This window comes from Mytilus galloprovincialis, chromosome 1 (assembly GCF_965363235.1).
Source record: "Mytilus galloprovincialis chromosome 1, xbMytGall1.hap1.1, whole genome shotgun sequence".
Classification (NCBI taxonomy): Eukaryota; Metazoa; Mollusca; class Bivalvia; order Mytilida; family Mytilidae; genus Mytilus; species Mytilus galloprovincialis.
This window is the reverse complement of record NC_134838.1, coordinates 99,327,064-99,439,673: the sequence shown is the minus strand read 5'-3', so window position 1 is coordinate 99,439,673 and position 112,610 is coordinate 99,327,064. Positions and strand designations below refer to the sequence as shown.

Here is a 112,610-nt window from a genome sequence, read left to right as displayed (position 1 = left end):
TTCATGCTAGAAACGATAAACAAAAAACTAATATGACAGGCAGAAACTAACGATAACAATTGAATATCAGACACTTAACTTGGTTCAGACACTTAAATAATGTGGCAGGTTTTAAATAATTTGAATGCTCAACCTTACCCCGAAACTGCTACACAGGTTTTACAGCAAAACAAATGATATAAAAATCAGTTGAAAAGACTCACAATAAACACACACAAAAATCCTAACAAAAAAGAAGAAAAAACAAGGTACAAGCTGCATTTGTAGTTCTAAAGCAAATTCCAACTAATAGATAAATAGACCATTAACAGAATGACCTTATATAATGCAGAAACATTAGTTTTGACAGGATGAAGGAACAAAAGTGACTATAACTTTATAGCACGGATAAAACAAATATTCATATACACTAATATTGCTTTACATTCTAAAACAAATTTTAGGATTTACAGAAGAAAATCAAAATAAAGAATGAACATACCTGAGAGAAAAACACAACTCTAACTCAAATATATTTTTTTCTGAAGGGTATCTTAACAAAAGATAAATTAATCATCAGCAAACTATACCCCGGTTCAGAGTAATTATGGTATTTGTCTTGACATTGATGAGTTAACTGTATATTGTCGTCACTGAGCAATGGGGGGGTTCTTTTGTCGATTTCATTCAGACAATGAAAGAAATGTATGTTTTAACGTTGATGAGTAAGCAAAATACAGAGGTCAACATATCATGACAGTCCTTCAATCTTTATAGTTAAAATATTTTTTATGAATACGTGTATGTGATTACCGCAATCGACAGTTGCACCTGCACTTTTAAATGTACAAAGTGACTTTTTTCATCAGGGTAGGTCGAGATACACCTTCCGTCGTGTAAATGCATCGTTGTTTTGTGGTGCCCTATTTGGAGGTTTGCTATTATATCCTTAAATTAAATTCATATTTGGGATTGTCATCGTTTACGTGTTTTAAGAATTCAGTTTTAGAATACAAGAACAAACGACAGCACTTATTTCCATTCCTTCATCTCTAGTTTTAATAGATATTACTAAGTATACACAATTGCAAACAGCGCCTTTTTCACGAGAAGCAACCGTTGTGTTGCGCGTGTAAATACCATTAGTCGCATTTTGTGAGGTAACATTGAGAAGGAATTTTAAGATAGAATAATGTTTTGTTCGTTTGCAAGAATAGCACTGTATACTTTGAAAACTTCCTTTTGAATTTGATGAAGTACCAACAAAGATAAAACTTAAGGAAAAACTTGCTGTTATTTTAAAAATGAACTCTGCGGTTTTATCATTGTGTGATCATATTTTTCTGCGTCACGGTTTTTGGTACCACTGACGAATCATTTGAATACTTTGAAATTAGTTAATTTATGTTTTTAAAGCACATCGCAGTTAGGAGCAAGGACAGACTTGTCAGCTTCGAGTCGATAAAGAATAACACGGGGACTGTTGTTTCTATCTAGTAAAAGGCAGCGTACATGACCATAAACCATATTTACATGTAATTGAAGTAACTATGTAGTAACTATGCAGAGACCAGAAAACCTTTGACGTAACCAAAACCAGATTTTAGGGTTGTTTTTTCACATACGTTTTACATTAACCTCGAATCAATGTGAATAACATTGATACGTGGTTATATGTTGACAGTAATAAAATTTCCAACTATTCCGCTTTCTATAAAAAAAAGTTGTTGACCGGTCTCAATCTAATAAGTCGCTCCTCTACCGGTTAACTGCCCGAAAACTTAATTTTAACGTCAATCCTCAATTTGTTTGAAGTACTTTTTTTTTTTTTTTTTTTTTTTTACATCTGAAGCACTTGTTTTGTTGTAAATTAGGCCGTTAGTTTTCTAAATTAAATTGATTCATATTACTCAAGTCAGGGCCTTTTCTACTTTTAATACAAGTATTCCCCATTCCAAACTAAAAGAAAAATTGAAAGAGTTGGTTGTTGCTTTGTTTCGTAAAAAAGAATAGCTAAAGTAGATACTAGTATCTTATCCTAGGGAGGGATATATCATGCTTTGCAAAGAATCAATCTGATTAAAACAAAAATTCTCATCTGAAACTGAAAATAACGTTAAGAAGACGTATTTTTCAAGAGACTCTCGGCATTCCAATGGTAACCATTTGTGTCCCTCTTCTTGCCGACTTATTACTTTACTATTATGAGACTGAATTCATACAGGAATTTCTAATGAAGAAAGATAATAAGTTAGCAATATCCTTGAACTTTACTTTTCGCTATATGGATGATGTTCTCTCACTATATAACTCAAAATTTGGTGACTATGAACTATCGAACTAGAGATAAAGGATACAACAGGTATATATACGTCTGCCTCATATCTTGACTTAACATTTAGAAATTGACAATGAGGGTCGGTTGGAAACAAAACTTTACGGCAAAAGAGATGATTTCAACTTCCAAATTGTGAATTTTCCATTTCTTTGTAACAACATTTCAGCAGCGCCTACATACGGAGTATATATCTCCCTCCTAATTGATACGATATTCCCGGGGTTGTATTTTCTATCATGATTTCCTTGACAGAGGATTACTGCTCACAAGGAAGCTATTGAACCAAGAGTTTCAAATGGTGAAGTTGAGATCATCCATTCGACTTTACGGACGCCATCACGAGTTGGTTGACCCTTATGGAATAACCGTTTCACAGATGATATTAGATATGTATCTCATGTCGTTACTACAATCCCCTTCCCTTTTCACAAATGTGACTTACAGACTATTTACCGGGGTTGTGATAACACGAGCAACACGACTGGTGCCACATGTGGAACAGAATCTGTTTACCCTTCCGGAGCACCTGAGATCAGTCTCCACAAATTTTTGGTGAGGTTCGTGTTGCTTTTAGTTTTCTATGTTGTGTCTTGTGTACTATTATTTGTCTGTTTGTCTTCCCTTTTTTAGGAATGGCGTTGTCAGTTAATTTTCGATCTATGAGTTTGACTGTCCCTCTGGTATCTTTCGCCCTTCTTTCATACCCGACTTTACGGTATGGCTTTTCCTCATTGTTGGAGGTCATACGGTTGCCTATAATTGCTTTAAGTTAAATCAACTTCATTTGAACTTCGCTGGATAGCTGTCTCATTAGCAACCATCTCTTCTTATTTCATATTGAAAATGTATTCCGGTTTTTAACGAAATTGTATATTAACATGTATAATGCTTATAATGTCAGTGCTATGACATCGGTTGTACAGATCAAACAAAAGATCTGTCTAACCTGATCACAGTCAATACATGAATGATAGATAGATATATATGAAACTTTTGGATTTATATCAATTACAAATTGAATTTAACAAATATATAAATATTTTATTCAAGGTAACCATGAAAATAACAAAAACAAGAAACAATGACAATTGTTATAAAAATATAGGAATATATTGAATAAGTAGTTATAGGACGGCATTTTGAGACTGGCAAGATCGATTGATTAGAAAAATAGAAGAAAGTATATGACAAAATGTGCAAAAGCAATGCTGAGGTTCAAGTCAGGTGTCCGTTTAATATTGAAAAAAATATCTTATTATGGAGATCCCATCCCTAAGAATTTTTTTAATTAACAGCATAGCAATCGATCAAATAAAAAATCAACAATTTATAAGTATTGTAAAGTACATGTAACAAATGCATATATCTGAATTATTAACAAGTGATAACAAATATTAAAAAAAATAAAGCAATAATACACTTTTAAAGTGTAACTTGTAAGGCCCTTTCCGATCTTGATATGGAACGATTAGTTGATATTCTGGGAGACATGAGAAGGATATTTTGCAGATTAACTATGCGTTTTCATCCAAATTGAATGCTACGCATGCTTATTATATTTTTGTTGCATACTATTCATTTTCATCATATCTTGGGCCAGGATATTCGCTTTTCGAATTTTCCCCTCAGAAAATCAAATAGTCGTCCCCTTACTCAGGTTATATGGACTCAAATAACTCCTAGAAGGTGAGATTGGAACACAATCCTAGTAATTCATGCATAGAAGTGAGTTCTTACAAAATTAACAAACTTATTTTCGTTATGTTTGTACCTAATCTGTTATGATTTTGAAATATACTTACAAGTTTGAACAACACAAATGCTATTAAGAGTCATTTCAGTAAACTTCTACATACTAAAGTTAAGTATATAATATTCCATCTCAAAAATTCAACGTATCAACGAAGATAAACTATCTAACCAATTTAAATATGATTTTTATTGGAATAAAATAAGTTGACTGATAAGATGACAATGCTAAATACCTATTCTTGTTATGGATCAATAATGAGAAGTACAAAAAAAAATGTAAAAATCGTTATTGGCATCTATTCTAATGTTTTGAAGTGAGATGTAAAAAATATCTAGATTCTAAATGGTATACTGTTACCTGTACTCGTACACAGCAGATAACGATGGTGCGTATAGGAATACGTAAACGCATACATGAGTATTTTTTGGTTAAAATTTCAGACTGGTGAATCTTGGATTCTATTATCACTCACCCGGACTCTTTTGACATAGCTATATAAGTAAATCTTCAAAAGCAGTTATCTTCATATGTATCATATACGGTTCGATGTTCAAACATTTACTGTTAAATTAACATGAACCTAATTTATTTGGCTATCAATATGGAACTTTGAAAATCTATTTAAAAATGTTATTATTACAGTATATACATGACGATATTGGTATCAATTTGCACAATCACTGGTGAAGCAGATATTTTAAAAGCATGTTACATCTTTCCAAGAAAACCATGGTCAACCTAATTTGAATCTTGACATTGAATAACATTTTTTGTTTACATTAAACACATAAACCATTGTTGAAAATACGAATAATGACTAGATATATGATCGATGTTGGTTGGAATTTAAATAGACGACGGAAATAGGTTGACATTTGCTCACCTCTTCAATATAAAAAAAAAAAACGCAGAGGGTATCGAAGAACAAGTCATGTATCACAGATAAAAACTGCTTGTGATTGTCATTTTTTAGTAATCAGTATAACAATCCAGGCAATGATTGGATAATCATCAATTAAAGCACTATGGTGAAAGCACCTTTAAATATGATCTCACTGTAATCAACACATTTCTCGAAACTACGTGTCAGATTCTGGATGTTCGATGTCAGGCATGTCATCGTGTATTCGAACTTTTTGTCCCGTTTCCGAACTAAAGAAACTAACATTATGAAACTTTTCTTTAAGTTGGCTTGGTCGATTCTGAAAAAGATAGAGGCTAAAATTATGTATAATTATATTGCCGAAAAAAGTCAAATAACAAAAGTACTAAACTTTTAGGAAAATTCAAAACGGAAAGTCCGAAGTCAAATGGCAAAATCAAAAGCTCAAACACTTCAAACGAATGGATAATAACTTTGAAAAAGAAACGGCGTAACATTTCAAATTATCGTTTATCATAGCTCTCCAAAAGCAAAACTTGGCATAGTTTGCTGAATGCATCACATTTGTAATTTCGATATATATTTATTTGATTTCAAACCATAGATATTCCGGAACGAATTTGTCGCAATTTGTTAGCGCCTCATTCCAATTAGATTATAACAAAGTCTGAGAATCCAACAATCTATATCACGGCCGAAACTCGGATAACCGAGAGATTGGTCGGTTAATCTATATTGAGTATTCGGCTATATGGGCGATTGGTCTGTTAATGAGGTTGGTTATACGTCTGTTAAGAGTAAAACGCACAAATAAATGCTAAATTCTATTAAATATACAGAATTTTGGCATATTATAAGAACCAAATCAAAAAAAGAAAAGTGTCTGACAAAATAATATCTATCATAGAACATTTTCCACCTGTAAAAACATTTCATAGTCTGCGCAGTTTCAGTAAAACTAAAAGGCGTCGCGCAAGTATGTAGTATTTATATGCTTATACGCATAGCAATTTTTTTTAATAAAAGGCGAAATAAACAATTTTAGATATCATTTAAAGGACACAAAATATTACTTTGGTTCTAAAAAAAAATTAACATTAGTAAGTATTTCATAATTGTAATATAACGTGAATAATACCACGTTTTGGTGAAAATTATGGGAATAAAGTCTGTTAATGGGTTGAACAAATGAAATTGTGTCAGTTAAGAGGTATTTAGACACGACATAGTTTTGCTACCTTTATATTTTCCCATTGAAAACGTTAAGAATTAGGTGTTCTTGAGTGAATAAAAAATGACAATACGGTGCATCAGTATCCTTCTTGTAAGAGCATTTTTATTTTGACTTTTTTTGCATTTTATTGAAGGGTGTGTCACTTCAATATAGAGTGATATGGATTGGCTGCTGGAAAAAAACATGAATTTATTATTAACGTTTTCAATCAGCCTTAATTTTTGTGTCTGTTCAAAGTAGCACGTTCTCAAATCCGACTGGAATTGTCTTTCTAATACAACACAGGGTACATATAACGTGTTGTCGTTCTCATATTCACATGATATCTGTCACTAGACGTTAAACCATAATTCGTCAGCATCATCCAATTGTTTTTTTTTTTCTTCTATTACTTAATCATATGTTGTTTACAAAATGGAAAGGAGCGAATTCAGCTACATCGTGGTTATCTTAAGTTTTAATTCATTTTATTCCGTTTAGTCCCTTTCTTCACTTTCTTCATAAGTGCAGAGGAGAACAGCATTGGTCGCATGATAACTTCTAGCATTTGTCACCATATTTGAGTACATCGCAATCCGTTACTGTTACAACACCCAGGGGTGTTTCATGTCTGTATTCTTAAACAATGATTATTTTTTCTCTTTTTTTAGCAATGCATCACTCTCTACTGTCCATTATCTATTATTCTATATTCTGCGTCTCCATCAAGATTCTCGTATATACCATGAGTGCCTGATAATGGGTGTTGTTTATTTTAGTATTCTTTAAATTGTTATATCAATTTTTTCTACATTTTATTTATCTTACTCATTATTCTTTCTCTATTCTTTATATTTTAGCATCCCAATATATTTTACTTACTGAAGTTTAGTTTACATTACGACGTTTATCTCTGATTTATATACTGGTTACCAATGTGGATGACAAATTGGTGTCATTCATAGCAATTAACCAGAATCCATATGATATGTGCGACCATTCTTGGGTGAAATTAATATTACTTTTATTAATATGACACTTTTTGAAACCATTTTCATTAATTTTCAATTTCCATTGTCTAAATTGTTCATTGTTCATGTGTTGTTTCCGTATATTTTATGGTTCATTGTTTATGTGTTGTTTCCGTATATTTTATGTTTCATTGTTCATGTGTTGTTTCCGTATATTTTAGCCTCTCATCTTGAGCCTACCTATTTGATCCGATAACACCCCATATAGCAATAAAATTATACTTTTTTATGCTCTCTTATTTTTTTTCATGAACAAACTAATCAAATTTAGGCAATTTTCAAGGACTCATAGCTTGAAAAATAGCACGGCGACCCATACTTTTTATTATATTTTTGAAAAAAGCATATTAAAATCTTCATTTTGGCAAATTATAAGAAAATTCTGTCTCAAAAAGCATTTACTTATGATCTACCTTAACAGACCAATTAACAGGCCGGGTTTTATAAATTCGACCCATTAACAGACCAGGTTTTAAATAAAGATTAATTAATGTCACCAAAATACAGATTTTTGTGTATATTTTTCACACAATGATATCAATGTGGTTAACAAACATAATGCCTGTCTTTTTTCGATGTTCAAAATATTGCATGCAAGTAAATTCAACCAACGTGTCATTTTGTGTACATTCTGTGTGTGTAAAATGTGAATAAATTTATTGATGAGTAACCCGCCTTTTCATTTTATAGATCGTACTTCGAAGCTTGAACAAAAATAATTACACCACTACATTCAGTACATTGAACTGTTTTGTTAGACATGAATAATTCTTATGATGAAAATATATTTGAAAAGTTTTACAATGAAACATGCTGAACTTCCAATGATTTTCTCGATAACACATGATTAACAGACTTTAGCTAACCCGATTAACAGACCAACCGCCGATTTAGCCGCATACTCAATATAGATTAACCGACCAATCTCTCGGTTAGCCGACTGTCGGCCGTGTATATGGTGTCTCGATTTCATTCAAGTATAACGTTTATAACTAATTTATGCTTTCAATTTAATATTTCTCTAGTAGGCTACTTCGTGAATCAGATAAAAGTAAAACACCCGACAAAATAATTTTCAAAATACGTTTTTATTTTTTTCCCATTCCAATACAGCTATCGTGTGAACTTTCCAAAGTGTGAAAGATGATGCATGTAAAGTTCAGGATATACCTAGTTTTAAAGTAAAATATTTAGAAAGCTGTGAAAATTGCTAAATTTGGTTGAACAGATAGGGATTTTTAATTGGTGATCTGACACCTTATTAATAACATGACTTCAGTTTTCTTGCTGCATGAAAATGCACGACGAATAATGCCTACCAAGAAAACTTTAATCCCATGAATGTAAATTGAAAAAATATAAAAATGCGGAAGTATAGTATAATTGTACAATTGTACATCTATATATGATGAGACAACCATCCAGCAAAGACACGCCATGATCAAGTAATTATCGTACCTTTATGAGAAACTGTCCTGATTTGGTCGTTGGATTTGCTCGTGCATAAAATACCCATCCAATAATAAACACAACTATCAGAACAACAGCTGCTACCATGGGAACAACTATTAATGCAGTCTTCTTGGCTCCTAAAGAAAATTAAAATTAAAAACCATTTAGTATGCTATATATTTATAATCATGGGAACAACTATTAATGTAGTCTTCTCGGCTCCTAAACAAAATTAAAATTAAAAACCATTAGAATGTTATATATGTCAATAATTTCAACAGATAGGTTGACAGTAGAATGTTTTAGCAAGAGGAAAAAAATGATGTAAACGTATACTGGAAATATGTTATGAATATTGTTCAGTAAGCAGTGGAATAAATATTGGTCACAGTTGCTTTTATTTTGAATAGCAAAATGTCTTTTATTCCATCAGCTATTTTTATTTAAAAGAAAAAAACTTTAATGTAGATTAGTGAAACGACTTACCGTCTCTCTCACCAGATTTAGAACTTTTGATACTGTCCTGTAAAATAATAAACAATGATTAATTTACTAAATTTAACGCGTTTGGGCATTCCCTTTGTGAGTGATACTTCGAGTATTCATACATTTCTCTGTTCGAAAGCTTTGATGTGAAAATAAATCAGCAAATGTTGGACACAAAAATATTATTATTTTAGATTTGCCCTAAATTCTATTTATGACAGGTAAATCGTTGAATGTCTCGTGTAGTGTAATTGTTATAATTTCTGCACGTGAGACTGACAAATTTGCAGTAATTCTGTGAGGGAGCCCTATACAAGATATTATAATAATTTTCAATGGCAGTCTGAATTTTACTACTTTTCTTCTGATCGACCCACGTTAACGGTCTATATTATGAACTATTTGTACCTGGACATTCAACTGATAATAATCAATCAATCATTTATCTCTGAACACTGGTTTACTGTAAAAACTTCATTGAATATCAATTCCAATCTTTTCCAGATTAAGATTTACCTCAAAAATAGTTTCATAATTATTAATATGTTAATAAATTAGAACATAATATGCCTTTGAAAAAAACCCAGAGCTTTGAGTTTGAAACTATTGGTTGTTGTGTTCCATATATATATTCAGGAAGAGAACAAGGTACTTTCATCTAGGGGGCGCCGAATGGGACTCTTGTGGTTTGGTACAAAATTCAATTCTGTCATATCAAAATCATTTTTGTCTAACAAAACTACGTGATACAGACTCGTTTTATGAGAACTTCGATTTTGTGATGACTATATACATTTTTGTAGACAAAATACATTTTTGTCATGACAAAATTCATTTTTGTAGACAAAATTCATTTTTATAGACAAAATTCATTTTTTTGAATTTTGTCAAATAGGTAAGCAAATAAGTTTCAAAATTGACTTTTGTGACACAAAATTGACTTTTGTGACAAAAACTCAATTTTGTCTACACAAAAATAAACACAAAATTGAATGGGACTCTTGTGGTTTTGTACAAAATTCAATTATTATAACAAAATCATTTGTTTTGTCTTACAAAACTAATCTATCAAAACAAACTTCATTTTTTTCATGACAAGATAAATATAAACTTATTTGCATACGAAATTGACTCTGGTGACACAAAACTGACCTTTGTGTTAAATTTTCAGTTCTCTTTAACAAAACTCAATTTTGTCTACACAAAAACAAACACAAAATTGAACTTTGTCATGACAAAAATGAATTTTGTCTACACAAAAATTGATTTTGTGTCAAAAAAATGAATTTTGTGTCACAAAAGTCAATTTTGTCAACACAAAAATAAACACAAAATTTAATTTTGTCATGACAAAATGAATTTTGTCTACAAAAATGAATTTTTTCATTACAAAATGATTTTTTTCATTTCAAAATGAATTTTTTCATTACAAAATGAATTTTTTCATTACAAAATTCAATTTTGTGTTTATTTTTGTGTAGACAAAATTGACTTTTGTGTTAAATTTTCACTTCTGTTTAACAAAACTAAATTTTGTCTACACAAAAATACACCCAAATACAATTTTGTGACAAAATCTCAGTTTTGTATGCAAATTAGTTCACAGAATCCAAACTAAACTAATTTGCATACAAAATTGACTTTTGTTGCCCAATTTTCAAATTAGGTAACAAAAGTAAAGTCTGTGTTACAAAAATGAATTTTGTCATGACAAAACTAACTTTTTTCCACTGAAAGATAATTTTGTACGACAAAATTTTAAATTTGTAGTATGCAACACATTTTGTTAAACTGAACTCATTTTTGTTGAACAAAACTCACTTTTGTCCGTACAAAATTGAATTTCGAGTACAAAACCACAAGAGTCCCATTCGGCGCCCCGTAATAGAAGCCTACGCACAACTAAATTAAAATAAAATAAAATACATTAACTTAAATTTACTTTAAATTAAATAAAATATTGAACACTTATCATAAAATAATATAAATATACCTTATCATCTGAGGTAAATACAAATCCCGGTGAATCATCGCCAGAGCCAGACCCTGATGGTGGTGAACCGGTCGCAGCATAACAAGAACTGTTATCTGTTATGGCCTGTTGAAATCATCACATACATGTATATGTTATAAGGAATACAAATATTTTACTAAGTTTTAAACTAAGGTGGTGCATTAAGATAAAGAGTTCTATTTATGTATATCTCTTTCATATTCATTTGATAAAATTTACTGTTTGCAATAGCATGAATTGTTCTATATAATAAGAATGTTCTTATCCCGGGCATAAAAACAATGCCGTATTTGGCGAAACCTTTTCAACTTTTTATCTCCAGTGCTGTACAACTTTGTACTTTTTTCACTTTCGATCTTTTATATCTGGGCGTCACTTGTAAGTCCTGTGTGGACAAGGCGCGTTTTTGGCGTATTGAATTTTAAACCTGATGCTTTTGGTTATCTATTAATCATGTTTTTCTTTGTCTAATATGTTCTCCTATTTATTTGTATTGTAGTCCTGTAATATTATGTTGTCATTTCAATGTTATATTTAACTTTGCCATTAAAGTGCGAGGTTTGGCATGCCACAAAACCAGGTTCAACCCACCACTTTTATTCCCCTTTAAAAGTGTCCTGTACCAAGTCAGGAAGATGGCCATTGTTATATTATTGTTCGTTTCTGTGTGTGTTGCATTTTAACGTTGAGTCGTTTGTGTTTTCTCTTATTTTTGAGATATTGAGATCAGACGTGGCACGGTACTTGTCTATCCCAAATTCATGTATTTGGTTTTCTTGTTATATTTGTTATTCTCGTGGTATTTTGTCTGATGCTTGGTCCGTTTCTGTGTGTGTTACGTTTCGGTGTTATGTCGTTGTTCTCCTCTTATATTTAATGCGTTTCCCTCGGTTTTAGTTTGTTACCCCGATTTTGTTTTTTGTCCCTGGATTTATGAGTTTTGAACAGCGGTATACTACTGTTGCCTTTATCTATTTAGTTGTCATATTGTATTCTTCTTGGAATAAATCTGAGGCTATTTTACCTGACTTCTTCTCAATTAAACGTTTAATTTTTAATTAAAGCATTAGACAAAAGGCACAGACTATAACAATCATCTCCTTATACAGATGGATTGAATTAATTCATATGTCATTCGTCAATGCAGTGAGTAAGGGGAGGCAATCCCTCTTTCTCTCAAGCACTGAAGCAGAATGTTATGTTTCACAATTTATTTCAGAATAAGGATATTTGTGCATATATATTTTAAGGGAGATTTATATCTTATTCTGTCATTTAAATGCAAATTTTTAGCTCTGCATAGTATAACTACTTTGTCTCAATTGTTGATTCATATTATTAAAGGTTCAGGCGACAGGATCATATTATCTTTATGTAATTTTAGTCATTGTACACTTTCCTTTAGAAGTGAAATTTCCACATTTTGTCTTGCAACAGCTGAATCAATCTTTTTTTTCGAAATTGACACACCCATGACATATTTTTGGATGATAGACACCAATCGACTTTTTGAGAAGTTCTAAGATTCAGTTGTTTTGTTTTGTAATGCTTCTTAACTAATTACAAGACTTACAATCGAGTCACAATTATTGTTCAACCATTCTTGTCTGTGCCTATCAAGACTATCTGAACATCTGGATACACTCGGACACCATGAACACTCAAAATCTATTTTCAGAGTTGTACACTCCTCGCATGTAGTTGCTAGGTTACATGCTAGAAATTAAATTGAATGAAAATTTCAAGGTTCTATTATTGACGATTATGAAATCAAAATTTAATATGCGTCCGAATACAGACAATATTTCTTTGTATTGATAATTTTTCTCGTAGTAACAAAGCGTGGTGTTGAATAAAGAGAATGAAGTTTAATTCCAGCTTATAATAATATTACAGAGCACAAAAATGACGTCATTCACATCAAAAGCTGACCAAACCTTTAAACAGACTTATTAAGAAGGGATATAGTTACGATACGATATAGTTGTCAGGTCATTAAAGATGGCATATTTTGGCTTTATATTGATTCGCTTAAAATTATAGGGTCTTTGCATCGGAAAAAAACACATTTATTTAAAACATTTGTTGTCATGATAAATGTATACATGTTCTTCTCATATATTTTATGATGGTATGACACTCAATCCCTAACGGGAGGGATTGTGCTTTTTGTTCATTTGATAAAGATATATCTTTCCATTAGGACGGGAGCAGGCATGTCAGTAACTGCTAGTGTAGTCCTGGCGCACTTTGGTCGGGTTGTTGTCTCTTTGACACATCCCCCAATTTCCATTCTCAATTGTATGTATGTATAACTGTGTCTAATGGCGATAGTATAATGCAAAAGCTTGAATTCAATTCATAACATTTTTTTAAAACATAAAAAATATGAATCATATACAAATGATGTGGTGAGATGTACTCCACGGCAATGAGATATGCAGTAACGTATACAACTGCACACCAAACAAAAAAGGCACAGCACTAAATACTGAGAGAACAACCAAATAAGTCTAAATTCAAGTTTTCGAAAAGTTCTGCTAAATAGGTCCCCGTGTACACCTGTTCATTTTCATACAATTTGGTAAATCCCCCCCCCCCCCCACAAAAAAACAACTAACAATACACTACACAGTTAACATTTCGAAGAATTTGGTAATTAAGGTTTTATCATTAAAATATCTCTTACAATAATTCTAATTTTTTTTGGCATAAGGGCATTACATTGAATTTTTTTCTTTCACATTCCATGTAGAACCATTACGTTAATAAATTCAATTTGTTACGTACTTGGTACAGGATCCAGAATGACCACTTTATTATCTTCTAAGCTCGTCAAGTTGAATTCAACAGTATGGTATTTCACTATGTATCTAATAAATCCTAAATACAAAAATACATCTTCTCTAAATTTTATATTTTTATGAAAATATAGTTTTCATTTTGTAAGCAAGTATAGAGTTACACGCGTTGTCGTTCAAAGCATACTCTTCCATTCATGTTTCAAGTATCGGAAAACAGGAAGTTAGAGACAAAAAGTGCGTTCGTCATTATGCTCAAGCTGCGTACCAGATGTTATGTCATTCTGTTTAGTTGTACTGCAGAAAGGTGTGAAGAAACATTGCGTTATTCACCATATTTAACACATTATTAGAACTCGTTACAACTCATCACTGACTGCTAAGCTTCTGACAAAATTAAAGCATGAAGAAATCCATTTGTGTTTTGTTTTGTTTTTATCGAACCCCTTTATTTGAGATTTATCCTTGCATTTTCTTGATCTTCTACACAAAAGTAAATGTATAGAACTCAAAATCATTCTATACTGTAGCCAATTCGCCATAATTCACGGTTCTTTGTTTAAAATTTACGACATATAATTTCTGTAGGCATTGAGACAACGAGCTACAAAATGTATGCTTAATATTGCGCGAAATAATAAGCAACTCTGTTTGAGATCTGTCGATTGTCTCTGCAGTAAATAAATTAAAAAAAAAACACTTACCGAAAAAACTGTTAACATCATAATAAAATGCGTCAGACAGTCCGATCTTAACAGGCCAGTTTTCTGCCGAGATATTAGTATCGGGAATCTAAACAGTGAAATGGTATCAATTTAGAAAAATTATCATTTAATTTGTGACTTCTGTTAATTGCTTTGTACCAGTTTTGGGTTGGTGTTAAATGAAAATGGTAAATTAACGGAAATAAGGATAACAACACGTTCCGGGATCATACATGAAAAACTATATTTAATCTAAAAAAAATGATATTAGAATTCTTGTCCTACTAAATAATATCAGTCGAACGATGTCAAATTTATGCAGTTATAAAGATACCAGAAATAATCCAAGTACTAGTAAACAAACTATTATTATTCACGAAGTATTATGTTTATTGTATTGTTTTGCTTTATGGGAAACAGCTAATCGCTGATTAATCATATAACGAAAATAAACTGTATGACAAGCAGAACCAAAAATCAAGGGAGAATCAAGATGCATTAGTTGAAAAGAGACAGGCAAAGTTTTGACAAAAAACGACGAAAAAACGAGCAAACACTTAAAACAAGTACATAAATTCCAAAGATTAAAGACATGAAATCCCACATAACAGGGGAGATCTTATGTACTCCGGGAAGATAAAAAGATCAAGCTCTACACGTAGCATCCGTGCTGTTGCTTACTTTAAATACAGAGTTTCTATATATAGCTTTACTTGTATATCTTGTTCAACATAATATATATTAATGAACATTATTGATGCAATGTTTTGAACATGTCTTGAGCGTTAAACTCTATTCAAAGTATAATGCATTATGTGCATTCGAGGAGGAGCAAGACTTTACATTCATCATAAACCGATGTCAATTTCAAATTTCTTGTGAAACCGAGTAAGATATGAAAAATAAGACTTCATTTCTGTCGAACGGTTTTTATATTGGAAGATTTGCTTGTTTTCGCACAAACATTCTCTTGCAAAAAACATTTACAATAATATTGGTCTGTAAAAATTGTTTTTATCGTTTTATTTTGGTAGTTTATATCCGATTTTTATTTTTCATCAATCAGAAAGATTGCAGTTATCGTTTTGGAGAGAAAATAGTTTGTGTTGAACTATCATATAATTACGGCCATTTTTTATATTCCAAATCAGTATTCGTTGTATGGTCATTTATTGGTTTGAAGTTTACATCTGTATATATGGTTAACGTTAATTGTTTTTTTTTTTATTTTCGGGTTGCATCCAATTTCGTTCAGCACACGATTACTATTATAATACTCACTGATTTGTAAACGAACATTATTGTACCATTTTGAAAAAGTGTTACTTGAAACGTGTAGTTCCCTTCTGCAAAAAATAAAAGATAAATTATAGATAAATTAATCTGAGATGAATGGACATTCTCGCAATATAGTTTATTCCTGGTGATCATTGCTTGTTGTTTGTTTAAAACCCGTTGTCATGAAATACTTGAATTCTGTTTTGGTAGATCATTGTTTGTATTAACTGTATTACAATTCTGATTACTTGAACATCTATGTTTGCCTCGAGTCCTGTGACAAGTATCTCATGCATATTCGGAACGATAACTTATTTTTAAAAAGAAAACGACCAGAAATAGATATGAAATACAAAGCCACTGGCCTGCTTCTCAAATCGGTTCCCCATTTCCGATTATCAGATGATGGAATTAAACGAAGGCTTCAATAAGACTATACCTTTACTTAATGTTAACGCTGCTCATCATTCCCATAAGATAATCATGATGGTATCAAAGTTCGCAATTTCTTTTACTACAGTAATGAGTCTTTTGCAATCGAAAGGGATCCGACAAAGAGGAATGCGCTATCCATTTGACAATAATGTAATTTATAATACTCAATACTATAATCTCAAAAAAATTGATATTAATTGCTATCTTAAAAAGTATGTCCTCCATTATGTGATATGTGTACACGTATAGTTTAAGCACAAATGTTTCAAATACAAATAAAAAAAAAGTCAAAATGTTTTTTAAATCCAATGCTTGCTATAAAAAACCTATAAAATAATCTTAATTTTCTTACTCTCTGTTTGGTCATTTAATTCGATGTCTCTCCATTCAATTACAAAACTGTTACCTGAAATTTGATAAAACATATTTTAAGGTTTGCATGAAGTATATACATTTAATAATTTTTCTATTTTTTTCGTATAAGAGAAAGTTTAACTGTTTAAAAAAAAAATGTCCTTGCGAATTTCAGTAGGAATTACTTAGTATCAATATTAAAACCCATCGCTTAAAAAACAACAAACATTATAACATTTAGAAATAGTAGCCACACTACACTAAGATTCGTTTAAATTATCATACATATCTTACACAATCTTACCGTTATCTTTGTACAATATTTCAGAATGATTTCCAATGGTATCAAAGTTTGCCATCAGTGGAGCAATGTAATGGGTGTAGGAATAATCCAGTTGTCGATGTGTGAATGGACTCATGTATAAAAATCCTGGAAAATAGTCAATGAACAATATATATTATAATATGTACTTAGTAATAAGTAAGAGATTGACCAATTTTCACTGAATTTGTATTAGTCACAGAGACAAAGTTGTTTAATCTTACTGAAGATTGAGTACTGAAAAGTCTACCATTATTGATCACATACTTAAACCATGTTTCAATAACATAATTATTTTCAATAAATTAAGATGTCATTCAGTTGTGCGTATTGCTTCTGAATCCATTAAGCCTCGTCTATGTAGCTCATATGGCCCTTACACAGGCATTTGTAATTGAAAAATCATTTCTTTATACATGATATTATCATGGTATGAAGGATTTTTTTTTCTTTCAGAGACATGATATTTTTTGACAATTTGCGGACCATATTTGTCAACAACAAAAAAACCGTGTGGTTGGTAATATTTTCCCTGAAATATATATATTCAATTGATTTATTATCTTAACGTCCATTGTAAAAGAAAAATGGACTGACACAAGAAAATGATGGTATGTTGGAAACATGTAAAACTGTAAAACTACCAAACTCAAAGGAAAATTCAAAACAGAAAATCCTTTAGCAAATGGCAAAATCAAAAGCTCAAACACTTCAAAGGAATTGAAAATAACTGAGGAAAGAAACAATTGTTTTTTTTTGCAACAGGTCACCTATTGACCTCTCAAAGAGTTTTTGCAAGGGTCTTAACATGGATACTCTACATGAGGCATTGAATTAAAAAGTAAAGTAACAACAACAAAATAAGTTCTGTACGCGGAAAAATCAAAAAGGAAAATTTTTAAACAAATGGCAAAATCAAAAGCTCAAACACATCCCAAATCTGGCGTGGCTGCGTATTTAATTATCCCCCACAACCAAACGTACACCTTTCTTTGGGAAGAGTTTTACTTTCGGTCGGAAGAAGACCAACAGTGATCATATCTCTATATACCCGTTCCCCTTGAGGTTTTATAATACACAAGGAAAGATGTTGCGTTTTAAGCAAACACAATGTCAGTTCAACAGGTAAAGTTTTATATACTAGTATGGTACATACCTAATGGCGTAATTGCAAATTTCTGTATCATGTGACCATAGAATGGAAATTCAAAAGATATTGTAACAAACTGAAAGAGAAACAAAAATGCATGACTACACATGTTCATGATGTTCCTTTATTTTCCGCTTATTGCTGATGTGTTTCAATCGGGTTTAGTTTGTAACCCGGATTTGTTTTCTCTCAATCGATTGGTGACTTTTAAACATTGATATACTACTGTTGGCTTTATTTACAAGAACATCGTATTACGGATAGCAAAGTAAAAAATAAATGAATATATTAAGTGTCGTGGACACTACTGAACTATAGTCTCCTGTAAAGAAAGTGCACGGATAATAGCGATTGCGAGCGACCTATCCTCCCTTAAAACTGTAAGTTGTGTAAATGTTTGCATATGGAAAGGTATATGAAAAATTACGAAATAAGGAATATTATACCGGTATAACGTTTATATAAAATGTTACTAAACTTATATCCGAAATCCTATATACTACTGTTGATAAATGCTACATGTATCTAAGCTACACGACGAAAGAAAAAGAATATTTTTCATGACTAATTTCTTATACCATGACGTGACATGTTGATCATTTTTATCCTTTTAAACGTTTTAGTCCATCTCTGTGTTTAAAATATTGTCAATTATTTAGCTCGCAGATTTAATACCTGCACCATTGAAAATTTATTCACAAAAGGAATTCAATTTAATTCTTTTGATGTGATTAAATGTTAAAGGTCAAAGAAGGGCTAGTAGACTAGATGACCCCTAATAAATTCTTACCGAGTACACAAGATGTTTGTCATTTGATAAAGAATGTCTCGTATGTCCATGCAACTCATTCCAAAAAGCCCCATTCGGGTCGGAAAACATTCTCGACTTGTAATAAGTATGGTGGTCTGTTGTCTGTGAAAAAATGAAGAAAAGGCTAGTTATTAATATGGTCAAGTTCGTACAATAAAATGATTATTTTTAGTAACTTTTATTCTTTGCGTCAATCAAGTAAGATACTACATTAAATACAACTTTTTTTCCGGTGTAACCATTTTATAAAAGGTACATATTTTATCTCCACAGTGATTTTCATATCAATTGAAAATAGACATTAAAATCTCATTTAATTTTGTGTACAAATCAATAAAAATATCAAATCATTAAAATTTAATGTATGTAAAGAATACTACGAAAAGAAACTAATAAACATCCGATATGAATAAAACATGCTTTTAAACTATTTCCTTCTGTAAACAGTGATTCTCTTAATTTCAAATTGATTCGCTATTAACAGGCTATTATTTGAACTTTGAATTATTTTTGATTATGGAATTTGCTTGATTTCTTGTTATTGAAATTTTTAATAAATTCCATGTTTATTCTGTACTGAAATGTTCTGTGCTGCGCACAACACTTTCTATTACAAAGAAAATAGTATATTTTCAATAGAATGTACTGTGCCGCGCACAACACTATCTAACCAAAATACATTGTATGGAAAGTGTTATTAACCGCTCAAAAGATTATAATACCAAATAAACATGGAATTTATTAAAAAATTTATACACAAGAAATTATGCAAATTCCATAATTAAAAATAATTCCAAGTTCAAATAATAGCCTGTTTATTGTTTTATTGTAAATGCAGATATGAATGACTTTAATAGTTGGTCTCCTGTGTCTTTTTAAGAATAATTTACTCTTCCAAACAATAGCTGACTAAAGAGATGGAACGTTTATAACACAAATCCTATGTTATTATAATTGTAGATGATATGTGTGTTTTTGAAGGCGTCATTCACTGTGAAAAGCAATCCTTTGGTTTTAACTTTTGCGTGCGAGTAGGGATTTTGTAGATTAATACACATTTTTCATCATATTAAATCGTTTCATATTTACAGTATAAATATTCTAAAAATACCGTTGTCGTATTTGATGGAACCTCTGTTTGACCAATTGGTGAATTTTGTGTTGTAGTCTCTGGTGTAACTGTTGATGTCGCTGTTAAATTTGCACTATCACTATTTGTTATCACATAACTTTTGGTTGTCACATGACTTTTTGTTGTTTCAAAACTTTTTGTTGTCTCATTACTATATGTAATCTCATTATTATTTGTTGTCTTATAACTATTTGTTGATGTTGCCACATCACTTTCCGTTGAAGTGTTGCCGACGACACTGTGCGTTGTATTCGAACTGTCTGTGCTTTGCGTTGTATTTGAAATGTCTGTACTGTCTGTACTATTTGGCCCGGAAACGGCCCTTTTCACAAGTTTGTGTTCTCTGTATTTCACGTGTGTAATGTATTTTTCCTTCTCATGCCTTACGGAATTGCAACAGGCTACCACTGAAGAAAAACAAAACAGGGAAAATCATAAATATACTATTTTAAATCGAGACACGTGTGAAATCGCAACAAACTTAGAATATATTTTAGAATGGACAAAGCTCTATTTAGGTTACATTAGCATTTGAATTGTTCATGAAAGGAATTCTAAGATTACATTTTTTTAACCGTACCTAAGGTGCCTTTAAAATACTTCTCATTATCTCACGATTACTCTTCTGTTGCACTTTTAAAGATGGTGGTCAAAAGTCATTGATTGCTCATTAAATTTATCGGTCAAAAATAAGAAAGAAAAAACGAGTCATAACAAAATCATCTTGAAACATTGAAACCGAATGTTGCTGATGTCACACTATTAACTTTTAAGTCAGCTGATGGAAATGCAAGTACATCAAATTGATCGTATCCGATATAATAAAATACTTAACCGTGTTGTTATGGCAACAGTACATTAAAAGTTTTGGGATAGAGTTTTGAAAAAAAATAGAGAGTAAATACAAGACATACAGATCCGAAATGCAATGATCACGTATCGAAACTATCATGGGGAAAATAACTTAAAAACCAATTGTCGTCATAATTAACACGCATTGTATGACTAAACACTTTTTTCAATATTTTACAAATATATCGTTTATTTAAAGTTATTAACCGGAAAAAGATATATAAATAAACTACTTTGTATTGTGTCGATTGTATGAAGTCACCGGTAATAACAAGGAAGTATACTCGGTGTTACACACGATATTCTTACCACGTATTAAAAAATATCTCGAGTCGTATGAAAATCAACAGGAAGATTAAAATCACAATTTACATGTATCAAGGAAGTTAGATCGTATCAAACTAGTTTGACTATCATAATGTTTTCTTGTTACTACTTTGCTAATTTTTTTTAGATACATTATAATAGTAACTCATACCTTACATGTCGATGAAAGAATAAGAATAGAATAAGAATAGAATAAGAAAATTTCATGTTTCAATTCAGGACCTTTGATGGGCAGCATGCCATTGACACAAACAAACATTATACTATTATGTTAAATTATGTTATGTTATATGCTTTTGACAGAGATTAATAATTGAAAGAAAAAGATATCCTGGTTTCAAAATTAACTGACGTTACGAAATACCAAGCCTCAGTAATCAATTTAGCTGCAAGAATAAAACAAGTTCTACCAATTTCGTCTGGGGTCCTATATACACATGCATTAATTACTCCACGTCTGAATGAAAAATGCACCAATCATAAACAAACGTGTCCGTACACAAGGGTTTACTATCATTGATTTTATTATGAGAAAATCCAATACAGTTTATGGTTTTAATGGACTAAAACAATGCATTTTTATGATTAAATGTCTATTTAATGACAGGAATAAATGTGACAATGAGACAAGCTGCTTTGTTTCTATTTATGTACACCAATCAACAAGAAGTTAACGAAAATTTCTATGAAACAACAAAACTCCTCTTAATCCCATATATAAGTAAGACATCTACACCCTATACAGTGGGTAAAAATGGCAAGACCCTCCCCCCCTCCACCCGAAAAAAACCAACAAAAATGCAACAAGACACACACATTCAGACAACACTGGATAAGTTGTAAATGCATTTAGCAATACGCCAAAAACTACATATATGGTTAAAATGATCACAAATTTCTATAACATCAAAGTATTTTTATATAACATGCAAATAAGATTGTTAACTTACCTGTAAACAATATAAACAACACCTGATATGCAGCTGATATATTCAGTTTGATGGTCTTCATTTTCTTCTTTGTTAGTTCGTGAATTTTATCAACTATATCGATTAAGAAAGTATGATCACAATGTATCAATACATATAACGGATTTTGAAATTAATATGTCCTGGATAATTATATATTTTTACCTTGTTCTCAATAATGTGTATATTATAGTTCATCGATATTTTACTGTATAGGTTCAATACACCCGACATTGAGATATTCAATAAGGTTTTATGTATGGTACGTTGTATATGCATCACTAGATATTCCAATAATTAAAGTTACCTATATACGGACGTTTAATGTTAGTTTGAATGTTAGAAAATATATAAATAGATAGGATAGCATTGTTATGAAATCACGAAATACACAAAAACAAAATTGCAACTAAATAGTTTATCAGAAGAGGTCTTTATAAATAAAATCTGATATAAGAAATTATTATATTTATTTTTACTGCGGGCTATTTAATTCATACTGTTTGAATATTACTATATAAATGGGAGTTCACAATTCGAAATTGAATACAACGCGTTAATAAGTGAGGTTAGAACATTTGAAACATACGAAGTATTTGAACAAACGTAAACTTTGGAGTTAGTGTTAGACCGTAACACTGAAAGGCTATGACACAACGTAAAACACGTTAAGAAAACCAGATGCTATAGACAGTGCTGATACTTGTGAAATGCGATACAGTTTTTAAAATTTGTAAAAATGCAATGTAGTTTCTGAAACCTGTGAACATACAATACAGAAATAAGACGACTACCGAAAAGCGTTTGTTTGTAACTTTATAAGACAACATTAAATGTGTGTATCGAACCAAATAAAGATCATTATTTGGTAAATGTGTGTACCTTGAAATCTAATTAAGGTGGTACCCATTAACACTTTCATAAAATGTATTTGGCTGGTTTGATTTTAATAAAATTTTGACAAAGTATTAACTTTGACCCTTTGACAAAATTAAAAAAAAATCGAAAAATTTGAAGAAACCATTTTATCAGAAAAAATTACACTGGTTAAAGAGCAGTTTGACAACACTAATTTTGATCATAAAGAAGCTTAATCTTTCCACAACAACACAATGTAATTAAAACGTTTAGATGATTTTACAGAGTTATCTCCCTTAAGTGTTAGGTAGAACCCTTAACAGATCAATTTACATCTGATAACTATATCTAGTTGATTGTTTATCTATTGCACCAGTTAATATTATATTTGTTCTCTCCTGATTATAAATTGTCTCAATGTTAACATGTTTGTGTTTTATGGTATGAAATAACTGTTATTTACAATATATAAGTCTTTCATTTAAAGAAAAAAAAAAATAGTTTCGGTTTTTATACATTTCTGAAAAAAAAGTAAAATCACAAAAATACTGAACTCCAAGAAAAATATAATCGGAAAGTCCCTAATCAAATGAAAAAGTCAATAAGTACAGGGCCACTTAAAACACAAGAAAGAAACACAAAAATAAGGCACACAGACGCAAAAATAAAGACAAAAATACATAAATTATCATAAGAACAATAACACAATGACGGAGTGCATAAGTACAGAGCCACGTCATATGTAACTAAGAAAACATTCTCCAAAGTTAAACGTTATATTGCATAACACGTGAGTTCAGATAACCTCGCTACATACTTCGTATTCATGCACCTGGTAAAGGAGTACATTCATTCAGTTGAGTAAACTTTGCAGTAAGTGCAATAGCTTAGTCTATATAATCTTCCCACTTTAGTTCTGTGTGCCTTCTTGGATAAAACCCTGGGAGAAGATGTTATAAACTTTTACCGAAAGTAAAGAGTTCGCTGGCTGAACGTTTTATTTCACTGTTACACCTATTCTAATTCAGTGAATATCCTCGTCAGTAGTTGTTTTTGTTTTTGTTTTACTTTAACATTTTTATCAATTAGTGAATTTAGTGATCTTTGATAGCCTCTGTTCACAACTTTTCATTTATGCAATTGTCTAAAGAAGAGGCATACGATACTAAAGTAACAAAACAAAATCATTAGTTTGATAAAAATAAATAATAGCGTCGCTATAAAAAGAAATAAAGATATACAACAGTTCAAGATACCGCAAGGAAAACCGAAGTTTGAGCAACATAACTCAACAAGACACCTGGATATTCGCATCTTCAAAGGAAAGGAAAGCAGATCAATTCAAAGTAAGGTAATAAGTCGCATTCGGTGATACAATTTTTATTGAAGGGGGACGGGTTTGTGGTGACGACAATGGGAACATATTCATCGTCTTCTGTGATAATAATTTGTTTATAATATTCAATTAAATCATGCTCTAGTCTGTACAATTTCTAGAGACAACTTCAATTTTACCATTATGAACCTTGTTTCAGGAGCCTCGTTGCAGAAACCCTCTATCCTTGATATTACCTTTTAAAATATGTGTTATAATATATGTATACAGTAATACTATAATTTATAGATTGTTTGTCTACAATATATGTTCTAATAACTTGATATTTTATAGTTTTATATATTAAATAATTTCTACTCATTCTGTCATCTGTATAATTGATGCTCCTGTAGCGCAGCGTCTGAGTTTGTTTAATAAAGTTCTAAGTTCTAAGATAGATGTAAAATCATTAAGGAAATACAAGCTCTGGCATGTCGTATTTATTATTACTGCGGGCTATTTATTTCATACTGTTTGAATATTACTATATAAATGGGAGTTCACAATTCGAAATTGAATACAATGCGTTGAACGTAGTTCCTCAACGACCATTATTTTTGTCAAGTTCTAGATAAAAGGCAAGATATTGCATTTGATGTATCCTTTAACTTATGTTCTATTAGATAGATTTGTTCTATGGGATATATGTGGTCGCCATACTCACCAAGCTATGAATTATTTAGTGAGTTTGAAGGATCTGTATTACGGCACTTGGAATTATCTTCTTTTCATTCTTTCTGAGAAGTTACTGAATTTTTAATGTATACATTGTCATTGTATTTCACTCGTTGACTTCCAAAATACAATACAAGATCATACAAAATAAGTTGTTGCTGGTATAAAAGATCCAGATATGATTATAGCATGATATAAACAGGCTATTAATATTTACAGGACTGCCGTTCATAATTTGGACTTTAGAAGAGAAAAACGAACAAATTGAAAAAGGGAAATAACCGTCGTCCAACCCGTCATTTCATGATTTTTGTTAACAAAAAAAGTATACATATACCGCCCATGAAATATGTATTGAAATTGTCACTTCGAAGACTTAAATACTTAGATGAATAGTTAAGTTCACCGTTTACATTCAATTATAAGTTACAATGTTGTATATTTAATTCAAGTATTGCTACTTCGGGGGATAAACCATCTATTCAAATTAAGTCGTATGGTAGTTGATTGATTAGAAAATAATTAAGATAAAATCCATCGATCAATTGTAGTTAACAGGATATTTAAGTTCAGGGTTACATTGTCAACAAACTAAAGCACATTGTCATTATCATTACTATACTTTATGATAGTTTGAATAAAACGTCGATACAAAGGATTTTTATAGTAAGACTTACTACATAATCCCTTGGTCGATACTTACTATTTGTTCTTGATATCATGCAACTTTTTACACATTTAAAGTTAAATGAATATTTTCTATATGGAACTTTTATTCTTTATTATTGGATTTAGTCTTACTGAACTTGACCCCGACATTTTGGTAGATTTCTAAAATAATATATTTAAAACATGTCTGTTTATACATATTTTCTCTTATTTGTTTCGTCCGCAGGGAAAAATCGGATGGGTGTAGAAACCTACTGGAATTAGAATATAAAAGCTAACATGATGTAATAAAAAAACGCATATATCCAAAATTCTAGTAATCAATTGTTTATTCAACGCTACACATTGCATTCAAGGAAAATTTTAAAACAAAGCAAATTAGATGATCTCCATAAGATTATTTGTCCATTTTGTACATGTTTCGTAACCAAACTGCACCAAAAGACATCCACCCTTTACTACATAAATTGCTTACTACATGGATTTTGTTCTAATAGAATAAAGTGATAAAATAGGTGACGGTGAAGAATCACTATGGCCTTTTTACTATGTTGGACATACATCCATATTTGTCAAAATCTTATAACAAGCCTGAGCATCTTTTAACATTTATAATGTGGTCACATGTTTTAGAAAAGAATAAAAACATTAAAGTACTCACATGAAGCTGTGATATGGGCGATTTTATTAAAGATTTGAGAATTTTTTTAAAATATGTTAATTGTTGTATGCCTTTCATAGCAACTTGATTAAATAACAATGTTGAAATATGTCTCGTCTTTGTGAGATAGTATTATGCAAGTGTTGAAAGTTTAACGAGCAAACTATACAAGAGATTCAAAGAAACGTTCAATTCTCGCCTCCGCTGAGACAACGAAATACTGTAATGCCACACTGAACTATTCCAGTGGCACATGCTAATTGCCCATATGGAAATGGAAAGACAGTCAAAATGACACACGTTTATAAACATATTTTATACGGGATTCATAGAATCAACAAATACATATTCTAAATCAACTGGGTTCACATTAAAAGTGGTTTAATATACTAAATATTTGTTTATAGTAGAAAATTAGTCAGAATTATGAATTCAACTAGATGGCATTTTCCTACATAAATAAACTTTACAGATCATGTTCCACTTGTTACACAAGTTTTCGTTTTCTAAATTCGAGTTTAATCCAGAATTAGTTTTCGATTAAACCAGAATAATATGCCTTCCTTATAAAAGTTATGGTGCAGTTTTAAGCGAACAAATCACTTATTTAATATCTATGTAAAAAGTAAAATAACAAAAATACCGATCTGTAAGGAAAATTCAAAAAGAAAAGTCCTTTATCAAAGGCAAAATCAAAAGTCAAACACATCTAACGATTAGAAAACAAATGTCATATTTCTGACTTGTTACGCTAATATTCTTGTCATCCATTACAATTTTAAAGAAAAGAAATTGATCATCAACTGATAATAAATGAAATAACATATATAAGAAAAATATGATGATTTCAATTTCCGAATTGTATATCTCATTTCCCGCGAAGTAATAACTTCTTTTATATTTTTTAAAATAAAGGTCTGCTGTTTAAAGACTACTGACTAATCATATTACAAATGTAAAATCATTTGAATATTTAAGTTTTCACTGAGACAGTCATCACGTATTGATGTCTCAAGGTAAATGATAAATGTTAACCGTCCCGCAGCAAATTAGATTCATATCCAAATATAACTGTTGGTGAGGCATACTGAGAGGATATTTTTGACATTTTAGAGAACCTGATATCAGTGTATGATTCTATTAGAAATATGTATTCCCCATGGCTTATTTTCAAGTATTCCTGTCCATGTGATAAGATGTCTTACTAGATACACTTAGTCAATTCAGATGTTATAAACTATATATATATATGTAGTCTCTGTTCAATATCACACCCTTATTAACCTGAGAACTTAATTTAATTCCAAGAGCTCTGCTCGATATGTTTTACTATCGGGTGAGGGTTGTAACAAAGTGCCATATCCGAAACAACACAAATAGAATAGTAACAATGATCGTTAATCAGCTGTGCATTTCGGAAGAAGTACTCAAGAGGGACGACAAAATAAAATCCTTTGCGAATCTAGATTGCCAAAAGCGTTAAAGGCTGAATTCAAGAAATAAATAAAAAGGAGAGTCGAACCTGTTTAAATATCACACTAATGAGCCATCTTGTTTCTACGTTTCATCTCGAAAAATTCCATGAAAGAACCAAAATAATACACGACGCAAATTGCTTATTCATTTATCCATTGTGATTGCATTTTTAAACAAATTCAATATTATGTTTCATTTTTTTGTATTTCCATATAAACAATGCTACTAGAAACATGTTATATTGAAAGTACACAAAACACTTTTATTTCCATACAATTGTTTTAAGCATTGCTAGTATTTTCGTGAGCCTCATACTTAGATTTTATGCACACGCTATCTTCTTTGGATGAGTTCTTGAAAAAAGATATCTCAGACATTTTTTCTTTTATCCTTCGTGGAGAATTCTAAAATAAAAGTAAGAAAACAGAAAAATACAATAATAAACAACAGAAATATTCAAAGACATTACAAATCTAGTAGTTCTATGTAAAAGCAACAATTTTAAATCGATGAAAATATTTAAAAGGAACGAATTTTCTGGGTTTTTTTTCTAACTACTGTGACCTATAGTCAATAGTTGTGTAATCAATATCAAACAGTTACATCTTAATTTGCCACGCTGTATAGTTGCTATTGTTTCTTCTGTTAGTATTGCCATTTTTTAATTACGCTTTTTTCGTATATCTTATCAATTCCAATACACAATCGAAATGAAAAGAATGAACATGGAATGAAAGTACAATTGGATGTAATATTTAGATATCAAAACATAAATTGAAATTAGAACTTTACCTCAATCAACCATATACCAGATCTGGTATTAGGATGTGTACGTGCATAGTATATCCAAACACCAAGTAAGACCAGCAAAATCACCACGAATATTGCGATTGGTATAGCTACTACTGCAGAATCGGAACCTGAAGAAGTAAAACAGAAGTAAGTTACAGATAATCTGTCAAATAAGTGATTATATTTAAAAACAAATTCTATTTATTATCTTTTATACAGTGATATTTACCATACAGTTCGTGTTTGTTCTGTTTAAGGTGCTCGAGGGTCTAAATCAATTTTTTTTATTTGATATAAGATTTCGCTATTTTTTTCTATAATTGAACTTTATCTTATACCTAATAGAAAAATAAAATAAAAAGAGGGGTCACCGATCATTTACGCTCACAATCTGCCTTCGAAAGAGGCATACATTTTTGTAAAGGTACTTTTTTTCTGTTGAACTAATAGGAGAAAAAGAGGTAATATCGAAATAAAAGAAAGAACTTAATTACAGAAATCGCTTAAATTTTACAATTATTTAGTTAATGTATAGCTTATTTGAAAACAATAATAAAAAATATAGGTCACCGATGAGTAAAAAACGATATTTTAATTTAAATGCAAAAAAAAATTAGCATTTTTGCACCAAAGGGAGATAATTTGGAGCTTTTTTCAATGATTTTAAAAAGTCATCTGGGGCCAAACCGAATCAATTTGTTTGGTTAATTTTTGTATCATATCATAAAGTAATAGCTAATAGTGTAATAAATAAAATTTGTTATGAAAAAACAAATGTTTAATTTTTTGCTGAAATTTTTGTACCCGCGAGCCTCATTAAGTCCGTTTTTATTTTATGCAAATGAAATCAATAATTTTGACTTTCAAAAAAATCTTCAAATGTTTTTTCTGTATACGTGAAAGTCAGGTTTGAAACACAAGTTGGGCAAAAGGAATTCATGATCATGTATGTTTTAATTCGTTGTGAAGGTGTGGTTCTTTAATTTTGTATTATTATGTTGTTTTGTGATATTTCATTGTTACTTCACTTTTTTATAAAGCCTCATCGCCTTGTTTTTATTTCATTTTAGTGTACTTTTTAATGCATATAGTACCATTGTCATTTAGTTACTGAAATTATTGTGTAAATTGTCAGACCATAGATGAAACTTATGGTATTAAAATATACAATTAATTGCAGGTTACTTATATGATTTTTTTCTCTATGAAATGAAGGCCTTTCATTTTGTTCGATTTTACATGTACATGTATTTCATGCATAAATATTTGTTTAATTTCATGTATGCGTTATCATTAAATATTCCTTATGCCGCTTCAATGTCGAGCGTATAAACAAAATCAGAATTGACATCAACTGAATTCAGAAAATAGGACGTCTAGTTAAAGACATTCATCATGTGATTTTTTTTTATCAAGCGGCAATTTAAAAAATAATCACAAAACTTACTTTCACTGGAACGAACGGCATCACTTTGGGAATGTTTCTAAAAACAGAGCAGATGAAATGTATATTTTGTCAAATGATGTATCAATTGCTGACAATTGATTAAGTAGAAAAAACAAAGTAATATTTTCCTTATTAAGCAGTAGGCTGAATGATAATAGGCTCTTAAGCACACTGTGATAAGAAATGGATTTTGGTTAAAGAAGTTTGTTTATGGCGATAAATAAACTCATTGTTGATGCCTTGAAAGATGATACAACTTCAGACAGAAGGGGTTATAAAATCACCTTCTGTAATTGTTGATTCTATCATAAAACATATTAATATAACTTGGGGTTGAAATAAAGTGTAGAAAACATATTTATCTTTTTTGTTTTCAATAATTTGCCTAAAACACCGCTTCAGTTTTGTAATTTATTCTAGGTTTGGTTATCTATATATGCATTTATTATAGTTTTGTTTTAGAATGTTCAATTAAAACTTAAGATTTAAAATCCAAGTAATGAGTAGAAGGATTTTTAAAAGTCGAGAAATGTGCGAAATTCTTTACTTTGTCAAGACATGTTAATTTTGAAGAACAAAATAGTAATCATTTAAAGATATGATATTACCAGCTATACATAAACAAACAAACAGGTTTCAGCGAAATAAAATAACCTAATCAAATTACCCATGGTGCTGCTGTCGTTTTCTGTAGCATTCTCGTAGTTGTTGGTTTTGTCGTTGTTGTAGATTGGATTGTTGTTGGTGGCATCGTGCATTTATCTAATGTATCAAAGCCCTAGGTCATTATAAATTTAAAGTTAATAGTTACAAGAATAACATTACGAACACATTTGAGATATAATAAACAATCAACAACAAAAATATATACATCATTGTTGGAACCAATACTTACATGCCTTTCAGAAATACTTTTGATTTTAATTACATAGTATGTTGAATCTTCATACAATTCTAAATATTATTTTGGCTTTTTATTCTTATCTTAAGCAGCATTGTCAAACCAATAGATGCAGCTACCTTCCTCAGCTTTTATTTTTTTTTTTTTTTTTTTGCAACAACTGAATTATTTATTTTGTAAAAAATATTTCCATTCTCCATTTTAACTGAATACCTTACCATAGAATTATTTATAAACTTATGTATATTATTTTTTTTATCTTTATTATGATCACACTTCATATATACATATCACAGTTTGAAAATACACATATAAATGAAAACATTCATATTACTTATTGTCTTGTCTCTGAAATGATAACAGTCGACATTTTACATAACAATATTGCGTGAAATATATTTCACTAACATCACTGTCAGATTATAAAACTTGTGTATACTTGTATCGTATTAATATTTCCTTTAATTTTTTTTCTCTTTTTTTTTTTTTTTTTTATAAAAAACAACATTTGAAACATTTCAAGAAAAAAACCCTAAATGTTTACAGACGCAAATGTAATATATTAATTTAATTTATTTTCCATGTGATTTTTAATTTTAATTTTTCTTTCAAATTATGTTCCATTTCAATTTCCTTATTTTTTACTTCTGTAGCGCACGGATATAACAATATGATATGTTTTTTCTCGGTTATGTCAAAACTGAGCAAGACTTTCAACGAATTCTTTATCGCCGTGAGGACAATAACGGATGTCATATTTCCGAATTATTTGAGATCACCCCAGTTTTTGGTGGGGTTCCTGAAATTCAGTATGACGTTTTTTTTTATTTATCTTCTGTCTTTCGTCCTGTAATGATAATGCAATTCGGGATATGTCTTTGGTACTAACTGACACGGTTTCATTCTACCATATGTTGCGTTTTTTGTACAAAACTGTCTGATTGGATGACAGCATATTAGAAAACGAACTATCCTTCCTCTTTATAGCACCCATATCATAGTACGTATATCAGTTGGTGTGTTTGGAAAGAAGATACTACTACAAAGAAGTTATCATAATACACACCTACTCTTTTTATGGAAAACATTCAACTTGGAATGGAAACAATAATGTAGTAAGATATGTGTTCTCTCTGTCTCAATCCCGACCCAAACAGTGTCCAATTCGTATGTTTTCCAGTATTGATTTTATATGCATATCATGATGATTTGCTTCATTTTTATCGTTATCTAATCAGATAGTTTATTTCTAGATAAAATCTGTATTGCTCGTTATCAAAACAATAATTGACACTTCAGTGTTAAAGTACCAGTGATTTTGGCAACTTACATTATTTACACAGCCATTATGTTCCCATGCCTGCATATGCCTGTCTATTCCATCAGAACACCTTGATACTGCATGGCACCAAGAACAATTAAACCCAATATTCAATGATGTACAATCTTCACATGTTCTTGCTTGATTACAAGCTGAAAGGTGATTTACATAAAAAAAAAAATTTATAAGTCATTTAGATAGAAATAATCAAATGTAAGTACAATGCCTCTCTCAATTTCAAAAGAGTTATAGATATAGGGTGTTATTTAATGATGTTTTCACTATATTTTTCTGTATCCAAACTTTAGTTTCAGCTTTGAATATTAATTTAGAGTGCTAACTACGCGACATTGACGACATTGCTGTTATCGATAGCCGTATAGAATTTTGCCAATAAAAAATAAAAATAGTAATTTTCTGTGTCTAAAGCGTTTGTCTGACAACTTTACATTTTTACTTTTAGATTTATAAAAAGAGACTACCAAGTTCAATCTTAATGAAAATACACAGTTTTTATCATATAAACAAATATTTTCTCATAAATTTCACATTTTTACTGATGATATTGTAGAAGTAAAAAAAACAACGTTTTTTTAATATCCTAAAGATATGCAATACATAGAGAGAAAAAAGTGCAAAATAGGAAAAAGGAAAACTTTTTGCGAGAAGTTGACAACTGTAATAAAAAATTAGAAAACCCAATCATGATACATATTTTTTCTTTGTAGCGATATTACTTGCATTGAATTAGATGAGTACAAATTTACCAAAGGGTGCTTGATTAAGGGAAAATAACAAACAGTCTTAATTGACTTGAAGGTTGCATCATCATTGCAAATAAAGACTAATAGGGGTGGTTTTACATGGTAAACATAACAGAACAGTTCCTTCTACAAACCATGTACCCTATGCACAAATGAGACATAGAGGAACGCGGAGATCAATCAAATGCGTATAATATAATAGTGAAATATTTCTGACTCACTCGGTAAAGGATCCAAAACAACAGCAGTGTTATCACTAAGGTCTGTCACATTTAGTTTTATGTCATGGTATTTAACTATATATCTGATGTATCCTCGAACTGAAATAAAAAGTAAAATAACAAAAATATCGAAATCCGTAATTAAACCGCAATTATTTTTATAAGCTCTCTAAACATAAGTTTTATCAAAAATATGATGGTACCTGATATTTTTGAAGTTTTATATAAAAACACTCAGCATTAGATAGTCATTAAATATAATTTGTATAAACGTTTAAAACACCATTTGGTTTCATTAAAGTTTAGTTTTGTTTTATCAAAATGGATTTATTACTTTAGATCACATTTGAACAACTGTTGGCTCTCGTTTATAAATAATATATAAGCCTTGTATCTTTGATATGTTTAAAAGGAAAGATATTTACCTCTTCAGTCGCGATTTGAATTAAGTGAATATTTATTATATTCCTTTCTATGAATACCTTTTGTAAGAATAACAATGAATCACTATCAATTGAAATGGCAGTGTAAAATCTACAACTCTTTATAATGTTAATCGGGTGTGTGTTGGTATCAAATAATAATAGACAACTGTAATATATGCACTGTTCTATTTAAAATGATCAAAACACATGATGACGAATTACCGCGACTTTTAATCAATGTATCGTTGTTATTTTCTACATATGTATACAGTATTCCAACTACTTACAAAAATATACGCGATCGTAGTAGTAAGCGTCTGATATACCAACTTTAACCGGCCACTCCTGACCAGAAATATTGGTGTCTGGAACCTGTAATAGGAATGTATTTTTGTTTGACCTACGACATTGATCTTGACTCCAATAATTTTGTTAAATATTTTGCAATTAGATACATATATAATCAAAATATATCATTATTACAAAATTGTAAAAAGGTAAGCATTGTGAACCATCCAGAGACTCTCTTTTAGAGTATAAAAGATTTGAATAAATAATAAAAAAAAAATAAACCATCAATTATGTTCTAAACCAATAACATCTTAATTCCTCTTTAATTCATTTTACCTACATATATCAAAGCATTTTTGTACACTTGAGACTAGACTTCAAAATGGAGTAAACACTACTTGAGTATCTATATTGATAATATAGACATCATAGATACATGTATCAAGATTGATTTTTTTTACTCCAGACGCGCATTTCTTGTACAAAAAACTCAACTAAATGCAGTTACAGACCATGCAACAAATCCCGACACTTACTCAACAAAACCCACTGTCAAAGAATCAATGCCTTTATTGTAAAGGTTGGTCTCATTAACAAAGTGTGTACTTCAATTCGAAAAAAACATCACAATTCACTGCAAATTTCAGGAGACCCTTGCACAAGTTGGAGTGTTATGTATCATTGCTAGAAGTGAATACTGCCACATATTCGTACTAACGTAAACAGTTAGGAATAGCTACATTTACAATGGAGTGAGAGAAAATGTAAAGTTTTCTCAAATCATGGTAAAACATATGACTATATATAGTATATCTCAACAACGTAGAAATGTTCACTACAGCCTCCAAACAGCTTGACAAAACAAACTCAGTTAGTATAATGAAAAATTAAGGGATAAACTTGTAACAGAAATTCCTAAAGCTTTTGACAAACGGAAGTTTGTATTCAAGAATAGGCGGTATCTGTATTGTCAAGTGTTTCGACACAGATCTTCGGTAGGATTTTAGGGTTTTGCTTTGAACATATATAAACATATACAATGCAACACAACAAATGTTATTTGATGTTTCATAAATATACTTACTGACTTATAAGCTAATAATATTGTACCATTTTCAAAAAGTGTGGCCTGGTAGGTGTAGGCCCCTTCTATGAAGAAAAAACATGTTTGAAATATTATTAACATTAAATTCATTGTTTTTTTTTTACAAAATTGTGTTATTAGAATTGAATGCAGAATGTGTAAGTTTTACGCTATAGTGTTTACGTTTACAGTATATATAATGACAAATAATATCTTAATGCTGATAATTTATTGACAAAACTGGTTTAATTGGTAGCAATTCTAATTGATTTACCCCTTATTCACATGATTTGATGGTGACACATGCGTACAATTTCAAATCAGCTTTAATTTATCATGCATGTCTACCGACACTTCTCTTAAAGTCATACGATTCTGGAAATGTAACAACAAGATGAATATGTTTTGCATACTAGAAGAGCTAAGCTTATTAACAACACGTAAAAACAGAATTAGTTTTAAAAGAAAATGGTCCATAAAAAATGTCGACATCAAATGAAGAAAGTTAATTAGAACCAATGGACGAACAAAATATTTGATTGCAATTTATATGCTATGCATCTATATAAATGAACAGTAAGTGCACACAAAACATGGTTAATATATATACGCATACAGTGGTTAGCTAATTTCTTAAATACCAAATTCACCAGACGCTCTAATCAAAGTTCTTTAAAGGTTTTTTTCTATAAAAATGTATTTTTTTACATATCTAACAAAAGGTGTCATTGAATAAATAAAATAGTTCCGCTATTTAAAAGTTATAAATCGATTGAGAGAAAACATTAATTTGAACAAAAATAAAAGATAAAAGTGTTAAGGTTTTGATTTTTCCCTACGATATAAATGTTAATCGCTTGCCCATCCTTAACTTAAGATACAAATAGATAAAAAAAAAAACCCAAAACAATCATGTCAATTAGAGACACATACATATATATAAATCACAATGTTTCATGTGAATTTAGTAATATGTGTAATATGTGCATAAATACGTACTTTCAGGTTGGTCATTTAGTTTAACATTTCTCCATTCTACAACAAAACTGTGACCTACAAATATAACATTGAAACATTAAGTAAAAAATCAATTTCAACCTTTGTCGTACATGAATAAAGAACTAAAAGAACTCTGTATAAACTGAAGGTATAACAGGTTTTTGAAATAAGTTCATGTATATGATCCTACCGAAACCCATTTATCATTTATTAATTCATTTTCACGAAATTTTTTATCCGCTGAAACAAATGTTATTTATTATCATGATGATCTGTTAAGATAGTCGTACAACCTACACTTAAAGGAAAATTATTTCAACAACAAAAATTGCCAAATTAAATTGCAAAATTCAACGTTTAATTCTGCATTTTGGAGACATTTCGAAATACATTATACAAGTAATGTACTTATATAACTTTAAACATGATTTGGCAACTGACATTAAGTTTTCCCTTATTGTTCTGGAATATTCATTTTCATTTAGTTTATAATTTTAGAATGTTATCAGTTGGCCTGTGTACGTCAGCAAACTTACCATCGTCTTTGTACAGAATGTGCGAGTCATTTCCAATGGTATCAAAATTACCCATTAACGGTGCAATATAATGGGTAAAGGTCCAGTCTAAATCAGGGTGGGTAAAATTACTCATATAAAGAAATCCTGGAATAAAATAAATTGTGAATATAACTGATTAGAGTACGTATGCATTTGAAAACTTCGCTGCAGGGTTATAATGTTGTAACTACCAAATCATCAGAAAAAGTCCTAAACAAGAAATACGGTGCTATTATTAAAGACGTAGGATTGGCGGCACTATAAAGTGTCTTTAAACTTGCTTTTCATTCGTTTGATATGTATAAGCTTTTTAATTTTCCATTCGTTTAATATGTATGAGATTTTCAATTTTTCATTAGTTTGATATGTATAAAGCTTTTCATTTTTCTATTCGATTCAGGACATTTTGTTTTGTCTCGTTTATTTTGCAAAAGAACGTCAGATTTACTGAACATTGAATAAAGTAATAATCAGAACAACAAATAAATGTTTTACTTTGAAATATGTTTTTTGTGAAATATATGTCTTGTGTCCTATTTATAATCGTATCAATATTCGTTCTAATAGGAACTCTTTTAGGCAGAACTCCTCTTCCTTTCTGTGTTGATTGTCACAATTAATAAGAAGGGTAAACATAGTGTCATTCGGACCAATTGTTTGAGAATCTTGTCTTAATTCTATTTTTTGATTGATAGTATTAAGTTGTTTTGATATTAGTATAAATGTGATAAGACGAATAATGTTGATTCATCTGAGCAAAATTATCAATATTAGCTATTGCTATTAAAACTTGTCGTCGATCGAATTCTGCCATTTTTTACCTTCATATTTCACATTTTTATAGTCCTGTACTGTTTTTTTGTGTTACTGTATCAAATCGTTTTATTATGTACAGTCATTGGTATTCGATTGTTTGACGACACGATTTTATATTATGAGGTGAATTCATTTTCAACTATATTTAAGTAACTGCGAGCATATTCTTTGGTATATATGGTATTGTATATAATTGTGTTGTTTATATTTGTGTAATTGTTTTCTATTATATCTATTCCGTGATGCAATATCTTCGATGATCTATGTAATCTCATCCTTTCAAGATGTGGGTTGATATAATCTTGGTCATCCAGACGCTGCATATGCATATGTGTTCGCACTAAGGATGATAACTCTGGTAATGTAGACCGTCTTACCTTGTGTTGTGATTGCAAATCTATTCATCAGGTGCCCATAAAAGGGAAATTGAAATGACACTGTAACAAACTGAAAAGAAATCAAAACTTTTGATTAAAAAACAAATATATTTTTATACGAAAGCCTTTTGGTTATCCGAACTGCTGTCAGAACTTGAATTTTGAAAAAATTTCCACTTAAATTTTTAAATCTTACATTAATACCGTCTATAGATCCTATAGTAACAACTTATAATTAAAAGTTTCAATTAAATGAGAAAAAAAAATCACAAAAATACTGAACTCCGAGGAAAATTAAAAAAAGAAAGTCCCCAATCAAATGGCAAAATCAAAAGTTCAAACACATCAAACGAATGGATAACAACTGTCATATTCCTGACTTGGTACAGGCATGTACATTTAAACAATATTTCTTCGAAACGTTCTGGTTGCAAATGATGTGAATAAAGGTTTTGTTTCTACCAAAATGATAGTGCATAATTATTAATAATAAAGCGAATAAAACAGTTGAGACTTCAGAACCTTGACACTTAAATTTTATACATTTAATATTTATATTACCGAATATCGAAGATGATGGTCATTGGATAGAGTATGTTTCGTGTGCCCTTCCAACTCATTCCAGTAGGCTCCATCTGGATCAGATATAATTCTAGATGTGTAGTAATCATGGTTGTCTGTTATCTAAATGAAAATGTATTTACAGCTTAGTTTATTTGCAATATTGGTTGTGAAATTCATTTGATTATTATTCTTCATATCACTGAAAACATACAACTTACGTAAAAACAATCCTGCTTAAATGGATATTCACACAAATACTAGACAAACAGAGAGAAGAAAACAGATTAATAAGTGATTAATTCATATTTCAATTTATTCCATACATCACAAAAAAGAAAGGTTTTGATAGGGATAATAAAATGCTAATAGCTAATAATCAAAAGTACCAGGATTATAATTTAGTACGCCAATAACAAAACGATTTATTTGATAATTGTCAATATAACCAAAATGTTAATTTCGATAGTTGATTTAGGATATGACCTGTACCAACGCGCATACATCACACACTTAAGACGTATATTTAATTTGCAAAAACAATGCTGTTTTCATATAGAATAAAATTCAAAACAGTGTGGCTGTGGTTTGATTGACACATTAAATTCATCCATTGACTGGGACAATTTACGTGAACGTTTGTCTGTAACGACCACTGTTCACGACGTACCTACGATAGACATTTAAACTGTGGGGTCACCAAAGGTTTCTTAACGCCTTTAATTATAAAATAATTCGAAAAATTAATCAGGAATAACCTTTAACATCGTGTTATTTCTGATTAATTTTTGGAATTTATTAAGGTGTTGAGAACCTTTGGTGACCCCATAGTTTAAGTGTCTTTAAAAAGTACATAATGAGCAGTGGTCGTTACATACAAACTTTCACCTAAATTGTCCCAGTCAATGGATGGATTTAATGTGTCAATCAATGGCCACGCTCAAGAATCAATCTTGTTCTGTCTTTTGTCGGAACCATAGCAGATGGATCTGTACAAAGAACAGTTGTGTGTTGCAATTTACAGCATATTTTGTAGTCGCAAGGAAAGCAAGCAGCATAATTATTTGAGTACTTAGACAGCAGAAATGACCAAAGAAATAAGAGTTTGGTTTTTTTTTTCATTTACCGTTGTTTCGTTGTCTGGAGGTGCACTTTGTCTTTTGACAATGTCATGCTCCTTGTATACAACCTGTCTATGTTCCTGTTTTATTGACAAAACACCCGATACTGTAATAAAAATAACACTGTTTTTTAATTGGAATTCTTCCAAGAATTTAAATGCTCCTTTCAATAAAAGAGAAATGACCTGTTTAAGTTTTAATTGCATGTAAATAAACATTCTAAATGCACTGATGTAAGACTATGTTGTTACCATATTTATTTCACTCGTCTCTGTTGAACTTATTTCTTCCCAAGTTTTTTTTATGTAGCATGTATATTACCATTTTTTATATGCTAGGCTTACTTTTTTCAGTGGTTGTTACGAATAATTGTAAGTAAAATATATTATCAATTAATATGAATTGATTTGGTTGTTAAACGTTCAGTAGTGAACAAGCACTGAATACTGCGAATACAAAGATACCGCTTAAATGTTTTCTCATTTGCAACAGTTTATATAAATGTGGGCTAATTTAAGTAAGATACATCACTTACGGTATGATGAAATGATTTACCGAATTAGTAAAAATAATATGTCCTGTTTCAGAATAAATATAGTATTATATCGTAAAGTTGCTGTATACTTACATGCTATAACATAATATACATAAAACACAAGGTACTCCATATGTCATGCACAGCTTATAATAATATGTTTGGTATGCCTGTCATTAAGTATTCACAATAGAAACCATTTCACATAATACTTCCTAGTCTAAAAAATAAATCTGTGGAACGCATCAATAGATTTTATTTACGTTCATATACGGGTATTGCGTATTATATATGGACACACAATTTTTAAAGTCAATTATATTCTTCCTGTTTTAAATAGGTAAATAACAAAGACACGAGGACATACAAATACATATATCACATGCATCAATTATTCTTGTTTAATTAGTTTTAATGCCATTATAATATGTTATGCCAGTAACGTGTGATGTTTTTGAAAAGAGAATAAAGCAGCAGACAACTTTCAATTGCGTGTTGTTATTTATTAAAAAAAAAAAGAATCTTGCACATTTAAATTTGCAATTTAAAAATACATGTAGCCCCATTTTGAATGATGTTTTAAAGTTATTTATATAGCTATTCATATTATTTGAATAATAATTAGATTAAGACATATATCCACTTGTAACAGATATCAATATTTTTCAATTGTTTACTTAATATAATTCAACCCCTTTTATTCGCACTTTTACAAAATAAGAAAGACAAATCTAAGACGGTGTGAATTAGACAACTCTCCACCACAGAAAAAAGTTACATAGAAGTTTAGCAACTACAGATAGAAAATGTAACAATACGGTCTATAACGACAAGCAAGAGCAATACCCGCATAGCAATCTATAAAAGTCCTTGAAATGACTAATTTAAAACTTTCAAAACACGAAAACCTGATGTATGTACAAAACAATAAACTAAAAACAAATATGACTATGAACAACAAATGACAACAACTGATTTACCGGAATCTGACTTAAGATAAACTTGCACATACAAAATTTGGCGAGATTAAACATGTTTGCCAACCCTGCCCTTACCTTAAAGTGAGATAACAGCAAAAAATAAGAACACATGCCAGAGGGACATTCAAACTCAAAGTAGAAAATAAACTGACAACGCCATGGCTAGAAAATTAAAAAATCTGACAAACAAACGTTTACAAAACACAACATAGAAAACGTCAAACTAAGCAACACGAACCCCACCAAAAAGGGATGAACTGGGGAGCAGCAACCCCCTATCAACGAAATCATTACAGGAAATACAAGCCCTGGCATATCTTATCAGCTGGGATATATTCTCCGTATGCATTGCTTCAAAGAAATTGAAAGTGCACAATTGGGAAGATGAAATAATAGTTTTTCGTCGTAAAGTTTTATCTTCAACTGACCCTCATTGCCAATGTCTAGATGTAAGTCATTCTATGAGGCATACGTTGACCATTCTTTTATATAAAACTAAGGTAAGACAAGTGTTTTGCGACAAGTTTGTGTTTAAGGATTGATGAAGCATGGGTATTAATAAACCCATTCAGCTTCTTAATTGTGGTTTGTATTAAAGACTCAATAGTCTTAATCCATTTGAAAATATATTCTACATCTTCTTTCTCGTGTTCAGCTCATTACCTGAATTAAGCCTAGACTGAATCCATCAGTATTATGAAGTCCTATACAGACTGATCTTTAAAATAGAGAGGCATTCTCGAATGAATTGATGTTTTCCTGTAGTCCTGGAGAATAGTTTTTTCATTGCCAATTATACCACATCCCTTCATTTTTTTATTTGCATATGGCGGAGTTGAATCCGATTGTTAGAATAGTTTTCAACCAATCAATCCTACTCCTTCCCCCAAAAAGTAACTTGATTCGTTATGTTAAATATAGTTAAAAACACAATAAAATTAAATATTTACGCATAGCACTATGTACATGCAGTAGTGTTTTAATATCAACGTTTACAGTACATATTTAAAAAAAAAATGAAACCTGGATACATCTCATATAGGTATACTAAATCCGGTAAAAAATAAACATATTTATTTGTAATATTATAACGCGTGATGGTTACATGTCCTTTTATTATCATTAAGAATACGTGACTTCAGTCTTGTACTTTTACAGTTTTATAAAGTTTTTACATGACATCATATTGGAATATTTTACCATTCAACAATTTGTCACCCAAGTTTATTTTAAGTATGTGTTTACGATTCTTCATATATCATGGATCTACACCTTAGAAAGTTGCCTTGAAGTCGATTTATTTGAAATGGATGAAAAACGGTCGCGATTATGCATTAACCCTTGTAAAGCAGTCAAATAAAAACAATTTCTTTTTTTTGGTAATACTTATACGTTGATATATTAAGAAAACTAAAATGATCTTTAAGTTAATTTGCGAGGTGCAATCCGAAATTTACAGTCACCTATATATCCTTGCATCCAGGTCATTTGGACTCTTGTAGATAGTTGTTTCATTGGCAAGTAAACCATATCTACCTATTTTTGTATCAGAACCTTGAATAAAGCTATTTCTTTCTCATCTGGTCTGTAAAAATTTGAAACGATACAAACAAAATTTTCCTGTATCTACCATCGACTTTTTGAAAGAAAATATTTACCTATTATTTTTTTAAAAATGCATATATGGTCTGAATACGAAAATGGTCGGGCTCATTATGTATATATATCAAGAGTTGGTTGACCGTTATGAAATAACCGTTTCACAAATGATATCGGATATGTTCCTTACGTCGTTACTTCATCCCCTTCCCTTTCAGGAATGTGACCTACCGAATTAGACTATTTACCGGATTTGTTTTCACATAAGCAAAACGACGGGTGCCACATGTGGAGCAGGATCTGCTTACCTTTCCGGAGCACCTGATATCACCCCTAGTTTTTTTGTGGGGTTCGTGGTGTTAATTCCTTGGTTTTCTATGTTGTGTCATTTGTACTATTGTTTGTCTGTTTGTCTTTTTTCAATTTTAGCCAAAATGGCGTTGTCAGTTTATTTTCGATTTATGAGTTTGACTGTCCCTCTGGTATCTTTCGTCCCTCTTTTACACACAAAATGAGTATATTTATATGTTCCAAATACGCATATGGTCGGCAAAATATATTTATAAATATATGTATATACGTAAGATATATTGCTTACATCGAACTTAAAATATTAAAGTAAATGTATAATAAGATATTTGCATCTATTTATTTTAATTAAAATATACTGCATATTGGTTGTCATTAATATCACATATTAAAGAAATAGGTTAACATTCTTGTATTGATAAACGACTTATTGTCATACTATTGCTCAAAAGGCTTTCTGCCCATTTAAAATTAAAATGAACTTTTAACTCATACGAGCAATAATAGATACTAAGACTGTTTTCAAATCTATCTTAATAATCATGTATTTCTGTTAGACGAAAATCGCTTTCTTGTCAAATATTAGTACCTTGCGTGGTGTTTTTTAAATAGCGAAAACAAATAAAGAACTCACAGCTATCCTTCGACCTTCATCGTCTGTTTCTGATGACAACATAAACAGTAACGATTTAAGAAATAATAAAAGAAAAAAAGATACTTTTCAGTGCAGCTTCATAAAATACATCTTCTACTTAGCAACAGAATTTCATACAAAACACACACTGGTCACAACGAGAGTTTACCGGTTACTTTCACACTAACAGTTCGTTGAATATTTAGATATATCCTCTTTTCTTATAATCTCGTCTTTGTTCATAACAGGTGGAGAACACTATGTGAAAAAAATCATCCTTTTTAAATATCTGACCATTACTCCATTAAATGTGTTCTACACAGGTTGATAGTCTCTCCACTGTCAAAAATCTTGTTATATAAATATTTTTCCTGATTTATTTATGTGTATATATCCAATTCTTTGTTGTTGTTTTTTAAACAATATTTGATAATTTCATCATAATGTACTGCTATCGCTCTGAACTTCATACTTCGAATGAATGTTACTAGTATCTTCTTTGGAATCTTTGAAAAAAGATGTTCCAGAAAATCTCTCTTTTATCTTTCGTGGAGAATGCTAAAATCAAATTCAATAATAAAAAAAAAAAAAACATAAAATCAAATCTTTCGTACCAGTGTTGGTTAATTTCAAACAAATTGTCTTACAATTTAACGGTGAATGGGGACAATAATTTAAAGCAACAAAATACTAAAATGAGACTCGACCGTGGTTTTTCTTTGATTTATTAAGAGCTTTGGGAACTTTATGTATCTTAATAAGGTATTTCTAAATCACAATAGGTTGGAAATTTAAGTAATAAGATCAATAAAAAGGATAACTTTAACTAAAACTAGACCAAAATGAACATTCAATCACAAGTCAATATTCTTTGATTGAATTTGCTTTAAATGATGTTTTAGAATTCTAATAAAGCAAATTGACAATATTTTTCAACACATATTGATTAATTATGTCATTTATTATTCAACTATAATTGACAATTGTTCAGATTTACATATGTAATTACATATGTTTTGTTCAATTTTTCATATATTTACTTCTGAAAAAAATCAAGACTTAAATTCATACCTCAATCAGCCATATTCCCGATCTTGTGTTTGGATGTGTCCGTGCATAAATTATCCAAGCACCACATAAAATCAAAATAACCACCAAAGCAATAACAAGGGGTACAACAATAGCAGTTTCCGATTTAGAATCTAAAAGGTAATTGCAGTTTGTTAATAGTAAAAAGTAAAATCACAAAAATACTGAACTGTATAGACAAGAACTGTCATATTCCTGACTTGGTACAGGCATTTTCAAATGTAGAAAATGGAGGATTGGACCTGGTTTTATAGCTAGCTAAACCTCTCACTTGTATGACAGTCACATCAAATTCTGTTTCTTTGTATCTGTTTATTTAAGTCCTTCTTTGTTAGCTGTTGTATAGATTGTCAATATTACAATGTATAATGAGTTGAGACCTTTTCAACTGATTGTTATATATTGTTCTTATGTTGTATTATTTTACCACGGAGCCAGTTTATGTGGAAGGTCTGACACCAACAAACATGTTAAACATGTTTTGTGTGTGCATGTCCTAAGTCCTTATATTGTAGTTTAATGGTTGTTGTTGATTCAAGTCTGTCATATTTGGTTTTAGTAAATTGATTTGTAATAAATTATGCCATTAGTTTTTCCAATTGAATTGTTTCATTTATTTTATGGCTTTTTACTATATGGTAGAGGTTTCTCTGATTGTTGAAGGCCGTACGGTTTTATATAATTGCTTACACCAACTTCATATGACGTTGGTGGATAGATGTCTCATTTGCAATCATACTACATCTCCATAATAGCGGTTATGGCAAATAAAAAGTAAATTAACAAAAAATACCAAAGTCGGAGGAATTTCAAAACGGAAAATTCCTTGTCAAATGCAAAAATCGAAAGCGTAAACACATGAAACAAATGGATTTCAACTGTCATTATCCTGATACTAAACAGGCATCATTCGTTGAAAAAATGGTAATTTAAACCGGGTGCAAACTAAATCTCTCACTTGTATAACAGTCGCGTAAGATTTTATGACCTTGACAACAGACATAATAGGTCAAAATATTGAAAAAAAGGCGGTACAGCAGTCTACATTGTGCTATTATCTTAATCACTTTAGAACAAACCAATAAAAGCAACAGTATTATATCGTTGTTCAAAATTCATAATTCGATTAAAGAAGACAAATCCGGTTACAAACTAAAACCGAGTGAAACACATTAACTATAAGAGGAAACCAAGGGAACAACAGAAACACTGAAGTGCACCAAAAACAAACACCAACATTCATAGCAACTACTTGATAACAACTGCCATATTCCTGATTTGGTACAGGACATTTTCAGAAACAATGGTGGGTTGAACCGGTTTTTGGCTAGCTAATCCTCCCGTTTACATGAAAATGTAAAAAATATATAGCTAGAATGACAACCCTATGTGACAGAAGTACAGCACAAACACACACAAGAACACTCAACACAGAGAAAAGCAAAGGACATCACAAACAGTGACGTATTTAAGTAACGTACATATAATCTTAACATTCATACAAATATTTTCGCAAGACTAGTCCAAACAGTTATCTAAATAATGATATTATTGAAAGGCTTTTTTATAATAATATGGACTACAAACGATAAGACATAACACATTATCCGACCCAAACCACAACAGATAAATAAGTAAACGAATGTTGAGTGTATAAAATATCGAGACACGTCTCGTTGCAGTGTAAATTCACACTCGGCAAAACAGTCATAATTGGGAATAAGTCTCGTTCGGTACTTAGCAGACAGACAACAGAGATGTTAAAATCACATTTTAAGACCTGGTAAAAATGTCATTACTTAGTTTATACACTGACACCTAGTATAGATCAACCAATTCGAGATAGTGTCCATACAATATTTAATCTTTCCTCCTCATAACTCCGTTAGATCAGTTTCTGCATAAGGAGCACACTGCTGTATCTGAAGTGCGTTTAATGTAAACATCCCCGAGCATAACGTTCAACTGAGATTTGTAAACACCAGGCGACTGAGCAGAGGTAAATTACATGACGAGTTAAGAGAAATTGATAATTGGAAAGTTGAAATCATCGCGTTGGTATAGATTTGACTGGGAAGTTTCTTGGTCTACAAAGAATTATAGTTCTTAACAATAGCATAAAAGCAGAAGCGAAAGACAAGTATACAAAATTTTACCATATCACAATATTATTAACTCGATGGTGGGGTGTATTATTGCCGAGCTACGTCAAATGGATATTTACCAAAAAAAGATTAAACATCGAAAGTAATGATTTTCAAAGATTAACAAAAATGAACATCTGACTATAATACGTAATTAGGATGATAAACAACGTCAGTAACTAGAATATATACGCCATGGCCATCGTGTATTATCTGTGAATTTGAATAATAATTTTAAAAAGTGTCTGTCTCACTTGATTGAAGTTGTAAGATTGTCTTCCAACCACATGGACAATTTAGCATACATCTCTGTTTTCATCAAATCAATCAGCACGTAAACAACGTAAAGTGAAAAGATGAAGATAGGGGTATCCTACAAATGTATATATGTAATTGGAAAATTAAATACAAATTCCCTTTAATGTCACGTCTTCCTTTTAAGATCAAAAAGAGACAAATCTTTAAAAACAACCCCCTGTTTGATACATTATGATTATAAAATATACCGTCATTGTGTTATTCTTCTATTGTATTATGGTAAATTTGTATGGTTTTATAGTAATTGAGATTATAACACTATGCTGACTGCTGTATCTCTACTTATGACATTTTTACCTATGATATCTAGATATAGGAAGATGTGGTATGAGTGCCAATGACACAACCCTCCATCCAAATAACAATTTGTAAAAGTAAACCATTATAGGTCAATGTACGAACTTCAACACGGAGCCTTGGCTCACACCAAACAATCTGTTTGTTTTGTTCACACATCATTGTCAATATAATGAAATTCTAAGCGACTGTCATACAAGTGTAAAGTATAGCTAGATTTACAACCAGGTTTAATCCACCATTTTCTAGATAAAAAATGCGTGTACCTAGCCAAGAAGATGACAGATGCTATCCATTCGTTTGATGTGCTTGAGCTTTTGATTTTGTCATTTGATTAGGGACTTTCCTTTTTGAATTTTCCTCGGAGTTCATTATTTTTTATACTTTATACCGCTTATATTACCAAACAATTAAAAATTAAAAAAGTCACAAAATGAAATAGAGGCTCTAAAGAGCCTGTGTCGCTCACCTTGGTCAACAAAGGACACAGATGGATTCATGACAAAATTGTGTTTTGCTAATGGTGATGTGTTTTTAGATTTTACTTTACTTAACATTCTTGCTGCTTACAATTATCTCTATCTATAATGAACTTGGCTCAGTATTTCAGTGGAAAATGTTAGTGAAAATCTACAAATTTTATGAAAATTGTTAAAAATTTACTATGAAGGGCAATAACTCCTTAGGGGGTCAATTGACCATTTTGGTCGTGTTGACTTATTTTTAGGTCTTACTTTGCTGAACATTATTGCTGTTTACAGTTTATCTCAATCTATTATAGTATTTGTAAAAGTTAACGACGACTGACGACGACGACGACGGACGACGGACGCCAAGTGATGAGAAAAGCTCACTTGGGCCAGGTGAGCTAAAAAGTGAAAAAGTCATTAGTTATATTATGCATCATCTTCGATTCGATGAATATTGAGTTTGTGTTAGTATTGACATTTGTATAAAGTAAATTTCAAATTATGAAATGTCTTTGATAGAATCTCACCTTTCTTTGATCGAACTGCATCACTTCTTACTGTACCCTATATCAAGAAATGGAAACAATGTATTGTAAATTTACAGCGAAAAAAATCCGAATATATTTTGATGAGATATAATTTACTTTTCTACATTGGTTAGAGGTATAGGGGAGGGTTGAGATCTCACAAACATGTTTAACCCCGCCGCATTTTTGCGCCTGTCCCAAGTCAGGAGCCTCTGGCCTTTGTTAGTCTTGTATTATTTTAATTTTAGTTTCTTGTGTACAATTTGGATATAAGTATGGCGTTCATTATCACTGGACTAGTATATATTTGTTTAGGGGCCAGCTGAAGGACGCCTCCGGGTGCGGGAATTTCTCGCTACATTGAAGACCTGTTGGTGACCCTCTGCTGTTGTTTTTTTTATTTGGTCGGGTTGTTGTCTCTTTGACACATTCCCCATTTCCATTCTCAATTTTATCAAATCAATTTCTTAATTTAAAACATCTTTCTAAATTACACAAAGTTTATGTTTAATGTTACATCGGGTAAAATAATAACAGAGCTTTTCATATGTGGGAGTTTTTCAATAAAAGCGTAACTTTCAGACCTAAAAAATGGAAAATCAACTGTCTAAAATGTAATTTCAAGAGTTATTTTGAATACCCCTATTTTAGACCTGTGTGTAAACAAAAAGTGCAATCTTAAATACTCTTTAAAATGATATTACTTTCATAATTTGTGTACTGTTTCGTAGGGGACTTTTGTCCCCTACGAAACTGCTTCTTAACACATATTTTTGCAATTTTAAACGTTTCCTAAAGACATTTCAGTTTGTTTACTTTATATACTAGAAAAATCTCATTTTGTTCTGAATTGGAGAATCATTTTTTTTATAGATAAAGATTAGACAGTACTTCACATATGAAGGTACAACTCTTGTTACGTAGTGGACATTTTGATGCGTTTGGACATAAAGTTTCGTAGTTGACATCAACCCTATTCTTTGTTAATAAAAACATAATAAAAAATACATGAAACTAACCCTTGTTATTTGTTTTGCAGGAATATAATTTAAAAGAGAGGAAAAAACACTGCATTGTAGTGGTAGTGTCCACTACGAAACGTTTTTTCTCCCATACTTGTTTCGTAGGTGACCAATTTGAGAGGACATACTCACATGTTTTATTTTCCCCTCACAATCCCTATATTGCAATAGTAACAAGACTGATTGTATTCATCAAAGCATGTATTAAGCTGAACACTGATATTTTTTTCATAATTTTAAAACCAGATACTGAAGGAGATTTGACCCGTTTCGTCGTGGACATTAACAAAAATACGGTATCACTCTGGTCCACTTTATGTGCTCAATTTTTCTTACCAACAATTTAATTGCCGTTATAAAGGCATCACTTCTTTTGTAAGACCTTAATGTTTATATCTCTTGCAAACAAAAATTACATTGATTTTATAAAACTGTTTATTAGCAAGTTTTAATGACTTCGTTTAGTAGTGGACATTTTGTCAGAGACACACCTTCTGCAATTTAAAATTCAATGTTAAAAGCTGTTTATTAAAATGTGTTGGCTCTAAACATACTTTTGAATCATTAAAGAACTTATATTAAGGAGGCTCGAGGGTATAAAAATTTCAGAAAAAAATCAAACATTTGTTTTTCATTACAAATTTTATTTATTTCCTTTTGTAATTGTTACTTTATCATATGGTACAAAAATCTTTCAAAACAATCAATTCGTGTTGGCCCCAGATGACTTTTAAAATGTATACATCATTGAAAAAGTTCTAAATTATCTCCCTTTGGTGGAAAAATGCCATTTTTTGGCTTTAAAATTGAAATATCTTTTTCAACTCATCGGTGACCTATCTTTTTTAATATAATTTCCATATAAGCTGTACTTAAACTAAATTATTGTAAAATTTGAGCGATTTCTGTAATAAATTTCTTTTTTTATTTCGATATTACCTTTATTTCTCCTATTACTTCAACAGAAAAAGAACACCTTTACAAAAATGTATGCTTCTTTCGAAGGCAGATTGTGAGCGCAAATGAACGGTGACCCCACTTTTTTATTTTATTTTTCTATTAACTATAAGATAAAGTTCATTTATAGAAAAATATAGAGAAATCCTATATAAATGATTTAGACCCGCGAACCCCCTTAATTAAGTGAAAACAACATTTATTTTTACACTTGTTTAAGATATTTTACAGTATGAATGTTGAATAGGCGGTCTATTGACATGCCATTTTGGTTGTTTTGGACCATTAAGGAATCAATATCTTATCAATCCCTCTAAAAAATAAACTGTTTCTTTGCTTAAAAATGTTAAATCTAATTCTATGTACTGACTGCAAAAAATATTACTTGCAAAGATCAAATACATTTTTTTAAAAGTGGCTTGGACAAGAAAGTACGTTTTTATTGAAAAACACCCATATATAACAGAAAATCGTGATGATTTAAAGGAAAATAGATAAATAAACAACTAGCAATCAAAACAGAGCAAATATGACACTGAACGTGAGAACATTGAAGCACAATAAAAACTTTTTTCTAATAATGAAGGTAACTATTTACAACTCAACAATCCCCCAATATTTGCCTACATCCCCCCTCCCCATATTTGCCAACATATTTAGAGGAAAATTAAAAGAGAGAAAACAAGAATGTGTCCATAGAACACCGATATCTGCACTATTATTTTCTATGTTCAATGGACCTCGAAAATAGGGGAAAATCTCCTATTTGGCATTAAAATAAAAAGATCATATCATAAGGAACATGTGTACTAAGTTTCAAGTTGATGGAACTTCAACTTCATCAACAACTACCTCGACCAAAAACTTTAACCTGAAGCGTACCGCTTTGTGAAGACGGACGACCGGACGGACGAACGAACGAAATGTTGCACAGACCAGAAAACATAATGCCCATGGCGCATAAAAACTCATTGACCTTTGAATCTGTAAACCGACTATTTGTCTTAAATTCATAAAGTAAAGATAGTACTAGGTTCGTCCTCATTCTACACGAGAAGCTCTTGTGAGGAGTCTGTCTCATGTGAATAAATGAGCAAGTCGACAAGAAGAGGGCCACATTTGGTTTCTATAGATTGTTCCTGTAAAAAAATGTCTTCAAAAAGTAGTAACTATGTTGTTAAATCAACCATATGAATGATTTGTTACTTTTTGTTTTCATCAGAGCGGATTTTTACAAAGTATATCCAATTTTGACATTTTGACTGAGTGAAATTTCACATAATGAGTCATGTATGCATACCATGTCGACACCCGGTGTTGAAGTCATAAAACTTTGCTCAATGCTCGGAGCACAGAAAATCATACTTGAAACGTGAAATCTAACATTTTGATTGGTTGATTTTGGAGTACGAGTACAAAAAACGTCAAGGCCCAGTCTTGCTCGCTTTATTTGGAACTGGTGTTTTCTTTTGTTTGTTACCTTGATTTGTAATTTTATAATCGATCTACGAAATTTGAACTTCGGTAAACTACTGTTCACATAATTTATACTACTGGATGAGGAAAGATACATCTTTATTGCAAAGGCTTTAGTTTTTGAAATGATTTATAATGTTAAGAATTGCTTTAACTTCTAGCATCAAATGTTTATTGCCAAAGGAAACTTTTTAAAAAAGGTGTCACACCGTTACATCGTACATTACAAATCGAGATTTTAGAATTTTAAAAGGCGATGTCTGACAAACGTATCTATTTATAAAAAAAATATATATATCGAGAGTAAAAACTTCGCAAGAGTTATGTTTTAAGAACTTGTTTAATTCTTGGTGCTTAGAAGTTTATAAACAAAATGTATCTTTCGTTTTCAATGAACAACTGATTTTTTTATTGTTCTTTATTAGTAACTTCACGGATTTGGCTATACTTTTTGGACCTTTTGGATTAAAGCTCTTCATCTTTTATATAAGCTTTGGATTTCAAATATTTTGGCCACGAGCATCACTGAAGAGACATGTATTGTCGAAATGCGCATCTGGTGCAACGAAATTGGTACCGTTAATTTTATTACTACCACTGGGTCGATGCCTCTGCTGGTGGACTATTAGTCCCCGAGGGTATCACCAGCCCAGTAGCCAGTACTTCGGTACTGGCATGAAAATACGGATTTTTTGTGTTATTAAAATTTGCTGTTACTAAATGATGGAAATTATTATAAATTAAGGAATGTATCTCCCTCATGCAAAGCTCTGATTCCTTTCACGGATTTGGCTATACTTTTTGGACCTTTTGGATTAAAGCTCTTCATCTTTTATATAAGCTTTGGATTTCAAATATTTTGGCCACGAGCATCACTGAAGAGACATGTATTGTCGAAATGCGCATCTGGTGCAACGAAATTGGTACCGTTAATTTTATTCAGTATGCATAGCAGGTCTTTTTATGTCACAGAATTGTAATGAAATTTGAGGAGAGAACAAATATGATGTCAAAATGGAACGTTGATTAATGAAGAACTGAAGTCAAACAATATATCTCCTTACTTTTAACGTTGGTGGATAGTTGTCTCGTTTACAGTCATACAATGTATCCTTATTCTAATACAAACTGATTCTTGGTAACATAAAAAAGCAACCATTAGAAACAAATATCTGAATAAGTGATATATAGACTAGTCGTAATGGACATTTACCAAAGTTGATATGGGTGAAGGCTCTGGTGATATCGACGATGCTGTCGTTGTAGTAATTGTCGTCGTCGTCGGCCTTGTTGTTATTAATGCAGGTTTTGTCGAAATTGTAGTCGTTGCCTTAGTAGTAGTTGCTAATGTTGTCGTAAGTCTACTTGTGGTTGTTGTTGATGTGGTTGGTATGTGTGTTGGTATAGGGCACTGCGAGGGTGTATCAACTGCCTGTATCATTATAAAGTATAAACAATAAAACGAAAATGTGATGTATAACACAATGAGATATCAACCGAATGACACGATTAACAAAAATATACAGGCTTCATTCATTTGACGATAGCCTTTGATAAAAATAAATAAAAATATTTTTTATGCACGATTATAATTATAAAAATCATGTTCATCTAAAACTGTTGCAGTAGGGATAATGTGTGAAAGCCACTGTGAGGACATGTACACATAGACGAGAAATGACATAACAGTTAAGAGCATTTAGCTATGTTGAATATATATTTTGCATGAAGAAGCATATTTTCAGTACTTTCTTCAAAAAGCCATTGTGCACACGCCAAATCTGATTTTTTTTGGTTAAAAACACAGCATAATAAAGGACAAATATGACGCTTGGCACCAGCAAATAAACTACAAAAAAACTCCTCACAATCATCTAAAGATTGAGCAACCATAACATTATAAATACTATCGGGTTTTTTCGGTTATCAAAAAAAAATGAATTTTCAACACAATAATTTAATGTTATTATCTTAACATTTTATTAACTCACGTTTTCATCGCATCTATTGTTCCGCCAATTTTGTCGATGCCAATCAATTCCACTTGAACATCGTGCTGCTGCATGGCACCATGAACAATAGAACGCAATTTTAAGAGATGTGCAGTTTTCACATGTTGTTGCTTCATTACAGGCTAAAGTATAAAATGGAGAGACTCTTATTTTTTAAGAAGTTATGAACGTTATATATTATCAGAAACTTACGAGTACATATTCCATAACTGTAAAAATATACGAAAAAATTGAGAATGGAAATGTGGAAAAAAAAGAAAAGACCATACACTTCAAGCAATCACCTGGATAACACTACATACATGTCATCCTTCATGAAATTTGATGTATACGTCATTGCAATGGCAACTCCAACGACAAAAATAACCAAAAGGCATCAAGAGGGGAACATACAGTCTTCACCATTAGACAGAGGACTACACGTCAATATCTAATGTTTCAAATCATCGCGCTTTTTTAAAAAAACTGTGAGTATAGCTTTTGGAATTTTGGGTCCTCAATGCTCTTCAACTTTGTACTTGTTTGGCTTAACAACTATTTTTATGTGAGCGTCACTGATGAGTCTTATGTAGACGAAACGCGTGTCTGGCGTGTTAAATTATAATCCTGGTACCTTTGATAACCATATAGGTTAAAAAGAAACACTCAGAGCTCTGACATCAACACCAATTATAAAAAGAACAAAAGCTATTAACATGTGACAAGATAACACAACCACTGACGCTGGTATATCAAATACATTCGAAGGCTCAATTGTACTTTTACAATATTCAAATTGCATACAAATAATTCCAGAAAAGAAACACAGAAAGTAACATAACTGAAATGTAATGATCAGAATGGCACTCTTATTTTTGTTTAATCAATGTATTTGTTAAAGGGTTTAACATACGTGCTTTTTGTCAATGATGTTCTGTCTCTCTACCACTAAAGTAGAAACCTCCCTTTACTTAACATAAATCTCTAATACAAGCTGTTGAAGAACACAATGGAGAGACTATCTGTGTCTTTTCATGTCGAAATCGAATTAACTAAAATTTGAAATATTGATGAAAGGAGAATATCGGTTAAGAAAAAAACTGGCTGAACTACTGAAAATCATCTAATGCCCAAGTCATTCATGTACGAAAGCGACCATATAAGTTACTAAAATAAATTAGAAAAATCATTTGTTAGACTAGTTATCTGACTAGTACATTGTTAACAACGACTATATATAATCCCCGTTAACATATAAAGGAATCAAGTAGAATACATTCCTCATGTTTACCCCGCCCCGCCCCGCCCCTTTCATGTTTTTAGTGAAATTACTGTTGCTCAATTTTTAGTTAGAGTGTGGATATTGAATGTCCAGGAGGTATTTTCTGCCTCTTTTCTGATAGTTGTAATGTAAATACAAATACAGACAATTTACCTGCACACACACACACACATAATTTCCAACATATGTGTTTCACATGTGTTGTGCATGTTAAACTGATGTGCCGACCAAAAGAAATAAATAAACAAACGCAAATAAAAAACAAAAAACGCATGGTTAATAACATGAAAGAAGGGCGAAAGATACCAGAGGGACAGTCAAACTCATAGATCAAAAAATAAAGTGACAAAGCCATGCCAAATGAGAAAAGACCAGCAGACAAATAATAATACATAAGACTCAACATAGAAAACTTAAAACTAAGCAACAAGAACCCCACCAAAAACTGGGGGTGATCTCAGGTGCTCCGAAAGGGTAAGCAGATCCTGCATTACATGTCAGCAGTCAGCTTCTCAAGATTTAAAATAAATTCGTTTACAATAGAGGTTAAATAGTGTGGTAAATGTTCATGGCAGTGTAATCAATGTTATTCATCATAAGTAATGTTAAGCTTGAGTAAAGTTAAGTTTATACATTGTCATTTTATTTTAATATATAAAATATGATTATTCAAAGAAGAGGTAATACATTTTAATATCATTATAATGACTAATAATTACATTAGATGTATGTTTCATTGTAATACTTTATTCTGATTGGCTAACTGCAAATCACGTGTTATTCCGTAAGCAGTTGCATTGCTCAATACAACCTTTCATTCATTCATGATAACACGTGGTCCAACAATAAAGTGCACAGGTGAATTAAATAAAAAAATATGTAAAATACGTGTTTTCATGATCATAGCTAAAACATGTAATTATAAGTATTGAATGCTTCTTTTTGTAACTTTATAGGGTTGTAAAAGCGTTGACCGTGCGCACATTGTTAGAATGAAGCGCTTCCGCGCTTCATACAAAATGTACTTCGGTCAACGCTTTTACACCCCAATAAATTTACAAAAAGAAGCATTCAATTCTTAAATGTAAGTTATCCTTGCATTATAAACTTACTCGGTAAAGGATCTAACACAATAGCAGTGTAGTTAGCAAGATATGACATGTTTAAATTAATTAGATGGTAGCGAACTACAAATCTCGTATATCCGCCAACTGAAAAAAGAAACGAAATGCAATATACAACATATAATTATTCACAATTTTATGAGCACTTTAATATACATCTTTTTTGTAAATATAAATCCTGTATCCAGATTTAAAATGTTTGATGTACTTTTCAATGTCTACCTGTGCATATTATTTAATGTACGGATGCATGCAACCCAAATTGTAACAGTTATTTATCGCTACGATCCATTTTCCATATGTACGTTTGTTTCCTATAAAAGACGTTTTAGTTCTTTTAAATTCTATAAATCTTCAAAACACGTAACGAAGATTGTGATTTGAATCATATTGTTTACTCCACTTTGTACTTTAATCTACATTTTGGATATCGAGCAATATGTGTTCCTGTTGCGGGTGAAGCGGTTTATAAGAGAAACTTAATTTTCATAATAACAAATAATTTTTTTTTTTTCTGAAATAAATAAAAGCAATATTCGTATAATCTAAGTGCCTCCAAAAAATGTTTAAAAGACAATTTTCGTGCTACCAATTTTTTACTCAGAAGTTTATAACTTTCGACAGCTTAGAAGTGCATGCAATTTGACGAAAAAGATAACTATTCCCCGATACTTTTGTCATGTTTAGAAATCATTGAATGATAAACCTACCCTAAATTACTCCAAAGGGCAGTTTGGTTTTACTTCTTTTACGGTTGCTCTTACTAGACCAAGTTCCAGAATATACCACAGAGGAAAGAAACCTGTCCACAAATCATATACGCTGGAGTCTATCGGCAAGTAATGGATTGATTGATTGATTGAATTTGAATATCAATCAAAAGGGTTCATCCTGGTAAAGTCATTTCTTTTTGTACATAACATTGAGAATGGAAATGGGGAATGTGTCAAAGAGACAACAACCCGACCATAGAACAGACAACAGCAATGTATTTTTACAAATGTATTTTTATAAATAGTGTTGCAGTTAAGGAACAATTGAATGTCAAAAACAAACTTCTCCTATATAGAAACCCAAATGACAACTATTTCAATTGTCAATCTTTTTGAAGCAAACATTGGTTATTAATTTGTATAACAAAATGAAGAAATGTGTTGAAAAATCAACAACTACACATGCATTTTGTGTGTGCACTTAGATAGGTAGCACATGCTTGTAATATGTATTACAGACAACTATATAGTATTCCATGTACTTACATGGTGAATCACGATCAAAGTAAAACGCATCCGAAACCCCAACCTTAACTGGCCAGAGTTTACCAGATATGTCGGTATCGGGAACCTATAAACATAAAGAAGATCTTCACTCTATTATTGTCGACAAATAATAGTAAATACTTACACAATATTCAATGTAAAATCTGACTAACATTACAGTCTTTAAAATAATTTCTTTTTTTAGTGTTCAAAACTATACAAGAAAGATTTAAAATGTAAAAATACACATTGAAAAAATAAATTGCAAAATGCAATATGCAAAACATCATGATTACGATACAAACTAAGTTTCATTATGAATACATTTGTTTTGGTATATTAATTAAAGAATAAAATTGTCTTGTGTCTTAGTATGTCTGTTATGTTTCTTACAATTTGATAAGTTGTAAGCATCCTTTCAATCCTGTGATATGTAATCAAGTTTATTTTGTATTCTTCAATTTGAATGTATGTGCAATGTCCATGAAACTTACAACTTACTGATTTATATGCAAACAATATTGTACCATTTTCAAACAGTGTCGTCTGGTAGGTATAAGGTCCTTCTATTAAATACAGAAATGATGTTGCCTTGAATTCTTTTCAAATTACTAAACATGTATAAAGAAATACGTATATATGTAAAGTATGCTTTTCCCATGCAATCGTATAAATGATAACAATTTTATACTTGTGTTAAATAATGTTAGAAACTGTAATTGAACAGTGGCTATAGGTACTAAACACACACGTTCAAAATAGAAAAAAAAAATAAGGACAGTGAGACATGGATTCAGTATCAATCAAATATGCATTCATGGGAGTTTGTATTGTCAACAAAAACCATTTAAACCATTCCATTTTAGTTTGTTTTTTCCAGAATTACACATATACAAACATTTCTTGTTATGTATCCCCGTTCTTATATAATTGACCACTGATTCTGATTTCTTATTTTACATTGTTTATTTAATGGATTTGACTATATTCTTTATGTCATATAGTCTTTAACTGTTTCTGTTCTTATATATCTTTGAATTTTAAATGTTTAGCTTCGAAAGATTCTGCAGAAGCAAAATCCAGTAAAGCGCTTCGCACGCATGACATTTATTAAGTGGAGTTTTCAAATTATACAGCGCACTGAGTAGAAACCGCAGCTGGTTTAATATCAGTCTGCGGATTATTATCAGTCATTATGTCATTTAGCTCATCAAATGTTTCGGTACTGAATTACTGATACATCCCTGGCCATCAAATATTCGGCTTTTTGGGCATTCATTCATAACCTGATGAAGGTAAATCCAGAACAAGTGGGTCGAACGCATGCAGTTTTTAATTCAAACCAATGTTTTAATATTTTTGTATGCACTTGTTACCAATATATTGGAAAGTTATGTCAACTATCAAAAAACTACTATTACATTATTATTCAATTATGTATAACTTACTCTCAGGTTGATCATTCAGTTCAACATTCCTCCATTCTACTACAAAACTGTGTCCTACACTCAAAATAACGAGAAAAACTATACTACAGTTTTTTTGGAAAATCAAATTGTTACGTCATTTTAATTTTAGTTTACCCAAATATGAATGTTAATGAATATTTTAGACTATTAGACTATCTACCGGATTTGTTATCACACAAGCAACACGACGGGAGCCACATGTGTACGAGTAATATTATCAATTACGAAAATAGTCTAGCCACTTGAAATTTGAATAATAAACGTTCGCAATATTATATCATTTGCATTTTTAAATTTCCGATTCAGAATCGTTGTACTATTTTGCAGACTGCGTGTGTATATCCGTCATTTTGTTTTGCCACATATGTGTATTTTTCATCGATATATGATTTTCGATTGTACTTCTTCAAAATTCAAAATAGAACAGTGAGGGCTCAAATTTACCATATCCCAATTATCACCAATTTGTGGAATTATTTTATGTTTAATTATGACATGCATATATAATTAAAGCTCTATCATTAAACTTTGCACACAAAAACTTACCATCGTCTTTGTACAGAATGTGTGAGTCATTTCCAATGGTATCAAAGTTACCCATTAACGGTGCAATATAATGGGTAAACGCCCAGTTTAACTGCGGGTGAGTGAAAGTACTCATGTAAAGAAATCCTGAAAAGAATAAATATTACCATTCAGAAAGGGAAAGCCTGTCTTTACATCTAAAGTGGAAATAAGAAAGGGCATCTGAACGATACACTAAATTGATAAACTGATTTTAAGATATTATTTCTGTAACCCAGTTTCGATTCACTCTAACAATTTCATATATTTACCAAAAAGATTATAAAAAATACTACAAATTAAAAAAAACCTAATAGTATGTTAGTATATCCTTTATCCCGATCCTAAATTTGAATACTAAAAAAGAAAATATTTCAAAAAAGAAATTGTGAATGATTATGTTCGACTTTCCGTTTTGAATGTTTCTTGGAGTTCGGTAAGTTTTCTTTTTATATTTCATAATAATTATAGTAAATCGTTTTGACTATTATCCATTTCTTATTATATTCATAAATTACACATAGCGTAAAACTTTTTTTAATTTAATAAATGGTGCATTAACTTCTCCTTTAAAATAATCTGTTTGTGTAATTCACTTTACACGCCAAATTTGATATCCATTGGTATTTTCGATGAGTATCCATTTGTGTTTCAATGGATTCTAATTGTAAAATACCACAGACCGACTTGTTTTGGTACTGATATGTCCCAAAAATCATACAGATCCTTCTCAAAATCAAAAGAAGAGCATCTTGTATCTTTAATTTAACTTTCAGATATAAGTAAGATGGTGTTTTGTTATTCAATAATCCACACTTTTATTAATGCTTACATCTCATATAAGTTAACTTTCTATTAAGAATATAACCGAAATAAGGAGGTCTGCTTTATCTTCTTATGTTTATTCTCTGCTGACACAGTCATACGACTTCAAACTGGAATATGTGACAAACGCAATGTTTACAAATTTTCAAATGTAAACTTTCCATTTCTCAGCAGTAGCATACCCTCCGCTCAATTGCTTGGTGTTTACATGTCTCAGTGATAAAAAAAAAAAAAAAAAAAAAAGAAAAAAAAAAAAAAAAAAAAAAAAAAAAGTGATAAACTTATGTTCGTCCATAGCAAAAGAAGCTACCATTGTAAACTCCCCCGTTCACTCAAATATTTGAGTTCACGAGATCCCTTCAGTTTCTGTTGGTTACCTTAATTTGTCTCTTTTTTATCGATTGGCGAGATTTGTACATTAGTATACTACTGTCGCCATTATTTTTTCTCGTTTAATTCATATGTCTCTAATCCTTTTAATTATAGTTGCAACTATTTTGGGAAGGGCATTGATCATTACATGTACTTTATATATTATGGATTCTTACATGTAATTTATATATTGTGGATTCATTAATATGTGTGGCATACCAAACGTTTACAAGGGACCCATGAATTTAAATGATCAACGAATTATAAATTTTCTAAAGGAATGCATGCAAATTTTATCAAAACAACGAAAATGAATATCTACCACAATGCAAGTTATCACCAATCCATGAACAATTCGTTTAAGAATAAATTCCTACACATATTTTTCGTATTTTCTGTATATCTTTTTTTATAATTAACTCTGAATCGGAACCTGTGTAAATATATAATCCTTTTAGCTGCATAGTTTTATAGGTTTATTTTCTTCATAGCATCACAACGTCCATTTAAGTACACTTGTTTGATTCAATTTTAGATTGGTCACACCAGAGACATATAATACAATATTATATGTCTCTGGTCACACAATCGGTAAAGCTTCCAATTCTAGCTTCTCTTCTCGGCAAGTTGTTTTGTATGAGTAAGGAAAACATGTTGTCTCAAAGTTGGTAGAATTTGTCTATTTGGGTTACTTTCTACTGATTGATACTTCAGTTGGTCGGTCAGTAAAATAAACAATTTAAGTGGGTATAATACAAAGAAAGATATATTACACTGACATTGAATCGTTCTGAATATTGTAAAACAAAATCAGATTGACAATACAATCCACCAGACATCTAATTTAATGTACCAATCGGGTCATATGAAGCATGCTCATGTTTAAAGTACCCAATTCTTAGTTGCAATGGTGTCTTTAATGTGATTAAAGAATTATGATTGACGACAAGAAAGACAACTGGAAAGTAAATATACGAGTTTACTTACCTATAGTTACAGAAAGACAATCAATAGGTAAGGTAAGGTGTTTAAACATTATAAATAACGGGAACAGGATGAAAAGAACTAGAAAGGCAACTGTTTTCTTAATACACGTTTAATGCGATTACTTGTGATTCGTTTAATTTGATGAAATGTGCCTTTAATTAATAATCTAAAGACAACGTTTTGATAGTCGTGTATGACAACGAAGGCAATAAATGGAAACCTTGCAAAACATCTGTATGTGTCAATAAACGCCAAATGATTTTGGAAAAGCAAGTTAAAACTATTTATGTAAATATAAAATTAAATTTAAATTACGGATTAGAATTAGTATATCCTATGCTTACCTTGTGTGGTAATTGCAAATATATTCATTGGACGTCCATAAAAAGGAAAATTAAATGAAATCCGTTTAAACTGGAATGAAAAGAAAAATACATTATTCTTAGAACATTTGAAAGAAAGGATTACAGTCAGTGTGTAAAAAAGACTAAGTTTTTAATGGCCTGTATTTCCTGGACTATGCTGATAGAAAAACTATTTGGCCAACTCCCTTTATCAACTTTATATAAAAATTAACAATACCTTCAACAGACACAAACGATTTATTTACCAAAAATAAAAACTTAGTTTGATAGTTATTACTATAATCATAGTAATATTATAAGTATACTTTTATGAATTTGAATTGTAATTAATTAACATAGATGAGATGGATGTGAAGAATTCTTGAAATCTGGAGAAACTTTCTGAGAGAAGATGAGGTGAGCTGAAATTAGAAGACAACATAAAGAAAAGAAAGTGGCTGATAATAGATAGTAAAAAAACTGATGAAGCTGAAAATAATCACTTCAATATTTCCATATGTTTATGGCTAAATCGTCAAACTAAGTTTAAGGTAGCGTATCAATTACCGAATATTTGCGACGATGGTCATTGGATAGTATATGTCTCGTGTGATTTTCCAACTCATTCCAGTAGGCGCCCTCTGGATCGGGTATAACTTTAGATGTGTAATAATCATGGTGATCTGAAATCTGGAAAAGAAAACATTGCAATATATTTATACACTTAGTCAAGAGTTATGAACCATCTACTTTTATAAGTGAACACCAATCACATTTTTAATATTTTAAAGATGTTTTCAGAACCACAAAATTAAAACATTTGAAATGCATTAACTGAATTAATACTGGATTGACCGAAACCTAATATCATAAAAAATCAAATGCATTATTAATGAAGACCTATGTATCGAGAGTTTGGTATTTATAATAAGGGGGGGGGGGGGGGAATGCAGCACAAATATAGGTAAAGATGTTTACATTTACAAAATACACGTCCATCAAACACACTAAAGAAGAATTTATGAGGAGGACGTGAAGTCGAAAACCAAAAAGTGTCATAAATCTATCAATTAACATCCTTGTGAATACAGTATGTTCGAGACAAACTCGGTCAGATATCAGTATACTAATATATGAAAAAATATTTAAATAGTATCTTTCATAAGTGCATCAAGGTTTCAGACTTTTAACAAAACTGACAGAAACAGTAAAAATTACTCTTTTAAAGATACAGATATGAGCCAATGCCTCATTAAAAAATAATGTTTGCTTCAACTGTCTTTTACAAAAATAGACGTCTTTTCATTTTTATCAATTATATACACTTTTGTTACACTTATTTGTTACTTTTCACATTACGTCTAATCATTCTAAGCTGCCCATACATGTAAACATTATACCAAATTGAGTATATGGGAAACGTGTTTCTAGAATAATCTTAATCAGTACGCTCTATAACAACATTTGAAAAGTAGAATGCTCCAAAATATCTGAAAGCATTTAAAACAAAATGGACTTTATAAGAACAAATAATTTTGGTTTAATGAATGATGCATTTGCAATTACCGTTGTTACATTGTCTGGAGGTACTTCTTGTCTTTTTACAATATTATGTCCCTTGTAAATGACCTTGTTTGGACCATGATTTGTTGACATAACACCAAGAACTGTAAAATAAAACACATTATATATATTTTCAAAAGATTTCTGTCTGATTTATTTTTAATATTCATAACAGGTAGTATTTCTATCTATCTTTGTTGTTGTTGCTCTATTTAATAAAAATGATAAACTTTGTAAACACAAGATTTTTAAATTTTTACGAATGTTAACTCAATAAAGCAGAAGCTATTTTACAGATAATGCTGATACAATAAGTTTGAATTCTTTCAAACACCTTTTTATGAAGCAGTTACAATTATCCGATCTTTCATCGGATAACTTTGTATCTTGTGAATCTTAAAGCCTATTGTAGGAGGGTGATAAAGGGGTACAGTATAACACAAATAATATCTACACGTAAAAACACAATAAAACATTATTCTAATATGACGTGCTTCTTTCGCTTTGTGAACAAACCCATGCTCTTAATCCAACAAATTTGAATGCACATGCGTATATTGACTACTGAAGAATAATGAATTTTATCAAATTGGCATGCATGCATTTAATAATTTTCATTAATGTTAAACACTCCCAAACTCTTAAATGATGCAAATGTCGTTACTAATTCATTTATTATGACTGTCATGTGTTGCAATTAGAAATCGACATATTTGACCTAGATACAACAACCGTTCATGCTGGCTGTTCAATTTCCTCCCTCTGCAAAATCACATTGCCAGTTGCTTGTTTACAAACAATAAAGGGAGGTTCATGGAAGAGCCTACACAAACCCTCTTCACTTATACACACGGACATCGAAATTAACTTAGTTGTCTTAATCAGAATCGAAATAATTGATGCAAGCTATACTTTATTGTAGTTTTAACATGGTTAGGCATTATATTCGTGTTATTTTAGCCCTCACTATCGCTCGGGCAAAAATAATCACGAATATAGTGCATACCCATGTTAAAACTACAATAAAATATAGCTAGCATCAATTATTTCTTAAACAAATCTCATACAGCATCACATACAATAAAACTTATTTAAACATTTTTTTCTTGGTAAAAAAAATTAAATAAAATCGTACATTGGACAGTAATTTGTATTCAAAATAAGCTGATAAATATTTACATTGTGCTGTGAAAAGAGGAGAACATGGAGACCGTTCAGACAATGAGGTCATTATTTGAAGATCAAAATAGTTTAAAGCCTAGTGGAAAGTTCTTTCAGCACAGGTCTTCTTCGAAATGTCTCCTGTTCGAAAGGACATTGCTCATCAGATAGTAAATCCAAGTAAAAAAATTGTTTCTATGTTTACAACACTCATTATCTTGAAAATAGTCCATGTAATAATTATACAATTTCTTTAACTCTATTTACTTACATGCAAAATTAAAACAAATGTATAAAATCAGACACTCCATTGTACATCAATATCAACTTAACAAATAGGATATAAATCTTCTATTATGAAAATGTTTTCTATGTGATATTATCTTATTAAAAAATGAAACGCAATTTGTCCTTGTAGAACACACCACTTTAAAAGGTTATGCTTGACGGGTATTGCGTATCATACATATATGTACAAGTTATGACTGAAGTCAATTTAAAGTACATAAAAATAAAGTTATGAAAATAACATTCATATCCTCTTACATTTCATCATGGTTGATGGTGTCATGTACCTTCGTTCATGTGATTTTGAAACGGTTAGATTTTCAGGGGATGCTTTTTAACTGAAAACCGACCAATATGATTAACTTGATGCTAGCAACAATATCTTTCACATCGTACCATTATTATCATAAACCGTCAATTAAGGATAGAAATTATAAAGTCAAAATTACATGTATATATAGAGGAATAAATATATGGTCATCCGCGGAAATGTCCTGTTCCGGAGGAACATCCTTGCTAACTTTTAATATGTTAAGCGTTCAGTTTGACAGTTAGGGATGTACAAACTAGCAGCCACGTCCAGTTGGCACGTGGAAATTAAATGAAATGCCCGAGTACGATTAGTACCATGTTTTGTACGTTAAACAACAAAAATCTTCCATAGGTTCTTTGCAGGGAACAATTAACAACCAATGTAAAACAAATGGTAGGCAGGTTGTCAACCCTAATTTACAAAATTGTCGAATACAGCAATGATTTGCTTTAAGTCATTCACAAAGACGGTATCAGCCATGTTCTTTTCGATCCTCCTCATACGAAAGAGGCATGGTAAAATATGTTCTGCATGTCGCCACGACCCTTAAATCTGTATTAATTTCCACAGATTATTGCACATGACAAACTACCTTATTACGACTGTATTGATCATATCATATAATAAAATTTTCAATTTAACATGTTTATGCTTACGGCATATTCATATTTATAAATTTCATATGTACAAATTAGTATGTAAAGATAAGATATTTATAGCCGTGAAATATGCTGAAGTTTATTTATTGTTGTGAAATACATTGTTCGCCGGTTATTTAAGTAAGAAGTATCTATATCCTTCTTGTTCATGTCTGCATGCAATTTACTCATCTGCACTACTTAAAAGATAACTCCAATTTAAACATTGTTATATTAAGTTTTCCTTCATCAAAAATACAATTGCTATCGATTCAAACTTTTTTATGGAAATCTTTAATCACATTTTAACAAATTAATTGTCAAAAATTTTTTTTATTTTTTTTTCTAATGAAATAATCAGTTTTACCGACATATAAGGCCATTTTCCTGTCAGTATGCCGAAATCAGCAAATTTTATACCTCAATAGTATAGAGTTTCTGTTTACCCAAATTAGATTTAGGGGAATTGGGAGAATTCACAGCTTAATTGGAAAATGTTTTAACCAGTGGAACATTAAATATGTGAGAAAATTATCACTGTGTTTTCAAATTCAATGATTCGAAATATTTTAATTAAAGTGACGAACATTTACTTAAATAAATGTACATATCAGAGTATCTCCTACTTTCGAGTTTGCCTTGAGATAAAAAGATAAATTATGTTTCCCTGTTCAAATATTTACACATGTACCCCTTCCCTTTCATGAATATGACCTACCGAATTAGACTATTTACCGGGTTTGTAATAATATGAGAAACACTACGGGTGCCACATGTGGAGCAGGATCTGATTACCCTTCCGGAGCCACATGAGATCACCCCCAGTTTTTGGTAAGGTTCGTGTTGCTTAGTCTTTAGTTTTCTATGTTGATTTGTGTCATGTGTACTATTATTTGTCTGTTTGTCTTTTTCCTTTTTAGCCATGGCGTTGTCAGTTTATTTTCGATTTATGAGTTTGTCTGTCCCTCTGGTATCTTTTGTCCCTCTTTTATATATACATTAAAACGTATTTTGAGCTAAGTAGAATTTGCAAATATTCGACGTATGTTGACCTACTTGGTATTGTAAGGTTGTAAATTGTCCACTTAGAATAATTAAATGTTTGTTGCTTACATCCAGTGGAAAATGTTTCAGGACTAGCACACTGATAGTTAGCATATTTAAAATTAGTTTTACCTGATTACTGTCAGATTATAAGAGTGACCAACGTAATTCACATAAAACTGCAATAATTCAAATAATCCGGAAGGGCAAGCGGTTCCTGTCCCAATATTTGCACTCGTTTCATTCCTCATTTGAAGTGAATATCGAGTGAAAATTCGCATTTACGGATGTCATACATGAGAAAAGACCATTTTAGTTTCATACCGTATAATTTAATCGTTTAATGCACAGCTCGTTATTCTTGGATATACTTCTTCTCTCATCAGGTAAGCATGAGACCTGACATTTGGGTATCAAATGTATGGTTGTGATTATCCTAAACAAATGGCCTCAATCGTGACCCAAAACCAACAATGTTCATATTTTTCTTGTGTCATTTCCAATCTTTAAACAATTATATAGTTTATGAAATATATAGAAGGCAGTATAATTCACGAACTTTTTTTAACCCTGAAATTGCATTAATAGTATTAAAAGAATCCTTAAATCTTTTCAAACTTGTAAATTTTATACATAGATAAAAAGGATAGTCCAGCCTAGTTGGTCAATGTAAACACGTCATATGGTATGTAACTGTGTCCTCAGAAGTGGACAAATCAAACACATAGATTTTTTTCGGTAATATATAAAATAAGCAACAGTCCTACCTATAAAGGTATTTTTCTCAGATCAATTCAAAAGCTCGATACATTTTAAAATTGATCCCGTAAAATGCTTTTTTGTTTTGTATTTTAAAAAGTATTCTTGGATTGTGTCTACATGCATATTAGCCATAATTGAAACTTATTGCAACGTTAAAACGAATGAAAGTAGCAGATCGGTGTCGTTGTCTCACTTGAGATATCTTTACACAGTCGCATTATCATCATAATAATATGAATACTCAAAAAAATACTTAATTAAATGACCGATGTAATATTTGGGTATAGAACAATTATATCTTAAATTACATTCTAGTAGTATCAGTGAACTTTCGGATAATACCCAACATTATGGTTTTTTTTTCCTTTTCGGAGTTAAAGATTTTGTAAAATGCGCACATCTACTTTTCCCTTGTGATTATATAGTTCGTCACGTTTTTATGCATCCTTGACTTCCAATTTGTTGGGTTTGAGCTCCCCGAAAGAAGATAAATCCCGACGAACGCTTGAACACAACAAATTTATAAAAAGTTATTTCAAATTTGCAGGTCTTACATTTTGAACTTCGTTAAAATTTTCAAGATTCTTGTCAATTGAGTGCGGAATCATGTTTTTTTTTGCCTCTCAAACTATCTATTTAATTATGTTCTATTCCCATCTTTAATGAGACAAAATGGATTCTGTATAATCAAAATGTTATTATTCTCAGTGTTTTTTAATTGTTTTTTTTTCCGATGTCTGCTATTCGGTTGTATGTTTTTTTGTATTTTTTAATTTCGCATGTCCTGGAATACGATATAACTAACACCCATATTTGATTTTTAAATCTAAGTTTAAAGCGTAATTATACATTTTATTGTAGGAATTTTCGAAATTATTAAGTACTATACATACCATGGTTCTTACTGGTTAACATGTTTAGTGTAAACATATTTTATTAATTATATTCAGGTACATACATAGGCATTTACATAATAATACATGTGAAAAAATTAATAGGATCCAGAAACAAGCTCTTAGCTTATATTAATCCGTTTCCTAATAAGAACATTTCATATTGTAATACTCAAGGAGTAAAATGTTATAAAAAATAACAATGTTACACTAGATGGAAACAAAAAAAAACACATAATAAGGTTGTGACACACAAGAATGAAGAAAAAAATATACATCGGAAATTCAATAATAAAGTTTATGTTTCTGAACGGACACAATTATTTAAGATATAAGTATTACTTGTTGAACAAGATGTGTGCTATCATATGACAAATCTTTTACTACTGAGTATAAATGTTTGAACTGCCAAGAATATTTCAATGTTTTGTTCGTAGCTGAAGTCCGTTGAACCGTGTAGCAAGATTTCTTCCGACAAAATATGTATTATATTGATATTATAAAAATGCTGTTCACGCATAATGTGAAAACGGGGGCAGTGCAACAAGTAGTGCGCTGTCGTTTCTATAGCACCACATAAACAAAGTGGCGAATCCACTATATTTTTAACAAACAGATGATGATTTAGAGAACTGCATTGCATACGAAGTCTTGAGTGATAAATTTGACCCAATCGCTTACCAATGTAAAAATAATTTGGAGGTTTTATCGCCCGAGACTGGAAACAATTCCTGAATGCCCCCACCGAAGTACTGGTCTTAGCATTCTCAGGGAGGAGATTCCATGAACGTACAGTTGCCGGTAAAAAATAATTTGAATACAGGGCTGTTCTTGTTCGAACAGGGGGGATTAGGGACGAGTTTCTCGTATTATGACTATGTATGGTTGCATGGGACTCTGGAACTAAGGTTATCCTTATCCGAAGGATGAGTTTGTTTAATTATGTTAATGAGTAAGACACATGGTATATAAAATTTGTTACTATACTATATATAAAAATATTAATTTTCGCGAACCATTTAGGTCACGGAAATTCCAAAATATGGCATCAGTAAGGAGAGTTGTACAAACAATGTAAATACACAGAACCCCATCCAAACTTGCTTTAGCTAATAGTATTCATCTTTTTCTATTTTATATGTACTAACAACATTCCATTTTTCTATAATTTCGATTAAAAAATTCCAAAATCTGAGTTAAAATAGGTCGAATGCCCAAATAAACGTTGTCTGATTGGTTGAAGTACTGTGGCGTCGATGATAAGCATAGAAAGCCTCGATGTAAAGCACACGCTTCACAGGAATAAGGAGAGTTTTACAAATAATGTGAATACACAGATCCTCCATCCTATTTATGTTTTGCTGAAAATGTTGCAGTGTTCATCATTTCTGTTTTGATTCTGCTAACAACATTCCATTTTTTCTATAATTCCGATTTAAAGATGTGGAAACCCGTAATAAAAATAGATGGCCTCAATGATTTAAAAGCAACGCAAAAAATTCCGTTAATACGACCCTGAGTTCAACCGGGGTTATATAAACCGATTCACAAATAAAGATCTTGCGCTCAAATGTAATTCTTAGTGAAGTATACGGGTAAATTCGTTTACGGAAATTTATACACACTTTATCATTAATATATTACCAGGCTTTTGCATATTCACGTTTTTTATGCTCAACTTTAGTCAAATTCAATTCTATACATTTTTTTTTACGTAAAGCAATAGGAGTAAGAATATTATTTCGCGCCAATTTAACCAGCATCATCACCATCATCAAAATTATTTACCGTTATCTTTGTGAAATTTCAGTTATATAGTTTATTAATTAGAGAAATTTTGGTAAGTTTTACTTATTAATGTTAAGGTTCTACTGATGTGCTTCTCTAGACCTTTTTGACGGTCAGTTTTATCCAATTTATCCCCGATGACAGAAATGTCAACCCGACCTGTTCGTGTCAAAAGTGAAAATCGATCTATTTGATGAACTAATTTCTTCTTAAACATTACATGCATTATTTCTGTATTATTTGATAACCAATCACATTCACGTTGCATGTTTGCATGATAATGGGTTATGTATTAGTGGATTGTAAGGGCGATGCAACATGTGAGGTCTGCGCGATCACGTGACATTATTATTTGTAAACAAACATGCTCCCCATGTAACACGTGTGAATTATCCTTTCAAAGTGTTATGAATCTTTCAATCACTATTTTATGATATATTTTTCTGTTTGTTTTTAGGTTTGCATATCAGTAGTCAAAGTGAATTAGACATAGTTCTGAGTAGTGTGTGTGTTTTTTTTTTTTAGAATTAGAAGGTAATTAAGTCTACATAACTTCATAAGTCATTATTTAACTGAAGTCTAAAAAGATGACTCAACTCTCCCTTTTAGGTCACGGAAATTCCAAAATATGGCATCAGTAAGGAGAGTTGTGCAAATAATGTAAATACACAGAACCCCCTCCAAACTTTCGTTAGCTAAAAGTATTCATCATTTTCTATTTTATAAGTACTAACAACATTCCATTTTTCTATAATTTCGATTAAAAAATTCCAAAATCTGAGTTAAAATAGGTCGAATGCCCCAAATAAACATTTTCTGATTGGTTGAAGTACTGTGGAGTCGATGATAAGCATAGCAAGCCTCGATATAAAGCACACGCTTCACAGGAATCAGGAGAGTTTTACAAATAATGTGAATAGACAGATCCTCCATCCTATTTATGTTTTGCTGAAAATGTTGCAGTGTTCATCATTTCTGTTTTGATTCTGCTAAGAACATTCCATTTTTTCTATAATTCTGATTTAAAGATGTGGAAACCCGTAATAAAAATAGATGGCCTCAATGATTTTAAAAGCAACGCAAAAAATTCCGTTAATATAAACATGTTGAACTTCGACCCTGAGTTCAACCGGGCTTAATTAACCGATTCACAAATAAAGATCTCCTTGCCCTCAAATGTAATTCTTAGTGAAGTATACGGGTAAATTCGTTTACGGAAATTTATACACACTTTATCATTAATATATTACCAGGCTTTTGCATATTGAGGTTTTTTTTTTCAACTTTAGTCAAATTCAATTCAATACATTTTTTTTACGTAAAGCAATAGGAGTAAGAATATAATTTCGCGCCAATTTAACCAGCATCACCACCATCATCAAAATTGTTTACCGTTATCTTTGTGAAATTTCAGTTATATAGTTTATTAATTAGAGAAATTTTGGTAAGTATTACTTATTAATGTTGAGGTTCTACTGATGTGCTTCTGTAGACCTTTTTGACGTCAGTTTTATCCCATTTATCTCGATATTATCCCCGATGACAGAAATGTCAACCCGACCTATTCGTGTCAAAAGTGAAAATCGATCTATTTGATGAACTAATTTCTTCTTAAACATTACATGCATTATTTTTGTATTATTTGATAACCAATCACATTCACGTTGCATGTTTGCATGATAATGGGTTATGTATTAGTGGATTGTAAGGGCGATGCAACATGTGAGGTCTGCGCGATCACGTGACATTATTATTTGTAAACAAACATGCTCCCCGTGTAACACGTGTCTGAATTATCCTTTCAAAGTGTTATGAATCTTTCAATCACTATTTTATGATATATTTTTCTGTATTTAGGTTTGCATATCAGTAGTCAAAGTGAATTAGACATAGTTCTGAACATTATTTGGCCCCTTCCCTGTCATTTCCCTTTAAATTTGCTCAAAAGTCATACTTTTAGTCCATTTACAGTAACGGCTGATTTGTGATTTTACCATCTTAACTGCAATTTTCATATTGAACACATTTGACCATTCAGTATGAGTTCCAATGTATTTTTGTCTTATATGAAGGAGGTTTTAGGTCATGTTTTCCTAAACACCTCATTGCTATTTGTCTGTCTGGATTGTTAAAACCACAAAATCAAATATCGATGAATATGCAAGTTTTCAACAATCCAGGAGAATTGACATCCACGAAAAATATAGGAATCCACAGTAAGATTACCCCCCTTTAGGTTTTGATAAATTTTCGAAATGACATTAGGAAGTTATAAAACTTTATTCTTTGAATATGTTTCAAGCATATTACATGCATGCTCAGCACCACTTTTTATCAGGAATTTTATAGTTTAATGTATGTCTTAAAATTCAGGTTTTTTCCATTCTAATAGGTGGATTTTCAAGTAAATGAGAAAAATGCTTTGTTCACTAATTCAGCAATGCTTTAACTGTTGTGAATGTGAGCTCCCTTCCGCTATTATTAGAATCTAGATTTACATCATTCATTTTCAATGTAAGAGTTCTCCTTTCATTCAAAAGGTAGATTTCCATGTTTGCTGGTCGCTTGACTAGAAACTGCATTCAGTGATATTGTTTGTCTCAATTTACAACTGAATTTCAGATTTTTCCTAATTACCAATCACTAAAATAAATGTCATTTAATACTTAATAAATACATGTAGTATTGTATGTAACTATCATATTCATGTTTTTATTTGACATTATGAAAGTACTACTGAGATCCAGGATTCTGTCTTGAATAAACAGTGTTTGTAACACACATGGTTTTATCCGTTTCTTTCCCTTCCCTTAAAAGTATCTTTTAGTTTGAAACTACCTGACAATCATACTGAGTTCACACCTAATTTGAATTGGATTGACATTAACTAATTTGAATTAGTTTAATTCACATTTGAAACAGTTTACATTAACAAACACATAGTTCAAATGCGAATCGAATGCAAGTGAATTGTTTGTCTATCTATGGTCAACATGTTGGGGTATGACCAAGGGTCCGGAAACGGTCATGCCAGACATGACCGATTCGGAAACTCAAAAGTCCTAAATCATTTATTGGGATTTAGGTCAAATTTTATTTTTCAATAGAAATAATTTCGGTCATTTCGTTGAGATCGAGTTTCAAAATCGCCATATTGAACATGTTTTTGTTTCTTATCGATTTTATGTAATTAAACTGCCACTCCAGTAAAGTGTTATAATCCTTAGGGCCCTCCTAATAACTATATTAATGCCTCGGGGAGCTATTGGCTAATGATCGCTAATCTCTTTACCTGTGTTTTTAATTCACACCGGACTATTAATCACAAGCTCCAAATTATAAAGAAATTAAAATTATACCAACTGTCTTCATTATTTAATTACTTTTCAGCTAAGACAATTATCAATTATGATTAAAATTTAATTAAAATTTGATTTAATTTTACGTAGAAAAAAGATTTTTTTCACTACTAACACACATGCTTTGTTTACTATGTAATACGCATGCCTGAAATCAAGGATTTGTATGCTGAAATTCTCTTCCGCAGATTTGACACTAAATTGTAAATTTAAAATTGCTACATGCTAAATAAAGCAAGTGCAACTATTTTCATTAAGATTCTTACATTATTAAAGCTAAAACATCAAAAAGCTGATGTTTTCCTGTGAATTTGATCAATAAAACTAATCCCGGAAATGAGTCCGGAATTGTTCGTTTTAGTATTATCGCATTACATCCGGTTTTAATTGCAGGTGGCAGTTAGGTCCGCTGCTGTATGCCCTGAGGTAATCGGTGCCCTGAGGTAATCGTGGTAATGCTCTATTGATTAAATACGCACGAAAATATAGTTCTTATTTAGATAGATCTTAATACAAAATTTTAATGTGACCAAATACCAAAGATGTCAAGAAACTTCCCAAATGATTTTATTATTGTATTCACCGATCATTTATTTCGTATGTACGTGTAGGGTGGGGATGGCTGGTAACATGATAAACTTCTTTTTTTTTTTTTTTTTATAAAAGTTCAATTAATGATCTGAAGTATTCATTCATGACAGGGTTACCTGAGGTAACCCCAATTATAACAACAAATACAACCATTAAACTCAAGTCAACTGAGGTAACTCTATATATACATCACATAAACAATACAAATCTATGAAGTCCTACATTCTAAATTAAGAAATTGTGTTATTAAAATATAAATGTATACACTAGCAAAGTATGTACTAAAAATTCTTTCATAACAGGGTAACCTGCGGTAACCCAAACAATAACAGCAAATACAACCTATTTAACTCAAGTTAATTCAGATCACCTTTACATATACATCACATAAACAATATAATTTCAATGAATTCCTACATAACAAAAGAAGAAAATGGTTTGTTACAGCATAAATGCATATACTAGCAAAGTATCTACTAAGTATTTTGTTATGACAGGGTTACCTTAGGTAACCCATAAAATAGCAACAAGTATTATCCATTGATATCAAGTTAACTAAAGTCGCTTTTCCGATATATCACATAAACAATACACATCTATGAGGCCTACATGTAAAATAAAGAAATTCTTTGATTACAACATAAATGTTTTCACTAGCAAACCATCTAATAAGCATTCTTTATAACATGGGTACCTGAGGTAACCCAAGACATAATTACAAATATAACCCACTTAACTTAACTGAAGTAAACTGAGATCACCTTTACATGTACATCAAATAAACAATACAACTTTCATGAAGTCCTACATTTAAAATAAAGAAGGTTGTTTATAACAATAAATGTAAACACTACCAAAGTATCTACGAAGTATTAATTCATGACAGGGTTACATGAGGTAACCCCAATAATTACAATAAATACAACCCATTCAACTCAAGTTAACTCAGGTAACATTTATATATACCTCGCATACACAATACAAATCTATGAAGTCCTACATTTTAGATTAAGAAATTGTGTCATTACAGAATAAATGCATATACCAACAAATTTTCTACGAAGTATTCTTTCATAACAGAGATACCTCATGTTATTTCAAAAATAACAACAAATATAATCCATTCAAATTAAGATAACTTAAGTCGCCTTTCCTGAATATCATATAAACAATACTTATCTATGAAGTCCAAAATGAAATAGTAAATGGTTTATTAGAAGTTAAATGTATACTCTGGAAAACTATCTACGACGTATTCTTACGTGACAGGGTTACTAGTACCTCAGATAACCAAAACAATCACAACAAAGATAACCCATCTATAACTCAAGTTCACTCAGGTTACCTTTAAATATATATACATCACATAAACAATACAAATCTATGAAGTACTACATTTCAAATTCGAAAATTGTGGAATTACAATATGAATGTATACACTAGCAAAGTATCAACTAAGAATTCTTTCATAGCAGGGTTACCTGAGGTAACTTAAACAATAACAGCAATTATTTCATATCGGTTGAGAATAAGATTCTCTTATTGGATAAATCGGGGTCACATGGCATTCATTATTCTTCAGTAATAAATTCCATCGGTCATTAACAGAAAAAAACAGACCAGAAAACCGGTCGTTAACGAACTTTTAAATGATAATGACCTGTGGGGCGTGGTTTCCGTCTGATATTGACCGTTGGGGCGTGGTTTCCGTCTGATAATGACCGCTAGGGCGTGATTTCTCTGTTTAGACAGATTTACCTGTTATGAAACATGTTCCTGATTTTAATATTATATTTAAGTTGTTGAATTGTTTATTATATGTTTTCGTTAAATATAAAATTAAAGATAACTTGATTAATATTCATATACTGAAAAATTGCACTAAAATGAATGGCAATATTACTACGACTGGTCTTCACTCTTTCTCATAGAAATCGTACAACAACTCGAGTTCGCTTAAGGCATTTTGAATTTACGAGAATTTTCCAAAACATGGTTTCTCAATGAAATAAACATAATAGTTCTTGAAAAACTTGTCATTATCGTGATACATGGACTACCCGTAGGACAGTGGTATTGACTGCGACAGCGATAATGACCTCGCCTTTGGCTCAGTCATTATCACTATCTTAGTCAATACCACTGTCCTGTGGGCAGTCCATATATCACGATAATGACCAGTTTTTCAAGAACTATTATATAAATACAACCTATTTAACTCAAGTTAATTCAGATCACCTTTACATATACATCACATAGAAATTTATAACTTCAAAGAATTCCTACATTAAAAATCAAGAGGTTGGTTTATAACACCATTAATGCATATACTAGCAAAGTATCTACTAAATATTCTGTCATGCACGGTTACCTCAGGTAAATCATAAAATAGAAACAAGTATTATCCATTCATATCAAGTTAACTTAAGTCGCCTTTCCAATATATCACATAAACAATACCCATCTATGAAGTCCTTCATTTCAAATAAAGAAATTTTTTGATTACAACATAAATGTTTACACTAGCAAACTATCTAAAAAGCATTCTTCATAACATGGGTACCTGAGGTAACCCCAGACATAATTACAAATATAACCCACATAACTGAAGTTAACTGAGGTCACCTTTACATGTGCATCACATAAAAAATACAACTTTCATGAAGTCCTACATTTAAAATAAAGAAGTTTGTTTATTACAATTAATGTAAACACTAGCAAAGTGTCTACGAAGGATTCATTCATTACAGGGTTACCTCAGGTAACCATAACAATAATAACAAAGATAACCCATCTAACTCAAGTTAACTGAGGTCACCTTTATATATATACATCACATAAACAATACAACTTTCATGAAGTCCGACATTTGAAATAAAGAAGTTTGTTTATTACAATTAATGTAAACAATAGCAAAGTATCTACAAAGAATTCATTCATTACAGGGTTACATCAGGTAACCCAATAATAACAACAAATACAACCAATATAACTCAAGTAAACTCAGGTATCAACTTTAAATATATATGCTTCACATAAACCATACAAATCTATGAAGTCCTACATTTTTAAATTTAGAAATTGTGTATTTAAAATATAAATGTATACACTTACAAAGTATATACTAAGAATTCTTTCATAGCAGGGTTACCTGAGGTAACTAATACAAAACAACAAAAACAACCTATTTAACCCAAGTTAATTCAGATCACCTTTACATATACATCACATAAACAATATAACTTTAATGAATTCCTACATTAAAAATGAAGAAGTTGATATATTACACCATAAATGGATATACTAGCAAAGTATCTACTAAATATTCTGTCATGACAGGTTACCTCAGGTAACCCATGAAATAGAAACAAGTATTATCCATTCATATCAAGTTAACTTAAGTCGCCTTTCAGAAAAATCACATAAACAATACACAGCTATGAAGTCCTACATTTAAAATAAAGAAATTGTCCGATAACAACATAAATGTTTACACTAGCAAACTATCTCAAAAGCATTCTTCATATCATGGGTACCTGAGGTAACCCCAGACATAATTACAAATATAACCCACTTAACTGAAGTTAACTGAGGTCACCTTTACATGTGCATCACATAAACAATACAACTTTCATGAAGTCCTACATTTAAAATAAAGAAGTTTGTTTATTACAATTAATGTAAACACTAGCAAAGTGTCTACGAAGGATTCATTCATTACAGGGTTACCTTAGGTAACCATAACAATAACAACAAAGATAACCCATCTAACTCAAATTCACTGAGGTCACCTTTAAATATATATGCATCACATAAACAATACAAATCTATGAAGTCCTACATTTCAAATAAAAAAATTGTGGAATTACAATACAAATGTATACACTAGCAAAGTATCTACTAAGAATTCTTTCATAGCAGGGTTACCTGAGGTAACCAATACAATAACAACAAATACAACCTATTTAACTCAAGTGAATTCAGATCACCTTTACATATACATCACATAAACATTATAACTTCAATGAATTTCTACATTAAAAACGAAGAAATTGGTTTATTACACCATAAATGCATATACTAGCAAAGTATCTACTAAGTATTCTGTCATGACAGGATTACCTCAGGTAACCCATAAAATAGCAACAAGTATTATCCATTCATATCAAGTTAACTTAAGTCGCCTTTCCGGTATATCACATAAACAATACACATCTATGAAGTCCTTCATTTAAAACAAAGAAATATAAATGTTTACAATAGCAAACTTTCTAAAAACCATTCTTCATGTCATGGGTACTCGAGGTAACCCCAGACATAATTACAAATATAACCCACTTAACTGAAGTTAACTGAGTTCACCTTTACATGTACATCACATAAGCAATACAACTTTCATGAAGTACTACATTTGAAATAAAGAAGTTTGTTTATTACAATTAATGTAAACACTAGCAAAGTATCTACGAAGAATTCATTCATTACAGGGTTACCTGAGACAGGGTTACCTCAGGTAGCCTAATAATAACAACAAATACAACCCTTTTAACTCAAGTTTACTCAGGTAACATATATCTATACATCGCATAAACAATACAAATCTATGAAGTCCTACATTTTAAATTAAGAAATTGTGTAATTACAACATCAATGCATATACCAGAAAAGTATGTACGAAGTATTCTTTCATAACAGGGTTACCTCAGGTAACCCCAAAAATAACAGTAAATATAATCAATTCAAATAAAGTTAACTTAAGTTGCCTTTCCTAAATATCATATAAACAATACACATCTATGAAGTTCAAATTTGTAAAAAAGTAAATCGTTTATTACAACTTAAATGTATATTCTGGAAAACTATCTACAAAGTATTCTTACATGACAGGATAACCTCGGGTAACCATACCAATAACATCAAATAAAAAATACAAATCTATGAAGTCCTACATTTTTAAATTAAGAAATTGTGTGATTAAAATACAAATGTATACACTAGCATAGTATCTACTAATATTGTTTTCATAACAGGGTTACCTGAGGTTACCCAAGCAATAACAGCAATTACAACAAATTTAACTCAAGTTAATTCAGATCACCTTTACATTTACATCACATAAACAATATAACTTCAATGAATTCCTACATTGAAAATGAAGAAGTTGGTTTATTACACCATAAATACATAATCTAACAAAGTATCTACTAAGTATTCTGTCATGACAGGGTTACCTCAGGTAACCCATAAAATTGCTACAAGTATAATCCATTTAAATCGAGTTAAGACAGATCGCATTTTCTAAATATCGCGTAAGCAATTTACATCTGTGAAGTCCTATATGTAAAATAAAGAAATTGTTTGATTACAACATAAATGTTTACACTAGCAAACTATCTAATAAGCATTCTTTCATAACAGGGGTACCTGAGGTAACCCCAAATATAATTGCAAATATAACCCACTTAACTGAAGTTATTTGAGATCACCTTTACATATATATCTCATAAACAATATAACTTCAATGAATTTCTACATTCAAAATGAATAAGTTAGTTTATTACAATTAGTGTAAAGACTATCAAAGTATCTTCGAAGTATTCATTCATGACAGGGTTACCTCAGGTAACCCCAATTATAACGACAAATACAATCCATTTAACTCAAGTGAACTCATGTAACATTTACATATAATCGCATAAACAATACAAATCTATGAAGTCCTACATTTTAAATTAAGAAATTGTGTAATTACAGCATAAATGCATATACCAGCAAAGTATCTACGAAGTATTCTTTCATAACAGGATTACCTCAGGTAACCCAAAAAATAACAACAAATATAATCGATTCAAATCAAATTAACATAAGGTTGCAGTCTTGTTATTGACTGCTCCATAGGCTTACATGCAAAACAGCTGATCTTAGAAAAAAAATCATGTTCATATCATGTATGTACCAAAGTGAAATTGTGATTTAATTGAAAAAAGGGGGTCTTGCCACGAAGAATAAAACGTTACGCAATCGTGAAGTCAACTCATTTTTTTTTCTACTGTCTGTTTGCTATTTTTACTAGACCTCACCACTTCAAGTAAACATGATATTCTTCCATTTTCCTGCAATGATATCCCAAAAAGATGCAAGATTTTTTAAAAAGTCTATATTTATGTTTCCATTCACCATAAACCTATAAACAAACAGAAAAAAATGAGTTCAGAAAAAAATTCAGTCTACTAAATTATCTGTAAATCTCATTCTTGTCTATCTTTATGAATAACCTGACCATGCACAGTTGTACAGCGGTTCACTGAGGTAACCTGACCATGCACAAGAGTACAATGGTTCCCTGAGGTAACCTGACCATGCACAGTTGTACTGTGGTTCCCTGAGGTAACATGACCATGCACATTAGTACAATGGTTCCCTGAGGAAACCTACCATGCACAGTAGTACAATGGTTCCTGAAGTATTCTGACCAGGCACAGTAGTGCAATTGTTCCCTGAGGTAACCTGACCATGCACAGAAGTACAATGGTTCCCTGAAGTAATCTGACCATGTACAGTAGTACAATGGTTCCCTTGGTAAACCTGACCATGCACAGTATTACAATGGTTCCCTGAGGTAACATGACAATGCACAGTAGTACAATGGTTCCCTGAGGTAACCTGGCCATGCACAGTAGTACAGTGGGGTTCCCTGAGGTAACATTACCATGTACAGTAGTGCAATGGTTCCCTGAGGAAACCTGACAATGCACAGTAGTACAATGGTTCCCTGAGGTAACCTTACCATGCACATTAGTACAATGGTTCCCTGAGATAAACTTACCATGCACAGTAGTACAATGGTTCCCTGAGGTAACCTGGCAATGCACAGAAGTACAATGGTTCCCTGCAGTAACCTGACCATGTACAGTAGTACAATGATTCCCTTGGGAAACCTGACCATGCACAGTAGTACAATGGTCACCTGAGGTAGCATGACAATGCACAATAGTACAATGGTTCCTTGAGGTAACCTGACCATACACAGTAGTAGTGTGGTTCCCTGAGGTAACATGACCATGTACAGGAGTAGAAGTAAAAACACAAAAATACTAAACTCCAAGGAAAATTCAAAAAGGAAAATCAAAAATCAAAAGGCAAAATCAAAAGTCCAAACACATTAAACAAATGGATAACACAATGGTTCCCTGAGGTAACCTGACCATGCACAGAAGCACAATTTTTCCTGAGGTAACCTGACCATGCACAGTAGTACAATGGTTCCCTGAGATAATAAACTGACCATGCACAGCAGTACAATGGTTCCCTGAGGTAACATGACCATGTACAGTAGTTCAATGGTTCCCTGAAGTAATCTGATCATGCACAGTAGTGCAATGATTCTCTGAAGTAACCTGACCATGCATAGTAGTGCAATGATTCCCTAATTACTTACCATGCACAGTAGTACAATTGTTCCCTGAAGTTATCTGACCATGCAGGGTAGTACAATGATTCCCTGAGGTTACCTACCATGCAGAGTAGTACAATGGTTTCCTGAAGAAACCTGACCATGCACAGTAGTGCATTGGTTCCCTGAGGTAACCTGACCATGCACAGTAGTACAATGATTCCTTGAGGTGAACTCACAATACACAACAGTACAATGGTTCCCTGAGGTACCATGACCATGCACAGTAGAACAACGTTTCCCTGAGGAGACTTGAACATGCACAATAGTACAATGGTTCCCTGAGGTTACCTGACAATGCCCAGTTGTATTGTGGTAACCTGGTGTAACATGACCATGCACAGTAGTATAATGATTCTCTGAGGTTACCTACCATGCACAGTAGTACAATGGTTCACTTAAGTAACCTGAATATACACAGTTCAATGGTTCCCTGCAGTTTAGTATAATGGTTCCCTTGGGTTACTTGACCATGCCCAGTTGTACAGTGGTTCCCTGAGGAAACCTGACAATGCGCAGTAGTACAATGGTTCCCTGAGGTAACCTGACAATGCGCAGTAGTACAATGGTTCCCTGAGGTAACCTGACCATGCACAGTAGTACAATGGTTCCCTGAGATAAACTTACCATGCACAGTAGTATGATGGTTCCCTGAGGTAACCTGACTATGCACAGTAGAACAATGATTTCCTAAGGTAACATAGCCATACAGAGAAGTACAATGGTTCCCTGAGGTAACCTGACCATGAACAGTTGCACAGTGGTTCCCTGAGTAACCTGAACATGCACAGTAGTACAATGATTTCCTGAGGTAATCTGACCATACACAGTAGTACAATGATTCCCTGAGGCAACTTACCATGCACAGTAGTACAATGGTTCCCTGAGGTAACCTGACCAGGCACAGTTGTACAATGGTTCCCTGAGGTAACCTGACCATGCACAGTAGTACAATGGTTCCCTAAAGTAACCTGACCATGTCAATAGTACAATGGTTCCCTTGGGAAACCTGACCATGCACAGTAGTACAAAGGTTCCCTGAGGTAACATGACAATGCACAGTAGTACAATGGTTCCCTGAGGGAACCTGACCATACACAGTAGTACAGTGGTTCCCTGAGGTAACCTGACCATGCACAGTAGTGCAATGGTTCCCTCGGTAACATGACCATGCACAGTAGTACAATGGATCCCTGAGGTAACCAGACCATGCACAGTAGAACAATGGTTCTTTGAAGTAACCCGATCATCATGCACAGTAGTACCATGGTTCCCTGAGGTAACCTTGCCATGCACAGTAGTACAGTGGTTCCCTGAGGTAACCTGGTCATGTATAGCAATTTACATATGACCTGAGGTAACCTTGTCATGTACAGTAATTTACAGATGACCTGAGATAACCTGGTCATGTACAGTAATTTACAGATGACCTGAGGTAGCCCGTCCGTGAAAAAAAGAACATAGATGTTATCTGGACGGACTAAGCTGACGAAGGGAGTTATGAACATTCAATTGTGGTCACCTGAGGTTTGTAGAAAATTAGCGTTTTGCAAAATTTATCTGTGGTAACATGCAGCTGGTACAATGACCATGAAGTTGTGACCTTAGGTAACCTCACCATATTCTAACATACAGGGGTATTCTGAGGTTACATATTTATATACAGTAGTTAAGAAATGACATTAGTTAACATGTGCACTTGACCATGTATAGAAATGTAGAAGTGCGCTGAGGAAAACTAATAAAAATAGTGTTTTGTAAAGTTTATACAAAATGTGGTACCGTATAGCGGGTTATTTTCGCGGGGTGTAAATTTTCGCGGATAGAACAAAATCGCCAAAATAAATTCCGCCAATTTAAAAATGTACATGCAAAGGTAATGCTAAAAATGTTGAATCCGCCAAAATTATAACCGCCAAAATTTTTCGTATACCCTTTTCAATGAAAATCGCGAAATTTTACACCCGCGAAAATAACCCGCTATACGGTAATACGAGTATGTGCAGTAATGCAGAGTAACCTCACCATGTACAGAAATACAAAGGTAATATTAGGTAACCTCACAATGTTCAATCATACAGAGGTGACCTGAGGTAGCCTCACCATGTGCGCAATCATAGATATGATCTGAGATACAGGAAATTCACAGTAATTTAGAGATGACCTAAGGTTATCTGACCATGTACAAAAGTCCACTGGAGATGTGAGGGTTTTCCTTGAAAATATCCAACATCTCTCAAATAAGATTGATTAAGACAATTAACATTCTAAAAAAGCAGTTATATACTGTATAACCTGTGCTTGTAACTACGTTACTTTCAAAGTAATGTCAAATGAAAAAACAAATAGATTACTGTTCGTACTGCAATGTTTCTCTTTTTTGATAATGGTGAATAAAATCATTTTAGTATGTACTGGCTGGTCATCATCGCGTATGATACGATTTTGATACTCATACACAGCTAATGAATATTATGCATGAATATAGATAAGATCAGCACGTGTAGCCATAGACTGAGAGTTGTAGATTTGTAGTGTAAATATATAGATGCCGTTTATAGAATACAAAATTAGATCAGAAACATAGTAATTAAAATAGAGAAAGGAAATGGTGAATATGTCAAAGCGACAACCACCCGACCATAGAGCAGATAACGGTCGAAGGCAACCAATGGGTCTCCAATGTAGCGAGAATTCCCGCAGCTGTAGGTGTCCTTCAGCTGGCCCCTAAAAATATGCATAATAGTTCAGTGATAATGGACGTCATACTAAACTCCGAATTATACACAAGAAACTAAAATTTAAAATCATACAAGCCTAACAAAGGCCAGAGGCTCCTGACTTGGGACATGCGCAAAATTGCGGCGGGGTTAAACATGTTTATGAGATCTCAACCCTCCCCTTATACATCTAGCCAGTGTAGAAAAGTAAAAGCATAACAATACGCACATTATAATTCAGTTCAAGAGAAGTCCGAGTCCGATGTCAAAAGATGTAACAAAAGAAAATAAATAAAATGACAATAGTACATAAATAACAACAGACTACTAGCAGTTAACTTACATGCCAGCTCCAGACCTCAATTAAACTGATTGAAAGATTATGTGTTCATCATATGAATATCAGGCACAATCCCTCCCGTTAGGGGTTTAGTATCATACTATCATAAAATATATGAGAAGAACATAACCCGTGTCATGCCAACAACTGTTTTTTTTAGAAATAGATGTGTTTAGTTCCGATTCAAAGACTCTATCAGTGAATCAATATTAAAGCCAAAATATGCAATCTTTAATGACCTGACAACAGTATCGTAACTATATCCCTTTTTAATAAGTCTATTTAAAGGTTTTGTTAGTTTCTGAGGAGAATACTGACATTTTTGTTCTTTATATAGAATATTTCCATAAAAAATTGGATGTGAAATACTTGAACGTATAAGATGTTTGCATGTTGAGTTAAATTTACGAATTATTTCCTTATACCGATGATAAAATTTAGTAAATGTTTTGACCAGTTTGTGATATCGAAAACCCTGGTGTAATCATTTTTTAGTAATACATAAATTTCTCTCGCTAAAATCTAATACGTTGTTACATACACGAAAGAATCGTACAAGTTGAGATATATAAACACCATAAGATGATGACAAGGGAACGTCACCATCTTCAAATGAATAATTAACAATAGGAAATGAAAAAACATCTCTCTTATCAACAATTTTTGTATTAATCTTCCCGTTCATGATATAGATATCAAGATCGAGGAAAGGGCAGTGGTCATTGTTATCATTAGCTTTAATTAAAGTAAGTTCTACAGGATAAATTTCTTTATTATACATACGGAAGTCGTTATTATTGAGAGCCAATATATCATCCAAATATCTAAAAGTATTGTTAAATTTTTGTATCAAATATTGTTTTGATGGGTCTTTGCTAATTTAAGTCATAAATTGTAACTCATAACAATAAAAAAAAAACAGGTCCGCAATAATTGGTTCACAGTTAGTCCCCATTGGAATTCCAATAACTTGACGATATACGGAATCTCTAAAGCGAACAAAAATGTTATCAAATAAAAATTCAAGCGCATAAATAGTATCAAAGCATGTCCAATCGACATAGTTCTTTTGTTTATTGCTACTAAAAAATGATCGCAAAGAGTTTGAACATATGTACTCGCATTCCGACTTTTTAAATGCCCAGTTAATTAGGGATGTGAATTTTTTCTTAATAAGAATATGAGGCAAAGTGGTATATAGAGTAGAAAAATCTAAACTTTGAACAGATTTAAAATCACCATTGCATGCATGCAATTTTTTGACACTCCAAAAGTAATTAATTCCACTATTTTCAAGGGCCTTATTTGAACAATTTATTATCAGGTTTTTTTATTGTACCAAGTGTACTAGTAAGTAAAACAGACAATTTAGTAGTTGAACAATGGACAGTGGCGGGTCCAGGGGTGTTCTGAGTATAGGCACCTTTTTTTTTTTTTTTTAGATCAATGCATTTGAATGGAAACATATAGTTGGAACCCCCTCCTTGTGTCCTGAATTGGGAACCCCCCTTTTTTAAATGGATGGATCCGCCACTGCCCCTCATGCAGTCGGACAAGATGGACTGATTTTCAATAACCTATCTATTAAATGTTATCATTTTCTACTTATATATGTTACTTTAAAAGAAGTAATCAAAATCAATATATGCGTAATCTGTCCATATGTTAGTGTCATATATTATTAACTACTAGTATTTTAAAGCCAATCGAGTAAAATACGGATCTATTAATGTATGCTTTGCTTAATATACTTTGATATAATTGATAGAATACTTTTCACATATCGATTGTTTGTACAACTTTTATGAGAAAAAAAAACGTATGTGCCTGCCCCAAGTCAGGAGCCTGTAACTCAGTGGTTGTCGTTTCTTTACTATTTGTTTTTGTTCATTTGTTTTATATAATTAAGGCCGTTAGTTTTCTCGTTTCAATTGGATTTCATTGTTATTTCTGAACCTTTTATAGATGACAATGCGATATGGACTTTGCTCATTGTTGAAGGCCGTAAGGTGACCTACAGTTGTTAATTTCTGTGTCCTTTTGTGGACAGTTGTCTCATTGGGATTTATACCACAGCTTCTTTTTTATATGTATCATTATTGAACGCATACATATCGTCATCTAGGTTCTTCTATTTTAATTGTATATATATATATTTATATCTACTACCCCTTTCGAATAAACAAAGAATGGTACACAAAGAAGCTTTAAATAAAATACATTTCAAACAAAGATAAGAAAAAACCAACGAAAGTGTTAATTATTGAACAATTTTGCATTAGTGTTAATGCTAATCTTACAGTGCAAGATGCATACACTTAAATTCAAATAATGCCGTGACAGTTTATAGCGATATTTTTTGTAACAGCTCAGTGGCGGGTCCAGGGGTGTTCTGGGGATAGGAACCCTTTTTTTGGAGATCAATGCATTTGAATGGGAACTTATAGTTGGAACCCCCTCCTTGTGTCCTGGATTGGGGACTCCCCCTTTAAAAAAAAGAAATGAATCCGCCACTGCCCCTCATGTAGTCGAACAAGATGGACTGATTTTGATAACCTATCTATTAAATGTTATCATTTTCTACTTATATATGTTACTTTAAAAGAAGTAACCAAAATCAATATATGCGTAATCCCCCCCCCCCCTCCCCGAAAATCAAATGTTTGCTGCCTTAGGCATGTGTGGATAACTTTTAATCTCTAATAGTTAGTTTAAATAATTGTATGTACATTTATTTACATAAATCTCTATGAAACCAGTTTTTGACAACTATTATTATAAAAGTTTAAATCGCCATTCAAAAAGTGTTTTCTTTTTAATTATTTTAAGTCATTTACGTTTCACTAAATAAATATCTGTTCACGTTGCAATGATCACAAATAAACCAAATATTTGAATTTTTTTCGTGAATTATTTGTCGTAACTTATTGTAAAAAATTGTATGTGTTCCTGTTTTCTCCTATTTTTCGCACATATACTGTCAGTCGAAATAGAAAGTACAATGATGTATTTTTAGTTTATTCTATTTTTAGATCATGTTATTACTACGCAAATGGGCACTATTGCCACGATTACCTGAGGGCACCGATTACCTCAGGGCATACAGCAGCGGACCTAACTGCCATCTGCGTTTTAATTTCGACTTCAGAATCAAAAGAAACGTAAGCCATGACTGAGAAAATTATCATTTTGAGTCATTAAAATCATTTTATTTTTAAACTGTTGCCTTCCCTTAATTGCTCTTGATCGATTTTAGGAAAATGGTAGGATAAATCATGAAGTAAATGCGATGCAACAGTAAAACAAGTTTGTTGATGCTACGAGTATGAGCATACTCATGCAGTAATGAGATTTTGACAATGTTTTTGAAAAGGGGCACCAACTTTTAAGTTATATGAAAATGACCGAAATAAGGTGAAAAAATTTCCGGATCCTTGGGTATGACTATACCACTTTTACCAATTTTAAGAAACATTGTTGAATTTTATTTATGGAAGCTTACTTTTCATTTATATAAATTTAAGATTAATATTTCTGAGATGTAGGTTATGGATTGTCTCTACTTATAAAGGGGGAGGATTCGCAGTTATTCAATATATTTAATTAAATTGTATTCAGGCGCGTAGCTCCCTATACGCCAACACGCAGTTGCATGCACATGAATTCAGCATGCAAAAAAAAATGTCAAAATAAAAATTCATATCATTTGGCATGCAAAAAAAAAATGTCAAAATAAAAATTTAAAGGAAACACAAATATGTTGTTTATAATAAACAAATCATTTAAAAATTGTATGTTTTCGAATATCATAAATACAGTTGTGAAAATGAATAATCAGTCCCTTGCTTTAATGAAAATGAAAAATCTTGCTTCAATAGTGCAGAAAATGAATAATTTCCTCTTAGATTATATTACAAAATTAAATAACCGATCAAAAACAAATCCTCCTGCCCCCCCTCCCCCCCCCCCAGAATACCAAATGGTCGACCCCTAAGTCTATATAGGATTTTTTTTCTGCAACAAGTGCCTCAAACCATATGTTTTAAGATTTTGGATAAAGGACCACAAAAGGTAAAAGTCCAATTCAAAATTAAATGTTTTAAGTTCTTAGACTACATTCATTCTGTGTCAGAAACCTATTCTGTTTTGACTATTTGATCACAATCCAAATTCAGAGCTGTATCAGGCTTTAATGTTGTGTCCATACTTGCCCCAACTGTTCAGGATTCGACCTCTGCTGTAGTATCAAGCTGCTCCCTGTGGCGCATCTGGTTTATTTGAAGGGTATAGATGTTCCCGACCTGTTTATTAGTGGAATTGTGAATCAGGCCATTACTCTTCTCAATTGTATTAATGCATACTTTTCATGTTGGGAGAGTTACCCTTATTTTTGAAGGCTGTATGGTTGCCTATAATTGCTTTGTCATTTGAACATTTGTGGGTAGTTGTCTTACTGGCAATCTTATTACATATTTTAATTTTTATACGTATCCATCCTTCAGAAAAATTGTTCCAAATGTAATGAATACCCTCCAGGCTTGCCTTCATCTTCCTTTTATCTTCATTGGAACAATTTTTTTTTGGGGCGGGGGGGGGGGGAGGGTTCCAAACCTGTTGTTTATAAGTTGCAAATCAGGCCATTACTTTTCTTAATTTAATTGTTGCTTACAGAGCTCCAGATAAGCTGCGTATTTGCGTGATCACGCACTACAAATGATAATAAACCCAATGCAATTGCCCATTGCAGGGTTCAAGAAGTTAGAACCCAATTAGTTCAAAGGAAAACCCAATTATATGCCAAAACCATGAGTGCTCAACCCTTTTATTGGCTACCATTTTCGTTATTTACCCTTATCTGTTTAGTCGTCGCGTAAATCTATTTGTATAATATTTATAATTGGAAATGTCCTTTTGTTCTAAAAATAGATCCCTGCATCAAGTAGCTGAAATGGGTCCCTGCTGGAATTTTCCGTTGCCCTAAGGTACACATGTTTTTGAAAACATTTCGATCTTCTCAGCGTTTATCCAATTAGCGTGTGTCATTTTGACATATTTTTTCGAATTGCTCGGGATTTATCATAACATACATTGAATTAAAACGAAAGTGAATGTCCGGTAAAAAAATTGAATAGAAGCATGTTTTCAGCTTCTTTTGAATAGCTGAGGGAAAGTTATGATGATAACAAGCCTCAAGCCAGTGATTTTAGGAAGCGTCCATCTGACGCACAGGCGTGTTTGCATAACTTAACGAGAACATTGCTAATAAACACGGGGTTTCGTCAAAAAAAAACTCAGTTGGAAAAAGTGAAAGGCCAAATCATGATATGTAGTTGGAAAGCATCGGAAACCAAAAGTTCTAATAAGGAATCACTTAACCCAGATTTATGTAAATTGAATAAAACAAAAACATTCAAGAATAGTTATAGAGTTTATATACTATTTTTTTTCATTTTACGGTTTAATAATGAGTGATAAAAAATTCTGAGATGAGTGCCTGTGAAAACACATATCCATTATTTACAGTTTATATAAGTTGTGAGAAAATACAAAACTAGCAGAAGGTTTGAAACTGGACACAAATTAAACCTACAATTGCTCTTCAGTGAATAAACCAAATAAAATAGCTAGCACGTATACAAAGAAAGAAACATATTTAAGATGGGAAAACATCTGGGGTTGATATTGCCTAAATATTCAATATTGTGTTGATGTAAAAACCAAATACATTAAGGAGCTTGGTGGTGAAAAACCAAATTTGATATTAACTTGAGGGGTGAATTTGAATTGATAATGCAATAAAAAACTTAATCACCCAATTACATAAGAAAATGGTGGGTAAAAACCCCAATTTGTGAATTCTTATCTGGAGCTTTGCTTAAGATGTCTAGACTGTTTTTTTCTCACTTTTTAAGGCTGTATGGTTGCCTATAATTACTTTGTTATTTTAACCTCTGGAAAGCTGTCTCATTGGAAATTATACCACATATATACAGATTTTTATATGGATTGTAGACCTGAAAAATATGTTCAAAGTTGAATATGCTGCAAACTTCAAACAACCTACTACTTATTTACCATGCCTGTTTATCATGAAACTTTTGATCAGAACTATATATAAGTGATTTCATCATTTCTTCATATGTGTACCACTATCAATCAACAGAACATATGGGAATAATTATTTTAATATTTGCATATGGTTTCCTTTAATTTCTCACATCTATTTTATTTGAATTTAGGGAAATAAGTATTATTTATATAAACAAATCTCATGTCGATATATAACATGTACAACAATCAAACATCAACCCACACCAAACTGGCTGTAGTTGAAAAACATCAAAAGGGAAAATACAGTGAAATTTGGAGAATTTACATTATCACATGTACATGCATTTGAAATATTTAAAATATTTTTTTCAAATTTTTTAGTTTTAGGTTCCACCTACATGTAGCTACCATATTAGAAAACTGGGATTTAAACGCTAGTCTATTAGAGGGATATTTCCAGTGGCGAATCCAGAAATTTTCATAAGTGGGGGACTGCCGAAGAGAGGTCCCACTCCGGTCATGCTCCAGTGGTTCTCTAAATAATCAACCATTTTTTCCAGACAGGGGTGGGGGGGCCTCTTAATTCGCCTTTGATTTCATTGGTTGTAGTTTTGGAATTTTATTTTATCATGAATCAGATTTGAACAGGACTTGGGGAATGAAGGTAAAGACCGAATGTCAGTTTTAGTCTTATATATGTACTTTAATTTTAGTCTTGCATGTATATATGTGTACATATATCACTGATTCAGTGGCGATGGTGAATAGCTATATACAGACACTGACAAGTCTTAACATTTTATAGTTTTGAATGTTTTTTCATCAGTTGACTAAAATTAGGTGGAGGTATGTTTTTATTTCCAACAGAGGGGCACTCATGCTCAACCTATATCAATTTGTGCATGAAGCGATTGATAGTTGCCAGACACTGAATGATTATACCACAAATTTTTGAAAGTTTTAACCTATGCATATATACATGTACTTTAAATACAATAAAAAAAAAATCATGTCTTTTTCAGGACTTCCGATCAAACAATGTAGTATGGCATGTTATTGAGATATTAATATGAATAAAATGTTGACAGCTTGAAGACCTTGAACTTTTATTGAAATTGATCACGTTACAGTTTTATCCAATGGAATAGAAGCTCGCGCAAGTCCCTTTTGCGCCTCTTGCTTGTGTGCCATTAATTTAAAAGAGCCCCAAAATTTGCAGAAAGTAAAGAAAATGTCGGATTTTCCCGATTTTTAGCTCACCTGGCCCCGACGCCATAAAACTATTTGAGTAAAGTTTTTTTACTCAGCCTGAGAATTTTCTCAATTTTTTTATTCTGAGCAAAATGCACCGCCATAAAAAAATTCTCAGATATTTCCTTACTCAAAGTTAAGAATATTCTTAAATATTTGAGTATAGCCAAAACCATACTTAAGTATATAAAAAAATCTTAAATGTTTTTTTTTAAGGTAACTTGATTTGATATAAAATTACAAATGTTGATAGTGTTTTTGTTAAAATTTGCAATGAAGAACTTCACTTATCACCTCAAATCAAATTCTATCCAAAGGAACATACACATCTTTATTCCTCAAAATATTTTTTTTTCGTACATTTTTTAGGATGAATACTCAAAATCAATGTTGTCTAAAAAAGCTGATTAATGGGGTGCTTAAATGTGCATTTTTTTACATAAAAAATAAGAGTAAGGTAAAACGACTGAAATATGTCTCATAATTCTGTAAAAGCATATGAAAATTAAAAATGTAAGTTGATAACCCCATCTTTGTTAGTTGGTTGTACCATATTAATCTTGACGCTTGAATATCTGATCTTTCTTAGAAATTACCCAAATAAACGAGGCGATTAACAGAAAAGAAAATACCCCCCCCCCCCCAAAAAAAAGAAGAAAAAATGTGCCAAAAAAAATAAAGAAAAAAGACTGAAAAATGGGGTGCTAAAATGTACAATTTTCTTCTATAAAAATTAAGAATAAGGTAAAACGAGTGAAATATTGAACTGGTCGTAATCGGAATTGGTCAATTGATGTACGTAAGCATTGCAATTTCTGTTCATCCATAACCATCAGTATTTTGCTAAAAAATCACGATCTTGCATCAGGAGTTAACAAATCTTGACGTTTTATTTCGTCCACTATTACAGACAAAGTCAACCTAACATCCTTCTCCTGCATTGTGTCAGAAATTACACAAACATTACACCATAATAAAACAGTTCGTGTCAGAGATCAGACCAATATGATCATTGACAAAAACGCTGCAATAGTGGAAAACAAATTGAAAACAACAAATCAGAAATATGACAAAGAGACGAAGGTCAACTTTGTCCGAGTTGAAATCTCAGTTTCTTTAGATTTTTCAAAATTTATAAATGAACAACTAACGGTAGTTAAAGTCATAAGAAACTAGGGCCGTAACTAGCGTCTTTTAAAAGTCAGGCAAAATATATTCGCCGAGCGAAGCAAGGCGAATGGTCTGGAGGCCGCTCAAGGCCCCCAGAAGCTTTGAAAAGAATGACGCAAAATCGTGCATTCTGACCGTTTCCCGGACTCTTTCTTACTCTGAAACGCAATTATTTTTTAGCTATTTTTTCGACAATATTCTGGTCTCAAAGCAAAATATATATATTCATTGTAAATAAAAACTTTTAGGTTTAAGGGACAACATCAAAAGACCGGTATGTAGGATAAAGCAAAAATCGTAATTTTCATAATCATTTTAATACCAGATCTGTCTGTTCTTGTCTTAAGTGTATTGTGTTTAGACTTTGGAGAAATTTTTTTATGACTGAATTTAGATATAGTGGCAGTGCAGTATTATACTTTAAGTACGCTTAAATCGACATTAGGGACCACCTGACTTTGTTTTATGGTATTAATGATTCTTTCATTGCTGAAGACCCTCAGGCCAGCGACTATCAAGATGAAGAACAGTGATAAAAACCCTCATCATAGATAATTTGTATTTTTTCTATGTATTGACTCTGTGTGCGATTAAGTCCCGTGCACGTTTACTCCATATTCCTTTATTTTGTATTAAAGGGTCTGAACACGACTTAATTGCAAGCCCTTCAATGTAAAAGGTTATATATGGCAATACATTGTTGTTTTTTTCAAATGATTTGATACCGGGAGATTGGTGGTCTCAGCTCAGACTCACTTTAATTTAACCATGTCAGCTATCTAGTTTTATCTACAAAAAAGAGAGCCAGTTTTGTATTCTTTAATATTAAATTCAATTCTCCATGAAGAAACGATCAATTTTTCTGTGTCCAGTAGCATCGTATCTTCTTAAAATATTTTCTCGCACAATGACAATGTCTGGACATCGGTGGACATGCAACATTGCCAAAAACCACACAACCGTTCACCCGTCATCGTAGATCTAATTTCAAATATTCTTACAATTGAAGGTAGTTTTTTCAATTAGACAAAAGGTCCTTCAGTATAAGAAAACTCAAGTTTTAAACAAAATTACTAGATTTACAAAAGAAAATCAACACTTAGACTATAGTCATAAAGTAGGACAATAAATGAACAAAAGACAAACCCGGGTACAGATAAGACCCATAACTACAAACAATAGACCATAACTAAAAGTAAATTAGAAACATAGATCACGAAAAACATGCAGGGGCGACATCAGAGAGTGAAGAGAACTTGCTTCTTGCAAGACACTCGCCGTGAAAACAATTTGATATGAAGACAAGCTTTTGTTTCATTTTTTTTTTTTATATCAAATTTCCAACATGAGGCATTTGCCTCATTTGCCTCCATGTAGTTACGGCCCTGGAAACCTCAAATCAAAATTAAAAATGTAAGTTGATAACCCCATCTTTGTTAGTTGGTTGTACCATATTAATCTTACCAAATTTTAAAAGATACTGCGTTAACTTTTACAAAAATCTTCTCCTCTGACACTACTGGGCCAAATTTAACCAAACTTGGCCACAATCATCATTGGGGTATCTAGTTTTAAAAATGTGTCCGGTGACCCGGCCAACCAACCAAGATGGCCGCCATGGCTAAAAATAGAACATGGGGGTAAAATGCAGTTTTTGGCTTATAACTCAAAAACCAAAGCATTAAGAGCAAATCTGACAGGAAGTAAAATTGTTGATCAGGCACGATCTATCTGCCCTGGAATTTTCAGATGAATCGGATAATCGGTTGTTAGGTTGCTGCCCCTGAATTGGTAATTTTGAGGAAATTTTGCTGTTTTTTTGTTATTATCTTGAATATTATTATAGATAGAGATAAACTGTAAACAGCAATAATGTACAGCAAAGTAAGAACTAAAAATAAGTCAGTATGACCAAAATAGTCAATTGACCCCCTAAGGAGTAATTGCCCTTCATAGTCAATTTTTAACAATTTTCTTAAAATTTGAAGATTTTCAATAACATTTTCCACAGAAAGTACTGTTATAGATAGAGATAATTGTAAGCAGCAAGAATGTTTAGTAAAGTAAGATCTACAAACACATCAACATCACCAAAACACAATTTTATCATGAATCCATCTGTGTCCATTGTTTAATATTCACATAGACCAAGGTGAGCGACACAGGCTCTTTAGAGCCTCTAGTTTAGTTTTGCGCCCCGTGTATGATCGTATACACAGGTAATTTCATTATATCATCAAAGTGAACAATAATGTCGGATTCTGCGACAAGGATTAAATAATTATTCTAATGACGGTTAGAATTGGTTTTTTTTTCTTTATTGGTTTTCAAGGTATCATACAAATTAATCATATTTTACAGGTTGTTTATCTCATTGAAATTGTATATTTATCATGTTTATACACTTAAAGTTTTCGTACAAACTGCTTCTTCCGTTATTTTATTAATTGGATTGTTAGATTATTTATTCAAACACAATTTTAACGATAAAACACTAAACAGTGGCGGATCTAGGGAGCGTAGATAGTGTACCCTATTTGATAACAAAAAGAAACATGTTTTTTTCACATATTGGTCTAGCCGATATTTGTCCCTTTTCTTTCATTACCCCCCACACACACACACACACACACACACACACACACACACACACACACACACACACACAATTTAATTGAATTTTCGTAAAGGAAATGGTAGTACATAATCCTATATAGTTTGAAAAAGGTTCTTAAGATGTTGTACACATGATTTATTGTTTTTGTAATAAATGAAAAAAAATGAAGATCTTTTGACCTTTTACGTTTTTCGGTTTCCTAAATATTTCAGAGGCAGATACCTTTTAAAAAACAAGGGTGGAGCTTCAACCATAGAATAACATGAACATGAATATTTTGTACCAAAGCTAAGCTCCGCCTTCGTTCCTTTAGATTCTAGTTGAGTTGCATATTTAATTAGCAATGCGTGGTACAACATCAATTTGCATATAATATACCATGGTTTTCCGTAAACACACTTTTTAAGCGAACTCAATTATTGCATTAAAACATCAAAAGAAAAAATACAATTTATGTTACAACATGAAATGGAAGTAAAAGGTGTCATTTTGTTAATACTAGAATTAGAAAAGTGCGGGAAATGTCATGCTGTCTGAAATTTATATATACAGATTGTGTCATGGCTTTGCCGAAAGCAAATCTGACAACAATACGGTCTGCCATCTGTTCTGATTATTGTAAAAATAACCAAAAACAGATCTAGATGAACCAATGAAATACCGCCTTTTATGTTTTTTTTTAAAGATGTGTATCGTTTCTACTTAGAATTTCAATCCAACTAAATAAATCCTTGTTATGACAAATCCCCAAAGATACAGAAAATATCACAACCGAAGTAAAACAAAGCGTGATCAGATGAGATAAGCGAAGTTTTGGCTCGTGACCTGTTGAAATCACATTTGGAAAATCTTCGTGATGCCAGCGCTTTGAAGGAATACATGTAGACTAACAGGTGAAAATAAAGCAAAACATGTAGACGGAAGGGTCATTATTGTGTTTCTATTAGTCTGACAGGTTGGATGTATAACATTTGTGTGTGTTATGCCTGTGGCAGTGACATTGTACATGTAGTCCACTCTTCCTGGGAGATAATTATATGTAAGATACACACATTTTCAAAATGTACACGGAACAATATGTTCCATTTAAAGACGAGATGATCATCCTAGCTGAGGATTTCTAATAAAACAAAATATGTTTCAGATGTCTGAATGCGAAAGTAATTACACAGAAATTCAAGTCACAGTTTATGTTGTAAAGCCAGAATTACTTCCGGAGAATAAGAAGACAAATAGTAAATCTGACAAAAAAACTTTATATGGTCATAGAGATTTAAAAGAACAGTGCATGTCGAGTTTATGTGAGTTCAGTAAAAGACAATGTACAGAAAGAAATCGAGATCCAAAAATATTGCCATCTCGGTGTAAATTTCCAGTGATAAGGAACATGGGAGATAGTGAGAAACTTTATGGATTAGGTCAGAATGTCATATGTAAGACTAATCGACATATGGGAGAAATTGAGCACGTGGACACATCGGATACAAACGGCCTGTGCATATTAAACAATAATGGTAAGGTACATCATTGAATTTTAAACGAATGCATACTAAGCACATCTGAGATAAAACAAAACAAAATCAATAAAATATGTATAATAAAAAAAATGCATATAACATCATGCACAAAAAAATACATCAGAATTGGTATTTATATTGCACATAAACTTCTTTTGCAATAATGTATGATTACTATTTAAAAACGCACAATATTCATATTTTTTTTTCAAAATCAAATTTAAACCACAACCAATTTCAAGTTGCCTTGATATAACACGAATAAAAAACATTGTGGGGTATACATGGATAAGAAAGCAATACAACGACACAACGAAATATATGTAACAATGAAATAATGAGCTGTCGGAATAAAGGACTGTCGGAATAATGGGATGTCGGAGTAATGGGCTGTCGGAATAATGAGATGTTGGAATAATGGTTGTCAGACTAATGGGATGTCACCATGACCAATAAAACCTAAAGAATAACCTGAAACATAAATATAAATATATAGACACAGAAAGCTTATTATTGAGTCAGTGGAAAGAAATATGAGAGTAAGCAAGCCTTTTATAGCTGACTATGCGTATGGGCTTTGCTCATTGTTGAAGGCCGTACGGTGACCTATCGTTGTTAATTTCTGTGTCTTTTTGGTCTCTTGTGGAGAGTTGTCTCATGACCAATCATACCACATCTTCTCTTTTATAATGGGCTTAACGGAAAACAAATATGTAACCCATCAACAAACAAAAACCCCTGAATTACTTGGCTTGTCACCCAACGTTGTTGTCCAAGTAAAAATTGGAATCAGTCCATTTTGAAACCTTTTATAAAAAATCTTCCAAATTACATCCCCTAGAACTTGCATTTTAATCTATAATATCAATTGAAAAGTTAAGTGGAATTAGATTTAAACTGGAAGATTTACTTGAATATTATATATTGATCTACTGGTTTTATATTTTGTAAGTATTCGTTTCGTACAAAGAATGATAACGCAGAATTATTTCATAAAATAGCCACGACCTATGTAGTCTTATTCTGTAATGCTATCAATTTCACCCCGTAGTAAGATCTTTGAAAATTGATTTATCGGTACTAACATTGTCTTTAATCTTAATATTCAGTTACTATTCAAACTTATAATCATGTCGATGCGATGCACGAATATTTTTGACATAATACACGGTAATGATTTCTCAGTTTGTTTATAACATTTTCACAATATATTCGTTAGGTGTGTCATGACTGATACTGTATTCTAGGAGAATGCAATTTATTTATTAGTTGTAATTGTCTTTTTTAAAACTAGCTTTCTGGACTTGTACTAGTACTTTTATACCACTGTTCCTAGATTGGGAAAAAGAAAGAGAGATTGGCGCAAACAAAATTTGTAATCCACACCATTGTGTATCTAGGTTGGTCCCCTCCGTAAAACATTCAGTATGCCTTCGGAATTTCAATAACGGCCGGGAAACAGACTATTGTGTATCTGTCCCTACTAAGAAGCTTGTACATTACTGGTCTAAAAATAATATGTCACCCCTAATACAATATATCTTAACTATAATTTGCGTAATAACCAAACGTGTATAGTTCTAATAACTCGACGAAATGTGTGTCATTTCATCCTGCTTCTGGATTGCTATTGCAGTTTACGTCGAGTTATTACGCAAATTACAGTTCAGATACGTCGAGTCATTGTCGGAAGTGTAATAGATATTACGCAGGGTTATATGTAAAATTTCTCCTCCTACTGGATTGTTGATATGTAAAAATACGGGTATTAATTGGAATTTACGGAAGCGTATTAGTGCCACACATTTTTTTTTTAATTTTTATTCCTATGTTTGCGTTGTAACGAAAACCTAACATTTGCGTTATAACGGAAACCTTTTGCGTTATAACGCAAAACTTTGCGTTACAACGCAAACATTTGTTTTATCTTATTTCTTATTTAAGATTCAAAGGAAACAGTAGTTATTAATGGAGGAGGCTGTATATATTAAAATTTATCACCTTTGTAGTCATTGCAAAGTAAAATGCTTGAATAATTATATCATATCATTGACTAATAATGAGCAGAATAATATAAGAAGATGTGGTATGAGTGCCAGTAAGAAAAATCTCCATCTAAGTCACTATTCGTAAAAGTAAACCATCATAGGCCAAATAACGGTCTTCAACACGGAGCATTGGCTCACACTGAACAACAAACTATAAAGGCCCCCCAAAACGATATCCATGTTACTACTAGTATATATATTACAAAGAAAATTTAGTAAATTGATGTTATACCTAAGAAAAAAATCAACCCTGCTGATATAGCTATAACCGAATATAAATATACTTCCAAAGTAAGCTCTGGTTTGAGAAATGTGTAAAGTAGGTTAGATTCAAACAAGCTACCCTCTGACAATAAATGTATAGAATGAAGATGTTTTATTAACAAAATTATGTTCTCTCTATTCAAATTGCTACCCAAGCATCTTAAAAATACTTCATTATATTGAAATGAAAATTCAATGACTTTCTATCAAAGAATCTTGATCATATTCTGAGATTTAAAAAAAATGTTTTCTTATTAATAATTCATTTTAAAGCAGAAAGATCATTTTGTCTATTTGACCTGGAGGTTTCACAATTGTATGACATTATTTTTGATCTTTCAATTTAAATATGACTATATACTAAACTATATCTATTTTCTTGTTAAATTATATACTTTTCTGATGCACAAATTAGTCTTAATTTATGTATAATTGCACTTCAAGTATTCCATTATTCCTATGCATATTTATTATAATGATTTGGCCTTGTATGTATGTTTCTTTTTTTTTTATCTACTAGTTAATCACATCCGAAATGAATGACAGACGGACATATATACAAAACTTAAGGAATAATTGAAATCAAGATGTTTGCGTTATAACGCAAAGGTTTGCGTTAAAACGCAAAAGGTTTGCGTTAAACGCAAAAGGTTTGCGGTTTGCGTTATATCGCAAAGGTTTGCGTTATAACGCAAAGGTTTGCGTTGTAACGCAAAGGTTTGCGTTATAACGCAAAAGGTTTATAAACATAGGAACGCAAAACGTATAAACATATATAACGCAAAACGTTATAAACATAGGAAGAAAAATTAAAAAAAAAAAAACTGTGTGACGCTAATACGCTTCCGTAGGAATTATTACATTGGTTGCAATGAATTACATAACAATAGGCGTTGTAGAGACGTTGATAACGGCGGATCAAAAAAATAGTGAATGCGAGAAAAAAGATATATGTTTTACATTAATTTCTTTTAAAAAAGCCATTTGTCAATGTAATAAAAAGAATAGCTAATTAAAGAATTCAAATACCGAAAAATATTCAACTCGTGACCGAACAACACTGATAATTAACTCATGCGCATGTGTTGTTCGGTCACTCGTTGAATATTTTTCTCTATTTGAATTCTTCGATTAGTTATTCTATAACTGTCATAACTTTTGCTATTACAAAGTGTTCTATGTATCCTTGCTTCCTGCTACAATACTCGCCGCGGTTTTACCTTTTTGCGTTAATGCAGCGTAACAAATCAGTCAATCAATGATGTAATCAATCAATCTTCCTGCTACTTTTCAGGATCTTGAACAATTATTACACAGCTATACAAAAATTTAGATTTTGAGGTTTCGATTTAATATATATTTGTATCTGAAAGGTAGCTTTTGATTAAAATATTATCATAAATATTATTTCTCGTGAGAAATTTGAAACATTTCAACTTATTGAGTATATTTTTTGTAGAGTTTGACATACGATCTCAATTTGCATTTAAATTTGCCTGCAACCGATTCAAAATAAATGGTTTTTTTTTATCGATATACATGAAAAAATTAAATTTTACTAAAAAAAAAGTCTTAGAGTTGTCTCGCTTTTTGTAATTGTTACAGCATGCGTTTCTCGTGTCTTCGTTAGCAAAAACAATTCCTAAAGGGCTTCCTGGAACAACAGATCTGAAAGTACTCACAATAACTGAAAGGGAGTTCAAAGCTAATAACAACTGACGCATGTGAGCTTATGCCATCACTTGGCGTCCGTCGTCGTCGTTGTCTGTCGTCGTTAACTATTTCAAAAACTTCTCCTCTGAAACTACTGGGTCAAATAACTTCAAACTAACTAAATGGTATTTATGGTATCTAGTTTATAAATTGTATCCGAAGTTTTGATCCATCGACAAACATGGCCAATATGGCTAAAAATAGAACATAGAGGTCAAATGCAGCTTTTGGATTATATCTCAAAAACTAAAGCTTTAAGAGCAAATCTGACACGAGGTAAAATTGTTCAATTGGTCAAGATCTATTTGCAGTTTTTGCTTATTATCTTGAATATTATTATAGATAGATATAAACTGTAAACAGCAATAATGGTCAGCAAAGTAAGATTTACATAAAAGTTAAAAGACCATTATTTTCAATTGTTCCCTTAAGGAGTTATTGCCCTTTAAAGACAATTTTACACAATTTGTTCTTCAAGTTTGCTAACATTTGAAAATTTTCTCCTCTGAAACTACTGGGTCAATTACCTTCAATCTTTAACTAAATGTTCATTAGGATATCTTGTTTATAGATTGTATCCAAAGTTTTGATCCATTGATAAACATGACCGCCATGGCTAAAAATAGAACATAAGGGTCAAATGCAGTTTTTGGCTTATATCTCAAAAACTAAAGCTTTTAGAGCAAATCTGACATGGGGTATCATTGTTTAATTGGTCAAGATCTATCGGCCCTGAAATTATCGGACAAATCGAACAACCCATTGTCGGGTTGCTGCCACGGAATTGATAGTTTTAACAAAATTTTGCAGTTTTTCGTTATTATCTTGAACATAGAAAGGTATAAACTGTAAGCAGCAATAATGTTCAGCAAAGTAAGATCTACAAAATGTTAATATGACCAAATTGTCAATTGATCCCTTAAGGAGTTTTTGCCCTTTGAAGACAATTTTACACAATTTGTTCATCAAGTTTGCTAACATTTGAAAACCTTCTCCTCTGAAATACAGGTGAGTGATTCAGGCTCTTGAGAGCCTCTTGTTGTTGTTGTTTTTTTTTTTTTTTTTTTTTTTTTTTTTTTTTTTTTTTTTTTTTTTTTTTTTTTTTTTTTTATCTAAGACTAACATATCAATCAGAACACTACTAACATCGAATGGATACAATGTTAAGGCTTCATAAAAACAGTCAGAGAAAAACATGATCTTGTGTAATGAAAAAATGTTCGAGCGCAAGGCGTTTGTGCTTTTTACATTTAAACAAAAAGAAATTTGCGTTTAAACAATATGAATATTTGAGTGTTAATCTTTAATTAACCAAATTGACAAGAAATACTTGTACCCTAGCAATTTCAGATAACTTTTACGGGAAATCCCAGTTTGAAATTTGAAAAAAATGTTGAATGGCATACTGAATATCTTTCGTTTGTGCTCTCTTTAAGAGCTTGTTATCGCTACCACGAATCTTAATGTAAATGGTTACCTAAACTTTCTTCATGATATCAATGAAGGTGTAGATTACTGAATGAGTAGAATAAAACTGTTACTTGTAATTTCTGTGGAAAAAATTGATCCATTGTTGGTACGTTTTTATGTCTTCATTAGGCATAGCTATCCACATTGTCATGTGTCTTTGGACAAAACAAAAGTTACATCAGTCAAACCCTTAATACGGTTTTAGATGATATAATGACAATAAAATGGCTGTAAATGTATCTTAAACGAAAGCTATGTGTATTGGCTCTTAACACAAACTTTCTGTTTCATCAGCTTTAAACATTAACTTTGCATTGAAAGGGAAAAAAGAATGTACATGTGAAAAGATTCTATGTATTTGTTTGTCTTGGTCTTCTTACATTCATCATATAATTGAAAAGTTAACTCTTCTTTATCTTCACTAAAAAAGGAAAATTAAATACTGGAATAACAAAACTAGACAACGCGGTTTTATAACGCTTACGTTTGACCTAATTTAGATTTTAGTATATCTCCGAATTCTGACCTGAATTAGATTTTGGGTAGATCACATATAAAACGACAATGTCAAAATTTCGTTTAGGAATTAATAGTTCAAAGGGCGAAAACATGGACGGATAGTAAGTGAAATATTTTTTAAAGTAAAGAAGGAGTTTAAAAAAACTGTTCTTTTGGCTATAGTCGGTGTTGTTTTTTGAGTCTTATATTGTTTAAGATGGCCCACTTGTTAAATAAATTATTGGGAAATTGGTCCTACCTCGTTTCATTTTAAAACTTTTTATTTGTTCACATGTATTGTGTCATATATATATAAGATCATGCAAATTTCAATGAACATCATTTGTCTGGATTTTTATCTGTTCGTCTTTATTTTATTGGGTTTTATAACTAAAAAGAAATATCGACTATACACCAATGAGGCAGCAACCCAACGATACACATTACCACATTTCTATTTACAGTGTTCAGTATAAAAAAGAAAAAATTATCAAATTTTAAAATGGTTCCTAAATCCCTTTAAAATGGTTGATTTTTTAAGTAAACGGGAATTAGCCAACTGGCTAACGAAAAATGGAAATAAAACCTAACATTCACCTGTAAGTCACTTTTACGAAATCGACTCAAATGACAGAAAATCAGCGCAAGTGCAATGCAGGTCGGTGCAAATGCAAAACGCCGAAGTAAACGACTTTTCATTCTTTTTAAAAACATATGTTAATCATTAGATATAATCAAAAGCTAGATATGATCGACGAATGTGACAATAAAAAGATGTGGTGTCATGATTTATTTTTTAGGAATATAAATGACGTAGATGTATTTTGACAGTTTGATTCATCTATCAACATCATCTTTCCTATAAATTATTAATTGTATAATCAAACTAAACATACAAATTTCTAATGCATCGATTCAATTATTTCAATACTGACATTTTATTTTCCAGTCAGGAATAGCAGTTACGAACGACATTCTGATGTTTATCCTAAAGCGTCATCTATCATAGAATGCAATAAAGATGCAAAACCTGATACCGTTAAGGCTCACTCTTTGCCGGATACAAAAAACCATGAAATTAATAATGTCATTCATGAAATATTAAAACATAATGATATTAAAACTATATACGGACAACAGGGCGAAATGGTTTACAACAATGAAATAAAATTCAATAAACCTCTCATACAATGTGAAGCAAAAGAAGTTATTAACAAGGTTTCGAAGGACTGTCTGGTAGAAGAGTCTCTAAGTGCAGGAAACAAAATTAGACACTTAAATGAAGGAACTGATGCTCCAAAATTAGTTTTGAATTTTCAAACTGACTTCAACATCGTAGGCAGTGACAAATGTGACACACGTATCATTAAATTAAAGGATGACATAAGTTTAAAGAAAAGTTCAACATCTGCTATGGGAGAGAAAAGATGTACTTTAAAGATGCAACAAAATAATGATATTAACATAAACAAAAAGTGTTTTGATAAAACAACCAAACATGCCAGTTTACAAGATCATTTTGAAGATGTTTCTAAATCTTTCGATGATATAATTGAAAAACTTTGTTTTGAAGACCGTATTGGGGAGGACGACGAGAAAGAATGCAATTCGAATGACAAAATAAAAAACAGAAGGAATCACAATAATGGAGTAAATTCAGTTGACCTTTCAAAAACCGTAGAATGTGTCCAAGATTCGAAAAATAATAATGATGAAAAAGACTACCCCGTTAAGGAAATTGATGCTTCTGATATTTATTTCTATGGCAATGTCGGGTTAAATGATCCCGAAAAAAGATCAAATGATTATGCAGTCAGCAGAGGAAGGAACATTCGAAACCGTCGTAACAAACATGCTTTAAACGAATCAAAAATCGGTTATAACTTATTACCAAAAAATCTTAGAAAACCGTACTATCACAATATTCACAACAAAAGATTTCCAGAACAACAAATATGTCAATATTCCCATTTCCCTGCACGCAGAAGACAGAGAGTGAATTTGCCGAATTGTCAAACTAGCTCAAACTTGTATGAAAAACATATTTCAAAGTCGAGTGTGAACGATGTTTTTCGAGGAGACCAACATGAAAGACATTCTTCACGATGGTATAAGCGACCTCATAACTCTGAAAGAAAAGAGATGATGTATTGGATATCGAGAAGTTTTTTTGCAATTAAAAATTGTGCTTATGATCATTTTTCAAAGTTTGTCGATGAAAAGGTAAAACCAGAAAGAATATCACATGAAAGGTTCGACGACAATTTAAGAAGAACATTGAGAAGAAATATGTCAAGATATATCTTTGAAGCAACTCGATCTGCTCCACGATTTGTGTCTCCTAGTATTTTGATTGATTGTATCATTGACACAATCAAAAACCCACATACTGTTATTAAAGGAGAAAGGCAATGCCGACAGTTTGAACAGGTCATTGGTTATATGGACGATAATGCACCGTGTTACTGGTGTGAAATGGTCTTTCATGGAGGACAGTTTGTTGTTGTAAGACCGCTTACAAACTCACTTTGATTTTCTATGTAATAAAAAAAAAGCACTATTTTTATAACGTATGCTTAGAAAGCAATCAATACAACTATTACATTTTTGATTTTTCTGGCGTCCGATTATTCATGAGAGTTTTTCTTCGATCATCACTGTTTCTAAATCTGCGTCGAGCTATAACTTTCGAATTTGACATGTATATGTTATCTGAACTATATTGATGTATTTGAATTCTTTCTCTATTCATGTTTACAAATATAACAGCTTTATAAGTGTATCTATGATGTTTGCAATGCTCATTTTCCTTGTCATGGTATCAAACTACTTCATCGATGTCAATGCAATATGTGATCTGTGAAAAGTTTTAGCTGCAATTGCCTTTTGTTTTATTTTCACACACTGTTAATTTTTTTTATGAACAAGCAGTTTTCCAGCAGTTTTGAATACTATTGTATTTATTCATACGACATTGGCTTTTCGTCAATATCGATTAGTTTAATTGATTAAACGAAAAACATTTCTGCCTTTGATAAACTAAAAAATAATAACCTTATTTGCCTACCTATAATGTCATTGGTAGACATGTGTCCTGTAAGAATATCCAGACTACACTAGTTCTGTGATATACCAAAAAGTAAAATAGATAAAATACCGTACTGCTAGGAAAGTTCTGATCGAAATGTCTCTAGGCAAAAGGAAAAATCAAAAGCTCAAACACATAAAACGAATAGATAACAAATGTCATATTCCTGACTTGGAACAGGCATTTTTTTATGAAGAAAATGTTGGATTAAACTTGGTCGTATAGCTAGATAAACCTGGAGCTGGCATGCCAGTTAACTGCTAGTAGTCTGCTGTTATTTATGTATTATTGTCATTTTGTTTATTTTCTTTGGTTACATCTTCTGACGTCAGACTTGGACTTCTCTTGAACTGAATTTTAAATGTGCATATTGTTATGCGTTTACTTTTCTATATTGGCTAGAGGTATAGGGGGAGGGGTTGAAATCTCATAAACATGTTTAAACCCGCCGCATTTTTGCGCCTGTCCCAAGTCAGGAGCCTCTGGCCTTTGTTAGTCTTGTATTATTTTAATTTTAGTTTCTTGTGTACAATTCGGAAATTAGTATGGCGTTCATTATCACTGAACTAGTATATATTTGTTTAAGGGCCAGCTGAAGGACGCCTCCGGGTGCGGGAATTTCTCGTTACATTGAAGACTTGTTGGTGACCTTCTACTGTTATTTTTTCTATGGTCGGGTTGTTGTCTCTTTGACACATTCCCCATTTCCATTCTCAATTCTATACTATATAGCTATTACTTTGTATGACAGTCGCATCAAATGCCATTATATTGACAACAATGTGTGAACTAGGTAAGCAGACACAATAGGTAAAATGTAAAATCATAGGGGTACAGCAGTCAACATAGTGTTATTATCTTGATCACTATAAAAACAAACAAATATGTTACAAAGAAGCACAATATCAAATTACATAGATAAGAATACAAAAATTTACAACAGCAAAATAACACAAAGACGAGATGTATTAGTACAGAGCTACGTCACATGAATCAAAGAAACACAAAAAGGCATATGAACAAAGCACATAAGCACATTAGCAAAAATGAAAGACAATAATACAAAAATTATCCTAGAACAATAATACAAAGACGGGATGTATAAAAAAATAAAAATCACAAAAATACTGAACTCAGAGGAAAATACAATCGGAAAGTCCATAATCACAAGACATGGCAAAATCAAACGACAAAACACATCAAAAACGAATGGACAAGAACTGTCATATTCCTGACTTGGTACAGGCATTTTCAAATGTAGAAAATGGTGGATTAAACCTAGTTTTATAGCGCAGAGTCACGTAAAATGGATATCACAATAAAACTGTCTAAAAAGTAAAAGTAATATTCATAAGCCAAAAAAAAAAAACACGTTATTAAGATGATTAACAACGTCGGTAACCAGAATATATACCCCAAGACCATCTGACATTATTTGTGAAGTTAATATGGAATATTTATAAGAATCGGTTGACGATTTTAGCCATTTCGCTTTTTGAAGATATTAGTGGGATGAACACCTTGCCATTTGCGGTGTCTTTAAGACTGTAAGCATTCCAATGGGAACCAACTGTGTCCCTCTTCTTGTCGACTTGTTCCTTTATTATTTGAGACTGACTTCAATATCCTTTAACTTTACTTTCCGCTATATCGATGATGTTCTCTCACGAAATAATTAAATATTTGGTGACTATGTTGAACGCATCTATCCTTTCGAACTAGAGATAAAGGATACAACCGATACAAATAAGGCTGCCTCATATCTTGACTTACATCTAGATTAAGACAATTAGGGTCGGTTGAAAACAAAAATTTACGACAAACAGATAATTTTAGATTTCCAATTGTGAACTTTCCATTTCTATGTAGCAATATTCCAGCAGCGTCTGCATAAGTATTATATATCTCCCAATTGATACGATATTCTCGGGCTTTTATTTACTATCATGATTTCCTTGATAGGGGTTTACTGCTCAAAAGAAAGCTATTAAACCAAGAGTTCGAAATGCCGAAGTTGAAATCATTCCTTCGTAAATTTTACGGACGCCATTACGAGTTGGTTGACCTGTATGGAATAACCGTTTCACAGATGATATCGGATACCGGTATGATCCTTATGTCGTAACTACAATCCCATTCCCTTTCATGAATGTGACCTACCGAATCAGACTATTTACTGGGTTTGTAATAACATGAGCGACACGACGGGTGCCACATGTGGAGCAGGATCTGCCTACTCTTCCGGAGCCCCAGTATTTGGTGGGGTTCGTGTTGCTTAGTCTTTAGTTTTCTATGTTGTGTTTTGTATACGATTATTTGTCTGTTTGGACTTTTTTTAACTTCTAAATAAAAGGGATGTTCTGGTACCTGGCCGTTTTTAGCACAACTTTTTTGAACTTTTGGTCCTCGATGCTGTTCAACTTTGTACTTGTTTCGGCTTTCAAACTTTTGTATCTGGGCGTCACTAGTAAGTCTTGTGTGGACAAAATGCACTTCTGGCGTATGTAAAATTTTAAACTTGTTGCCTTTTGTTAGCTATTCTTCGTGTGTTTCTTTGTCAATTGTGTTCTCCTATTTATTTATATTGTAGACCTGTAATGTTGTGTTGTCATTTTAATGTTATATTTCATATGGCCATAAAAGAGGGAGGTTTGGCATGCCACAAAACCAGGTTCAACCTACCATTTTTTTCCTTTAAAAATGTCCTGTACCAAGTCAGGTATATGGCCATTGTTATAGCATAGTTCGTTTCTGTGGTTGTTACATTTTAACGTTGTGTTTCCGTTGTGTCGTTTGTTTTCTCTTATGTTTGAGTGTGAATTAACATTACTATAAGACGTGTCACGGTACTTATCTATCCCAAATTCATGTATTTGATTTTGATGTTATATTTGTTATTCTCATAGGATTTTGTCTAATGCTTAGTCAGTTTCTGTGTGTGTGTGTGTGTGTGTGTGTGTGTGTGTGTGTGTGTGTGTGTTACATTTTAATGTTGTGTCGTTGTTCTCTTCTTATATTTAATGCGTTTCCCTCAGTTTTAGTTTGTTACCCCGATTTTGTTTTTTGTCCATGGATTTATGAGTTTTGAACAGCGGTATACTACTGTTGCCTTTATTTAGCCATGGCGTTGTCAGTTTATTTTTGATCTACGAGTTTGGCTGTTCCTCTGGTATCTTTCGCCCCTCTTCTATCATGGTTTGTTACAAAATTTTAAATGCAATAATCCTATAATTGATTATTTCAGCTATGTTGTTTCATTATTAGATTTTATTTTGTTCAACATTCTGCATATAACAATTTCTCTCTAACTTATATAATATTATAAAAAAAAAATTCCATCAAGGTCAATTGAATATTTCGTCCAGGTTGACTCATCTTTTTGCGGATCATTTTTACAATTGGAAGATTTTACACTCGCTCATGATCGCTGTAAAATAGATATAATGGTAATGTGTGTCAAAAAATAGTTTATATATATGTATTAGAAAAACATATAGAAAAACATATATTTCTGATACACATATAGAGTAATTTTCCAAAACTGATTTTACTGGTTTTACGAAGTATCGAATAAGTTCATGGATTTAACAAAAATACCAAAAACGTTAAGTGATTTACAAAATTCCATAACTTTTCATATACAGAGATTTGTCAAATTCACTGTTTTATTATTCGACTTACATATATGTGCTAAAATGACATTGCTATTTAAATTAATTTGTCTTAATGAGAGTCAAATTGACCAATTAATGTCCGTACTTTTTTGCAAATACATTGTTTAACCCCAAAGTTGTGTTCAACAATGCACAGATATGGTATTTTCGACATCTAGCACATATTTTCACTCAATCTAGACGCCTCATCTAAATTAGTACAAACCCTTCTCAAGCTGTCGTTTAATTACGTCCAATAGATAATACCGCATATACATGTATATTCAAGACAAGACACATTAATAAAGGCAACAGTAGTTAACTGGTGTTTAAAAGTCATATATGAATAGATAGAAAACAAATTCGGGTTATAAACTAAAACCGAGGGAAACACTTCAAATACAAGAGGAAAACACAGGAACAACATGAACACTGATTTGCAACAAAAACACACGCCAACAGACATACTAGAAACGAACTATTTGATAGCAAATGCCATATTCCTGACTTAATACAGGACATTTTAGGACAAAATGGTAGGTTAAACCAGGTTTAATGGCTAGCCAAACCTCCCGCTTTATGACAATGTTAACAAATATCGCTTAAATGACAACACTATACGTGACAGAAATACAACCAAAACACACGCAAGGGCATTCATCAGGCATAGATTACCTTAGCTGTATTTTGCAAAGCATTTAGGAATTTTGGTCCTTAATGCTCTTCAAGTTCGTACTTTATTTGGCCTTTTTGGATTCGAGCGTCACTCATTAGTCTATTGTACACGAAACACGCGTCTGGCGTATATACAAAATTTAGTCCTGGTATCTATGATGAGTTTATTCATCACAGAGAAACGCAGGAACAAATAATACATAGCCATAACAATATGAAAACCGAAGAACAATAACGAATATAATCCATCAACGACAGACACAACAGGATATCAACTACAAACGATAAGACATAACACAACCGAAACCATAACAGTAGCTTCAAAAGCCACCTGGTAATTGCCCTTTATGTCTTTTTGTCTAATGCATAGTAATTATAATAGATACAGAATTCTAGACATCGATAATTATAAAGATGCAATGTCTACAAAATTGCGTCAACACTGAAATCATCATTTGGCTCCTTATAAAAGTTAGTGCGTCAATAAAACTATACTCGCCTATATATGGTAAACTATAATTATAGATAGAGAGAACATGTAAATAGCAGGGATGATCAGCAATGAATTATTTACAAAATGTCAATATGAATGACATATTTGACATCATTTACGAGTTATGCTTTTAAATAACTTTTTTTATCAGTTAAGAAAAAGAGCCTATAATATTGAAACCTAGACAGAAACAGTAACAAGTATCAGCAGAAAGGTTCACAACTACAAGGTCTACATAAAATACTGTTAATTAAAAAAAACATGTTTTTTTTATATAGAAATTAATAACCATAAATGGTTTTGTTTTAATGTTAAATTCTTGAAATTCTAAAAAAATGTCTTGAATTTTCATGTGTTTGGTTTTTCGTCTCTGGTGATTTATGCGTATGCAATACAAAACAAATATAAATTAGAAGGTAAATTAACAGATGTGTTACATGTATATTATCCTGTGACATGCTTCACCCTATACGTATATGTATTACAGGAGAAAATAATACAATCTTTTGGACAATGTTTCCTTTCATTGTTTATGATTGCTTTGTTTTTTTTTTTTTTTATTGTTGTTCAATTTTTTTTTAAGATCTACTGACAGATCATGCATTTTCAATTTAGACGATTTTTGATTGCGATGTTAAATAATGATAGAATAGTATGTCGTCCTTCATCAGTAAACTTTCAGAATCATCACCGTTATCAGTCGAAAGATTTAAATCAAGATATTTACCAAAAGATAGACAAAAGATACCAAAGGTATATTCAAACTCTTAGTTCGAAAATAAACTGTCTATGCAATGGATAAAAATTTAAAGGATACACAAAACACAAAAACACAAAACACAACATAGAAAACTAAAGACTGAGCAATACGAACCCCATACAGTACTTGGGTTAGTACCAACAGTTCTGCCAGCACTTGTATATTTATTTTTGTTGTCTTT

At 31.6% G+C, this 112,610-nt stretch overlaps 3 protein-coding genes and 1 long non-coding RNA gene across 5 annotated transcripts; 1 reads left to right on the top strand and 3 right to left on the bottom strand.

Moving 5' to 3' along the window:
- Window positions 1-4,605: 4,605 nt before the first annotated feature.
- Window positions 4,606-22,468, bottom strand: LOC143047058 (plexin domain-containing protein 1-like). The gene is made up of 14 exons (XM_076220040.1): window positions 22,266-22,468; window positions 20,116-20,543; window positions 18,984-19,106; window positions 18,200-18,269; window positions 17,026-17,151; window positions 16,720-16,773; window positions 15,936-16,000; window positions 14,655-14,742; window positions 13,940-14,032; window positions 12,723-12,865; window positions 11,129-11,233; window positions 9,136-9,172; window positions 8,656-8,786; window positions 4,606-5,272 (listed from the first exon to the last, which is right to left on the bottom strand). Exons 1-14 carry the CDS (start codon window positions 22,324-22,326, stop codon window positions 5,150-5,152), a joined length of 1,647 nt encoding a protein of 548 aa, XP_076076155.1. The 5' UTR covers window positions 22,327-22,468; the 3' UTR covers window positions 4,606-5,149.
- Window positions 22,469-28,131: 5,663 nt separating this feature from the next.
- On the bottom strand, window positions 28,132-40,471 carry LOC143047044 (plexin domain-containing protein 1-like). The gene is made up of 14 exons (XM_076220032.1): window positions 40,303-40,471; window positions 39,680-39,780; window positions 38,554-38,676; window positions 37,993-38,062; window positions 36,779-36,904; window positions 36,243-36,296; window positions 35,244-35,308; window positions 34,156-34,240; window positions 33,444-33,542; window positions 32,468-32,610; window positions 30,904-31,014; window positions 30,237-30,273; window positions 28,790-28,917; window positions 28,132-28,401 (listed from the first exon to the last, which is right to left on the bottom strand). Exons 1-14 carry the CDS (start codon window positions 40,340-40,342, stop codon window positions 28,279-28,281), a joined length of 1,305 nt encoding a protein of 434 aa, XP_076076147.1. The 5' UTR covers window positions 40,343-40,471; the 3' UTR covers window positions 28,132-28,278.
- A 124-nt stretch (window positions 40,472-40,595) lies between these two features.
- Window positions 40,596-65,317, bottom strand: LOC143047023 (plexin domain-containing protein 1-like). 2 transcript variants are annotated; one of them, XM_076220018.1, is made up of 14 exons: window positions 65,244-65,311; window positions 63,815-63,915; window positions 62,816-62,938; window positions 62,249-62,318; window positions 59,703-59,828; window positions 59,136-59,189; window positions 58,189-58,253; window positions 57,688-57,772; window positions 56,417-56,515; window positions 54,023-54,165; window positions 53,245-53,463; window positions 48,577-48,613; window positions 44,803-44,933; window positions 40,596-44,289 (listed from the first exon to the last, which is right to left on the bottom strand). In XM_076220018.1, exons 1-14 carry the CDS (start codon window positions 65,281-65,283, stop codon window positions 44,170-44,172), a joined length of 1,413 nt encoding a protein of 470 aa, XP_076076133.1. In that variant the 5' UTR covers window positions 65,284-65,311; the 3' UTR covers window positions 40,596-44,169. The 2 variants fall into 2 exon arrangements, with proteins under 2 accessions (XP_076076133.1, XP_076076138.1); XM_076220023.1 differs by lacking the exon at window positions 56,417-56,515 and having other exon boundaries at window positions 65,244-65,317.
- Window positions 65,318-96,817: 31,500 nt separating this feature from the next.
- LOC143047014 (uncharacterized) lies at window positions 96,818-106,604 on the top strand. The gene is made up of 2 exons (XR_012969369.1): window positions 96,818-97,764; window positions 104,710-106,604. It is a non-coding gene; the product is annotated as an uncharacterized LOC143047014 (long non-coding RNA).
- Window positions 106,605-112,610: the final 6,006 nt, after the last annotated feature.

Bases quoted from the DNA above. Each gene is read 5' to 3' on its own strand.
- LOC143047058 (XM_076220040.1), bottom strand. From the start codon at position 22,326: ATGAAGACCATCAAACTGAATATATCAGCTGCATATCAGGTGTTGTTT. The intron at 20,544-22,265 runs GTAAGTTAACAA...GTTTTTCTTCAG, and splicing joins GTTGTTTATATTGTTTACAG to TGGTAGCCTGTTGCAATTCC. The intron at 9,173-11,128 runs GTATATTTATAT...ATTATTTTACAG, and splicing joins TATTTACCTCAGATGATAAG to GACAGTATCAAAAGTTCTAA.
- LOC143047044 (XM_076220032.1), bottom strand. From the start codon at position 40,342: ATGGAGTACCTTGTGTTTTATGTATATTATGTTATAGCAT. The intron at 31,015-32,467 runs GTAAGTTGCCAA...ATAATGACCTAG, and splicing joins ATAATGGCTGTGTAAATAAT to GGCTTTGATACATTAGATAA. The intron at 28,918-30,236 runs GTAAGTTTTGTG...TTACTTCTTCAG, and splicing joins TGCCGTTCGTTCCAGTGAAA to GTTCCGATTCTGCAGTAGTA.
- LOC143047023 (XM_076220018.1), bottom strand. From the start codon at position 65,283: ATGGAGTGTCTGATTTTATACATTTGTTTTAATTTTGCAT. The intron at 63,916-65,243 runs GTAAGTAAATAG...TTTATTTTACAG, and splicing joins CATTTGTTTTAATTTTGCAT to TTCTTGGTGTTATGTCAACA. The intron at 44,934-48,576 runs GTGAGATTCTAT...ATTACCTTTTAG, and splicing joins TGCAGTTCGATCAAAGAAAG to ATTCTAAATCGGAAACTGCT.